The sequence below is a fragment of the Pygocentrus nattereri genome, chromosome 6 (assembly GCF_015220715.1).
Source record: "Pygocentrus nattereri isolate fPygNat1 chromosome 6, fPygNat1.pri, whole genome shotgun sequence".
Classification (NCBI taxonomy): Eukaryota; Metazoa; Chordata; class Actinopteri; order Characiformes; family Serrasalmidae; genus Pygocentrus; species Pygocentrus nattereri.
Genome location: NC_051216.1, coordinates 9,342,822 through 9,487,000, shown reverse-complemented (window position 1 = coordinate 9,487,000; position 144,179 = coordinate 9,342,822). Strand labels below are relative to the sequence as shown.

Here is a 144,179-nt window from a genome sequence, read left to right as displayed (position 1 = left end):
GAAAAGGCCAACAGGCGTTTTCAAATCATGTCAAAAACTAAAAAATGACAAAGCAAAGGAAGCTGATAAGCTGGTCATCACCAAAACCAACATAGGTTGTGTTCTGACTCTGGCGCACTGGACAACCAACATGACCATGCTATGGTGACCAGCTAAACCAGCACCAGACAAGCTTAGACCAGTGCTGGTATTTTCAGCAGGGGTGATGCACCAAATTGAACATGTGTGGCCAAAAGTGAAATAAAAAGTTTACATTAAATAAACTTATTAAAATCATCACAACATGTAGGTCACAGTACGTGACTGTTTGCTCATCCAAGACGGTCACTCATTTGTGAATTGTTGTGTCACTTCAAAAAAGCTGTGGCTACAGATTGTGTTAGTATGACAGCTGGAAGTTTCCTTTCTGCTTCTGTTGTGCTGCACTAGTGCTTTTTGCAACAGGCGTAGTCACAAAGTAGCTTTACAGAAAAATCCAGGTCCAAGCCCCCTTGAGCGTCGCCAGTGGTGACCGTGACAAGGAAAAAGCAAGAGGAAGAAACCTTGGCTGTGTCCCAATTGTGTACTACTCACTAATACTATACAGTATATACTGTGTACTAATCGTAATAGTATGAGCTCGACAGGTTAGTACACAAAATATTAACATACTACACCATTCTTACTAACAAGGAGTGACGGACCGTTGCTATGACAACAAACATCATAGCAAGCTAGACTCCGAAGGTTAGCCAACAAATAAACGTGCATTCACCAACAGATTTCTTACAGAAACGCGGAATAATGAAAACATTAGTATGTATGTATGTAAACACATATGGTTTTTTACAGAATATTTTCAAATTTGGGATGAACTCATATTTATACACCATTTCTGGTCCTGCCACCACCACAGCTGCTGTAACGCATGAAGCTCCTCGCTTTCTGTTTCCCGTTGGATTGTGGGACAATAGTGTCCATCATTACTATACTCAAAAATCAACTGGTTCTTAGTAAGCACTGTGTATTACTGAGTATTCTCAACTTGTGACTATACTACATACTTAAACACTAGCTAGTATTAGTATTGCCCTGCGATGGATTGGCGACCTGTCCAGGGTGTATCCTGCCTTCCGCCCGAAGACTGCTGCGATAGGCCCCAGCACTCCCCCCTGTGACCCTTACGGAGAAGCGGCTTAGAAAATGGATGGATGGATGGATGGATAGTATTAGTATTAAGGGTGGAATTGGGATGCAGCGCTTGAGAGGAACCAAGACTTAAAAGGGGGAACCCATCCTCCTCTGGTCGACCTTTCAGAGCCCACCTACTAAACTGGTGAGAAAACTGGGCAAAAAAATTCTCCCCCAAAAAAGGCAAAATAACAGGGTTAGGGAAATCTAATAGAGAAGAGTTCCCATATCAACAGTATGTAGCAATGTAACAGCTGAATGTGTGGTGTAGTCTTGGTGGCTTGTCTGGATGAGAACGTCTACCAAACGCTTTAGATGTAAATGAGTGCCAGTGCTGTGTGGAGCCTCCAGGGGCTCAATGTGAGCGAAGAGAGATCAGTCACGATGTGTGTATCCACTGTGGCCTTGGGTGTGCTGGAAAGCGGCCCACCCACATCAGACATCAGTGAGCCATCCTGCTGGTACACTTTAACGACACACACTCGAAGAGGGAGCAGCCTACACACTTCCCACACCAACTCCCCCAACTCCTCCACACACAGACAGCCTTTATGGTGCAGAGTCAGAGTGGATGATGGAGAGGAGTGGAGATGTGTGTAAATGACAGAATGACTCACCACATTCACTCAAGTCACTTGTCCTTCAAGCTTCAGCCACCTACACCTGTCCATAGCCCACCGCCCACATATACCCCCCCCCCCACACACTTGATATATAACAATGATACATGGTTCCTTACAGCCCATGGATTAAACCCTATTACAACAGATAAGAACAGAGGTCTTCAAATCTAGACCTTGAGCTTAGTTTGCAGTCCTGGATGTTGTAGTCACTGGCAGGTATGGCAATAGTTGGACAATCAGTTACATTAGTTTAATTAACTACCAGTGAATACAAATTCCAGGACCACATTAAAACAAGGTCCAGATCTGAAGACCTCTGCTTTAGAGCTTTAGTCAGGCCTATAAAACAGAATATTTTTTGAGAATTTTTATCCATGCCGAAGGTTTTGAAAATTTTATCTGAACCCAACTCAAACCACATCATCAGCTTTTGAGTTTGAACCCAACCCGAGCCGAGCCAATCAAAATTATGCCCGAACCTGACCAGAACCGTATTGTTGTTTTGACTCCCAACCCAACCCTGACAAAACTGTCAGAAACTAACCAGAATCACATCAGGTTTTGAGTCCGAAACTCCCCAAAGCTTGACTAAATTTTATCCAAACCCAACCTAAACCACGTCATCTGGTTTTGAGCTTGAACCCAAACCTGACCAGAACCACATCGAGTCTGAAACTGACCCAGGCCTATCAAAATTATGTCCGAACCCAAATCAAACCACATCAAGTTTTAAATCTGAATCCAAACCTGACGAAATTCTGTCTGAACCCAATTCGAACAGGTTTCGAGTCTGACCCCAACCTGAGCCTAACAAAATTTGAGTCTAATCCCGACTCGAGCCCATCAAAACGATGTCCGAACGATACTGCAGCCCTAATAATGTCAATAAATGAAGATTTCTCTGCAGCCCACACATTAACCAACAAGCACATCTTACAGCTCCGAGACACACACACTCCTGCACTGCGTGTGTAACGTCAATACACTAAGATCTCTTTACAGCCCACACATTAACCCACACACATACACACACACACCTTACAGCTCCAAGACGCACACACACACACACACCTGTCCTCAGCCCACGCACACTTCAGCCCCTGCATGCTCATCCCACGCCTGCTGTCACTCTTCCTCACCACCTGCAGCACTTTCTTACACGTCTGTGGCACAAACCGCCGCCATGCTGCAGGCTATGAGCGAAGAGGGAGGGGGGCATCCAAATCTGTCTGTTCTTATCATCTCAGAGTACATTCAGACAGGAGATCACAGCTGAAATCACATCTTCTCGTGTATACGGTGCATCTCATCTTGTACTTGATGTCTATCAAGCGGTAAACAAATCACACGTGTCCTGATCTCTTCACATCCAATTTGCTCCACACTCGTACATCAGCGGAGACATTCCAGGAATCGATCACCTTGTGTAAACACAAACATCTAATCAGGGTTAAAAATGATCTGAGCATTCAGGCTGTTGTCTGTCTGATCAGAGCCTCAGAGCACACACTTATCTCCGGATAGTCACAATTCCAGACTACGCATTATTGTGGTCAGTGATTAAAGACTTAGAACACCTCACTGCAATGTCCCCTCCAGCCTGGAATCAAAGTGGCCAAGGCATTAAAACTAAGGCCACAGTAAAGCTTCAAAACAGCTTTAGAGCCCCTAAACCAAGGGCCTCAAACTACCGACCTGCAGGATACATACGGACAGTCACATATTTACAACTGTCTGTTAATTAAGTGTTTAAGTGACTCTTATTAGTCCCACAATGGAGACTACACTACAGTCTAACCCATCCGTGCAGTGAAACACCACATACACACTAGTGAATGCACGCAGTGAGCACACACGCCCGGAGCAGTGGGCAGCCCTATCCACAGCGTCTGGGGAGCAGTTGGGGGTTAGGTGTCTTACTCAGGGGCACCTCAGTCTTGTACTGTAGGCTCAGGGGATCAAACCTTTCAGTCGCAAGGCTGGTTCCCTAACCTCCAGCCCATGACTGCCCCCATCTAGGGGCAAAACAATGTAAGCTATATAAAATCAGCTTAAACCGACGGTCAGGATGTTAAAAGCAAAAATAGAGCTCTGCATGCGAAAGGAGCCACTCAAACGAAAACCTGACGCAGCATGAACGCTGCACATCGAGCAGGCATATAACTAACTCAGCCGCTACTGTGATTTAGACCAGTAGTTAATTCAATCTGCCTCTATGGATTCATTCATGACATAGCTGTAGATAACAGTGTGAAAAAATGAAGAAATGAATGAAAACATCAAACAAAGAACTAACCGACACTTCATTCTCAGTAACTTCACTCATGCTTAACATGAATCCCAATGCCATCACAATAAGAGTCACATATAACCACTGTTAAGTCCAAGTGTCCTTGAAGTGTCCTTGATTTAACTGAATAATAAGAAGAATTATTATTTATTTTTAGTAGTACTAGCAGTAGTAGTAGTGGATTGGGGTAAGAATGGCTAATAAATATTGACCAGATGTGCTTAAATGTGTTATATATCTAAAATACATATAGAAAAAAAAATGACACTTTTTTTCCCCTGCATTTTTTTCAACTGGCCCCCTTTGGAGAAGACTACCTGGCCTAGTTTAGGACCCCGTCCTAAAGGAATATTCAGTGAAATCAACACTGTTGCACAGTATGACTGGTGCATTTAGTCCAACTGGCCAAGACTTGATTACATCTACTAAAGATCATCTGACCAACATCCAAAATAGCAAACCACCGACTGCTGTTTCTGTGTGACATGTACAGATTCTCAACATAAGGCAAAAAAATGCCATGCATCCCAGCAAAGTTGTGAGGATCTCTCACATAAAAGCTACAAAAACAGCTTCACCCAGTCCAGAGACGCAGAACCGGCCAATACTTGTCAAGGTTTGCTTCCCGTCAGACTGATAAGGCTTGTTTAGTTACATTAGCTTTGTAGCTATAATGCAGAACTGAAGAAACAAACTTCACACACTAAAAATGTCTTGGCTGACCGACTAGATTTGGGGAAAAGAGATAAGGGAAAAACTGATGAAGATGAAGGAAAACTACATTTTTCAGCAAAATATCACTTCAAAGGGAGTTTTGACGTCCATACGCTGGTGAGGATTCCTACCATCTCCTGCGCTCATAAATGAATTTAACCGTTTCTTATTTTTGTAATTTGTTGTTATTTTATTTAACCCAGTAGCGTAATACTACTCTACAACCTTAAAATCATGGTTCTTCAAAGGTTCTTTAGCACAGAAAATGCTTCTATATAGAACCATGAACACTCAAAGAGCCCTTTGCATGATTAAAGTGTTCTTTGCGTCACCAAAAGGTTCTTCAGATTGATGGAGAATGTGCTGTAGGTGGTTGTATACAGAACCTTTTTGAAAAGGGTTCTATATAGCACCAAAAAGAGTTCTTCTATTATTAGGGTGTCAAACCTGTAACACTAGAAGAACCCATTTTGGGTGCTATGTAGAACCATTTACATGGTTCTATGTGGTTCTATGTATAACCTTTTTGATAAGGTGTCTATAAAACACCAAAAACGCTTCTTCTATTGTTATGACGTCAAACTTGTAATAAAAGAAGAACCTTTTTGGTGCCATATAGAACCTCTTTCATGGTTTTAGATGGTTCTATGTAGAACATTTTTGGAAAAAGGTTCTATATAGCACCAAGAACGGTTCTGTTATTGTTATGATGTCAAATCTGTAACATTAGAAGAATTCTTTAACGATGCAAAGAACCATTTCAATAAGGGTTCTTTGAGTGTTCATGGTTCTACATTAAGGCATTTTCTTTAATAAAGAACCGTCCTTTTTAAGCGTGTATGCAGATAAAATAGAATAGAGTGAAACTGAAGAACTCCTTCGAAGGAAAAGCCCGTCAGGCCTTCTGAAGCCAACAAACCTGAAACCCAACACGCTCCTGAATCTTTCATAGCACCTTCAGTCATGTGTGCAGCTCTTCATCTCTCTAACTGGCTGCTTTGCAGTAGGAATGCGCGGCTGCATCAGCTGCTATGAGCAGGTGAACAGGCAGGTGAGTTAAAGTAGTGTCTCCATCCCCCTCCTGTAGTGTGGGCACCGCACCTTCTCACCTCTCACTGTGCGATGCCTTGTGCACACACTGTCCTAGAAAACCCAAAAAAACATTATTTGGTTGATTTGAACTGGTAACTTTTGATGAGACCTCATTTGCCGTGTACTCAATTTTCTCCCAGTCTCAAACGATTAAATTACTGCAATAAAGTGATAATTCAGCTCTGGCGTCATAACATCTACAGTCACCAGTAAAATTCTCTACACGTCTGGTTTTATGAAATGAGCCTGTATGAAATGAACCTACACAGTATGTACTGTTAATAACGGTAAAATAGTCTTAGAAAAATACATTTTATTAGGGGACTATTCTGTCTTACAGCATCCTGCACGTACTTCTCCACCACGCATGGATAAAAAATATGTGTATTTAGACCAAAAGCTTCTCAAAGTCATCATAAAACTGTCTCAGACATCAGGCAGCGCATTCACAGCCATTTCATGCATTAAACTTTCTGTAATGTAGCTTTTCGAGGCATTAAACTCTTCAGACGTCTGGTTCCCATCACCACCACTGTGAACGATTCTGACCCTTAAGTTTCTCTAGAACTAACTATTTCATATCAGACCACTGTGAATGACTTTGATTCATTCAGGGAGATAAAGGAAGGTTGGAAAATGCTCATGTGAAAAATGGATTATGATAGATGTTTGGTGCCTAAAGCCACCATGTTCTAAGAAATTCAAGAAAATGATAGATTACAGCCCCTTTAAAGGCCAACTGACGCAGATTCTCACATCGGTTCTGACAGACAGAACAACTTTAGTCATAATGCCACGCCATCGCCAGACAACTGGCCTCTTCCGAGTCTGCAGGCAGACACGTCTTTGGAGTTTAACTTGATCCTCATCAACATCTCGGTCACTGCAATGCGTAGTTCTCAACTCTTAGTGGGTCAACACTGTCACTAGCGCTAGGCCTCAACCTCGTTTTCACCGGGCGGGCCTCGGTGCACGCCCTGGCCCCCGGCTTCCCCCTGGAGCTGTGACAGGCTGAGCAGGCCTTGTGGAGGCCCTGCGAGTACGAGGAGCGGGCAGGCCGGGTTCCTCTCCGAGGTTACTTCCACATGGATAGCGCTCTGAAGAGGCTTCTTTTGTGTCCTCCGCACTTCTCATTACTCTGAGGTCACATGGCCCACGTTTCCATGGCAGGCGTTGCCGTGGTGAGGCAGAGCCCACATTCAGACCATTAGAGCCCGAGCCATTAACCGCTTGCTGGGGCGCGGCTTTTTCTGCAGCGCTGCAGGAAGACTGAGGAAAATGGTTGCCTCCCATTTCGAGAGTCATTAGGAGTCATTTTTATGGATAACGGTATCTCATATACTGTCTATAAGTCTGCCGACCTACTCTGCACGTTTAAGGCATGCATGGTGACTTAGGCATGCTAACCAGCACAGTGTAGGCTTCCATTACTCGTTAGCTACACTACCCTCATAGATCCAGAGCACATTCATACAGCTCATTTAACATAGTCATTTCCAAAAGTGTGAATAGCCCTAGCCAAAAAAATGAATAAATAAAAACAGCAAAACATGTCAAGTCCTAACAGGTTTTGCCCTATATAGGAAATAAATTTAAATGCGGCATTTTCTGAATATTTCCATTCAATTTCAATTTACTTGCTAGAGTTTAACATATTGGAAAAACATAAAACATAAAATGTGCCATAACGTTTGCAAAGGTTTATTAGGATTTATTAGACATGGTTTATTAGCCCCCCCCCCCCCCCAGCATGTTAATTAAAAATAGGCAGAAATCAGCAAAATGTTATTTGTCTCGGGGTGCCCAAACTTTTGCACATGACTAACACATGGACTGATCTCATCATTCAAATTCACTCCATCATTCAAATTTTCAAAATCTGTTTTGAATACTGTAAAATCAATAATGTTGTGGACTATTATGTAAATTTATTCTAATATTATGCTAATATTGCAGTCTTCAAACATTTTGTAGGAAGCTGTAAAACAATAAGAAGTCTGTAATGATAAACAGAGCTGTATTCGATTCCATAGTTACTGAGAAAGCTGTAGAGTATCGAAAACTATGATAATTAATCGTATAATTATATCCAGAATCCTTCAAATTCAAAAAGAGGCGAACAAATCTCATCGAGTATCTAGCAAACTGTAGTAAACCATATGAAGAAATGACTGTAAATAGACATTCACAGTTTATTATTTAATAATACTTGCTACTTTTTATCATGTCATAACCTCCTGTTGTTTCCGAATTATTTTAAACTGTAAATAAATCATCAGTTTATGTTTCAATCTACACTGTACAAGTTATGACACAATTACGGATTCGACAAATGTTTCCAAACTTTTGAACTGCTCAAAGGCTTTTGACTTTGCTGCATCTTGAGATTCTGCCTCTTCCTCTTCTCTTTAATGTTCCCAACAGGGCTTAAGAAGATCTAAACAGCTCTTTGATGAACTAATCTGATCCTAAATGATCCTAAAATGAGAATCTCAAGTCTCAGAGATCAGAAAGATGCCATTGCTGTTGGACCAAAACCTCATATCTCCAAAACGGTAACTTTAGAGGAGACAGGAAAACATACTTTACTTTTAATGTAAGTCAATGGAACCAGACATTTTCTCAGGTAATTCTAGGTCATTTCTTTTGGTCCATTCATTATGAAATTTGAACCTGATATAAAGGAGAGTAGTTTTTTTCATATTATCTTCAAACCTGAAAAACGACAAAAATGGACATACAAAGTTTTGGCCTGACAGCAGCGACAAGCAGTAGCAAATTTTACCGGTGGGCAGTCTTTTCAGTTATTTCTCCAAGAATTCCTCACTTCTGAAAGACAAAGTGAGATTTCTCAGGAGATTTGAATAAGACAGACGAGAAAAGCTCTTACATTTCAAACATTCTGGATTCTGCTTGTTCAAATTCACTCGCTCCCATTTACTCTCTCAGTCAGTGACATCTAGTAAGTGAGGGCCCTACAAAACATGGGTGGTGTATTGATTTCTCTGTCTTCCTGTATACACAGAAGGTTCTCATTACATCCAGAAGAGTCAGAACCAGAAACTGTGCATGGCTAAGGATGAATGGCCGGCTTGTGGCAGAGATGACCACAGAGAAATATACAACTGACCGCCTGATTGGGAAAAATAAGGCACCAAATGAGGAGCAATTCAACTGGTTTTGTCCAGCGATCATTATTCCACCTTATCAGCTCTCGGACAGAGATTTAATAATGTGAGCTTTTGTCTGCAGTGCACACACACACACACACACACGCACACGCACACACACACGCACACGCACACACACACACACGCACACACACGTTACACAAGCGCTCTACATTAACTTCCATGAATGGCCAGTTCATTCACATGCTCTCTGAAGGTCTTTCTGCATGAGGCCAGAGCAGAGCAGTGTAAATAAAGCAGATTAGAGTAAAGTGACTGGTGGGCTTCAGTCGTACCCCCTACCTTGATCTGCTGCCATATAAACACCACAATACCGTAACCTCAGAGTGGATGACACATCCAAAAATATGCTAGTAGTAAAGCACGAAAAAGACAGAGGGTGAGAGAACAAGAGCGAGAAGAAAAGAGTGAGAGCAAGAGAACGAGAGCGAGAGAGAGAGAGCAAGAGCAAGAGAGTGAGAGCGAGAGAGAGAAAGAGCGAGAGCGAGAGAGCGAGAGAGAAAGAGAGAGAGAAAGAGAGAGAGAAAGAGAGAGAAAGAGAGAGAGAAAGAGAGAGAGAAAGAGAGAGAAAGAGAGAGAGAAAGAGAGAGAGAAAGAGCGAGAGAGAGAGCGAGAGAGAGAGAGCGAGAGAGAAAGAGAGCGCGCGAGAGAAAGAGAGAGCGAGAGAGAAAGAGAGAGAGAAAGAGAGAGCGAGAGAGAAAGAGAGAGCGAGAGAGAAAGAGAGAGAGAAAGAGCGAGAGCGAGAGAGGGACAGAGAGAGAGAGAGCGAGCAAGAGATAGAGCGAGAGCAAACAATTCTTACCCATAATTGTTGGGAGACTAGGCAGAACATCCTGTTCTGCAATGTTCTTCTAGAATGTTCTTCCCTATTCACACAACATAATAATAATACAGTGTTCTCCAACATTCAGCGCAAAACAGTATTCTTCACTGTTCTAGAAAGATGGTGCTTCAAGGGTTCTTTAGTAAAGAAAATGGTTCCATATTGAACCGTGATCACTCAAAGAACCCTCTGTAGAATTAAAGGTTTCTTTGCATCATGAAAGGGTTCTGCTTCTTTAATGAAAAATGTGCTATAGATGGTTCCATATAGGACCTTTTTAAAAAGGGTTCTATACAGTACCAAAAAAAAATATTGTATTGGAATGGTGTCAAGCTTTTAACAGTAGAAGAACCCTTTAGGTGCTATATAGAACCTATTTCAAAAATATTCTAAATAGAACCATCTACAGCACATTGCTGCACATCAATCTGAAGAACCCTTTCATGAAGCAAAGATCCCTTTAATGATGCAAAGGGCTATTTGAGTGTTCATGGTTCTACATAGAATCATTCTTTACTAAAGAACCTTTAAAGCACCAGAATTAGTGTTCTTCTAGAATGTTCTACTGATTTGCAGTTTTAAAATGTGAACGTTCCACTGTTCTAGAATGCTTATTAAAGGGTCACACCCTTCATAATCCATTATAAAATATTCTCCCTATTCACAATGTTCTAGAATGACCTCCCCTATTCACCTCTTTCAGTGTCCTAGAATGATCTTCTAGAATGTCCTCCACTATTCACACTGCTCTAGAAATGTTCTCCTCCTTCAGTGTTTGACAATCTTCACTCTGTTAAAGATGCTTTCCTAGAATGTTCCCTCCTTAGAACGTGCTACCAATTCACAGTGTTCCAGAATGTCCTATACCATTTACACAGTTCTAGAATGCCAATGTTCTAAAATCTACAATATTTACAGTTCACACTTTTACAGAACGTCATTCTAGAATGTCCTCCCATTTTCACACTGTTCTTGATTGTTCTTCATTCACAAAGCTGTATAATATTCAATAACCTAAAATAAGGTCTTTCTTCATGCCGTTCAATATTGCTTTTCCTGAATGCTCTCCCCATTCTGTTTTAGAACATTCTTCTAGAATGATTCAAGCTTTCACAATGTTCTATGATGTGCTTTCATATTCACACTGCTCCGAAATGTTCTCATCAACTCACACGGTTCTATGGCATTCTCTGTAATAACACTATTCTTCAATGTTCTTCTAGAGTTTTCTCCCAGTGTTCACTGCTCAACAATATTCCCCATTCACACTATATTCTAGAACATTCCCCACTCGTTTACATTGTTCTTGAATGTTCTTCACCACTCAGTTGTCCTCCCTACTCAAATGTTCTCCCCTATTCGATTTGCAATATACAGGGCAGCCAATCAGAAAAGAGGTCATTTACATATATCAGCCGTAAAGGCGTACAGCCTTTTAACTCAACTGTTCTAGAATGTCCCAGTTCTAGAATCACAACGTTCTACAATCTACAATATTTCCCCTGTTTAAAACTTTACATAATGTTATCCCAGAATGCCCTCCCCCATTCTCTCTGTTCTAGAATGTCCTCCTCTTTCCACACTATTCTTGAACGTTCTCCTTCATATGTTCTATATTCAACAGTCTAAAACATTCTCCCTGTTCTTGCCGTTGACTCTGGTCTGAAGTAGATTTTCTGCAGTTGTTCCAGTGCTGGTGCCCTTGAGGTGACCCTCCACTGCCCATCAGCCATCTCAAATTATTGTGGAGGCTTTTAAGACCAGTAGAGGACACACCACGGTCCTAAAATAAGGGCGGGATTAGAGCCTGTCCTGTGGAACCCAGACACGCACAGAAGCATCAGAGCAGGAGGAGGCCGAGTCAGTTCACGGATTAACAGCGCGTCACTGTGATGAGTTTTTAGGTACCTGAGGGGAAACCTGGTCCAGGTTCAGCAATGAAGCCCTGCAGACAGAACCAAAACCTCCCCTTCCCTTCCATTACTTGAGGAGAAAACCTGTTCAGTAAAATGTACCTGTAGCTGAAATGTGCAGTAACCAGCTAAACAAGCCTCCCACTGTCTCTACCTAACCTAATGCAGACAGGAACCCGAGACTGGAGCAGCGCTGCATGCGATAGGGCTGACGGTTTAATAACATCAGCCCAAGACGATTAGGCCTCCTGCTCACCCCCCTCCCCCTTCGGTTGGTCGCATATGGATGCTATGAGGATGTTCTCTTTGAAATACAATTGAAATCAGGTCTTTCGAATTTACTATTGATGCAATTCATCAAAAAGTCAGCAAACAGTGTATTTAAAAAAAAAACAAAACAAAACAATTACATTTAAACTGGACAGGCTTTGGGGTTAGAGGGCAAGTTCATTAGCACTTGCAGTCAACATCTGGTCCTTTATAAGGATATAAACATAAATTATGCAAAAATATGCTAAATAGCTACCGTTAGCCTGTCTTCCATGGACAAGCAATGAAGCGAATACATTTGGACGATAAATCCCACACCATGCCTTCTGGTTGGGTTACCTCGGTCACAGGCCAGGTTTTATTACACACTTTTATAACCTAAGAATAGCTCTATCAGTTTGCACTGAAGTCCCTGTAGTTACTGAATAATAAGCTTTAGTATGTAAATAAGCTTGGAATCTTAAGGGGTTGAATGCAACGTCAATGTATCGGCTCCATGTTTTGCATAAATTTCAGCTTTGCTTGGCTTTTTGATGCAGGACAACAAATAAAAATGAAATGAACAATGACCAGGTAACGTGTACATATGCAGTATATGTGCAACTGAGATACCTCTCAGATCTGTGGTCTGGGTTTATAATACAGCAACAGCAAGACAGTGAGTGGCACGTTTGATATTTTTTTGGCTTACTGTGCATCATCAGGCTGACCCAGCCAGGATGTTGTCTATGTGGAAGTTTTTTGGGGTGTGGTTGGTGTTATTTTTCTAATATTTTTCAAATAAAACCTAATAAATATCAAATTGAACTGAAATCTCCATTTCTAGAGTATACAGTGTTTGAATACAAATGCACATTAAAGTTGGATAGGGGGCAGTCATGAGCTGGAGGCTGGGGAATCAGCCTTGTGACCAGAAGGTCGCTGGTTCGATCCCCTGAGCCAACATTACGTGATTGAAGTGCCCTTGAGCAAGGCACCTAACCCCCAACTGCTCCCCGGGCGCCGTGGATAGGGCTGCCCACCGCTCTGGGCAAGTGTGCTCACTGCCCCCTAGTGTGTGTGTGTTCACACACAGTGTGTATGTGGTGTTTCATTGCACGGATGGGTTGAAAGTGCGGGTGAAATTTCCCTGTGGTGGGACTAACAAGGGTCACTTAATCTCTCAATCTAAATTTCCTCACTGTATATAATCCTGAGCTACGGAAAGCTCTCAGCACACTGTCTCCATTATGAAATGTTATGTCGTTCACGTCAGAGTAGTAAGAGGAGATCTAGAACGAGGGACCCATTGATTTTCATATTCAGCGGGCATGCTATGTCGGTCTGCTATTCATTTGGGTGGCTATAGATTGCTGAATGGGTTCAGGGGCGGGCAGGGACAAAGTCATTCAAACCAACAGTGTGTTTCAGTGCATTCAATACGGTATTGAGGGGGGGGAGCAGATCAAATGCATACACAAATTCACTCACATTTTCTAAAGGCCTAATTTATTCAGTTCCACACAAAAGGAAATTTAATCAAAGGGATCCAGTATAAAGGGTCTAATAAAAGCAACCGATTCATTAGTGACATATAACTGCTTTACCAATTTATGGCTAAATAAGCATCTTTGCATCCAAACAGCTTATTCACTCACACAGATACTCAATCACACTCATAAATGCAGGTCACATCACCACAAACAAACAAACAAACAAACACATACGCAACAATGAATAGGTGTGAATGACCTCTGGGTGTGACAGCCCAGGGCCATTCATAGACAGACGAATCTGGTGCAACAAGGCCTCTGTAGTAGCTGTAATAGACCTGGCCTTCATTAGAGGAGCCTACATTGGGTATTTCCAGCATTTATCAGTAAAAAAGTGATTTAATTAGTAAAAAAAAATAATTTGTAACTTCACTGCGTCCAATAACGGCCACTAACAACAAATACCATGAAAACGTAAGCAAATCAGAGATGCCACCGATCCGATTGCGATCGTAAAAATAGCTCATTTAAAAGCTTTTGTTATTGAGAGGCTAGCAGAGCTGGACAAAGCCACTGTCAGCTTACAGACATGTAGTGACACACAGATTAGACCACCAGACAGCTTAAGGCAATCCACACTGAGGCCATTTAATTGAGATCTTGAGCAAAACCACCAGTGCGGGCGCCAGTCCATATGTAGCATACGCCACATATGTCATATGTTTGTGTGTGCAGACCGTGCAGGGCAGAATCAATAAAACAAGCCAAATCTTGACAGCAGGGAAAAGAGCACACACAGGATTTTGGCTCTTCCTCTACTGGTCACATGCCATTTTAACAGAACGGGTCCAGTTTGCAGGTAGACACTGGTGTCGTAACAGGACCTCTGAAAAGGCAACTTTATATGAGGAAAAAAGAGACATTCTTAACTTTTAAAACAAGTTTGTTATGTGACATTTGATTCCAAGAAAATACATTTTCTATTTGTTCCTTTGTTAAGCAGTGTTACATGTAATAGAGGAGCTGGCATTTTCAAATGGTGACAAAACAATCACATGTTTACATGATACTGTGTGAAAGTTTGAGGCATCTAAGCAAATTTTTAAACAGCTGAACTCAGCAGTGAGTTTAGCACAATATACATTAGAATAAAGTCGTATTCATAATTCAAATAAACATAAAAACAATTAAAAGTAACAAGAATTTCTTGGGTCCATATTTTTCCTGGACACCTTCACAGCCGCCACAGAGACTCGTTAATATCATCAATGACATCATGAGCTCAATTTACTGAGCACTGATTGGTCAAAGCAGGAGCTGCTTTTTAACTACATATAATACTGGACTTCCTCGAGGAGAGGCTTGGAGATGGTTAAACAAACACGCCAACATCCAGAAAATCACTATTCATTATATAATATATATATATCGCTGTTGTTGGGAGAAAACCTCGTATCTCCAAAATGGTCACTTTACAGGAGAAGGAAAAAACCTACTCTACTTTTAATGTAAGTCAATGGAACTAGAATTTTTTCCAAGTCATTTTTGGTCATTTCTTTTGGTGCATTCATCATGAACTTTACACACAATTTGAAGGAGAACAGGTATTTTCAAATTATGCCAAAAACGTCAAAAATGGAGATACAAGGTTTTCTTCTGACAACAGCGATATATTATAATTATTAATATTCTATCATTTTTGTTTATTCAAATATTAACACTTTTCTCAGCAAATAAACACAAACGACACAAATAAATATATTTTGAAAATGTGTCTTGGGTGTCTAAGACTTTCGCACAGTACTGTATAATAGCAGTGACTTAATGATTGTTATAAAACAGATGAACCATATTGGAAGCTGCTGTAACACACACAATATATGCACATCTATGGCCGCCTCACAACAACTGAATTGTGTATTACTACGCCATGGCAGCCCTTGTGCTGCTAATGGAATAATTGTTGACTCTTATTCTGAGCGCAGGGATCGCCGAGCATATTGATGAAGTAAGAACCTGTTTTATGTTTAAACTGAGGGGCTGGGAACTTAACTAGAACTAGGCTGGTTCTCATTAATATCACAGGCTGGTTATCGTTAATATCACAGGCTTGAATTTAAGCACTTACAATATAACTCACTGTGATAACACGCTTGAAATATCCATGTTTCAATCAGAAGTCATGTCAAACCCAGGCTGAATCCCTAAATAGTCAGCTAGCTATGAAAGTCTAGAAATTCTAGCCTCTACAGCCAAACAGTGCATCATTTATTGAGTGTGTCTGGATGTTTCTTAGCTGTATTTTACTCTGTTGGGCTGCAAGATCCAGTATTTAAACTCCTACGTAGTGCACTATGTAGGGAGCAGGGGGCCATCTGAGATTCAGCCCCAGCGTGAGAAGAGTGGCGCTGCTGGATTGGTGCTAAATAACACTCGCGGTGGTACTTTGGTGACCAAAAAGTGCTTATAAAGCAAGAGTTTAACATTAATCAGTGCTGTGTTATCATAGGCTCATGGTTAAACAACAAAAAGTTTAAAAATTCATGAAGTGACAACAATACACAGCGACGTTTGCTCGCCCATTCTCATCATTCAGAGGTCCCATGGTTGCTTGCCAATGATACCATACTCTGAAGGAACTACATTTCTTGGCAGAATACTTGTTTATGACGATTATTATTGAGAATAGCTTCAATTATTTTCAGAAAAATTGTGCATTTTATGTTGGTCACCGTTTTATACAAGCATTATACAAGCGATTTTATCACAGGGTAGGGAGAACATCCTTCCTGTGATAAAAAGGCAGTAATACATGGCCTCTCATGGCTTACTGCTTTAATAAAACATAAAAGGCCAGTTTTATAGGCTTAAAGTAAACCAACTCTTGGGCTACATTGCAATGCCAGTGGTGTTTCACATGCAAATACCACAAAGAGATGAAGATGACCGTAGCTAAATAACATCAGGGATGCTGTTGACATGCAAAGCTTCAGATCAGTGACACTGTGGGTCAGTTTCTCAGACCCAGATTACGTGTAGACTAAAAAAGGACTTCCATAGGTGATTCACCATTGGCACTGCAATTTAATCCAAGGCTTAATCCATGTCTGGGAAACTGTCCCTAAGTCTGATCTTGCTTAATGAAAGCAAGTTCATTCCATTAGACCATTCATAAGATGCAGCACTAGCTGTTCAGCAAGGCTGGCCTGAATGCTCATCTCTGGTGAAGTGAGCATTATAATGGTGCCGGGTGCTGGTGCTGCTCTGCTGGTTGGGAGGTGACCTGTTTTCAGGAGCTGACAGAGAGAGAACACTGAGGTCATTGTTTTTGGTTGGTCTTTCTGGGATTCTGCAAATGACCTCCTCCTTGAAAGGGCTCCCCAGTTTGAGCCCCTGCTGCCCACAAAACACACACACACCCGCGCCTGCTAACGGAGCCAAACAGACTACATCGTTGCCCTGTTTCCTGCTCCATGCATGCAAACCCTCTTAGATGTCTGCATGGAGACAAAAGCCAATATGGGGCCAAGAGAGAACACTTGGAAAAGCTCTTGTGGCTGAATACAATCAAATCCATCCTCACAGTAATGCTCCAACATCTTGACTTAGTTTTCCCAAGTAGTGTTAAAGCACATTCTAAAGCACCTTTTTTGAAGCAGGTTTCTATGTAATATGTTAAGTTTCCGAGAAAATATGTTAATTTATATTCATTTTTATTCAAATCCTCCAAGCTCAGTACTTACAGGAAAGGCTTCTCTGTCCGTCGGTGAGAAAAGCGCTGCAGGTTTGGCATGGATGCTAATATTAGCAGCGGTAAAGTCAGCTCTGCGTCCGTTCAGTCATCCATCCTGGTGATTAGAGAAACCTCAGGCCATGCCAATGTGACGTGAAGGACCACATGCTAAGCCCTGCTGTCACTACTCAGCCAAACACTCTTACAACAGACGACACTCCCGAGCCAGTCTATAGGCTTCTCTAGTGTAGGGAACTGTATTAGGCCACAGTGATGTTTAGCACTCAATCTAGTCTTGATTTGAATTGCAAAAACAACGGCCAATCATTTTTACACGGTTTTGTTAGTCTGTTCTTAAAATTGATGCAAATGATCCCTGCCCTGTATAGCACCTCGTTCTAAAAGCAGTCATTGCAAACATGTATGAACAAACTGTTACACTCAGACCGAAATTCTCAGAGAACAATGCTCCTTTCTAAAGGCATGTAATGATATATTCCTTCCTGACGGTCAGGAACAACACAGGTTCATCCATTTTCCTACATTGTCCACTCCAGTAACTCTTCTACAGACTGTCTGCAGTAACAACACTCCTCATAACTTCACTGGGAATGGGCGGGGCTAAAATGCTGCTGGCTGAAAAGGCAGCCTTAAGAAAACGCACTCATGGTTGTGACATCAAATCAACCACAGCTGCAGTTTCTCACTCAGGGAATGTATCGACCAGTGTTATCAAAGCCCAAGAGAGCGTGATGTAATTTCAGTTAGCAGTGTCATTTCATGAGCTCAGTTGATCCGATCTGAGCCCAGTCCAGCTTTGTGGGTGCTGATGAGCACCTGCCAAAAGCGCTCTCCAAGTGCTCTGTGATGATTTCATGTCCAGGCCTGAGCAGCGTAGCCCATGCCGGGCCCCCACCTGTGAACGGGAACGTAGGCCGTCAGATTAGACTTCAGACTTCTTTCACACATTCTAGCTCCGCTTGGCATGAGTGGCGCAACAGAGTTACTGCTAGAGCTTGTACACGCTGGCCGCTTCATACCCACTGCTTGTAATACACATCCTTTTCCAAACGGGTAGTCAAATCAGTCCTTATTCTTTACTTCATACAAACAATTTGTACCAACACTGGCAGAAAGTATGGAAAATATGCTACCGTAGTCGTGATATGTTCGTTGGATGTCTATATACATGGCCTACTTTAAAAAAAAAACTGTAAATACGAAGAACCTTTTAAAGGTTTATTGAACCTGAACAAAGGTTGCTTCACCAATTTGTGGTTCTTCCTTAGTGAAATTCTTCTATGGTATCGCAAAACCTTGCTTTGGTCTACCTGTTCATTTGTATTTTCGTTTTTTTATATTTATTTGATAATTAAATTTGATCTACATTTAAATAAACATCAATTACGGGACTGTTTTAACATTCATAGCTGGGGGACAGAAACAGACTCGATATCTGAACGCCAGATGCAGCAATAATTCTATGTGCTTGGGCTTCATGCCCATGTGTGAACACAATAGCTTGAAATGTAGGTCAGAACCGACTGATCATGTCCGCTTCGGACATCATTTCTCAGGTCACTTACAGTCTGAGTTAATGTTACTGAGAGAGCAGAGGGAACCACCAGACTCTCAGTGTAATGATAGCATTTAGCCTCGATTTAGCCTTTTGCATAGCAGCCTGCTAGCAGGGCCTGTGCGTCCACTAGCCCCACCTGCAGTGTGTCTCCGTCAGTCAGCTGTAGCACTCAGCAGTGGGGTCTCGCGGCCCGTCACTTCAACCACGCCAGAAAAAAAGACACTGATACCCACAGTGTGAACATGTTTATTACTAACTGTATATTAGTAAATACTAATACATGTACATGCATTAAACATATTCATGTTTAATGCAAGTCAGTGGAACCAGAGTGCTTTCCAAGTCATTTTGGGCCATTTCTTTTGGTCCATTCTTCATAAAATTGACATACATCGTAAAGGACAACAGGTATTTTTCAAATTATGTCAAAAACTGAAAAATGACAAAAATTGAGATACAAGGTTTTCTTCTGACAGCAGCAAAATATAAATATAACATATATATTTATATATATCTATATATAAAACATAGATCTTACCAAAATAACACATTTAAAAAATGCAAATAAAATATAATTATAATATAAATATAACATATATATTTATATATATCTATATATAAAACATAGATCTTACCAAAATAACACATTTAAAAAATGCAAATAAAATATAATTATAATATGTAATTATCAGGACTGAGTTAAGATAGACATCAGTACATTGTATTGGCGCTACTAACGGATCAGTTATTGGTATCAGAAGGGAAAATAGTAGTACTGGTGTGGAAAGTTCATTCTGCTCATTATTTGATGAATTCATTTGTTAAAGCAGCCTTTAAACTTAATATTGGATGGGTAATTATTTGATGATATTTTACATTGTTTTATATTTTCATTATATGCCTTCTAATTAGATCTATAATTGCGAGCACATGGTAACCGGCGCTGTGCCGTCAGGTTTTATTCTGCTATTTGGGTGATGGGCTGGTTCAGGTCAGCTTCGGGCCAATTTTGGCATACTGGGGTCCATTTTAGACCCAAAACGAGATGCAGCATGTTGGGACAGGCTTGGGCAGAAAGTTTTGGGCTGTATTCGAGTTTTGTATTAAAATAGCAATTACAGCTTTCTTGAATACAAACCTGTTAAAATGGACATCAAAAAGCAAAACTTTCTGCATCATTCATGCCGCACAGAGGAGGCTCGTGTAAAAGAGGCCTTAGGCCTCCATCAATTCAGCCCTGCACGGGCCGCTACAAGCTACATGACTCACTGTCTTTTCATTAGCAATGCATCAGATGAATATACAGCACCAACGTCTACAGCCTGTTTACAGCCAGTGGAAATCAATGCCTACAACAGCATGGCGTGGGAATCAGATTAGGCTTTGAGTACCTGTATTCAACTCAATCACCATCTCTCTCTCTCTCTCTCTCTCTCTCTCTCTCTCACACACACACACACACACCATCTCTCTCTCTCTCTCTCTCTCTCTCTCTCTCTCTCTCTCTCACACACACACACACACACCACCTCTCTCTCTCTCTCTCTCTCTCTCTCTCTCACACACACACACACACACCACCTCTCTCTCTCTCTCTCTCTCTCTCTCTCTCTCTCTCTCTCTCTCTCTCTCACACACACACACACACACCACCTCTCTCTCTCTCTCTCTCTCTCTCATTCTCTCGCTCTCTCTCTCACACACACACCACCTCTCTCTCTCATTCTCTCTCTCTCTCACACACACACACACCACCTCTCTCTCTCTCTCTCTCTCTCTCACACACACACACACCACCTCTCTCTCTCTCTCTCTCTCTCTCTCTCTCACACACACACACACACACCACCTCTCTCTCTCTCTCTCTCTCTCTCTCTCTCTCTCTCTCATTCTCTCGCTCTCTCTCTCACACACACACCACCTCTCTCTCTCATTCTCTCTCTCTCTCACACACACACACCACCTCTCTCTCTCTCTCTCTCTCTCTCTCTCACACACACACACACACACCACCTCTCTCTCTCTCTCTCTCTCTCTCTCTCATTCTCTCGCTCTCTCTCTCACACACACACCACCTCTCTCTCTCATTCTCTCTCTCTCTCACACACACACACCACCTCTCTCTCTCTCTCTCTCTCTCTCTCTCTCTCATTCTCTCGCTCTCTCTCTCACACACACACCACCTCTCTCTCTCATTCTCTCTCTCTCTCACACACACACACCACCTCTCTCTCTCTCTCTCTCTCTCACACACACACACCACCTCTCTCTCTCTCTCTCTCTCTCACACACACACACACACACACACACACCACCTCTCTCTCTCTCTCTCTCTCTCTCTCTCATTCTCTCGCTCACTCTCTCACACACACACCACCTCTCTCTCTCATTCTCTCTCTCTCTCTCACACACACCACCTCTCTCTCTCTCTCTCTCACACACACACACACCACCTCTCTCTCTCTCTCTCTCTCTCTCTCACACACACACACACACCACCTCTCTCTCTCTCACACACACACCACCTCTCTCTCTCTCTCTTACCCTCACCACCTCTCATTCTCTGTCTCTCTCTCTCTCTCATCCTCTCTCTCACACACCAGCTCTCATTCTCTCTCTCCCTCTCTCTCACACACACACACCACCTCTCTCTCTCTCTCACACACACACACCCCATCCTCTCTCTCTCTCTCACACACACACACCACCTCTCTCTCTCTCACACACACACCACCTCTCTCTCTCTCACACACACACACACACCACCTCTCTCTCTCTCACACACACACACACCACCTCTCTCTCTCTCTCACACACACACCACCTCTCTCTCTCTCTCTTACCCTCACCACCTCTCATTCTCTGTCTCTCTCTCTCTCTCTCTCACACACCACCTCTCTCTCTCTCTCTCTCACACCCTCACCACCTCTCATTCTCTGTCTCTCTCTCTCTCACACACCAGCTCTCATTCTCTCTCTCCCTCTCTTTCACACACACACACCACCTCTCTCTCTCTCTCACACACACACACACCACCTCTCTCTCTCTCACACACACACACACCACCTCTCTCTCGCTCACACACACACACCACCTCTCATTCTCTCGCTCTCGCTCTCTCTCTCTCTCTCTCTCTCTCTCTCTCTCTCTCTCTCTCTCTCTCTCTCTCTCACACACACACACACCACCTCTCTCCCCCCCTCTCATTCTCTCTCCCCTTCTCATTCTCTCCCTCTCTCTCACACACACACCACCTCTCATTCTCTCGCTCGCTCTCTCTCTCACAAACACACACACCACCTCTCTCTCCCCTTCTCATTCTCTCTCCCCTTCTCATTCTCTCTCTCTCACACACACACCACCTCTCATTCTCTCACTCTATCTCTCACAAACACACACACCACCTCTCTCTCCTCTTCTCATTCTCTCTCTCTCCTCTCCTCTTCTCATTCTCTCTCTCATTCTCTCCCTCTCATTCTCTCCCTCTCTCTCTCTCTCTCTCTCTCTCTCTCTCCCCCTCTCATTCTCTCTCCCCTTCTCATTCTCTCCCTCTCATTCTCTCCCTCTCTCTCTCTCTCTCTCTCTCCCCCTCTCATTCTCTCTCCCCTTCTCATTCTCTCCCTCTCATTCTCTCCCTCTCATTCTCTCTCTCTCTCTCTCTCTCTCTCCCCTTCTCATTCTCTCCCTCTCATTCTCTCTCTCTCTCTCCCTCTCATTCTCTCTCTCATTCTCTCTCTCATTCTCTCCCTCTCTCTCTCTCTCTCTCTCTCTCTCTCCCTCTCTCTCTCCCTCTCTCTCTCTCTCTCTCTCGGCTAGACTGCGGCAGCTCCAGTTCTGGCAGATATTGCAGGGTTTCTAACCTGGCTGTTCTAAAATGGAGGATACACAAGAGACCCTCAGTGTCCACACTGAGATTCAAGCACCTTTACAACAGATTTATTCAACGTGACCACTTCACTCAGACAGACGACCATGTGAGGGTGCACTCCAAGCTCATCTGAGAGCAAAATCTGCGACGCGAGGACAAAGCCGATTCACGTTCAAATGTCAACGCATTCATAGTCAGTGCTCAAGAGGAGGCTGAAGAACTGTACATACAATGGCTGTCATGTTGTAATTAGGCTCTTCTGTCAGGACACACATAAAAGGGTTGTCGTTTAGCCTCTCTATACACTGGAAACATACGGCGCTGCGCTAAAGTCTTAGGTCACATGAGTAAACGGTTTAAGTATTTATATGTAAAGCAAGTGCTTTTACAAATGCAGTAAGGTTATGTACAAATAAAGGGTTACGCACTCATGTCCTTACCTGAAACTCTACTGCCTTCGGTCCCTCTGTTCTCTGAGCTAGCTACAAATTTTGATCCAGGATTCAATTCCAAATCAATCAAATCATATGGCTAAAAAAAGTTTTTAATCACTTAATTAATTATGGTGAATTTAGTCTTTTGGTCACATGGTCACAATTTTCATTGGTAGGGGTATGGGGACGGGGAGGCAGGGCTGGTTCACTGGTAGGGGTATGGAGATGGTGAGGCAGGGCTGGTTCACTGGTAGGGGTAGGGGGACGGGGAGGCAGGGCTGGTTCACTGGTAGGGGTATGGGGACGGGGAGGCAGGGCTGGTTCACTGGTAGGGGTATGGGGATGGGGAGGCAGGGCTGGTTCACTGGTAGGGGTATGGAGATGGTGAGGCAGGGCTGGTTCACTGGTAGGGGTATGGGGATGGGGAGGCAGGGCTGGTTCACTGGTAGGGGTATGGGGATGGGGAGGCAGGGCTGGTTCACTGGTAGGGGTATGGGGATGGTGAGGCAGGGCTGGTTCACTGGTAGGGGTATGGGGATGGGGAGGCAGGGCTGGTTCACTGGTAGGGGTATGGGGATGGTGAGGCAGGGCTGGTTCACTGGTAGGGGTATGGGGATGGGGAGGCAGGGCTGGTTCACTGGTAGGGGTATGGGGATGGGGAGGCAGGGCTGGTTCACTGGTAGGGGTATGGGGATGGTGAGGCAGGGCTGGTTCACTGGTAGGGGTATGGGGATGGTGAGGCAGGGCTGGTTCACTGGTAGGGGTATGGGGATGGGGAGGCAGGGCTGGTTCACTAGCATGTATTTCTCTGAGTTTATTCTATAAGGACTCTCATTTTGAGAGCAGACTCACTGCTTTGCTCTGCTGGTTATGGTCATACAACGAGAGGAACTAGTCAGATGGAGCTGAGATGAAGGGAGAGTGCGCAGACGTGAGGCGAGGCCAAGGCAGCCGTTAGCCTTGCTCATCTGTATGCAGTGGCTCTGGCCGATACAGCCTTTAATAAAGCTCACGAATCATGCAGTAGACTGTGTGTCTCCTTTATCAGCATAGAAGGTTACAGTATGAATAGCTTGCTAAAAGTTTGCCCACACTGATTAAATGTCGGCTAAAAAGGAAATACAAAGACCCTCTGGATGTCTACTTTCTGCCAAACACAAGAACACATCGTAAATGAAATAACCCGTTAATGATGGAAGGTTAATTACTTAATATTGCAAAAATAATGACCTCAAAAAAGAAATGATCTAATGATTTTTTTCAGGCCTCTGTCAGTCACAGGCCCTTACATCTGTCCTAACCCTGGTCCCCCAGACGGCACCCCTACTTGTTGGGTGTGGGCTTTTCCCATCCAAGAAATCAGTGCTCTGTTACGAGTAATGCTACATAAATGTGTTTTCCATCATAAAGTCAGCTGTTATATTCAAAGTCATTACACATGGATGTACAGCACTGCTCCAGGTTGTCAATGTAAATAAAAAGTAGTTCTTAATGACTTGCCTGGTTAAATAAAGGTTAAATGATTAAGTATAATTTCAAAAATCAAATGTAGGTTTCTAAGAATAGGACAAACTCTCTTGTATATTAAACCCAGGGTATATATAATAAATAAACCCTTTAGTGGAGACTGAAGAGTTCTGCTGAAATGGGGGATGACTCAGCTTTGTGTTTCGCTGTTATGTAGCATTGGCATCTGTTTGTTGGGCGGGGGGGTGGGGGGGGCATTGGGGGTACCACTGCTTTAAAATTTTGCTGTTTTGGCCTGTTGGTTTCTCTGATATGTCAACACACCTGCCGGATGAAAGCACCGACGTTCAGATAACAGCTCCTTTATCTGACACGACCCACTCTGTGCACAATGCAACAGAACAACTGTGTCGTTAGTGATCAGACGCAGGAGCTCATGCTTTGGCACTTTCGACATGGGAACTGCGCAGACATCAGTCATCCCAGCCTGGCAGAGCTGCACTGAGCCTTTTTTCTTCTGCATGCTGCCACTGACTTGTGAAGAACCAGCTGATGCAACACTGTACGCTCCCACCAGCAATGCAGGGACGCATTCACAGTGTGATAATATGAATGAGATGATATGGAAACATAGGAGGCCACCATGACTGCACAGATTTGGACAAAGCCAGCTCATGTCAGCTCATGTCATATTCATGCACATCTGCTGGTTCGCCTAGAAAGCAAAGTAGAAGCATCTGCTTATTCGCTAAAACTCCTCACATGAGTTTAAAACAGCCCAATGCATGGCAGCAGAAAGGTAAAGGCATAAGAGAAGACGGGCTGGGCGGGTGGGCGTCTGAACGACGTTAAAATATGCAGAAGTTACCGGCAGGAATACAGAGAGACGCGTTTAAGCGCGCGTCCAGCAGAGGGCGCCAGAGAAACACGCGCTCAAGCAGCGCTGTTCTACATTGTGCAGGAACAAAACGTTATAGAGAGGATATTTATATAATCTACTGATGCTTTGCCGGACAATTAACCCTAACAGGTTCAGCCAAAGGAGGTCTAAGAGGAGAGAAAGAAATCTGGGTGTTAAATGATTCAAAACCGAGAATACATGTGAGAAAAATGAGATGAAAAGGAAGCCAAAAAACTGATCAGTGTTTCAGCATCACCAATGCAGATCTGTGTGTGTGTGTCTCTCTCTCTCTCTCTCTCTCTCTCTCTCTCTCTCTCTCTCACACACACACACACACACACACACACACACACACACACACAGAGAGACAGACACACCACACAGACAGACGTACACACCCTCCCTGGCCGGCTCCGCAACAAGCACAAAACACGCAACACACCGAGGTCCACAATCAGCAGAAGTCACGCCGTCTGCGTTTTCTTGCCTTAAAAAGAAAGATCACCTGAAAACAGGCAGAACATCAAACCTCAATGAATCAATATTCACTGGGATCCACCTCTATATCCTCTAAACTCACCAGCTCATCCAAAAAGTCTGACTAAAAGCTGCCTACAGCATGACAAGAGGAATAAAGCTGCTATTCCTGGCAGGAGCAGATATTCTGGGTTATTCTGGTCAGACAGAGGACGCAGAGGAACAATGCGTCCCTGCCGGGATTAACCGGCACATTTACAGCTTTACAAGCGTGGATTAGTGAGGAGAAAAACCCAGAACGCCGAGCCGCTCCGCTGAGCCTACACTCGCGCTAAAGCAGCTCCACAACCTCCCCGTCCCGCCTCGGAGCTGCGGCTCCTGCGTTTTTCTGGGAAAACAAGGCAAACAGCTGAGATCTTCGCCCTTACCTGCTCGGCGCGCTCACTCACTGCAGACTGGCTCGCAGCGCAGCGACACGAGGGCGGGGCGACGCAACATCCAGGCCACGCCCATCTGGCGGGATCTGTTTGCATAAACCCCGCCCCCAGTCCGTCTACCGTAAACAGCTGCTTAGGAGCTCAGTTATCTGGTAGGAAACAAAACACCTAAAACGTGCACTCGACATCTTTAATGACTGATTTTAACTGGAAGCCCATTCTCATCCTGTAGAGAAGAGAAACGGCCTCTTTCCTCCCCTGTTCTCTTCCTCCAGCGGTGGATGAAGGACACAAACCATGTACCTGAGTTAAAGTAGAGACCCCCAAGGTAAATATCACTCCAGTAAAAGTAGAAGTTCCTCCCTTTAGACCTCCACTTGAGTAAAAGTACTAAGTATTTACCCTCAAATGTACTTAAGTATAAAGTAAAAGTACTAAAAGAGTAATTCTGGCTCTGATCTGGTCCTGTTATCATTTTTATAACCAGACTGGCTTCATGAACTCATTTCAGGTGAAAGTCCTCCAGCGTCTCTCTTGGTAAACCAGTCTTTTAATAGAACGTCATTAATTAGTGACGCTGACGTCTATTAAAATGATCAGAAGCACAAAACACTGAAGGTAAACAGTTTCCATCAGGGAGAACCGAGTGGCTCTGAAATCACTTTTTACACACAAGCAAAGTTTCAGTTTCAGATTTATTTACAACTTAGTTCCAAGTTTAAGTTGAATAAAAACTGGCTTTAAACTCAGGATCACAGATGAGCTCCTTTACTATGTTGATCTGTAGGCGTCTGTTCATAAACATAAACCAGCCCAAACTCATTTACTATAAAATGAAATGGTGTTTGTAGAAATTCAGAAAAAAGCCGCGTCAGTCTCGACTGCATATGTGGACATATTTCTATATTGAGCTCTATTTACACAAAGTTAGGTTAGTTCATCATTTATGTTGAACAGACTCTCCCAAAGTTTTACGCTGCTGCGCTGACGTTGAACCGCGTGCTGCACTGGGTCGGTATGACCAACAGGTCAAAACCAGCTCTAAACAAAGTGACCGCTGGGCCCTGATTGGTGCTCTGGCTTTGCGCTTCTTTCGTTTTGACATGTTACGTTTTTATACACAGAAACCAATTTCGTTTCCACACCTTACTAAGTTGTGGCCACACATTAGGATCTCATCCCCATGCCTTTCTAAATCGTGGCTCTGACTTAATTATCTCATTCCCATGCCTTACTAAGTTGTGGTCACACATTATTTTTATATATTTATATAAATATCATAAGCAGCTTCAGTTTCTATTCAAAATTTCAGTGATGTAACAAACTCTAGAACTGATCGTCCATCATCAGTACCTGACCTCAGTAATGCTCAATCAAATCTGCACAGCAATGTTCCAACATCTGGTGTAAAGCCTTCCCAGAAGAACAGAGGCTGCTACTGCAGCAAAGAGGCACAAACTCCCTATTAACACCATTAATTTCAGAAGAAACGCTGGAGGAGCAGGTGTCCACAAACCTTTGGACACAATAGGTCTGATGTAACGCACTCAATCTGAAACACCATAACTTCACAGTAAGTAGGTGGAGCTAAACTGCTACAGGCTGATTTCAAAAGTTTGGCAGTTTAGTTTCCGTATACGAACTTGAGAATGAACCGTCGACTTAAGCATGTTTTCATCCTACATTTAACTCCTTTATTAGAAAAAGGATGAGAAAAACTCAGTTTTCCATAATTACACAGTCCGTTCTGCAGGGAGCTATTAGGCTGACCGGTGAATGTTGTTGGGCCATCCTGATCTGCATAATTGCTGGTTTCCCTTGCAGTTGACTTCAAAATGAAGGGCGCAGTTTAACTTCTCTCCAAAGCCACAAAGTGTTAGACAGTGATAGTGGCTTTAACGTTACTGTGTCCCTCGAAAGCACAAAAAATCAAGCACACGCCTCCAATCGTACTTCAGTAGAGGAGTGGATGTCCCTGCAGTGTTGATCCAGTGTAGTGTGTTTCTCACACTCGCGCTGCATGCTGAACAGCTGCTGGACTCCCAGACTCAGGAACACCCCACCAAAACATCACCCACACCCACCACTCTGAAGATGCTGTAATCCACTCGTGTGTCACCTCTTGAAAGAAGTCAGAACCATTAGCCGACTGTGTTTGCTCACAGAGGGACTAGACCTCCACAATTATCCCATCCGTGCAGTGAAACACCCCCATACATGCACACTAGTGAACACACACACTAGGGGGTGGTGAGCACGCTTGCCCGGAGTGGTGAGCAGCCCTATCCACAGCGCCTGGGGAGCAGTCGGGGGTTAGGTGTCTTGCTCAAGGGCACTTCAGTCACATACTGTCGGCTGAGGGGATCGAACCGGCGACCTTCCGGTCACAAGGGTGGTTCCCCAACCTCCAGCCCACTCACTCCAGCACACCCACCACACAGCACTCACACTGTGTTTAATCATCTGTTTTTACACAAAACTCAACCTTAAGAAAGCGGCGGCTATTGTCTAATTTTGTCTACTGTTCTTTGAATTTGAAAATCATGAGCACTATATATTCACTCAGGAAGAAAATGCGCTGTACAGATAAATTTTAGTCCCTCCAGGCATAAACGATGTAAATGCGCCCTTAAAAGGTACAAGGCTTACAAAAAGCAAACATAAGGCCCAATTATACACCTTAACTAAGAGATAAAAGCCCATTCCCGTCCTGTGGAGAGAAATATTCATCTTTTTTTTCTCCAGTTCTCTTTTTCTGATAAAATCAAATCTAATTTGGTAAAAAATTGTGGCCAGGAGGCGTCAAACAACGATTTACCTTCTCTAAACATTGTGTGCGTGTACATGCTCTCAATAATCCGATCATAATGGGATTTCTGTAGCTGTCCGATTATTCAAGCGGTCGTCTGAACACCACACTCCGATCTAGAAATCTGATTAAGAAATCTGATGAAGAGGCTGGATTGTAGGTCAGTAATCAGATTTCTCAGGACATGTGAGCTCTTACTCGGATTATTTTTGGATTTCTCAGTGGAAAACCGAGAAACCCAAGAGACTGCGGTACCTGGAATAAGCACTTTTGGAACGACGCTGAAATCAAACATGAAATAAAGGATTTAAATGTTCTTCGTCTTCTAGATGATGTGTGTTCATATCTTCAGGTAAAGCGACGCGATGTTTGAGAAAAGAAGCCGCTGGATGAAGTTTGAGTTTTACGTTACGTTTACGTCACGTCTCCTTCTGTGAGTTTATTGGCTGGTTGGAAAGCAGAAATCTGATTACTGTCTGACTGTCATGCATTCGGATCCTTCCATGAAGGTAATGGACTACATCTCCCAAGATCCTTTGGAGTCTCACGTGACTCCATACTCTCCACCTCGAACCTATCAGAGATCTCAGTCCTCTGATTATTGATGTTCCACACCTGCGTTCTAGCCAGGTGACAATTAAGTGATACTTTTTTAATCCCACAGATGGGAAAATTCCACCTCTGCATTTAACCCATCCGTGAAGTGAAACACCACATACACACTAGTGAATACACACACACTAGGGGGCAGTGAGCACACTTGCCCAGAGCGGTGGGCAGCCCTATCCACGGCGCCCGGGGAGCAATTGGGGGTTAGATGTCTTGCTCAAGGATCGGCACTGGGGATCGAACCGGCAACCTTCCGGTCACAGGGCCAGTTCCCCAACCTCCTGCCCACAACTGCCCAGGTTAGACTATCTAAGACCGGGCTTTAGGTAGTTACATTGCTAAGTTCTGTTTCATTGAGACTTACTGAGCGGTTTTCCTATGTACTGTTTGTTTTTGAGTTTTGATCTCTTGATCTGTTCTTTGACTCCTGGATTTTCGCCTTTTTCCTTTTGGTTGCGTTTTCTGATCTGTGGTTTTGACTCTGGCCTGGGTATTGACTACATTGCTGCTTTACCCTTTGGACATTCTGACCGCATCACACGGACTCATGTACACCTGGAGTTTTTCCCATTATCTGATTACTCAAGTGCTTGTAAATGTGTTGATCGGATTTTTGCAAATCTGTCAAAATAAATACCTGTAAATAAGAATGTTTTTGATGTAGTTATTTTTTCAGTTTTCGTTCAAAATTTCAAGAAATAAGGCCTTTATTTTGATACATAAACTTTTCTCAAAAACAGTGTAATTTGCCCTTAAAGGTACAAGCACACAAAAACTAAACATTAGGAGCAATTAAACACCTTAACTGAGTTAAGTCCACTACATCTCCAGCTCGCAGAGATGGTCACATCTCTTTATGCGAGTCTCGAGTCTCTGGTGTGCGAGTCTGAGCTGAGTCTCAAATCTATGAGGTGCACGAGTAAGTCGAGACTTGAGTCTCTGGTGCGCGAGTCTGAGCAGAGTCACACGTCCCTGTGAGTTTGATTGAGTTTCCGTTAAAGGCAATTCCAAACGAGTTGCCTCTCAGTTTGTGGGCAAGTCAGAATCAAGTAAGCTAAAGTAGAGTCCTAGGCAAGTCGCGAGTCAGAATAAGGTGAGTCTGAGTTAAGTCACAAGCCAGTTAAGAGCAAGTCTGAGTTGAGTTGCCTGTCAGTTGCAGACGAGTCCAAGTCGAGTCACAAATAAGTTAAAGATGAGTGCTAGTCAAGTCGTGAGTCAGTTGTGGGTGAGTCAGAGTCGAGTCACAAGTCACTGTGAGCTTGATTAGAGTCGCAGTTGAAGTCGGGTCTCTGAGTTGTGAATCCGAGTCTGGTTGTGAGTCAGTAAGGGCGAGTCTGAGTTGAGTTGTGAATAAGTTAAGGGCAATTCCAGTAAAGTTGCCTGACAGAGCTGAGTCATGAGTCAGTCAAGGAAGTCCTAGTTGAGTCTCACGCCAGTGTAGGGTGAGTCTGAGGCCCTGTTCACACTAGATATGAACAGTGCCGAGCGCGTCTGACGCAATGAGGCCTGATCTTCTGCGAAGGTGGTTTAAGTGATGTGTTCTCTGAGACACACCTGTACTTGGCACCATCCACTTACGATGGGCTCACCCAAGATGTGAAAACGAGTTATGAGTCAGTTGAGGGCGAGTGTGAGCCGACTCATTCTCCACCTCTGCTGTCTCTCATAGCTGTGAGTGTTTGGAGATGGCAGCTAGTAGCAGGTAGAAAGGCAGGTGGCCAGAGAACAGAGAACCAGACACACACACACACGCACACACACACAGCTTCCAGACCCTCTCACTGCTCATGATGACACGTGGCTTATTAGAGGTAACACCCTACAGCTGCAGCAGCTGCATGCGCACTTACTTTCTCACACACACTCCATCTCCTGAGTGTGGAGGAATGTGCGTCCATCATTTCCCCCTCATTAACATCTCCTGTAGCGTCTTAAAAGGAACCCTGAGTCTTAAAATATTACAACAATGACTGTATTTCATAAATATATTAGACTTATAGAACCATATACAGCACTAATATATATTATATTGGACTATATTTCAAACATATGTGATAAACCTGCATGCATAGATAGACGTAGTACTAAACTGGTAGTAAAATGTACTAGACTGTCACTGGGGTGGTACCCTCAAAGGAACGTCTTCAGTACCTTTAGTTACACACTTTAAAAAGATGGTTCTTCAATTGTTCAAAAATTCTTCAAATTGAACACCTGAATACTCAAAGAACCCTTTGCACTATTTAAGAGTCCTGTGGTCTATATAGAACCATTTTAAGAAGGGTTCTATTTAGCACCAAAAAGGGTTCTTCAGACTGATGGAGAATGATCTGTATATGGTTCCATACTACACCAAAAAGGGTTCTTTAGACCAATTGATAATGTGCTGTATATGGTTCCATATATAACATTTTTGAAAATTTTCAATATAGCACCAAAAATGGTTCTTCTATTGTGTCAAGCTTGACATCGTAACCAAAAAGGGTTCTTCAGCTTGATGCAGAGTTTGCTGTAGATGGTGCTAGAACCCTTTAATCATGCAAAGTGTTCTTTGAGTGTTCAAAGTTCTATATACACTTTTCTTTACTAAAGAACCCTGAAGAACCGTCATTTTTAAGAGTGTGGGGAACAGAACTGTAACATAATCCACTGAAATCATATTTGCAAATTGGACTGACTTGCTGGATAATAAGAGCAGCTACTCTGAGAAGAGAGGAGGAAAAAAGAGCTAAAGAGGGAGATAAATGAAGAGAAAAGAGGGAGAGAGTCAGAGAAAAAGGGGCAGATGGAACAACAGTGGGAGGGAGAGAGAGAGAGAGAGAGAGAGAGAGAGAGAGTCTGTGTCTGTCTAGGATCTTCTTTAACAGTAAGCTTATTAGTCCATCACACAGCCAGGCAAGTCATCCTCACACTGACCACGTAGAGGCTAATTGCAAGTGAGTAACAGTCAAGGTTATCTGCTGTATCAGAGTCAGAGAGAGAGAGAGAGGGGGAAGAGAGAGAGAAAAAGAGAGAGGAAGAGAGGGGGAGAGAGAGGGGGGGCAGCGAGCAAGCGAGCAAGAGAGGAAGAGAGAGAAAGAAAAAGAGTGAGAGCAAGAGAGAGAGCGAGAGAGGAAGTGAGAGAGGAGAGAGAAAGAAAGAAGGAGAGAGAAAGAGAAAGAGCGAGCAAGGGAGGGTAAGCGAGTGTGAGAGAGATAGCACGAGAGGGAGAGTGAGCGAGAGAGGAAGAGAGAAAAAAGAGCGAGAGAGAGCAAGAGGGAGAAAGAGAGTGAGAGAGAGGAAAAGAGCGAGAGCAAAAGAAGAAGAGAGAGAGAAAGCGAGAGAGAGAGGAAAAAGTGAGAGAGGAAGAGAGAGAGAGAGAAAGAGAGAGTGAGTGAGTGAGAAAGAGTGAGAGAGAGAGAGCGAGAGAGAGAGGGAAGAGAGGAGAGAGAAAGAAAGAAAGAGAGAGAAAAAGAAAGAGCGAGCGAGCGAGAGCGCAAGAGAGAAAGCGAGAGCAAGGGAGGGTAAGCGAGTGTGAACGAGATAGAGGGAGAGAGAGAGAGAGACAGAGAGAGAGAGGGAAGAGAGAGAGGAAGAGAGGGAGAGAGAGGGAGAGAGAGAGAGAGACAGAGAGAGAGAGGGAAGAGAGAGAGGAAGAGAGGGAGAGAGAGGGAGAGAGGGCCAGTGAGCAAGAGAGGAAGAGAGAGAAAGAAAAAGAGCGAGAGAGAGCAAGAGAGTCGAGAGCGAGAGCGAGAGAGAGAGAGAGAGAGAGAGGGAAGAGAGAGAGAGAGAGAGAGAGAGAGGGAAGAGAGAGAGGAAGAGAGAGGGACAGTGAGCAAGCGAGCGAGAGAGGAAGAGAGAGAAAGAAAAAGAGTGAGAGAGTGCAAGAGAGTGATGCAAATTAAAGATTCTCAAAATTAAAATGCCATGTATTATGCAGGATAGATCATAAATAAAGGCCTAGCACACTGGAGCAAGTGCCCTAAAACAAGCTTCCTCAGTAGGGCGTAAGAGAGAAGACAGGCACTTTATAGGGAGCGAGTGAACTTGTGTTTTCAAGGTCAAAAGCCGAGATGGAAAAGTACCAGCATGCGCCTGGCACCATCTTCTTCTTCTTCTTCTTCTTCTTCTTCTTCTTCTTCTTCTTTCGGCTGCTCCCTTTAGGGGTCGCCACAGCGGATCATCTGCCTCCATCTTGCCCTATCTACTGCCTCCTCTACTTTTACACCAACCATCTCCATGTCCATCTTCACTCAATCTCAGCATCTTCATCTCCATCGCCACCTCCAGCTCAGCCTCCTGTCTTTTAGACAGAGCCAGAGTCTCCAAACCAGACATCATAGCAGCACTACTGTCTTCTAAACCTTCCCTTTCACTCTTGCTGCTATCCTTCTGTCACACATCAGCCCTGACACCCGTCTCCACCCACTCCATCCTGCCTGCACCCTCTTCTTTGGCGGTTCAGTGGTAGAATTCTCGCCTGCCACGCGGGAGGCCTGGGTTCGTTTCCCGGCCAATGCACGACGCATCCTTACGGGGGCAGTCGTGGGCTGGAGGTTAGGGATTCAGCCTCGTGACCGGAAGGTCGCCGGTTCGATCCCCAGAGCCGACAGCACGTGACTGAGGTGTCCTTGAGCAAGACGCCTATCCCCCAACTGCTCCCCGGGCGCTGCGGATTGGGCTGCCCACCACTCCGGGCAAGTGTGCTCACTGCCCCCTAGTGTGTGTGTGTGCTCACTAGTGTGTATGTGGTGTTTCACTTCACGGATGGGTTAAATGCGGAGGTGAAATTTCCCCGTTGTGGGAATAATAAGGGTCACTTAATCTTCACCTCTTTTCTACACTGTCCATTGCTCTGGATGGTTGACCCAAGATATTTGAAGTCATCCAGCTTTACGACCTCTACTCCTTGCATCTTCACCTTTCCACCTGCCTCCCTCTCATTCACACACATGTATTCCGTCTTGTCTCTACTGACCTTCATTCCTCTCCTCTCCAGTGCAAACCTCCACCTCTCCAGATTCTCTTCCACCTGCTCTCTACTCTCACCACAGATTACAATGTCATCTGCAAACATCATGGTCTATGGAGCCTCCTGCCTGACCTCACCGAGGGTATAAAACGTGTACAAACGCTGTGTATTTGTGAGTGTTGTCTGAAGGCCTTTGGAAGAACATTCTCCATGCTTAAGAAAAGGACCTGCACTTCTGAATTCTGAAGAGTCTTCTCGCATTTTTTAGTTTGTTCAATTCTTTTTATTTTCTTTCAACAAACAATTGAATTTGTTTTATTTTACAAACCATAAATAGTACTTAAGCTTGGTGGTCAAAGAAGTGTCGAGTCACGACAAGAGCGAGAGCGAGAGAGGAAGCGAGAGCGAGAGCGAGAGAGAGAGAGAGAGAGAGAGAGAGAGAGGGAAGAGAGAGAGGAAAAGAGAGGAAGAGAGAGAGGGGGGAGAGAGGAAAAGAGAGAGGAAGAGAGGAATAGAGAGAGAGGGACAGCGGGAGAGTGAGAGAGGAAGAGAGAGAAAAGAGCGAGAGAGAGCAAGAGGGAGAAAGAGAGTGAGAGAGAGGAAGAGAGAGAAAGAGAGTGAGAGCAAGAGAAGAAGAGAGAGAGAAAGAGAGAGAAAGCGAGAGCGAGAGAGAAAAAGCGAGAGAGGAAGAGAGAGAGAGAGAGAATGAGAGAAAGTGAGAGTGAGTGAGTGAGAGAGAGAGAGGGAAGAGAGAGGAAAAGAGAGGAAGAGAGAGAGGGGGGAGAGAGGAAAAGAGAGAGGAAGAGAGAGGAATAGAGAGAGAGGAAGAGCGAGAAAGAGAGTGAGAGCAAGAGAAAAAGCGAGAGAGGAAGAGAGAGAGAGAGAATGAGAGAAAGAGTGAGCGAGAGGGAGCAAGAGTGAGAGAGAAAGAGAAAGAAAGAGCGACAGCGAGCGAGCAAAAGAGCAAGGGAAAGCACGCAAGAGAGAGCAAGCGAGAGAAAGCGAGAGAGAGAAAGAGAAAGAGAGAAAGAGTGAGAGCGAACGAGAGAAAAAGCGAGAGCGAGAGAGAGTGAGAGAGATAGAAAGAGAAAGAGAGCGAGCAAGAGAAAGCGCGAGCGAGAGAGAGAGAGAGAGAAAGAGAGAGAGAGAGAGAGAGAGCGAGAGAGAAAGAGAGAGAGAGAGAGAGAGAGAGAGAGAGAGAGAGAGAGAGAGAGAGAAAGCGCGAGAGCTAATGAGCTCTCAAATCAGTACAGATCGATAGTGCAGCTCTTTGCCAGCCCCATTACTGCTTTCACTGTCACTACATCAGCACAGCTGTGGAGGCAGCCAACCAAAGAACAAGGTCACCACCACTCAGTGTGGCATTACTGTACAGACGAACGTCCTCAGTGCAAATTAGCAGGGAAAGTGCCTTTATCAATGGGCCTTATCCATTCTCTGCCTACACACGTGCTCTTTCACAGCTACTGTTGCTAGGTTTGACAAGCTTTATAGAAAACTGACAAAAGTCTCATTCAATATAATGAGAAACTCTAGAAATAAAGGAACTAAACTGGACCCCTCTTGTCACTGGGGTGGGACCCTCAAGGGTACATCTCAGTACCTTTAGTCAGGGAATATACTTGTACCATAATCCACTGAAATTATATTTTCCAAACTGTACTGACTCCACACACCCCGAAGTGGACGGAGAACTGAAACCATGTACTTGAGTTAAAGTAGAGACACGCAAGGTAAAATATTACTCCAGTAAAAGTAGAAGTTCCTCCCTTTAGAGCTCCACTTGAGTAAAAGTACAAAAGTATTTGCCTTCAAATGTACTTAAGTATCAAAAGTAAAAGTACTAAAACATTAATTAACTTAATGCAACTTAGTTCCAAGTTTAAGTTGAATAAAAACTGGCTTTAAACTCAGGATCACAGATGAGCTCCTTTACTATGTTGATCTGTAGGCGTCTGTTCATTAACATAAACCAGCCCAAACTCATTTACTATAAAATGAAATGGTGTTTGTAGAAATTCAGAAAAAAGCCGCGTCAGTCTCGACTGCATATGTGGACATATTTCTATATTGAGCTCTATTTACACAAAGTTAGGTTAGTTCATCATTTATGTTGAACAGACTCTCCCAAAGTTTTACGCTGCTGCGCTGACGTTGAACCGCGTGCTGCACTGGGTCGGTATGACCAACAGGTCAAAACCAGCTCTAAACAAAGTGACCGCTGGGCCCTGATTGGTGCTCTGGCTTTGCGCTTCTTTCGTTTTGACATGTTACATTTTTATACACACAGAAACCAAAAGGAACCACAGATTTCTCAAAAAAGGAAAAAGTCAGATATTAGACTCTGAAATGTAGTGGAGTGAAAGTTCAGTACAGATACACCAAAAAATACTAAAGTACAGAAACTAATTACATTTACTGTCCACCACTGACAGTTGCTGGGGGGGAGCATGGATAGGAAAATTTGAGGGTGAAATTAAAACGTCTCCAGAGAAAAAAGCAGCTTTGTCTAGATTACAGGAGTGATTTACTAAAACGCCTCTCTCTCTCTCTTCCTCCTCCTCTCTCTCTCTCTCTCTCTCTCTCTCTCTCTCTGACTCTGATACAGCAGATAACCTTGACCGCTACTCACTTGCAATTAGCCTCTACGTGGTCAGTGTGAGGATGACTTGCCTGGCTGTGTGATGGACGAATAAGCTTACTGTTAAAGATCCTAGACAGACACAGACTAGAAGTTTAAATGGGCTGTACAGTGTGATGTTTTGTGATAAAGCCAGCAGCATATATTCACAGGAATACTTACAACTGCTGAACACACTACTGAAAGCATACAAGAAGCCCAGCAGGGTATAGACACCCATGTGACATGAGGACCAATCACAGTCCCTGGGAGCTCTGGAAAATACAATGTGATGATTGGGACCAAATCACAGTCGGGGGAGGTCTCAAAACAAACTCCTCAGTGATTAGGACCAATCACAGTCATGCGGAGGTCTCAAAACAAACTCCTCAGTGATTAGGACCAATCACAGTCATGCGGAGGTCTCAAAACAAACTACTCAGTGATTAGGACCAATCTCAGTCATGGGGAGGTCTCAAAACAAACTACAGAGTGATTAGGACCAATCACAGGCATGGGGAGGTCTCAAAACAAACTACTCAGTGATTAGGACCAATCTCAGTCATGGGGAGGTCTCAAAACAAACTCCTCAGTGATTAGGACCAATCACAGTCATGCGGAGGTCTCAAAACAAACTACTCAGTGATTAGGACCATTCACAGGCATGGGGAGGTCTCAAAACAAACTACTCAGTGATTAGGACCAATCACAGGCATGGGGAGGTCTCAGAACAAACTCCTCAGTGATTAGGACCAATCTCAGTCATGGGGAGGTCTCAAAACAAACTACTCAGTGATTAGGACCAATCACAGGCATGGGGAGGTCTCAAAACAAACTACTCAGTGATTAGGACCTTTCACAGGCATGGGGAGGTCTCAAAACAAACTACAGAGTGATTTGGACCAATCTCAGTCATGGGGAGGTCTCAAAACAAACTCCTCAGTGATTAGGACCAATCACAGTCATGCGGAGGTCTCAAAACAAACTACTCAGTGATTAGGACCTTTCACAGGCATGGGGAGGTCTCAAAACAAACTACAGAGTGATTAGGACCAATCACAGTCATGGGGAGGTCTCAGAACAAACAATGCAAAGCTCAGGACCAATCACAGTCAGTTGGAACACCTGTTATGTACCTGTTTGGTGAGCTCACCTTGTCTCATGTCTTCAGCTGCATCAGAAAAGGAATAGGTACTGGTCTCTCTTTCTCAGTGACATCTGGAACAGGGGCATTTTACAGGTGGGCTGCTGGGCTGAGGATGAACTTCGCTGGGTTATGATCCCAAAAACAATGTCTCTTACAATAATCACTAATAAAATGTTTACAGTCTGCACTGAATCAAATTCGGCCATTTTATCCGTTTGTGCTTGCTGTGAATTGTTTACACTGTTAGATATGAAGCTTCTGTGCAGCTGCATTTTTAATTTATCAAGGTACAAACAGTGTAAATGTTCCCTCAAAAGGTACAGCAGTGGTTTTAAGGTCTGAATGTGTACCTTAAAGAAGTTTTCCAGGTGAAAAGTTTATTATACCTTTTCATAACTGAATGTTTTAAAACAGAGCAGTAGAGTAAAAGCCTGGAGGCGAGGCGGGGTGAGTGGAGTCGGTACAGCTTGGAACATCATTTCAGTGGATTATGGTTCAGTTATGATCCCTGACTAAAGGTGCTGAGATGATACTAGTTAGGAAGCTATCTTACTTTACTATTTACAACACCGTGCAATTACCTGTTTACCATGACAGATAGGTGAGTAGGTAGGTAGTTAGATAGACAGATAAATAGACAGACAGACAGACAGACAGATGAAGAGATGAGATAGACAGACAGATTCACAGATTGATAGATAGATAGATAGATAGATAGATAGATAGATAGATAGATAGATAGATAGATAGATAGATAGATAGAGGCAGACAAGAGATAGACAGACAGATTCACTGAAAGACAGACAGGCAGACAGAATTTTTGGCCAAAACCTTCTCAAAACTATCATGAAACGATGTATGAGGAATCCGGTTTTATACACTCTAAAAACCTCATGAAGTAATTATTGCGGTTGATCTGTCGAGCCATTTTTACAGGACGTTTATAACCATTTCCTGTAATATCTTTCTGTGAGGGAGCTTTAGAGGCATTAAACTCTTCAGACGTCTGGTTCCCATCACCACCACTATGAACAACTCTGACCAACTTTCTCTAGAATTAAACATTTCACAACAACCCGCTCTGACTGACTTTGCTTACATTGTAACCATTTATTTATGCTGATAATGTAAAGACTGAGTGGAATTCCTCTTTCAGTCAACAGAGTAAATGTGTCATTTTTGGCCGACTCTCACCGGCTGTCCCTGAGACTTGATGTTTCTTCTGTTTTTTAATAATTTAAGTCACTTCGTCTAAGCCTGTGATCACCAGCTCTTGTCCTGCAGATCTACTTTTCTGCAGAGATCAGTTACAACCTGCATCTCATGTGCTCCAAGGATGCAAACAGGTAAAAAAAAAGGGTGAGAACACTGCGTGGACAGAGAAACAGCTGAAAACACTCCTGGGCCACTCTGCATCAGCCCAGACCCTCGCTGTGATCTTTGAAGGAACATGTATTGATGTCACAAAACCCAGCATGTTGAGATTCGACAGCCCAGTCCCATTTCTTATCTTTACCCCTACCCCTTGTTTTCAAGTGTCACCCTAAACCCTTGGAACTGAGTGACAACAGATAGTGGTTGAAATCTTCCCCTATAAAATGGGACCCTCATATAAAAAGAGCATCACTTCATTAACAACTGCTACCGCTGGTCTGTAGGCGACCCTGTCCGTCTGCAGTGACGGCAGAGGAGGGGAAAGTTCAGCTCCTCATTGTTGGGGTTAAGGTAAATTTAGGGCATCATCTGCCTTCAAAGAGGTCATTATCACCCACATCTAATTCTTTGGTGATACATTCAAAATACATTGAAACGACATTAAACTAAGACAAAATAATGGTTATCGAAATTTTTTAACAGAGAAAATATTTACACTTGTGGGATTCTCTGGGCGCTCGCTCAGCCATCTTTCCAGTTTTTCAGAGTGTGTCTCTGAAAAACGTCCATTTGGAGGGTCATGTAGCCCTAACACTTCTCCCTACCCCTCTATCCCAACAAATATTGGGACACCCTACCCCTAGACCTGAACACTCAAAACGGAGGGCTAAGGGCTAAGTGATAGGGGAGAGGGGTGAAATGGGACTGGATCAACGTTTTTACATTTTTCTACCATGTCACCTTTGAAAAACTGGGCTACACAGCTGGCTAGCTAACTTAAGCTACCTACCTACCTCTCTACCACCTATGTTGACCAACACACAACTGCCACACCTTTATTTAACATTATAGATCATTGTTAACAGGGCTGGTTCTGACCTCCCTGGGGTCCTAAGCAAAATTCTACAAAGGGTTCTCCTACCTGACCAGTGAGCCACGCAAACCCCACAGTCACACCTGACATCCCAGTGCTCCCACTACAATCCTCCCTCCTTTAAAAGTTTGTTCTGTCTGTCTATCTAAGTAGAGGCTGACTGGCTCTCACGACTATAATCAATTTGGTTTGCTGGAGTTAGTAGAATAAGCTCAGCTGACCTCACATTCAGCAGACTCCTCATCCTTTTCGTCTCCTCAGCTCAGGAGAACGAAGACACTGATGCTGAGGCCCTAGGGCAGTCGTGGGCTGGAGGTTAGGGAACTGGCCCTGTGACTGGAAGGTTACCGGTTCAATACCCCAGTGCTGACAGTCCTTGAGCAAGTCACCTAACCCCCAACTGCTCCCCGGGTGCTGCGGATAGGGCTGCCCACCGCTCTGGGCAAGTATGCTCACTGCCCCCTAGTGTGTGTGTGTGTGTGTGTGTGTGTGTGTGTGTGTGGGTGTGTGTGTGTGTGGGTGGTTGTGTGGGTGTGTGTGTGTGGTGTGTCTCACTTCATGAATGGGTTAAATGCGGAGGTGAAATTTCCCCATTGTGGCACTTATAAGTATCACTTAACTTTCCTACTGGCATTCTGTGAAGACTTGCCTCTGCCTGGCTAGTTCTCATTGCCTTCTGTAGCAGTGAGATGGTCAGAGTATGAATATCGAGGTCTGTGTCGATCTCATCAGAGGTACAGTAGAACAGGTCTTTGCAAAATGCGGGTGGAAAAAAATGCAGTCCAGAGAAAGTAAATAAGTCTTTCTGAACTTCTGTCATCTAAACGACTGTCCTCTACCTCCAAAAAACTCGGATCTGCAGGAATCTCATAGGTGACCTATTTCAAAGTCCTATAGGAAAGTCTTTTCACTTGGCGTCTCTGCAATGCTGCTGGGTAGCTATACACAGCCATTCAAGACCAAATATTTGAACATTGCTGAAATTACTGATAAAATCAGTCAAAAACCTCCATTTGTAGCCAAAAAAACATGATCTTTTTCAGATCTCCACAATAAGTGAGAGCTCTCCAGGCACGCTCCACAACCAGCAACCTGATTTTTCTTGAAGGGCGTGACTTTCTCTGTAAACAGATGCCATGTGCAGCGTTATGAGCTTTTTCAGTCATATCTTGACCAGTGACCGGTCTCCTCATTTATAACGTCTCCACCTATTTTGATCTCAAAACGGCGAATTTCGCCAAAAAGTGAGGAGTTTGCATCTCAGGTGCTCCCCAACGCTACTGCAGCCAATCAAGAACTTCTGAAGAAGTCAGTTAGCTGGAGCAGGTGTGGCAGATTGCGGACAGAACTAGAAGGTGGCTCTCCAGGACCAGGGCTGGAAACCACTGCAATACACATACATACAAGGGATATTATATCGCCTTCATCTCCTCGTCATTACAGGGAGGATTATGAATGCAAGGGAAGGAAAGGAAGCCGGGCAATTAAAGATATGAGATGCTTGCCAATCTCATACCCACCTTGCTAGCTAGGCTAGCTCTTTGTTTGGGCAGATAACAGCTAAAAGTTACACAAAGCTTTACTTTGTGTCTTGACTATCATCTCTCATCATCGTAGGGCTTTAAGGATGCTCTAATACCTCAATTTGAGAACTGAAGGCTGAAGAAATTAGACTGTTTACTCCAGAAGTGAGCTGGTCTTCAAACAAGGCCCTGAACAAGAGAAAAGGGGCGGGGCAGAACGACGTTCCATAATCGTGAGGCACTTCCCATTGCGCCCACCCTTAAGTTCTGCTTTATTTTTGAAACCTTTGCATTAATTAAGACCCCAATGATGGAATATCACAGTTTCAGTTGTGGTTCCACTGACAAAAATCTATAAATCCTGATGATTCATGGGCAGGATTATTTTCATTAATGCATGAGATCAACAAAGCATGATTAGACGAGCAATATATCTGAAAGGAACTGAAATGTGATATTCAGATTTCATATTTAAAAGGCTATTAGACCTGACTGGTACACTCTGGATAAGATAGTGATTCTAGAAATCTTATATACAGGAATCTTGATCCTAATGACTGCACTACCAAGTGTCACTTATTACACTGGTATACTGTACGCTTATTTCTAGGAATATTAAAAGTACCATCGCAAACATTTTGGTAGAGTACTCATAATTGCATGTGGTACCAGCCAATATATGAGGCCATGCTCTTAAGACCCCCTATCCATAGATATGGAGGCCCCTGATCTGGTGACATAACATGACAAAGCTTCATGCTTCACAGTGAAAAAGCTCTGACCTAGCAGAGCCTCCCTGTGGCCTCTCTAAGTATTACACCAGTGGTCTCCAGACCTGGTCCTGGAGATATACCTTCCTACAGGGCCTAGTTCCAAACACCGTTTCCCACACCTGCTCCAGCAAATCAACCTCTTCCTAAGTCCCTGATTGGCTGGATCAGATTAATTAACTAAGGGGTGGTGCAGCTTACTGGATACAGGGTGGAACTGAGCTCTGCAGGAAAGTATATCTCCACAAGGAAGGCTGGTGACCACTGTATTACACTCATTATTCATGCCTAATAAAAATGGCAAGAACTCATGGTGGACTCTGATATCCTGATCAGCTCACAAAGCTGGAAAACTGTCGTGGCACCAGAGGGTAGCTGCGCTCAGACACTCGCTGCAAAACAGTGGAAGCCAGGCAGAGAAGCCAGCTTGGTCTCCTGCAGTTGTCAGCACACCTCTTCTTACAGATCTGACTTTTCAAGGGCTCCTGAAGGTGATATTTAGATGGATCAGGTGGGGTCCTGAAGATTTTGACCGGAATTACCAAGTTCACATGGTGTTGGACTAGGGTGCGTATTTGGAGTGGCACTAGTTGAAGATTATGGTGATATTTTTTTGTAGGTACACCTCAAAGACAACATTACATTCATGGACTCTTTTGATCATTCTGCATTAAGACCCATACCATGCGTTTGATTTTCAACTCATCACTGTGAACTTGGTGAAATGGTTGGTTGGTCTGTACTTTCAGTGCAAAAGTAAATTCATTGGATAACTTTTGTGTACAAAGTGATTATTGGTCAGCTCTCTTCATATATGCCTGCATTCACACCAACAAACAAGTCTTGGTACAATTTACATTGTAATAGTTATATTCAGCTGGAAGTTCTAATAGTACAGTCTGAATATGCCTAAGCAGATTGCAGTTACAGTGCTCCATCTGCATTAAACGATCTGCAAAAACAGTTGAAATTGGACCAATTTAGTTCCTTGAGTGATTTTAAGATAATTATTAAAGAACTGTATTAGGGGTGCGGGAAAAAAATCGATTCTTAGATTCATCGTGATGCGGACGTGAAAGATTCTGAATCAATTCATAGATGTCAAAAAATTGACTTTAATTTATCATTTTAATTTATAACGTAATGTTGACGGAACGCAAAGGCGGAAATTGGAAGTGGGCAAGTGCAGCGCTTGGACAGTCTGTGGCGGTACATAACAAAAACACAGCTGGATGAGCGAGAAATCCAACCGGCTCTGCATTAAAGCCAGGTTAAGTCAGGAGTCGCAACCCAAATGTTAAGAGACATTTTGTCCTATCAACAAAAATCAGACATTAATTTTTACGTTTAATTTGGTTTTGACACTGATTTGATTTTGTGGTGTTTCTTTGCTGCCTTCTTGGCCAGGGCTCACTTGTCAAAGAGATTACCCTGGTTAAATAAAGGTAAAATAAATTGGAGGGGTTGAAGAGGACCCTCTATGGGGTCTGACGGCATGTAGTCCCATGAAAGAAATCTAAAACTAAGAAATCCTGAACCCTAAGCGGCTTTTGAAATATGTGAAAAGTTACAATCTAATCTCACCACACGAATTCCAACCTAAGCGTGGAGTAGTTTGGAGAAAGTTCTGGCTGGCGATACGTCACGACTCGCAATCTAAGATAACATGGAACTTTTCAGCCTTTTCATTGTGGTAAACCCAGAAATGTATTACAGTTTACATGGATCATTAAAATTCCTCAGTATTAGACAAAATGATGATCTGGTCTACTTGCAGAATTCAATGGAAATGCGCACAGACACCCACACAATCTTCTAAGCTGCTTGTCCTTCTGGGTCACAGGGGGTACTGGAGCCTATCCCAGTGGTCATCGGGTGGAAGGCAGGATGCACCCTGGACAGGTCGCCAGTCCATCGCAGGGCAGACAGACAGACAGACAGACAGACAGACACATTCACTCACACCCAGGGGCAATTTAGCATGTCCAATTAGTTTAACTGCATGTCTTTTGACTGTGATGGGGGAACCGGAGAACCCGGAGGAAACCTACGCAGACACGGGGAGAACATGCAAACCCCACACAGAAAGGACCCCGGTCACCCGGCCGGGGAATCGAACCCACACCCTACTTACTGTGAGGCAACAGCGCTTCTATGGAAACAGTGAGTCTCTAATATTAAAAGTCAGAAACTTCTTAATGGTAAAAGAAATCTAGGTTTACTTCACAAGACTAAACACAGTGTGTCGTTTAACAGAAGGAAAAACAAACAAACATGTATCTGTTTATTACAATTGAGTACAGAGGCTAAAACACAGGACTACGAGTTGGTAAAACCATAAAATAGTACTGCATGTTCAAAATAATTTATAAAAATAAATATTTTACGTTATAATGAGCTATTAGCTAATATCTCTAGCTTGGAGAGCTGTTCACACACGTAGAGGTCCTGCTCTTAGTATTAAAATCAAAGATCAGTATATTTAACTATTGTGCCAGAGAAAATTAAATGATAAAATGTATCTCTATTGATGATCAGATTATTCTGATTTTTCAGTGTGACGTCTTCGTGGGCGGCTGGTCCGGTAGTACTGAACAGGTGGGCTGTTTTCTGTATGAACAGAGAAGACAGAGCTAAAAAAGGGAAGTGCAGAGCAATAATGTTACAAAAGAAAAAATGAATTAACATTTTAAATGTGAAGCGGTGCAATAATCAGCTATCAAAATCAAGAGCTGCAACATTTTTCAATTTGACATTCAATCATTTCATTATAGCACTGCAACGCTTATTTGAAAAGAGTGCTCAGTCTGTTTATCTTGTGCTTAAACCCACATGCTTTCTACATCCAACTCAGGCCACTTATTTACATATTCAACATTTCTTTATTACACTATAATCATTTGTTGACTGGAAAAGTGCTGCAAAGTGATATAATGTAATCTCCTTTTTTCTTGTTCAGTCACATTTATTGTGATTATAATATTTTGCTAAAATACACTGTATGTCCAAATGTATCTAGACACCATCTCTAATTAGTGAACTCAGCTACTTTAAGGTACACCCCCTACTGACCCAGGCGTTTAACTGCACACACACAGCTTGTTTACAGAATGGGACACTCTGCATTCAGCAGCTGCACATGAGCCACCATGTCCAACGTCAAGCAATAGCTAGAGGAGTACAAAGCCCCCCAGCATTGGGCTGTGAAGCGCTGGAGCTGCAATCTTAGGAGTGATGGAGCTCCCATCCAGTACTTTTGGGATGAGTTGGAGTGACCCAGAACTGACCATCCAACATCAGTACCTGACCTCACTGATGCTCTTGAGGTTCAAAGCCTGACAGCAATTTTCCAAAATCTACTGTAAAGCCTTCCCAGAAGAGCAGAGGCTGCTACTGAAGCAAAGGGGGACAAACTCCCAATTAATACCCTTAATTTCAGAAGAAACGCTGGGTGTCTACAAACTTTTGGACACAGTGTATTTATTGCAATGATTTTTTCTCCATATCGCCTAGCTCCATTTAAAACCTGTCAATATCATTGAACAGTGCTTGGTCTATGCAGAGACAGAGAGAGGTGTACCGGTCAGCTGCTTCCAGTGGTAAACCCAACATGGCCATTCCCCGTGTGTCCAGCAGGGCTGGGAGTGACAGCACAGCAGAAAGAGGAAAGACGGTTCTCACAGCTGCCATCTGACAGACTTAACTCCATCTCCTCTCTCTTTGCCCAGAGGGCATCCACTGCCTTACCGGCCTCTTCTTCACATATCAGAACACCCTCTTGCTCCTTAGACAACGGGAACGCGCGCTTCTCCCACGGCAGCCGGGGCTTCACAGACACAAACGAGAAAGCAAAATCTGGGTCATACAAGTGTTCATAAGAGCTACTGTATACGGTGGAGAGTTCGGCTGCATGACAGACAAAATACTAGTACTGTGGTTATACTGCTACCTATTGCCACTTCAGTATATTAAAATGCATGGATAAATAAATAATATTACACGAGTAAAGACTGACCAGCACTATTTTTAACAAAATAACTGACCTTTGCTTGATTACATGAATATCTTGATTCATAAAACGTCCGTCTGAAACTGTAATTGGTCACAGCACATTAAGGCTGTATGATATGGACAGGAAATGCAATATATGATAAAGTTGCTGGACACTAAGCCAGTGATGTGAGATTTAATAAATTATAATTAAAATATACACTCCCTGGCCACTTTATTAGGTCTTATTATGTTCATTTGCTTGTTAACACAAATAGCTAATCAGCCAATCACATGGCTGCAACTCAGTGCATTTAGGCATGTAGAGGTGGTCAAGACGACTTGCTGAAGTGCAGACCGAGCATCAGAACGGGGAAGAAAGGGGATTTAAGGGACTTTGAACGTGGCGTGGTTGTTGGTGCCAGACGGGCTGGTCTGAGTATTTCAGAAACTGCTGATCTGCTGGGATTTTCACGCACAACCATCTCTAGGGTTTACAGAGAACGGTCCGAAAAAGGGGAAATATCCAGTGAGCGCTCAGTTGTGTGGATGAAAATGCCTTGTTGATGTGAGAGGTCAGAGGAGAATGGCCAGACTGGTTCCAGATGATAGAAAGGCAACAGGAACTCAAATAACCAACCAACATCTCTGAGGAACGTTTCCAACACCTTGTTGGAAGTCTGCCACGAAGAATTAAAGCAGTTCTGAAGGCAAAAGGGGTCCAACCTTTTACTAGCAAGGTGTACCTAATAAAGTGGCCTGTGTGTGTGTGTATTATATATATATATATATATATATATATATATACATACACACACACACACACACACACACCCCATTCCATTATTTTTTTTTTTTTTGTAAAAGCAGTTTTCTGTGTCACATATAAAAGTTAATAAGCTTGAATATATGGCCTTTACCGACTAGATAACTTCACATTTTAGTGTTTTTAGAGCTATGAAATGTAGTTGTGATCTTTAGCCTGTTTTACTTTTAAATGCAAAATTAAATCTGATGTACTGAAACCATTGCTGGTTGTGCATCCAGCATTTTTACTACTGATTGTCTCAAGCGAGAAATAATCCCACACTGCTGACATGTTGCTTTGCTCAAGCTCCATCTACTGGCAGGATCACTCAGTAGTGCACATGCTTCAGAAATTGCCAGTATTGGGGCTGACTCTGATAGGCTGTTACTGACTGATCAACCACAGATAAAAACAGGATTAACCAAGCAGCCCTGCAGCACACAGTGAAAAACATTATGATTGGACTTAAAGGGCTAATTTGCATACCACAACCTCTTGCAATATCAGGCCAACGTCGCAACAACAGTTAACAAACAATACACTCTGCGGCCTACTTCAGAGTCCTGCCAGCTTTCAACCAGCATCAGCTAAGCCGCAAGGTAAGGAGGGTAGAGGTGACTCGTAGAGCAAAACCTGTCAGTGCAAAAGTCACACATTACAGTGTAATACAAGTGGATGTGTGTCACATACTAAACAGATCACGCCACCAGACGCAGTGACCTTCACAGCATACAGAGATACTGTCACCTTTCAGCTACAGCAACCTTTGCTACTGCACGACCAAGATAAAGGAGCTCATTCTAGCCTATAAAAATAGATCTGACACTACAGAGGCTGCAGGTGTACTAGTGTGTGTGTGTGTGTGTGTGTGTGAGATAACCTCAGACATAAGGTAAAATACTGGACTGCAGTATCAGTGCACACACAGTGCAACGGGCTGTTTTTTTAGCTGTTATAGCCATAAAAGAAATCAAATAGTTGTTCATTACCTTGGTTCAATGCTAGGCAGATGTTTAACAGCTGGCAACCAAGTTTTTCTTCCTGTGATGAATCAACTTAATGTGCAGTAAAACATGCATTTGTTATCCTGCAGCTTGAATGAGCCATAAAAAAAAATAAGCCTAAAAACTAGTGGCTACAAACTGATTACCACATCAGCTTAATCGCTGCGTGCTCCAATATAGTGACAGTAAATAAAAACATAATGTGGCCCTGGTTAACCTCTAGAAGTGTAAAGTTAGTATTCTTGTTTTAGGTTATTCTTCAGATGTAATTATATAATTAATTACATACACACTCAAGATGGTTCCTTTATTAAGGAAAATAGTTCTGTATAGAACCATGCATGCTCAAAGAACCCTTTCCATGGTCTTTGCATGGGGAACGTGTTCAGATGGATGGAGAATGTTTTATATGGTTCTATATAGTGAACATTAGTACCTGACTATATAGAACCTGACTATACAGAATAAGGGTTCTATATAGCACCATAAAGGGTTCTTCTATAGCCCATGTGTCAAATACAAAGCCCACGGGCCAGTTCAGACCCGCAACACAATCCTGGAAAGGTGTTTTAATGTTCTATTAATATTCCCATCTGTGATGGACTGGCGACCTGTCCACGGTGTATCCTGCCTTCCGCCCGAAGACTGCTGGGATAGGCTCCAGCACCCCCCGCGACCCTGACGGAGAAGCGGCTTAGAAAATGGATGGATGGATGGATGGATAATATTCCCATTTCACAGTGTGCAGCACTACAGTCCCCAGCATGCACTGCAGTGTAATGTGCGCTCTGACTCTTTTACCCCAACAGCAGTCCATGGGACAGCGGTAACACCTTAATTCTACACAATTCCACACCAGTCACATCACCAAATACTTTAACTGCATTTCAGCTGCAGTTCAACCAACATGAACACTTAACGTCAGCTCAGCAGCTCAGAAACTGAGCCCAAGTCTTAATAATTTATGCCAGGCGTCTAGCTTAAGCAAAGAGGTAGGTTTAAAAGAAAGGGCACCTGGGGACATTTAAATTTTGAAGATGTCAAATATTCATGTAATATTTCAAAGTTGACTAAAAGTGCCTATATTTTACGGCTGAAGTTTTTACGTATTTTAAATAAACAATGGCCAGTAGGTGTTCCAAATCATTTGTTTTTCTCAGGCCCATGGATTTGTTGAGATGTTTTAATGTGGTTGAGTTTGACACCCCTGTATTATAGTTACGATGTCAGGTCTGTAACAATAGAGGTTCTATATGGAACCATCTACAGCACACTCTCCATCAATCTGAAGAACCCTTCAATCATGCAAAGGGTTCTTTGAGTGTTCATGGTGGCATTTTCTTCATAATGGAACCCTTGAGAAACCATCACTTTTAAGAGTGTCGTTAACTAATTATTTATGTTTGTGTCACTGATTATTTTCCTATTCAATTATTTAATACATGCATAACATATTACATTATATGCAGGTACATTTTCAGTGAAGCAGAGCAAAATTCATTTTAGGCATTTATGGTTCCCAAAGCCTAAAAATGTCACACAAATGTCTCCCTAAAGGCCTCCGAAACATTTCGGAATGCCATTCCTTCTCAGGCTGTGCAGATAGTATGACTGGTTCCAAGGGCAGTACATGCATTATTGATTCAGGAGCTGACAGAGTCTCTAACTGTTTTACGGTACACCTCCTGTATTGATGTGGTCTAAACTGAGCAGAAGGCTGACCCTGTCATCAGTCTCTGTGTATGCGCGTGGGTGCATGGACAGAGGTGATGCTACGGAAACTGCTTCGGCCTGATTGAGGCTCTGAGTGGAGTCTGAGTGGAACCAGTCAAGCGTCCTTGCCAGACAGACACTACATAATCATGCAGTGCTGTTAAAGAGCCATTCAAAGCACACAAAAATACAGACTGGTTACAGCACTACACACATAATACATTAAACTACACGATACACACACTATTCACAACAATACACACTCACAGGTTTGTTTTCATACAATGTCAGGATTTTGTAAGGTAGGGTGGTATGAGGTGTACTTTCCTTTTATTCTTATATACAGTGATAATATGAATGATAAAATAAATCAACACTATAATAAGTAATATCAATCCATCCATCCATCCATCCATCCATTTTCTAAGCCGCTTCTCCGTCAGGGTCGCGGGGGGTGCTGGAGCCTATCCCAGCAGTCCTCGGGCGGAAGGCAGGATACACCCTGGACAGGTCGCCAGTCCATCACAGGGCAGACAGACAGACAGACACTCACACACTCACACACTCACACCCAGGGGCAATTTAGCATGTCCAATCGGCCAGACTGCATGTCTTTGGACTGTGGAAACCCACGCAGACACAGGGAGAACATGCAAACTCCACACAGAGAGGACCCTGGTTGCCCGGACGGGGAATCTACCCCAGGCCCTCCTTGCTGTGAGGCGACAGCACTGAAGAGGGTGCAGGAGCAAACGTGGCATGAGTGAAAGTTTACTGTTAGCAAAATGCATATCGCTGCTATCGGACGAAAACCTTCCATCTCCAAAATGATAACTTTACAGGAAAAAGGCCGTATAACTTTTGGGCTGTTTCTTTTGCTGCATTCATCATGAAATTAACACACAATATAAAGGACAACAGGCAATTAAGCCAAAAACTGCCTTATCTTCCGACAGAAGATAAAAAAGTGCAGTTTGGTAAAAGTGGTGATCGTAGTATACTGTCACCTTATATAACATAAAGAACAGAATTCAGAACGTTACACAAAGTTTGTTTTCATGTGTTTTTGCCATAAGCTGAAGCTGTTTTGTGCAAAAGCCGACAGTGTGGTCTGAGAATGTCCAGAAATGTGTATCGCACCACAAAGACGGCTCTTTGCACAGGCATGATCGGGGCTGTGAATCATGTTAAATGTTTCGATATCGATCTGATACATTTAAAAAATATTTTAAAATATTTTATTTGAAATATTAAAAATATTTTATTTGAAATATTAAAAATATTTTATTTGAAACCTTTTTCTAATTGGTACAAAAAAGGCAAGTAAGTAAGAATGATTATTTATTAACAATAATTCCCTCTTTCCATCTTTTCCCCTCTTCCTGGCACTCAATTGCTGTTCAAAGACAATCAATTGACCTGGATGCTGTAGTTAAAAAAACAAAAAGAAATATAAAGATGGAAAAAAATACATCTCCAGTGGTGAGGTATAGTGTTAATCATTACCACTGATCTGACAATAACCAGACTGAACAACTAAATATAGTAATGAATTTTTAAATACTTCAAATAACCTTTTATCATGTAAATTTCATCCAAAGTGTTAAAAACAGGGCCTTTTCTGTGACGTTTTGGTACATGGTAGTACCGAGATTTGGTTGGTGCCTTGCCCTAGGCAGTACCAAGCATGTTCAACCAGCTTAGCTCAACAGCCACATTTCTAGAACAATAGCTTCTATATTAGGAACACTAAATGCATTATTGATGTAGGGTACTGTAGCACCGCATGTGCTTCCCCAGGCTCAATGAGGACGCTGGAGGCAGGGTTCAAGGCTGCACCAGCCTGTCACGATTGGCCCCTCCCAGTCCTGTCCATGTGTTGTGTTTTGGTTTAGTCCATGTGCGTTTGTTTTGGTATCTGTAGTCCTGCCCCTCGTTTTGTAACTCCGCCCCTGATTGTTTTCACCTGTTTCTCGTTTTCCCTGTATACTTAAGCCCTGTGTTTGCCGGTCTTCGTTTGTTGTGTTGATTCTGGTTTTTGTCATGTCTGTTCCCCGATCTGTCCGTGTTGGCTATATGAACCTGGACTGTTTTGACCACGACCCTGGATTTGCCCCTAATAAATCAGCTCAGCTCAGCTCTTTTTAAAGGTGTTCACGCTGCCGGCCAGATGAGAATCGGCTAGCTCTCATTAAGATAGCACCAGAGTCAAGAGGGAATGAGAGCTCGCCGCTCTGCCTCCCCATTACCACCCCCAGCTGGCAGCTCAGCTCAGGACTCACGCCTTGCACTGGTGCCTCTCACGGTTGGCACCAGCGTTGTCCTACTCCTCCTGCCGCACGTCGGGAGAGCTCGGGCTTGGCGCTCCACCCCCTCCACACTTGCGGCTCTCTCCCCAGTGTCCTCGCTGAGGTGCATCACTGCATCATTGCTGAGTGTTCGGGGGGGCGGGCGTATGCCACAGGTATCACATCACCCAACAGATTTAAATCAGTTATGTTCACGTGTGGGAATCAATGTGTTGTCTTATGATTTGCATGAAATAATCAATAAATGAACAATGGGTTTTAAAACTGGCAGTAGATTAGTTTTTAACATAATTGGGGCTGTTGCCGCTATAAGATGGTTAACTGTCATCAAGGATAGGCCTAATCAGAGATTATCTCTAGCACAGCCTCAAGGAGACTCACCCATCTTTCCTTCAGCCTGAGCTCAGGTGGAGCTCCAAGTGTGCTGTGGGCCCATGACTGATCATCACACACCTGTTCAGGACCATGGACATTAGCTGAAAAGTGTCTATCAGATCCATTCATGCAGTCGCTGCTGGAAAACCTGCATGAAACATGAGAGATGAGCAGACAAAGGGAAGTAAAGTCAAATCACATTGTTTACTTCCTGACATGTAATTAGAACAATCCTTTTAAGCCTCCATTGTGTTTATACTAGATTTGCTTTGATTGGAGAAAAAAAAAAAAAGATTAGTGAAGTTACATGAGAGAAATCTACATGCAGTAAATTTGTTCTAATCTTTAACTTATACAAAACACACACTCACACAACTGATCTGGTCCTACGTGTGTATCTCCTGCCCTCTTCCCAGGAGCTCCAGCGGAGTTTCTCCCTGTTTTCATATCTCTGGTGCCTCTGAGAAAACATCTCATCTGATAGCAGTTCCACCTGAGACAGCAGAAAGAGACAGAGTGCATCAATCTTAAAGCATTACATATTAGCAAAGATGTACAGTTGAGACCCAAATTTCAAATAGTGTAACTCAGGTTTATGGACACACTTTGTTCAGTTTACAAATTTTCGATGGGATACAGGTCAGCACTTTGTGATGGCTACTCCAATAGTCCCATACTTTCACTCTGTTGTCTTAAGCCAACTACATGGAGGAATGCTTGGAATGGCTGTCCTGCTGGAAGACCCAACTCTGACCAGGTTTGAACTTTCTGGCTAATGTCTTGAGATGTTGTTTCAGTATTTTCTAGATCATCCTCCTACTTCATGTATTTTCTGATGTGCAGCAGTCCCTTCTCCAGCAAAGCACACCTACAACATAATGCTGCCACCACCATGCTTCACAGTTGAGATGACATTCTCTGGATTAAAAGCCTCATGCCTTTTTATCCATACATAGTGGGGCTCACTATGGCCAAACAGTTACATTTTTATTTCACCTGACCATACAGTGCTGCATCAGAATGACCACACTCAATGGGCATTATTTGCAGGGCATGCTTTGTTGAGATGAGACGGAATGGAAGGTGAATCTAAAGATAATTAAAAAATTATTCCTGTTATTCCTAGTTAACTTTGTTCAGCCTGAGTTTCTTGAATTTTGACCAATGCATTTTTAACAACTCAACACAATTTGAGGCAAGCGTCCAAAGTCTGAGCCATGCAGTTAGAACACTGCTAATTAGTGTAGATAAGCTTACATTACTTGCTCACCACAAAACTAAAACTATGGTAAAATTCAGTGAAAAAAGTCAGACTCAGACACCAACCATGCATTTTGGGCACAACTAAATTTAATTAAACTTGATTTTATATTTTATATTTTTTAACTACTCTATTAAACCAGGTTTGGGAGTATAAAGCAGTGTCCCCACCTCATCAGCAGATTCCTCTTCTATTTCTTCTTTCTTTACCAGGGGAACAATGTCCACTATTCTCCAGCTGATGAAAAGCAGTGGGACAGAAATCAGAAAAAGATGTCATGACCACTTTGTAACCCAATTCTGACAATGCTCAGTCAAAGAAGTAAAACTATTAATTACTCACACAGGAACTAAAGCATGGGTACACTGTACCTGGGTGTGAGAATGTCCTTATACTGAGGCTTCTCCACTTTGGCAGAGGCAGCCAAGGCCATGGGGATGACTATATTGTTTATACTGTAGACACTTTCACCATTTCTCCTTCGCACTGGAAACTAGAAAAAAAAATGACATGAAGTCTCCATCTCTAGAAGTGAAACAGACAGTTTCTTTAATATTAGACATAATGAAATGAGTAAAAGCTGTTAAAATCTTGTGAAATTAACAAGTGCTTTATGTCAGCAATTAACTATTACTTAGTATCCCTTCTGGGGGTCTGCTGGCCTTCAGAGTTTAGCTCCACCTCTGATCTTACACACACCAGGCCCTGATAATTTAGATGCTCCTTAAGACCCTCATTATTTAGTGTAGATGTGCTAGAATACAATACACACCAAACAACAGATCTTCAGGAATAAATCAACTGTTAAAATGTGACTGAATTGTTGTATAATATAATTAATGTCTCTTAACATCACATTCAGAATGACACCATGACAGCAATCAACCTAAAATGCCTCACTATTTGCACTTTTATACATAATTTCTAAGATAAACTAAAGCAGCAGAAGGTGGAGTGCTTTGCAATGGCAAAATACAGTTTAGTAGAAGTAGCACAGCCAGTTTCAGTGAAGCCTGGCGACTTCCTAGTTCTCCAATTATACCAAAAACATGTCTGCGATACACTAGAGGGCGCCCACGAGTGAGGCCTGAATTAATGGGGTTGAATGGAGTTAGATGCCATCTTAAAACAAAAAATGAAACGTCTCTACTGACTGGAACGTCTTCAATTTTGGAAAGTATAAGGATATATTGTAAGAAAATCTGTTAGAAAGTCTGGAGTTCACAGCTGTGCAGAAATATTTTAAGCTGTTGTGCGTCGACTGAGAAAACAAGGCCACTTTTGTGTACATAAATGATTAAACACTTACAAATAATTTTGCACAAAAGCTCCATAGAAACCCATTCATTTTGGACTTACTCAGGAGCGCCCTCTAGTGCAGAGGTCTTTAATTAAAATTCTATAAGGAATAGGGAATATCAGGAATATCAACATCTTATACAGTCAACAACTGAATGTCAAACCAAATAAAGTCCAGTTCAGTGAGATTTCAACAACATTTCTTGCCAGTTTTCTCTTTTTGAGCACATCATGTAAAATTCTCAGCCTGCTGTCTCGCCTCGTCCCTCCCCTGTGTGTGCATCACTCGCTTGAGTCTCAGTGCTCATCGTAATACACAGATCTGATTGGCTGATTAGCGTCACGTGTGTTTTTTACAACGTATGAGATTGGTCTATAAGTCTCCCGCGCCGCTAAAGCTTTGATAATGACTAGAAATGATATGCTGATTAAAACAGGCCCACTCTGTCAAAATTAAACAATTCTCCATAGTTTATCGATTATATATCCAGGTCCGCATAGGGCAGCGTTTGGGTCCGGACTCGGACCATGGTTCGCCTATTAGTGACCTCCGCTGTAGTGCATGACAGATCTGGAAGAACTGACTGAGTGGCGGTTCACCACACTAGGAATTCTCAGGTAGCAGTAGTAATAATTGTGTACCTGTGAGTTTCTCCGCTGTGTGCGTGTGTTGTTAGGTGTGGACGCCTCCTCCGCACTGTCCTCAGGGCTCGGACAGCGAACTCCAGATTGGTATAGACACACATCTACAGTACAGCAAAATATATCACATATTTCAGCCACAGGAAACTTGAATATTATAATATTATAATATATTATGACTTTACAAATTCAGTTGTCCCCCTTATCCCAAACATAGATAATCAGCAAACACATTAGTTTTGCAGTGGTGCAACAAGGCTAATATTGCTAGTAAGTAATGGAAGCTTACAGCAAACAGGTTAGCATTGTGCAAACTACATATTTAAATCATGATCGATGTCAAACTCCTCTGAGTTATGTATTCAAATAGACTTAATTGTGGTTTCTGCCATGACATACTGTTATTTCTAAACATGGACAAAAATATAGTGTAGTTAAAGCAGTTGTATCAGCTGTGTTGAAAACAGAAGTCTGAATTAACAGCTTGATGCAATCTGAGACGTGTGTGACACGGGTCATTTAACTGGCAAACTGAGGTCCGGATGCAAAGCGCTTCAGCCAAATAGAGCAAAATTCTGTAGTAAAAAGCAAAAAAAAAAAAGTCCTCTCAGTCCTTTTTTTTCCCTGTCCTGACCCCTTGTTTCTTGACTCCGCCCCTGATGTAGCCATCTGTTTTCCACCTGTGTCATGTTAACTGTCACTATCCCTGTGTTTTCCCTAGTCCCTTGCTGGTCTTTGTTTGAAATGCTACGTTTGGTCTTTGTATTGCATTCTTGTGCTGTATGGTTTATGTTTGAGGTGTTAGTATTGTTTGAATTTGTCTTGGATTGTTTGTTTATTCTGTGTTTACTTAAGTCATGTCTGTTCCCCGTTCCATCCGTGTTGGCTCTCTAACCCTGGACCGTTTCGACCCTGATTCTGGATTTGCCCTTGTTAAATCTTGCTCATCTCTGCATATGCGTCCGCCTCATCATCCCTCCCCAAAGTTACAGCATTCACATGAACGCGTTACATGAAGGTGGCAAATCAGAACTGAAGCAACAGAGCAGGATATCAGCATAAAAAGCAAATCATTTCATATATTTTCATGGATTTTTTTTTATCTTATTTACTATTTCTGGTCTGAATAGTGAAGCAGCAACATGGCTTGTTAAAAAAGGAAAGTCGATGACAAAAGCAACATTTAAAATGAATGAACAAGGAAGTTTCTTGCTGTTTCACATCTGACGTGTCTGATCTGCTCAAAGTCTGTGCCGCTAAAGTGGAAACGTTAAGCGCCACTGAGAAACAAATCATGTCAAATTAACCTACTGACAAACATTCAGTTCTGAAGACAAATAAAATAAACCCAGAACTCAACTTTAAAGATCCACCAAAGTGCTCAACCATTCCCTGACAAAGCAAAAGCATGAAATGCTCATTAGAATAACTATATTTTTAAATATTTATCATTTCTATTTATAATAAGGTGTTTTTAAGGCTTTTTTCTTTAATATGTTGTTTTTTTTCCCCAAACAATAGCAAATGGCCAGTTTTGCCCGTTATATTCTAAAAGTATGTATAAAATAAACCAATTTTATCAAAATATATTTGTCTTATTTTATGTTACCAGTTTTCTTAACTAATCATTACAGTTAAACTTTTAAAGGTAATCGTTATCGGCATTTCACTTCACTTGACAATTCACCTGTTAGTAATCTTATTTGACAGAAATGTGATGTATGTGAACCTCAGCAAGTTTAAGCTGAACATCTCTTACTTAGGCGTTCTGTTTGGTGTATATAAGCCTTCATTACACGTTAGCTACACTCTCTAAAAAGATAAGGGTTCATTAGAAAAAAAGTGGTTCTACATAGAACTATGAACACTCAAAGAATCCCTTGCATTTTAAAGCGTTCTTTGCATCATGAAAGGGTTCTTCAGATTAATGGAGAAGGTGTTGTACATGCTTTTATACAGAACCTTGTTAAAAATCATAACACATTCTCAGTCAGTCTGAGGACTCTTTTCATGATGAAAAGAACCCTTTAATCATGCAAAAGGTTCTTTGATTGTTCATTTTCTTTACTAATGAACCCTTAAAGCACCATCTTTTTAAGAGTGTATATTAGCTTTGTAGCTCCAGCGCAAAACCAGAGAAGCAACCTCAGACACCAAGCTTGTCCTGGCTGATTGACTGCACTGGGCTGATGGGGAAAATGTGTAAAGGAACCAGCAGGGAGCAGCAGAGAGTCAGCAGTACTTGTGTCGGCCTGGTGGTGCGTCCTCTTTAGAGCCCGTCTGTGGGTTCGTCTGGGCGGCTTCTGGCATGCATGTGCCCACCGGATTGGAGTGCTCTCTCTCCTGTGGGTCCGAGAATGCTTGGCAGCTTGCAGCTGGTGTTTGCAATCTGTAACCCAGAAAGCTTTCCCATAACAGGGTCCAGAAACAGGAATTTCCTTACACATTAAAGAAGTTTAAAGCAAACAGCAGAGCAGTGTTTCAGTACATATTAACCACAGTAGGAAGTCATCCCTCGAACTACATTAACTCATTACAGATCCTGCCTGTCTAAAAAAAATACTGCTCAGCAGGTTCCGTACTTTGGTTACTATTGTGTAGAGGCTGTCAAATGTTTAGTGACACCTAATTTAACAAGCAAGCATGTTTTCTTTGCCGCCGTTTTCCAAAAAAAAGATATGAACACATTTTATTACAACTTTTCAGATTTTTAAAACTGGAAAAAATGACTAAAGCAAACATATTTTCTCGCCTTGCTGTGATGTCAGCTCTCATCAGCAGGCAAATCTTTCTCGCGACCGTGAAGCTGAGTGTTGGAGCGAACTGAAAACAGGGATTGAGATCTGGTGGTTTTGCTGGTCAGCCGAACAGTCCCAGTGGTCCATTATGTCCACTGAACCAGTCACACACAGACACCCTACTGGTGTTATCCTGGAATGTGGGAATCACACTGTAAACCCCGACACTGACATTCATTAACTAGACTGAGTGAAGAAATATTAAAATATGTTTAACAGTTACACTAAAGTGTGTTCAACAATGGGTTCATGAAACTGGCAACTTCTGGTTTAGCAGAATCCCATTTGCAGTCATAAGTAAAAAGGTGAATAAGCTTGATGCTTGAATGACATGAGTTTTATGTCTGATGTCAGATTAGCACACAGAAAGCCAGCTGGTAGGCAGAGCTTCCCAACATGTGAATCATTTTGTTGGTTTCTGTCTATAATTCTTTTATTTTTCAATTGTTGTCAAATAACATTTTGGGTTATAACTGTACTTTCGTTTACAGCGCACGGCCGCTCGTTTTTTACTATCGTTTACAGCGCACGGCCGCTCGTTTTTTACTATCGTTTACAGCGCACGGCCGCTCGTTTTTTTACTATAGTTTACAGCGCACGGCCGCTCGTTTTTTACTATCGTTTACAGCGCACGGCCGCTCGTTTTTTTACTATAGTTTACAGCGCACGGCCGCTCGTTTTTTACTATCGTTTACAGCGCACGGCCGCTCGTTTTTTTACTATAGTTTACAGCGCACGGCCACTCGTTTTTTACTATCGTTTACAGCGCACGGCCGCTCGTTTTTTTACTATAGTTTACAGCGCACGGCCGCTCGTTTTTTACTATCGTTTACAGCGCACGGCCGCTCGTTTTTTACTATAGTTTACAGCGCACGGCCGCTCGTTTTTTACTATAGTTTACAGCGCACGGCCGCTCGTTTTTTACTATCGTTTACAGCGCACGGCCGCTCGTTTTTTACTATCGTTTACAGCGCACGGCCACTCGTTTTTTTACTATAGTTTACAGCGCACGGCCGCTCGTTTTTTACTATCGTTTACAGCGCACGGCCGCTCGTTTTTTTACTATAGTTTACAGCGCACGGCCGCTCGTTTTTTACTATCGTTTACAGCGCACGGCCACTCGTTTTTTTACTATAGTTTACAGCGCACGGCCGCTCGTTTTTTACTATCGTTTACAGCGCACGGCCGCTCGTTTTTTTACTATAGTTTACAGCGCACGGCCGCTCGTTTTTTTACTATAGTTTACAGCGCACGGCCGCTCGTTTTTTACTATCGTTTACAGCGCACGGCCACTCGTTTTTTTTACTATAGTTTACAGCGCACGGCCGCTCGTTTTTTTACTATAGTTTACAGCGCACGGCCGCTCGTTTTTTACTATCGTTTACAGCGCACGGCCGCTCGTTTTTTTACTATCGTTTACAGCGCACGGCCGCTCGTTTTTTACTATAGTTTACAGCGCACGGCCGCTCGTTTTTTACTATCGTTTACAGCGCACGGCCGCTCGTTTTTTACTATCGTTTACAGCGCACGGCCACTCGTTTTTTTACTATCGTTTACAGCGCACGGCCGCTCGTTTTTTACTATCGTTTACAGCGCACGGCCACTCGTTTTTTTACTATCGTTTACAGCGCACGGCCGCTCGTTTTTTACTATAGTTTACAGCGCACGGCCGCTCGTTTTTTACTATAGTTTACAGCGCACGGCCGCTCGTTTTTTTACTATAGTTTACAGCGCACGGCCGCTCGTTTTTTACTATCGTTTACAGCGCACGGCCACTCGTTTTTTACTATCGTTTACAGCGCACGGCCACTCGTTTTTTTACTATCGTTTACAGCGCACGGCCGCTCGTTTTTTACTATAGTTTACAGCGCACGGCCGCTCGTTTTTTACTATAGTTTACAGCGCACGGCCGCTCGTTTTTTTACTATAGTTTACAGCGCACGGCCGCTCGTTTTTTACTATCGTTTACAGCGCACGGCCACTCGTTTTTTTACTATAGTTTACAGCGCACGGCCGCTCGTTTTTTACTATCGTTTACAGCGCACGGCCGCTCGTTTTTTTACTATAGTTTACAGCGCACGGCCGCTCGTTTTTTTACTATAGTTTACAGCGCACGGCCGCTCGTTTTTTACTATCGTTTACAGCGCACGGCCACTCGTTTTTTTACTATAGTTTACAGCGCACGGCCGCTCGTTTTTTTACTATAGTTTACAGCGCACGGCCGCTCGTTTTTTACTATCGTTTACAGCGCACGGCCGCTCGTTTTTTACTATCGTTTACAGCGCACGGCCACTCGTTTTTTTACTATAGTTTACAGCGCACGGCCGCTCGTTTTTTACTATCGTTTACAGCGCACGGCCGCTCGTTTTTTTACTATAGTTTACAGCGCACGGCCGCTCGTTTTTTACTATCGTTTACAGCGCACGGCCACTCGTTTTTTTACTATAGTTTACAGCGCACGGCCGCTCGTTTTTTACTATCGTTTACAGCGCACGGCCGCTCGTTTTTTTACTATCGTTTACAGCGCACGGCCGCTCGTTTTTTACTATAGTTTACAGCGCACGGCCGCTCGTTTTTTACTATCGTTTACAGCGCACGGCCGCTCGTTTTTTACTATCGTTTACAGCGCACGGCCACTCGTTTTTTTACTATCGTTTACAGCGCACGGCCGCTCGTTTTTTACTATCGTTTACAGCGCACGGCCACTCGTTTTTTTACTATCGTTTACAGCGCACGGCCGCTCGTTTTTTACTATAGTTTACAGCGCACGGCCGCTCGTTTTTTACTATAGTTTACAGCGCACGGCCGCTCGTTTTTTTACTATAGTTTACAGCGCACGGCCGCTCGTTTTTTACTATCGTTTACAGCGCACGGCCACTCGTTTTTTACTATCGTTTACAGCGCACGGCCACTCGTTTTTTTACTATCGTTTACAGCGCACGGCCGCTCGTTTTTTACTATAGTTTACAGCGCACGGCCGCTCGTTTTTTACTATAGTTTACAGCGCACGGCCGCTCGTTTTTTTACTATAGTTTACAGCGCACGGCCGCTCGTTTTTTACTATAGTTTACAGCGCACGGCCGCTCGTTTTTTACTATAGTTTACAGCGCACGGCCGCTCGTTTTTTTACTATAGTTTACAGCGCACGGCCGCTCGTTTTTTACTATCGTTTACAGCGCACGGCCACTCGTTTTTTTACTATAGTTTACAGCGCACGGCCGCTCGTTTTTTTACTATAGTTTACAGCGCACGGCCGCTCGTTTTTTACTATCGTTTACAGCGCACGGCCGCTCGTTTTTTTACTATAGTTTACAGCGCACGGCCGCTCGTTTTTTACTATCGTTTACAGCGCACGGCCACTCGTTTTTTTACTATCGTTTACAGCGCACGGCCGCTCGTTTTTTACTATCGTTTACAGCGCACGGCCACTCGTTTTTTTACTATCGTTTACAGCGCACGGCCGCTCGTTTTTTACTATAGTTTACAGCGCACGGCCGCTCGTTTTTTACTATAGTTTACAGCGCACGGCCACTCATTTTTTTACTATCGTTTACAGCGCATTAATTAGTGACGCTGACGTCTATTAAAATGATCATAAGCACAAAACACTGAAGGTAAACAGGTTCCATCAGGGAGAACCGAGTGGCTCTGAAATCACAAGCAAAGTTTCAGTTTCAGATTTATTCACAACTTAGTTCCAAGTTTAAGTTGAATAAAAACTGGCTTTAAACTCAGGATCACAGATGAGCTCCTTTACTATGTTGATCTGTAGGCGTCTGTTCATAAACATAAACCAGCCCAAACTCATTTACTATAAAATGAAATGGTGTTTGTAGAAATTCAGAAAAAAGCCGCGTCAGTCTCGACTGCATATGTGGACATATTTCTATATTGAGCTCTATTTACACAAAGTTAGGTTAGTTCATCATTTATGTTGAACAGACTCTCCCAAAGTTTTACGCTGCTGCGCTGACGTTGAACCGCGTGCTGCACTGGGTCGGTCTGACCAACAGGTCAAAACCAACTCTAAACAAAGTGACCGCTGGGCCCTGATTGGTGTTCCTGCTTTGCGCTTCTTTCGTTTCGATGTTACATTTTTATACACACAGAAACTCAAAGGACAGATTTCACAAAATGTAGTGAAGTAAAAAGTAAGATATTGGACTTTGAAATGTAGTGGAGTGAAAGTTAAAAGTCACTCAAAATGGAAAACCTTAGTAAAGTACAGTTGCTGTTTTATGTTTAAAACCATTGCAGGCTTCTGTTCTTGATTATTTAATTGAAAATTAACAGTGAAAATCTAATGTTATTCTGTAAACCTCAAAAGCAGGTAAGGTGTCCCCAGACTTCTGACAGGTTGTGTATGCGTGTGTGGAGGCTGACAGATGAGCAGGCTATTTGTTGGTAATCTCTGCTGTAGCTCTGGAGGCTGTAGAGTTGCAGACACATGGCCTGAGAGGCTCAGATAAGCCGAGATTCTTCACTCTGCTTAGCACTATCTCACACCCAGCTGCCCGCCTACAAAACACCACTGACAGCCATCCTTTCACTCACACACACAAAGGACTTCAGAGCAGGCCGAAGAGGCACAGTCAAAACATAAATCCTGAGATGTGGGCCCAGAGTGATAGAGAAGAACAGGGAGGGACAGTCGTGCGTCACAGTGACGTGGCCATTTAAAAGGCCAACATCATGGAAACTTGCATTTTTGAAGTTAAACGTACAAAAGGTAGTTTACTCCCCAGTCCATATAAGGAAACTAACCAGTTCTGAGCAAAGCTTTTACATACAGCCACAGAGTTACTTGAGGAGAAAACTTGGGAAAAAGATTCAACGCTGTGCTGTTGGTCGCTGTCAGGAAGCAAATATATCACTGCAGTCTTTTAAGGAATCTACACATCTGTTTCCTCACAAGTTGATTTCTGATTGAGGTGCAATTCAAAGTATTCAATTGCATCATTAAGAAGACCATGTTGCCATATTGGTAGGTGAGCAACAACTCTGATATGCTCTGATAGAGCTTGTCTCGTCACCGTTACTGCAGCTACATCCCTGCAGGTGGATAAAAACCAAGCAAAATAGGCCAGAATTACGGCAAAAAGATGAAAAGCTATGTACACACTTTAGATGCAGTCTCCAGAAAAGGCTACGCGGAGAACAGCAGCAGGATTAGTAGGCTGGATCTGTATAGCCTGCATTCAGAACATTCCAATGTGTGCAGGATTTACAAAAACTAATAAAAGTGGCTACCAAAACTGCAAGAGCTCTAAGAGAAAAGAAAGAAAGAGAAATAAATAACTCTTACATACACATTCATATACATAAGCTCAGCTTCTTATCTGCCAGCTTCTCATTTCAACTGAAAACATCAGCTTACTTCAATACATGCATCCTTCATCAAAAAAAAAACCTTAAAGCCTTGCTTGGAGATGTTTACTGAGCAGCTAATGGGCAGCAAAGCACAGCTATAATCAGCCACTGGGGCAGCTGAAAGACCACTGCCTGATCTAATGCAGCGTTCCAAACTAGACACTTCTGTACTTCACCTGTTACACTACGGAGTGCACTTCTAATGGCATATGCAGTATTTTTTGCATACTATGAAGTGTGCTAGTATGCAGTTTGGGATGTGGAAATAATAAGGGGAGCAAATCTCAGCACTTTAGATTTTAGCATTATCACTACAGCAACAAATCAAATGAAATCAAGGCGATACACTCGAATATAGCTTTAAAATGTGATTTAACTGCCTTTGCTGGATCGGCTACATTACAGACTGCCGCAGCACTGCTGAATGAACCTGATGTTGCCAACATGGTAACAGCGCGATTGTAACATCAAACTATACGACTACTACTTTCAGTACAGAACAGTCCACCTAATTATTTATATACAGTATGAGTCAGGCACAGTAATTACATTTAATTCTAAAGGAATAAGAGGTTTGAAAATCACACAAACATGAGAGAACTGCAGGGAGAAAAAAAAATCTAAGACCCAGGATAAATGTAGCATTAAGCCCATTTAAAGCAGCAGCCTGAACTGACTCCTCTGCCACATCAGAACCCTCTGCTCATCCCTGCATATGGCATTGATCTATAAATAAAAGTGAGTCAGAATATTCCTGGGGTTCATCTTCTATCTAGTGTGTTGATTTGTACCTCACTCACTGACAGTAAATCAACAAAACAGCATGAGGTGTGATGCCCTTTCTGCGTGAGTCTGCAATTGTGCACATTCATTTTCATAACATATTCTCTCTTTCACTCTCTCTCTCTCTCGCTCTCTCTCCGTCTCTGGATTAAGAACACTAGTGATTTGATGGGTCATTGGTCCTTCATCAGAAACAGCTAGCCGAGCAGAGAGAATCAGTGTGCGATTAATGATTAGAGTGGCTGAGTCAGTGAGTGAGTGCGTGTTTAAGTGTGTGACTCCTCTGCTGCCAGGCCAAACAGAGCAGCTGCCAAATCAGCTCACTTACAGCAGGCCTGCATTAGGTTTAGCGGCAGCGGGCAGCGGGTTTATCTTGACCGGGAAAAGCCACTTCTATAAGGAAGCATAATCAAAGCTCAAACGCGCCGATTCTGTCTGAACCCATAAAAGAAACCATCAAAACAGATCATGCAGAAGAAACAATGCTATAAGAGTGTAGATGAGGCAAAAACAACGTTAAATAGTGTTAAAGTCTTTAGATTCACTCCGACATAGAACCAATAGACTTCAGATTCTCCGAGTAATGGTATTAATGAAGTGAGAAGGCTGTCAAATAGGTGGTTTTACCCAATTAACAAAAAACAAGGGCTAAAATGCAAATATTCTGCATATAAGAGGCAAAATTGTAATTAAACACAAATCAAACCGTATTATATGTTGGATGCTGATCATTTTGTGTCTTCTCATGTCATTAACCCTACTTGCTATAAAATTTGTCATAGGATTTCTCTGCTTCTGTCAGCTGTGAGTGAGAAATAATTAACAAAATACAGTCGTATACAAACCAGGTGCCCCTGGTCAAATGACGTGTTCCTGATTTTCGTAAAAGTAAGTTAACACATCCTCAGCAAAGAACACACTTCTGCACATTTTAATGCACAGTTACTGTCTATTTGCTGAATGTACAGAATTAATAACCGTGGGGGTTATGGTATATATATTTAATGTTTTATTTTCCAATATGATACGAGTCAGCAAATAAATATTTGTATTAGAAAGAATCTAATATGGAGAGATAATTGGAAGTGAGCATATAATTATTAATGTTATTGTGTAGTTACATTTAAAATCGGTAGCAAAATGGCAGTTATCACTTGACTTCTAAGGGTTAATGACATTAAGAAGACTTAAAACGATCAGAGAAATATCAGTTGTATATATTTTTGTACACTATAGTAGTGTTTTTAGTTTTGATTTGTATTGATAATCCTGTAGAATGTGCATTTTAGCCCTTGTTTGTTGAATAACATGTAAAAGAACCTGTTTGACAGCTCTCCCACTGGTAGTATCATTACTTGGAAACTGCACTAAAATTTGACGAAAGACGCCTTCTTCAAGTTTGTTCAGGATATGTTTCACTTGGAAACCAAATAAATTGAGAGACTAAATAATTGTGGGGGATGTTCAAACTTTTGCATATGAATGTACACCACATGTTTGTTATTACGGGCAATAATTGCAAATTCTAATGACCCTCCACCCTGTTTAATTTTAAATATGATGCTTACTGAATAAGGAGCGAAATGTCTTCCCTGCAGAGGTGAAGCTGTATGAGGGACTGGTCTGCCGGAGCCAGTCCTCTCTAGCCAGACCCATCTGGAGGTGGAAGGACAGGGAGCTCTCTGTGAAACAGAGCAAACATGGCAGACTCCAATAGGTAAGACACTTACACAAACTCACAAGCTCTAGTGATACTGACATACAACAATACAGTTAGTTTAGTTTTAGCAATGTATTTGATAGATGGCCCATGATATGCTGCCTATAAAATAGTGGTGTCCCTGGTGCCAAGAAGTGTACTATTGGGTTTATTTAGTTTTATATTGGCCATACCATATTCAAAATTTCTCACTTCTGCAGGACAGAGAAATGCATAAGAAACCTAAGTGCATCACATAATTCCCATGTATGAAATCAGGTAAAATCACATAGCCACTGGAAGTAAACAGAGTAGCTTCCTCTAAGCTTGCTGTAAGTCTCAGTTCTGGGAAGCAACTACTATATACACTATATTTCCAAAAGTATTGACTCGCCCATGGAATGGGTTTCCATGGCCGAGCAGCTGCATCCAAGCCTTACATCACCAAGTGCAATGCAAAGCATTGAATGCAGTGGTGTAAAGCGCTGCCACTGGACTCTAGAGCAGTGGAGACGTGTTCTCTGGAGTGACCAATCACGCTTCTCTGTCTGGCAATCTGATGTATGAGTTTTGGTTTGGCAGTTGCCAGGAGACGGTACTTGTCTGACTTCATTGTGCCAAGTGTAAAGTTTGGTGGAGGGGGGATTATGGTGTGGGGTTGTTTTTCAGGAGTTGGGCTCGGCCCCTTAGTTCCAGTGAAAGGAACTCTTAATGCTTCAGCACCAAGAGATTTGGGCAATTTCATGCTGGACAAATTTCATGCTGGACAAAAATGGACAATTTCATGCTCCCAACTTTGTGGGAACAGTTTGGGGACGGCCCCTTCCTGTTCCAACATGACTGCGCACCAGTGCACAAAGCAGGTCCATAAAGACACGGATGAGTGAGTTTGTTGTGGAAGAACTTGACTGGCCTGACCTCAACCTGATAGAACACCTTTGGGATGAATTAGATTGGAGACTGTGAGCCAGGCCTTCTCATCCAACATCAGTGTCTGACCTCACAAATGCGCTTCTGGAAGAACGGTCAAAAATTCCCACTCCTAAACCTTGTGGAAAGCCTTCCCAGAAGAGTTGAAACTGGTGTAGCTGCAAAGGGTGGGCCAACATCATATTAAACCCTATGGATTAAGAATGGGACGTCACTCAATTTCACATGCGTGTGAAGCCAGACAAGCGAATACTTTTGAAAATATAGTGTGATTTGATGCTATTTTAGGATTGAACGATATAGCAAAAATATTGTATCAAGATACTTCAAGACATTTTCACAATAGATGATATATGTATATCACAATACTTTGTCTGAGATTGAATAAGTTGGAGCACACTAACAGAACCTGTAGTGCCACATATACAAATATTATAATATTAATAATAAACCTATAACTAAAATTATATTTAATCAGTTTTACAAACTACACTGCACTAAATGCAAGTAAACAGGCCTAGTCAGGCTCATTTTGTGATGAAACATGTTGTTAGTCAGTGCTCTTTGAGTACTTGTGATATCCACAATATGCTCAGAAAAGCACATAGTGGCAAAATGTATCAAAATATTGACAAAATATCATCATATTGCCCACTTCTATGTGATTTGCCTTCTTTTAGCCAAGTACATGAGAAATAAAAGTAAGAAAGATAAGATAACCACATCATGCACTTTTAGACTTTGTAGTGTGCAACATGTTCTATGAAATTTTACCAACAATATACATTTGGTGGTCATTTGTTTTCTGTCTTTTAGGAGCGAAAAAAAATGTCCAACGAACGTCCAATATAAAATCAACTTTTCAGAACAACAGCGACATCCATAAAAATGCCACAATATCAGGTTCAGCTCAGCTTTTTCAAAACTTCAGTACTTGCCAGATTAACTTTCCAGTCAGTCTATGAAGTATTTCACAGCCCATCTTGTTTGCTGATACTGCGGTGAATTTGTTTAGATGTTCTATCACAGCTGCTCAGTGAAAAACAAGCACTGGGAATCAACAACAGGTTGAGAATTTGATGAAGCTCTGCAGTCACTCTCCTCTTCTTGTGTGTGCTAAAATATACATGTAGTAATGGTTATACGCAAAGCAGTCGGTACTTAGCAACCAGTGCTAAGTAACCGTTGATGTGAAAACATATGCATGGCTAGAACCCTTCTCAACGAATTAGATTAGCAGTCGAACATGTTATGTTTACTAGGTTACATTTGTAAGATATTCTTGTAGTACAGAGCAGCAGCACTCAGGATGAACGGGCTCATTAACTTTATCAACGCAAACTTAAATGTCATCTTATAGAGTGATACAGCATATTTGGAAAATATTATGATTGATATTTTAGTGTTATCAGCACTGCCCAGCCTCATCTGGTTCTAATCTTCATATTAACCTAATTAGCCTTTATAAATACAGTGATCTGAGTGACATTTCTTATATCCACCATATGATGAGATTAGTGAACAGAGGAACACAGTTAATGGTGCTTTTTCTCAAGGACGTAACATCATTCAGCAAACTCAGCCATTCTAAGACTGCCTTTACTTTATAAGACTCAGAATTGGAACTGCTGTGCAAAAAGAGTTTCTGCGAATAAAGGAAAAAGGTTCTCAACATTTCCCAGAACCATACCAAGGCCAACTCAATGTTTTTGTTTGTGCAGTATCTGGATCATGTGATGTATGAATCCATAATGCAGCTAAAGCACTTAAACATCTGCAGCACTAAATTTAGAGCCCCAAACTATAATGTGTGGGTAGGAAAGATTGCAGAGCTGCACACACAAGTGCCCCAGGCTAATAATAATGCCTGCATTTCTACTGTGTACATTCCTGGAGCTTAAATTCTCACACAGTCACGACGCTGTTTCAGCACAAGAGCCCGCAGACCGTATTAACCCCTAGAATTCAGGGTTTTAACCAGTGAAAACAAAATGGTACAATTTTACATTTTTCTCAGTTCTAACTCATCGAAACAGAGTAATTCTTATTTTGTTGAAAGTAAAAAACAACAAAAAATTTTTTTTTTTTGTAATTTCTTAGACGTCGTAAAAGTACAGACTCAAACCTGGCGATACAGAAAGAAAATGTAATCCATTATTATTACACAACTAATAATGCACTTTTTCAAAAACATAATTAGATCATGTTAACAAATGAAAGGCTAAAAGAGTTCTTAAGATTAAAGCAGTGCAAAAAGCTCCAGCAAAGGGACGACAGATACACTTGCGCATATTGTAAAGTAGGCCAGATGTCTGCCCATATAACTATTCTGCCCCAGATGTGTTTTTCCACTTTCCCTCCCTCCTTCTCTTTCATTCTGTTTTCATTCAATTTCCTCTTGCCCTCCGTCTCTGACACACTCACTTATTCTCTGCCCTACCTGAGGAGAGAGAGAGCACGGGATGAGCTCTGTTGGCTGTGCTCCTGACAGTGCTGGAGCAGGCTGGGTCTGAGCATTCACTCACAGGATCGCAGGACGCACAGCTAGCACAGAGGTAAGTTGAGGAATCTGGTCCCTGAGAGAAAGAGACAGAGAGAGAGAGAAGAAAAATCAAAAGAAAAAACACTTCAGCTATTACAAATAGATTCATTCATTATCGAATAAAATGGTAAACGAGACTGAAGCACTGTTGGAGCTGGACTTGCTTCACTTGTCTGAAGTTGTGTACGGTATTTGACTGGCCTATTAATAACTGCACTACTATTAGCGATATAGCTTATAAACTACACACGCTGCAGATTCATACTGGATTAAAATCACTCCACAATTATTACCGTCAGACTGTAAAACTACACACACTGCAGATTCATACTGGATTAAAATCACTCCACAATTATTACCGTCAGACTGTAAAACTACACACACTGCAGATTCATACTGGATTAAAATCACTCCACAATTATTACCGTCAGACTGTAAAACTACACGCTGCAGATTCATACTGGATTAAAATCACTCCACAATTATTACCGTCAGACTGTAAAACTACACACGCTGCAGATTCATACTGGATTAAAATCACTCCACAATTATTACAATCAGACTGTAAAACTACACACGCTGCAGATTCATACTGGATTAAAATCACTCCACAATTATTACAGTCAGACTGTAAAACTACACACACTGCAGATTCATACTGGATTAAAATCACTCCACAATTATTACCGTCAGACTGTAAAACTACACACACTGCAGATTCATACTGGATTAAAATCACTCCACAATTATTACCGTCAGACTGTAAAACTACACACTGCAGATTCATACTGGATTGAAATCACTCCACAATTATTACCGTCAGACTGTAAAACTACACACTGCAGATTCATGCTGGATTAAAATCACTCCACAATTATTACAGTCAGACTGTAAAACTACACACACTGCAGATTCATACTGGATTAAAATCACTCCACAATTATTACAGTCAGACTGTAAAACTGCACACACTGCAGATTCATACTGGATTAAAATCACTCCACAATTATTACAGTCAGACTGTAAAACTACACACACTGCAGATTCATACTGGATTAAAATCGCTCCACAATTATTACAGTCAGACTGTAAAACTACACACGCTGCAGATTCATACTGGATTAAAATCACTCCACAATTATTACCATCAGACTGTAAAACTACACACTGCAGATTCATGCTGGATTGAAATCACTCCACAATTATTACAGTCAGACTGTAAAACTACACACTGCAGATTCATACTGGATTAAAATCCCTCCACAATTATTACCGTCAGACTGTAAAACTACACACACTGCAGATTCATACTGGATTAAAATCACTCCACAATTATTACCGTCAGACTGTAAAACTGCACACACTGCAGATTCATACTGGATTAAAATCACTCCACAATTATTACCGTCAGACTGTAAAACTACACGCTGCAGATTCATACTGGATTAAAATCACTCCACAATTATTATAGTCAGACTGTAAAACTACACACACTGCAGATTCATACTGGATTAAAATCACTTCACAATTATTACAGTCAGACTGTAAAACTACATGCTGCAGATTCATACTGGATTAAAATCACTCCACAATTATTACAATCAGACTGTAAAACTACATGCTGCAGATTCATACTGGATTAAAATCACTCCACAATTATTACAATCAGACTGTAAAACTACACACACTGCAGATTCATACTGCATTAAAATCACTCCACAATTATTACCGTCAGACTGTAAAACTACACACGCTGCAGATTCATACTGGATTAAAATCCCTCCACAATTATTACCGTCAGACTGTAAAACTACACACGCTGCAGATTGATATTGGATTAAAATCACTCCACAATTATTACCGTCAGACTGTAAAACTACACACGCTGCAGATTCATACTGGATTAAAATCACTCCACAATTATTACCGTCAGACTGTAAAACTACACGCTGCAGATTCATACTGGATTAAAATCACTCCACAATTATTACAGTCAGACTGTAAAACTACACACGCTGCAGATTCATACCGGATTAAAATCACTCCACAATTATTACAGTCAGACTGTAAAACTACACACGCTGCAGATTCATACCGGATTAAAATCACTCCACAATTATTACAGTCAGACTGTAAAACTACACACGCTGCAGATTCATACTGGATTAAAATCACTCCACAATTATTACAGTCAGACTGTAAAACTACACACTGCAGATTCACACTGGATTAAAATCCCTCCACAATTATTACAGTCAGACTGTAAAACTACACGCTGCAGATTGATATTGGATTAAAATCCCTCCACAATTATTACCGTCAGACTGTAAAACTACACACACTGCAGATTCATGCTGGATTAAAATCACTCCACAATTATTACAGTCAGACTGTAAAACTACACACTGCAGATTCACACTGGATTAAAATCCCTCCACAATTATTACAGTCAGACTGTAAAACTACACGCTGCAGATTGATATTGGATTAAAATCCCTCCACAATTATTACCGTCAGACTGTAAAACTACACACACTGCAGATTCATGCTGGATTAAAATCACTCCACAATTATTACAGTCAGACTGTAAAACTACACACACTGCAGATTCATACTGGATTGAAATCACTCCACAATTATTACAGTCAGACTGTAAAACTACACACACTGCAGATTCATACTGGATTAAAATCACTCCACAATTATTACCGTCAGACTGTAAAACTACACGCTGCAGATTGATATTGGATTAAAATCCCTCCACAATTATTACCGTCAGACTGTAAAACTACACACACTGCAGATTCATGCTGGATTAAAATCACTCCACAATTATTACAGTCAGACTGTAAAACTACACGCATTTCAGATTCATACTGGATTAAAATCACTCCACAATTATTACAGTCAGACTGTAAAACTACACACTGCAGATTCACACTGGATTAAAATCCCTCCACAATTATTACAGTCAGACTGTAAAACTACACGCTGCAGATTGATATTGGATTAAAATCCCTCCACAATTATTACCGTCAGACTGTAAAACTACACACACTGCAGATTCATGCTGGATTAAAATCACTCCACAATTATTACAGTCAGACTGTAAAACTACACACACTGCAGATTCATACTGGATTGAAATCACTCCACAATTATTACAGTCAGACTGTAAAACTACACACACTGCAGATTCATACTGGATTAAAATCACTCCACAATTATTACCGTCAGACTGTAAAACTACACACACTGCAGATTCATACTGGATTAAAATCACTGCACAATTATTACAGTCAGACTGTAAAACTGCACACACTGCAGATTCATACTGGATTAAAATCACTCCACAATTATTACCGTCAGACTGTAAAACTACACGCTGCAGATTCATACTGGATTAAAATCACTCCACAATTATTATAGTCAGACTGTAAAACTACACACGCTGCAGATTCATACTGGATTAAAATCACTTCACAATTATTACAGTCAGACTGTAAAACTACACACGCTGCAGATTCATACTGGATTAAAATCACTTCACAATTATTACCGTCAGACTGTAAAACTACATGCTGCAGATTCATACTGGATTAAAATCACTCCACAATTATTACAATCAGACTGTAAAACTACACACACTGCAGATTCATACAGGATTAAAATCACTCCACAATTATTACCGTCAGACTGTAAAACTACACACACTGCAGATTCATACTGGATTAAAATCACTCCACAATTATTACCGTCAGACTGTAAAACTACACACACTGCAGATTGATATTGGATTAAAATCACTCCACAATTATTACTGTCAGACTGTAAAACTACACACTGCAGATTCATGCTGGATTAAAATCACTCCACAATTATTACTGTCAGACTGTAAAACTACACACTGCAGATTCATGCTGGATTAAAATCACTCCACAATTATTACCGTCAGACTGTAAAACTACACACTGCAGATTCATACTGGATTAAAATCACTCCACAATTATTACAGTCAGACTGTAAAACTACACACACTGCAGATTCATACTGGATTAAAATCACTCCACAATTATTACAGTCAGACTGTAAAACTACACACTGCAGATTCATACTGGATTAAAATCACTCCACAATTATTACAGTCAGACTGTAAAACTACACACTACAGATTCATACTGGATTAAAATCGCTCCACAATTATTACCGTCAGACTGTAAAACTACACACACTGCAGATTCATACTGGATTAAAATCACTCCACAATTATTACCGTCAGACTGTAAAACTACACGCTGCAGATTCATACTGGATTAAAATCACTCCACAATTATTACAGTCAGACTGTAAAACTACACACGCTGCAGATTCATACTGGATTAAAATCACTCCACAATTATTACAGTCAGACTGTAAAACTACACAAACTGCAGATTGATATTGGATTAAAATCCCTCCACAATTATTACAGTCAGACTGTAAAACTACACACACTGCAGATTCATACTGGATTAAATCACTCCACAATTATTACAGTCAGACTGTAAAACTACACACACTGCAGATTGATATTGGATTAAAATCCCTCCACAATTATTACTGTCAGACTGTAAAACTACACACACTGCAGATTCATACTGGATTAAAATCACTCCACAATTATTACAGTCAGACTGTAAAACTACACACGCTGCAGATTCATACTGGATTAAAATCACTCCACAATTATTACAGTGAGACTGTAAAACTACACACACTGCAGATTCATACTGGATTAAAATCCCTCCACAATTATTACAGTCAGACTGTAAAACTACACACACTGCAGATTCATACTGGATTAAAATCACTCCACAATTATTACAGTCAGACTGTAAAACTACACACACTGCAGATTCATACTGGATTAAAATCCCTCCACAATTATTACAGTCAGACTGTAAAACTACACACGCTGCAGATTCATTCTGGATTATACTGACAACTTTATTCTGAGGGTGCAGAATAAAGTTTGTTAGGCTGGACGATCCACCGAAGCAAGACCGGACTAAAAACATTAAAGGACAACCTCCTCTTTGCTCTTCTCGACCCATCTGCCCCTGCACTGATTAACTCTACAAGAGCAACCATGGTCTCCTTTACCTGCACCTGACCATGATGAAGGACCATGAATAAAGTAATATATGTCAATGCATTCCGTATGTACAGACAGTAGTATGAGGCATCTAACCTGCTGTGTGAGTAATGACTGGCCCATGCTGAAGAGACCAGGCTTGTGATAGGTCAGCAGAGGGCGAGTACGTGCACACACACAAGTCACGTCCACCTGTGGGGGGCGCTGTCTCCGATGACACAGTCGCCTCTTCTTCTGCCCTGCCTCTCCGAAACACGTGGAATTGGCACAGGGGAACACATCACTGAAGCTACAGGAGACAGAGAGAATAAAATAACAAAGAGAGAGAGTTAGGGGAGTGAGAAAGCAAGAGAGAGAGAGAGAGAGAGAGAGAGAGAGAGAGAGTATATGAGAGAGAGATAAATTACTATTTATTAATTTCTATCTATTTTGCTCTTTCAGAGCTGTTATCTACATTTTTGTTGTTTATCTAGATTTCTAAAACTGCTAATTAATCTGCCATTAAAATAAAGTTCACCAGTATAGACAATATAGACTATATAGGCCTAAACAATTTGGGAAAATGATCTAATTGCGACTTTCTGACAAAATACTGCATTTGTGCTTTGGGTATGAATGCGCAGTTTCCCAGAGCGTCAAAACAGAATCCATAGCTTTTCTTAAACTAACACTGGACATGTTAAGAGTACAGGGCCTGTTTAGTAATACAGTAAATGCAGAGGTGCGGAAGGTGATTCTTCAACAGATCGTGCTGAAGAGTGACAGTGTCACAGTATTTTTCATGACCAATTTGTTATTCCTGGACACAAAACAGGAGCTGATTAATCCTCTCCCCACATTCCTCTCCCAGTTGTGACCCAATAAAGTCTCATTTCTAACCTTATCAAATGAGACTGGCAGAAAAGGGAAAATAACTGGGCTGCAGTCTCCAGTTTTCCACTATTACAGCAGCATCCAGAAATGGGTGAAGCCTATAGCTGGACAAAGAAATTACGAAACTGAGCAAACTCCAATGCTCCACGGTTTACTTTTAGCCTAGTCAGTGGAAAAAGGGGGAAAGTAAGTTCACTGAATAAAAGGAATGCTTCTGTATTTGAAGATCAAGCCTTCCTTACTGATCTTAAAAGTCTCAAAGTCAGTTTCCCAGTCACAGATTAAGTCCGCCGTGAAACTAATTCACACTGTCAACATGGAATTTACATCTGAGGGAGAAAAGAGAGAGAGGCTAGGAGAAAGAGAAATAGAGTGACAGAGAGAAAGAGAGGGAGATGCGGGTCCAACCTGCTGAAGGGTCTTTTCTGCTGGCCTCTCCAGCGGCTGCAAATGCCTTTAGTCACAGGCGATGAGGAGGGGGACACGCTCAGTGGAGCCATCAGATTTTTCACCATGTGACTCAGCTGGGCACTCTGTAAATACACACACACACACACACACACACACACACATACATAAACACACATACACACACACAAAGGTACTGCAGTTTAGACATGTATTCTAATACATCTGGCCTAGGGGTCTCAACCCAAATGTTAAGAAAAGCCATTTTGTCCTTTCAACAAAAATCAAACCACCTTGGGAGCCACAACACTTTATGTCCATTTTACCATCTTGGCTGTGAATTTATTTCAGTATGTGCTGATGTACTAGTATAAGCTAAAATATATAACACAAATAAAAACGCAGACTTACTTTACGCTGCTTTAAGTTTTAGTTCAGCTATAGTCTCTTTTCTCACATCTCCGGCAGGAACGTTTCCGCAAAAGTAGAACAGTTACTTTTAAAATGAGGCTGAAGTCGCTTCTCATTCTCTAGCTTCCTGCTTGAATTTTCCTGTCCCCCCTTAAATGAAGAATGTAACTGCTGCACCACTTTTAAGGTGGAACATGAGAATTCGAACAAGAAGCTGACCTCAGCTTTGCAACTTTCTTTTTAGTTTTGACAGCTTCTTGTTGCAGATTAAATGTATCAGAAAATCAGTAGGAGTGATTATCAATGTCAAATCAGTCTGTCTACAAATTATCACTGCTCGTCTTTCTCTTTGCCTTTTTATTAGCTGGTGAGACTATTGTCTGTGTTGCTATGTGACTAGCGGTGTGCGCACCAATCTTCAAGGTCAAAAGGTTGGTGAATCAGCAGTTATAGGCCACATTAACCCCAGTGTTTAAGACCATTTATTCCCAAATCTTTGTTAGAACAATCAGCAGAGCTTTATTTTACTACAAAGGAGAATTATTACATTTTTACATAAAAATCTAATCCTGCTGTGGAGCCTCAACAGGGCATTAAAAGAATCGCATGGGGCTCTGGAGACCCCTGACCTAGACTAACTGGTAGCATAAGAGACAAAATCTGCAATGCAGGTTCACCTGTTAAATCTAGCAGGGCTGGTGAACAGGCTGCAAAATTAAAACTCAATCATCCTAAAGATTTGTGACTTGATTATTAACCACAGCTAATGTCATATCTGAAAAAGTCAGTCTAAAACAAAATATGAAAGTGACAGGTTAGAAAAACTCAACTTTAATGCCTTATCAGGACTCTCTTGGTGTTTCAGAGCATACTGTGGTTAACAGTAACTACATCAATGTAAACAACCCAACGTCAAGAGACTTTTTTTTTCGATTTTTTAAAGCTTTTATTTTCTGGTAGAGGTCAAAGTCTAATCTGCAGTAGGTAATGGATTAAAGAGGTAAAGTTACACTCAACTGGGGCTGACAACAGTAACTACTGTGGTGACAAATGCAAGTAGGAATTTGGCCAAGTACAGTTATCATTTGCTAAAGTACACTACTGTGCTTAAGTGGCTATAAACGGTGACAAATTATTGAAGCCAATGTGAGCCTAGCAGCTCAGACATCAGAGACAGCAGACAGAGACCTCTGTCACCAAGCCACTCTCCAAGGCCCAGTTTCACTTGTATGAAATTGTTTAGCAGATCTTTCCTACCACCACCCTTGGCCACTCAATGAGCACACTCTTTTGTGAAGTAGGTGTTCTGGCATTTTTTACTAAAGGCATGTGTTGTGGGCATTTTCCCACAGATTGAGCACAACAAAGAGACTTTGGTTTGTGGGGGCAGGGCACAAAATCTGCCCTAAGTGCCATCACGGTCTTTCAATTCACTCCTGCCCAACTCAAACACAACCAGGGAAACACAAAAGGCCAAGAGCACTGTTCTTCATTTGACTGTCGCTGGTATATTTATCCAGAAACACACAGAAAAAGCTTAAACAGATTAACAAAATAAGTTGACATCATTTTCCAGGAACATATTCTACAGAAACGACCAGACCCATGTGTTTGCCCATCTATTCACAAATTAATTCATAAACCTCTCCTGCTGCCACTTGCACAGCACCTGCTCCAGAGCCCCAGAGGCCCTAATCTGATTTGAAGTGGGGCTTTGTGCCTTTACTGCATTGGTCAAGTACAAAAACACAGCTAGGGCGAAGAGGTCTGGATTCTGGATTTACTAGTTAGGGATGTACCTGGATGAATTTAGTTGAAGCCGGTCTGAGCCCACTTCCATATAACTCTTTTTAATGGACAAATCTATGTTTACACATCACAGTGTGTCACACAATCTGAGAAACACTGAGATTGCTTACAAACTTGACATGGTCTGAGGTATGTGTGATGATTAGCGCCAGAATTTGAGGCACAGCACAATGACGACTAACTCCTGTGCCAAACTAAAGAAGCAAACTTCAGACACCAAATATGTCTTGGCTGACCAACTACAAATTAATTTCAAACAGACTGTGATCATGAAAATAGTTCAACATTTGCACATGAATAAGTTGTGTTACATAATACAACTGAATACTTTTAAGTGCTTCTTTTGTCAAAAACTGGTGACGTAACACATTTTATTCATGTCGAACCGCTTGACACATTTAATCAATTCTATTAATCCTAATCACAATCTTTCACTTGTTAGATCATAGAATTATTATAATAAAATGTACAGCATCATCTGTACGATCGCACAGATGCTCACCTGTCTCTCTATGTTCCAGAGGAGGCGTGCGGGGCTGCTGGGCTCCGTGTCCAGCTCAGCAGGCATGTCATGCATGTTCCCCGCTGTGAGCGCCAAACCAGCAGTCTCTGTCAGCAACATCTGCTGGATCTGCCTGTCTGTCAGGGGCCGCGACTCAGCCAGGACTACATTTCCCTGCAGCAAACGACAACAGAGCCGTGGATTGACTGTGACAGAACTAGCCCACGATTTCTGAAGCGCTCAGGCTTAGCTACAGATAATGCGATTAGCAGCAGAGTGAAATCAAATCCACACCATCACACCGCCAGGCAGATTAATTAGGTCCTAATCTGCGACAAGACCATCCAACACACGCACAGATGCATCACAGTAAGACGACAGCAGTAAAATGAGCGCTCACATCACAGGCTTCACCACGATTTGATACGATGTTGATTCTTAAGGAAATTATTCAAATTAATTCAATTATTATTTCTTTTTCTCGTATGAATTTTAACCACATAATATATAGGCTCGGTGTTTGAGAGCAATTCTTTAGTTACCACAAAACCACAAACCATAAAAATTACGACTACTGCGACAACCATAATGATAATTATTATTATAGTTACTGTTATTATTATTATTATTGTAAACACATGACAGGCCATGTGAAGCTGTGTCGTGGGCTGGTACTTTGAGACCCCTGGTTTGCACAGCAGCAGGATACAGTGAACATTAGCAGTCAATTAGCAGTCTTACGGTAAACGTAAAGTATGTGTTTTCCTTCTCCTGTAAAGGTTATCATTTTGGAGACATAAGGTTTTGGTCCGACAGCAGCGATATACTTTATAAATTATTATTATAATTGAATAAACATTAAAATATTCCAACATGTATGACCTACAGATCAACATTCCAACATAAGGTGCGACAGTTCATTACCTTGGAGTCAAGGATGTGCTGATGGAGCTCTCCGAGTTGCCGGATCCTGCAGTCCAGTTCAGACAGCCTGAGCTGCAGCCACGTCCAGCAGCTAGCCAGCTCTGCTCTCTCACACTGCCACCTCCACTCACAGCCCAGACATCTGAGAAAGAGTGAGAGAGAGAGAATTATAAATGATTTTCCACATTATAATCTTTTTTTTTTATTATTCAGATAAACTTGAAATTAGCACTATTCCTATTACCCATAGCGCTTTCCTGGATAACTCCTGGATAAAACTGGCAATGCTGTGTGAATAACCATATTGTATTTAGTCTTATATCAGGCACAAAGTCACAGAACACTTCTGAAGTGGCTGGCAAACAAGCGGGACCCAGACAGACTCAGAGACGCACTGCCCAGCTAGGTTAGTGAGAGAGACAGACTAGAGAGAGATGCACCAACTGCTCCCCGGGTGCTGTGGATAGGGCTGCCCACCACCCTGGGCAAGTGTGCTCACTGCCCCCTAGAGTGTGTGTTCACTAGTGTGTATGTGGGTCTTTCACTGCACAGATGGGTTAAATGTGGAGGTGCATTTCTAGCACTAATAAAGGGTGACTTATCATATCTGCTGATATCAACCTTGAGGAGAGAACACACAATTCCCAGAATGTTTTTCCCACAATTCACTCTTCTCATGGTGTTTTTTTTGTAACGAGATGGATAGCTCTGCTTCATCCTTTGATCGAGGTTGTAAACAATAAGCAATCCTTGCGTAAATGTAGGGCCCTACATTAGTAACCTTTCTGCACATATATGGGCTGGAGGTCAGGGAACCGGCCCTGTGACCAGAAGGTCGCCGGTTCGATCCCCAGAGCTGACAGTTCATGCGGATAGGGCTGCCCATCGCTCAGGGCAAGTGTGCTCACTGCCCCCTAGTGTTTGTGTGTGCCGACAGTGCATGATTGAGGTGTCCTTGAGCAAGACACCTAACCCCCAACTGCTCCCTGGGTGCTGCGGATAGGGCTGCCCACCGCTGCGGGCAAGTGAGCTCACTGCCCCCTAGTGTGTGTGTGTGTGTGTGTGTGTGTGTGTGTGTGTGCGCGCCCACTAGTGTGTATGTGGTATTTCACTTCACGGATGGGTTAAACACGGAGGTGAAATTTCCCCGTTGTGGGACTAATAAAGGTCTCTTAATATAACTGTTAGCTAAGTGATTTCATCTAGTAAATTGTCTGCTAGCCTTTATTCTTGCTAAGTTTTTTATTTATAAGTTCACAATAAACTTTTTTCAAGGTTTGAGAAGCAAATGTCTAAAGCTTTGTGAAAGTTTATCTGGAGACGTGATGCTGTTTCCTGTACATCTGTGCCGAGCAGTTTTCATGGTTCATTACGGCCTAGCGCACTGAAAATGGCCGAAAATGTCTGGCTCCCTGGGCAGAACTCTGACTACTGACCGAGGGAGCTCCTTGAGACGCGCCCTATGACTGTACAGCTGTAAACCTGCAGTATGCTTGCCTGTCTCCCCCACACATATACAATGGCCCAGTCTGCCTCCAGACTAATAGGAAAATTCCATGAATACTTACGGCGCAATGGAGCAGCAGTGAACATACTGTATACACACACACGGTGGGAGTCTGATGTCTCCTGCTGAGACACCAGCCCTCCTGGTCACCGCATAACCAAGCATACCCCCTCAAGCAGCAATAAGACAACAACAACACAAGGCTCTCTGCTGAATTATAACATGTGGCCAACATTTCCCTCACTGCCTAGGTCAGATATTAATTCTCAGTGCCACAGCAGTGCTTTTCCTCTAATGAATAGCTGCACACAAGTTTCAGATTTATTTACAACTTAGTTCCAAGTTTAAGTTGAATAAAAACTGGCTTTAAACTCAGGATCACAGATGAGCTCCTTTACTATGTTGATCTGTAGGCGTCTGTTCATAAACATAAACCAGCCCAAACGCATTTACTATAAAATTAAATGCTGTTTGTAGAAATTCAGAAAAAAAGCCACGTCAGTCTCGACTGCATATGTGGACATATTTCTATATTGCGTTTTATTCTTTATCTATATTTCTGTACAACTGTACATTGGAATAGTGCACATGTACTAGCGTACATTGTGTATATGTGTATATTCAGAGTTGGTGCATTTCTTTTTCTTCTTAGAATTTTATGCATTTTTTGCATTGTATTGTATTTTTTGTGTTACATGTCATTATATTCAGTATTGCTTGAGTCTGTACTGTAACTGCATGTAGAACATTCTTCTGCCTATTCTTGTTTATCCCTACATGGTCATGTCTTTCTCACCTGTCACTTGTCATGTATTGGCTAAGCCTAATCCTGGCATAAGTCCTGCTATAAAAGCTGCAACAGCCCAGTGTCTTAAGGGCTGGCTAGATGTCTGGTACCTGCGTACAAACAAATACACTTCTTTTCTCCAGACATACGGCTGGTCCCCTGGTTAAGTTAGGGTTTGTATTCTTCACTAGGCACCTACGATTTTCACTCACTTTCCACCTGTGTAAATGTGATGTGACAATATACGTGATTTGATTTGATTTATTGTGCTCTATTTACACAAAGTTAGGTTAGTTCATCATTTATGTTGAACAGACTCTCCCAAAGTTTTACGCTGCTGCGCTGACGTTGAACCGCGTGCTGCACTGGGTCGGTATGACCAACAGGTCAAAACCAGCTCTAAACAAAGTGACCGCTGGGCCCTGATTGGTGCTCTGGCTTTGCACTTCCTTCATTTTGACGTTACGTTTTTATACACACAGAAACCAAAAGGAACGACAGATTTCTCAAAATGTAGTGGAGGAAAAAGTCGGATATTAGACTTTGAAATGTAGTGGAGTGAAAGGAGAAAGTCGCCCAGAAATGGAGAAAATTCAGTACAGATACACCAAAAACTACTTAAATACAGTAATGAATTACATTTACTTAATTACTGTCCACCACTGTTTCCAACTCCCACAGTAATGCACCTTTGTTCAATTTTAACAAAACATTTCTTACATAGTGTAGCTTTGCATGTTGTTATCCTTAGACTGATCTCAAATAAACTTAATGTGGATTCTGACAATAATAAACACAAACATGGACTAAAAGACCTACTAACAAATGTATCCCATGAATTTGAAGGTGCAGGTTTGAAGGCCATGTCATATAACAGTTCTCTTCTCATCTCATCTCATCAATGACCAATTTTTTTCACAGTGAACGGTCAATCCTTCTGACACAACAAGGGTCAGCAATACTAAAAGAAGGGACGACACAACCGAAACCTGTTCTGCAGTAAAAGCTGTGTGTGAGACCTTTAAAGACTGCATGAAACGGTCCTGCCACAGCTTGAGACGAAGGTTCCAACAAAGACAGTCTGAAGCTCGCCAAACAAAGCATGTACACCCCAGGGACGCATCTCTTTGTTCTCAGAGCTCATAAAGCAACAGCCTTTTGACTTTCTGCTCCCTGTTTATTGGACAGCCGTGGCTTCACAAAAGACATCCTGAGTTCATCGCTCCAGCTCTCCACACATGGCCCTATTCCACCTTCCTGTTCCTGCATTCCAGGCCATGTCTGCAGGTAACCAGGCAGTGAGCTGTCAACTGTCAACTTGCAGGAGAAAGCAGGTTATCCTGGTAGTCCAACACAGGCCCAATACCAGCCAAGCCAAAACCAACTATCCCCAACATCATAAACCTAACAATTCCCTCAGAAATGTTCAGGAAAAAGGACTAAAATCCACAAGAACCGGTGTGAATAAAGAAGAACGTTCTAGACGGCCCTCCTGGAATTACACCAACCTACACGTTTAAAAAAGATGGTTCTTCGAGGGTCGTTTAACGAAAATGGTTCTATATAGCACCAAAAAGTGTTTGGCTACTGTTACGATACAAGACTGTAGCAACAGCAGAACCCTTTTCAAAAAGGTTCTAGATAAAACCATCTACAGCACATTCTGTATCAATCTGAAGAACGATTTTACAATGAAAAAAAAAATCATGTGTTCATGGTTCTATATATGGTTCTACACACTTAAAAACAGATGGGTCTTTGAGGATCCTTTAGTAAAGAAAATGGTTCTATACAGAGTTCAATTAAGCGCACTTTTCGTCATAAAAGGGGTCTTCAGACTGACAGAGAATGCCGTAGATGGTTCAACACACAACCTTTTTGAAAAGGGTTCTGCTGTTGCTACAATCTCCTATTATAACAGTAGCAGAATCATTTTTGGTGTTATACAGAACCTTTTAAAAAAGGCACTACATAGAACCATCTACAACAAATTCTCTATCAATCTGAAGAACGCTTTCATGATGAAAAGGACCGCTGAATCATGCAAAGGGTTCTATGAGTGTTCACAGTTCTATATATGGTTCTACACACTTAATAAAAGCTCCTCAAGGGTTCTTTAGTAAAGAAAATGGTTCTATATAGAGTTCTATTATGCGTTCTTTTAATATCGTAAAAAGATCCTTCAGACTGACAGAGAATGCTGTAGATGTTTCTATATAGAACCTTTTTGAAAAGGGTTCTGCTGTTGCTACTATCACGTATTACAACAACAGTAGAACCCTTTTTCCTTTTCAAAAGGGCTCTATATAGAACCGTCTACAGCACTGACCACCAATCTGAAGAATGCTTTCATGATGAAAAGAACCCTTTAATCTTGTAAAGGGTTCTTTGAGTCTTCATGGTTTTATATATGGTTCTACACACTTCAAATAGATCTTAGGCTCTTCAAGGGTTCTTCCGTAAAGAAAATTGCTTTATATAGTGTTCTATTAAATGTTCTTTTCATCGTGAAAGGGTTCTTCAGATTGATGGAGAATGTGCTGTAGATGGTTATATAGAACCTATTTGAAAAGAGTTCTGCTACTGCTACAATCTAGTATCTTGACTATACAGAACACTTTTCAAATGGTCTCCACATAGAACCATTCTCTATCAGTCGGAAGAACCCTTTCATGATGAAAAGAACACTTAAATCATGCGAAGTGATCACGGTTCTATACAGAAAAAAAGATGGCTCTGTAAGAGTTCTTTAGTAAAGAAAGCGGATCTATACCGAGTTCTATTAAGCGTTCTTTCATCGTGAAAGGGTTCCTCAGACCGATAGAGAAGGAAATAAGGTAATGGGATGTTCCTTAGGATGGCGCTCGGGATTCCCAGGGGAAAAATGGTGAGGCCAAGTGGGTGAGTACATTAAACCCAGCACCGAAACAGGCGTCTGGACGAGTAACGTTCACCGGTGCGTTTCAGCTGACATGGGAACGAGACGACGAGCTCACACTGCATAGAGAGCTGAGTAAACCAGATAAAGTGTCAACACCTGTGTGTGTGTGTGTGTGTGTGTGTGTGTGTGTGTGTGTGTGTGTGTGTGTGTGTGTGTGTGTGTGTGTGTGTGTTCAAGCGGCTGCAAGACAATTTGTGCTTATGGCTACACACTGTGGCTCTAACACATGACTCAACAGCCACAACATCCCTGATTACAAGACTGTGTGAACATGACACTGTCAGAGTGCTGACAGCACATTCAGCGCAAATATGTCAGGGCACTAAGTGGTCATTAGCACTCTTATAACAGCGACTAAAAATAGTGTACACTACAGGTCAAAAGTATAGAGGCCAGCAGTGATTTTACATCTTGCCAGTTTGCTGACAACCACCACAACACATTTATTGATGTCTAGTTCAGTTACGTTGAAACTATGTTCTTTTACTGTAATGTACGTCCTGAGAAGGCATATAAAATACTGTCAGTGTCATAAGAAGACCTTGTAAGGCTCAATCCCATCTCAGCCCTCGCCCCTACCACTTAGCCCTTACTCCATTCTGCATGTTCACGATTAGGGGTAGATTAGGGGGATTTCTGTTGAGATAGAGGGATAGTGTGAAGTGTTAGGAGTACATGACCCTCCAAACTGAGGTATTTCAGAGGCTCTCCAAACAGGGTGTTATGAAAAAAAAAAACAAGCAAGATAGCTAAACAAATGGAAACACACAAGTGTGAGTGTTTGTAAGTGGATTTTTTAAAATTACAATAACGATTGTATTATCTTTAATTTCAGTTTAATGTCATTTCCATGTATTATGGTCCTTTCTTCAAGCATGAAAACCCTAGCAGCGTTCTGATGTCTTGGGAGCTAGCTACATTTCTCATTCCACCTTAAATGGTGCAGCAGTTACAGTCTGACGCCTGGGAAATCAGAACGTCTGCGCTATTTAATGTGGAACGGGAAAATTCGAACAAGAAGCTGATCAATATCTGACTTCAGCTTCATATCACTGAAGAATTAGGGGTGGGTGATAATAACTAGTTGTCCATCCTCCTCTCCGCAGGCATATGATGCCCTAAATGTAACAAAAGCCCAGCAGTGAGGAGCTGAACTTTGCCCTCCTCTGCTGTCACTGCAGGCTGGCAGGGTCGCCTACAGAGCAGCGCTGGTAGCGGTTAATGAAATAGTGTCCTTTTTAATTTGAGGGTCCCATTTCGTAGGGCACGGTTTAAAACACTACCCCCTGTAATTCAGTTCCAAGGAGCAGGGTGACACTCAAAAACAAGGGGTAGGGGTGAAATAAGAAGTGGGACTGGGCCTTAATCAGTTGAAAATCCAAGATATTGCCTACATTGTATGAAAAATTCATGCTGAATAAACTCATAAAAACAGTCCAAAACTACTTATAATTTACTGTATTCTACATCATTGTTGTCTTTTTTTCCTCTGAGGTCCACGTATGACATTTGTGTAGTTTTATGTACCAAAAACAGACATAATTCATTTTCACAAGGCCGTTTTCCAACCTCCCTTTACCCTTTACAATTAAACAGGTGGTTGTTACTATGCTTTTAATACTAGGGTATGTAAATGACCTCTGTTCTGTATGGCTGCCCTGCCTTGCGACAATCCAAATGCATTGCATGGTGAAACATTATGACTTCAGTGAAGGGGCGGTGCTAAGCTGGTGTAAGCAGAATATGTGACATCACAAAAACGGTGAATTTAAAACAGACTGATTTTGCAGTTTAGCTGTCGTACATGATGTTTTAAACTCATTCTTTTTCAGAGGTCACTAAATCAAAGGCAAGTACATTTGTCTGCCTATTTAGCCTTCAGCAGGAGTGCTTCAGCCTGGGCTACTTTCTGAGAGCAAAACACAGGGCTGCCAATCAGAAGACAACTCATTTACATATCTCAATCACATAAAAATGCACAAACATCAAAAGTGGACCTCAGGGAAAAAATAAACCACATGGAAAAATGCATGACATGGCTCTTTTGAGTCATTCTTAACATTTTGACAGCAATGTTATAAAACATGTAAGTGGAAGAAATCAGCTTTATATTATACTCACTCTGAGGCAGCGCTGATTGCCCGGGTTTCTTGGTGGTCCCACTCCTCATCTGAGCTGCTGGCTGTGGCGTCCGAGTCTAGAGCCTTCTGGACTCCCCGAAGTATAGGCTGCCCGCACCGTGCTAAACTCTGCATGTCTTTGTTTTTCTGCACAGACTGGGGACAACTTTGACTTGAAGAGCAATCAGGAAGACTGCTGAGCCCATTCTGCTCCACTGGAGCATCAGAGGCTTTGGTTTCAGGTGAGCTAGAAGAACCAGTGGCCAGAAAGGAAGATCTGAGTGAGGAGCCCTCCTGATGGAGTTTCCTACCCAGACCTTCCAGTTGGCTGGAACAATGCTGCATGGCATGTTCACCCAGCAGCACATGCAGCCTCCGATTTGCACGGTCAGCTCGAGCCACTAGTGACCCATGCCAAGAAGCAAGCCACTCAGTCCGAGCCTTCAGCGTGTCCTGCATTGCTGAGGGCCCCATCTGGGAAGAAGAGTGCCAAATGTGCATTAAGGTATCTGCCTCATGCTGCTTGATGTGGTTGGCTTCTTGTGGTCTCGCTGCAGGATGTCTGAGCCGAGCAGCATTATCTGAAGATCTGCTTTCCACTTGGGGGCAATGCTGTGGTGGAAGGGATTGGGTAACACCTTGATAATGTTCTGTGGAACAGTCAGGCTGCTCAGATGTAGGTTTCTCCACTGCTGTGATCCTGCTGTCGTCATAAACAGGAAAATGCACATCAGGAGAGACTGTAGTTGAGACGACAGAGTCTGCAGCGTTTTTGTCCAGTGAAAGACAATCAAGTAAAGATCCTTGATTGGACAGCAGTACAGTTTTAAAAGACTCTGTGTTATGGAACAGAGATGGTAGGAGCATCTCAGTCAGCTCTAAAGGATCCTTGGAGCTGTAGGAGTCCAGAAAAGGCAGGGAGGAGAGGTTCAGCCAAAACCTGTGAGTAGAAGAGCACAATGTATCAGCAGCCAATATAATATTTGGGGAAAAAAAACATGGCCTCATTCACCAATATCATCCTCTATTTGATATCATACCATGTAAACTTTACTGTCCATATATGGAAACGGAACTAAGCTGCAGAAAAAGGCCTGTTTTGAATTTGTCCAAGTTGTGATATCAGAACCATGAACTTATTTACATATTAAAACTCATTTAGCCTACGGCTGTTCAGCCCTGCCCTGCCCATTCATGCTGAAGTGATGTGAAGTGTTGTTTCTGCAGACAGTCTATAGGAGAGTTATTGGAGTGGAAGAGGAAGATTTGGGAAAACAATTCAAAGTTGTGCTGTTCCTGGCTGTCAGAAAGCAAGAGATCATTACAGACTTCCAAAGACTCCAGGTTGTCCCTCAGGATTTCCGTCTGAAATGAACAACTTCTTCTGACTGAATAGTTTAATGCCTTACTTAAATAAATATAAGTTTTTTCTTAACTTTGTTCTGAGAAAGGTCGTAAGAAAACTTAACTTCCCAAACTGCAGAGGTTTTCACAACTTTGTGCTTATGGCTGTGCGTAGATTCTGTTCTTACCCACGAACAAATCCCAAATAAGAAAAGATTGGTCAATGTCAGGATTTTGGTGAAAACTGCTTAAGTGGGTTTTAACAAATTTCTTCTTAAGAACAGTTGGAGAATGAGGCCCATTGTTATTACTGGTGGCTGCGAAATGACAATATTTTGCTATTATCCGGATAAATTCTATCACAATATGGTTTTCTGAGTATTGGAGGGGAATTCCACCAAGTTTCTGCATAATTAAATGGTTTAAACAAAGTCGCTCAGAGTGGTTTGGCGTGAAATATTCCATTGTAGTGAAACGTACAGAGTCAGAAGTGTTCACAGCGGTGGTGATAGGAACAACTGGTGATAGGAGCCTGTAAAAGCTCTAATTATAAGATTAAAATTATTATGAATACGCTGCCTGCATACTTAGTCCTGTTTAACTGGATTTAGTGCAGCATAGTGCGTGAAAGCTACAAGTCACTGTAATTATAGTTTTTAACACAGTATTTTGATTAATATTGCATATCATTAAAATGTCTTCAAGTATCATAATGCTGTATTTTTACTACATTGTCCTTCCCTGATTTTTACCATCTCATATTGAAGTTACTTTTATATCACTACCTCTGTAACCGATACAACTTTCTGTCTACTAAACACGACTACACTTCAAACATGGATTACACTGTAAACTTGGCAACCAGGAGGACTGAAAAAAGTAGGCTCATCAGTTATTATACCGATAATCAGCCACAACGGTGTGTTAATTACCAGTTATCATTTTGGCTCAGAAATATTCCACATTGTTGTATCCTTACCTGTGAGTGTAACTGTCGTCCAGCAGTTTAAGTGGAAGGTCTACATCCATGCCTAGTACACTACCGTTGGACTCCATGTGGCCAGTAAAAACTGAAGAGGAAATCCGAACTCTGCTGACTTTGTTTGATGACTTGCTGAGGGCCGGAGTCATTCCCGTTGAACAAACCTCCCACCAAAACGAGGCGAGGAGATGCAGGTCCTCCAATACCCTGAGTTATCACAGAGAGCACAACTTATCACCTTCATGCCCTACAGCCTACATGATCAGTCAACAGCTGGAAATCTGAGCTTAAATCTGGGAACTCCGAGCTCTCACATTGGTTTAACAGACCATCATACTTTAGCGAGGGCTCACTGTTAAGCCCCTGAGGCGTTACACACTGCTGAGCTCAACTGTACATAATATTTCAAAGGTTTCACGGTTTCATATTTACCAGACGTCTTCAGTGACACATGCTGGTAAACACTAAATGGGCACTTGGCCCAGCTTGAAAATTTTACCATAATTAAATCTGTTGTAAACATGCTTCTTGGCCTCGTACAGTTGTGCCACAGCAGTATCTACAGGAAGATTTCCTGATCTTTGCACCGGAAAAAAACACTTCTGATGATGTGTGTGGGAGGTTGGATGAACTTTGGAAAAACTACAAGGGCTTCAGAGTGGAGGGCAGAGTATCCGATTTTTTTTATTATTATTTTACCAATAATTCGCAAACACAGAAGGAAGCCAGACAGCTAATATTACTATTTGGTAGGCAGATATCACATTTGTTTATTAACCTTTAGTTCAGTGGCCATGCTAGCAGTTAGGATTTCTTTATTGCCGTGGAGGAGATTCCCAATGGCTGTGCGATGTATCTGCGTAATGCAGAATATCACGTGATGTATTAAATGCTAGTTTAGGGCACAAGGCCCATTTAGCCCCTGTGTGGTGCTGATGTGTTTGTGACTCAGTGGTCTGGTGGACCCACCACATTATTGGTTTTTCAAATCAATAACAGCCATAACAATTTATCTAAAAATACCAGATGTTAAAATACCACAAGTTCTACTTTAGCAGCTGTAGCCAGTCAGCAGCCTGTCCATGTTGTCCACATACATATGCAAACACACACACACACACACACACACTAACAGCAGGACATGTAGGAGGAGAACAGAGTGAAGGGACACAACACCTCCACACTCTTATTCCTCGCCGGTTGACCCCAACACCACATCATTCACCATGCAAGGAAGCACTTCAGCGTGGAATTGTTCTATATAACTCATGGTTCCATGTAGATTCGTGCCCTTGAAGAACCAACTACTTTAGGTGTGTTTGTCTCAGAAATATCATGTCCAAGAATCCAGAGATCTTTTCCTCCTGACCCCATGCTCGTCTGCTCTACTTGGTTCCTTGTCTTGCTTATTATTTCTAAAGAAAGAAAATCTTCCCATTTGGTGGATCATGGATGAAATGGCTGTAGCTATGATGACTGGACTACAGAAATCAGGCACCTGCTATGGCTAGTTAGCGTAAACTAGCTAACAACAGATACAAAAACAGCGGTGTACGTTTTCGTACATGGCTTTTTCTAAAGTTAACCACAATCCTGAGCGACATTTCTGGAGCGATAGTTCACAGCTTCACTTTAACTCAAGATAACCTGTCCTGTAGGCAAAGGTGCTAAACTCGAGTCCAGAAAGTAAAAACCCTGTCCAGGATTTTGTTCCAACTGTCTGGACACAACCACTTCCCCCACCCCCCCCCACCCCGCTAGTTCGAGCAAACCGCACAAGCCAGGCGGTTGGAACAAAATCCTGGGGAGGATTTTTACCTTCTGGACCGGGATTTACCACCGCTGCCTGTAGACACTGGCTGTACTGCCTTTCCCCCACTGACGGGGGTCGTGTTAGCTAAACGGTCAGCAGCTGCGGAAAAAAACCAGCATGAAGCTGGTCAGACTCCTATTCGCCAGCTTCTTGGTCGAATTTTCTCGTTCCACCTTAAATGGCACAGCGGTTACAGTCTGGCGCCCGACGCGTTATTACAGTAACTGCTGCATAATTTAAGGTGGAACTGGAAAATTCGAACAACGAAGCCAACTTTAGCCTTGTTAGGACCGTTAACGCTGGCTAAGTCCACTAGAGACTCCACGATAGAGAAAAATGTGTTAAAGTGAAAAACCATGAAGACTTTTAAAACACAGAGGCTGATTTATCGCACATGCAGGTCTAACGTTACGACTTTCTATCATCTCTCACCGACCAGCGCGATCGCCTTGACCGTCCTAACGTTTCCGTTAACCGCCTTAACTGACAGCGCTGGACGTCCGGCTGAAAAGCTGCTCACTCACGGTTCAAACTCACTCCGATGTGATCAGAAACGGTCTAACCGGACAGACCCGAGACAGAAACAGGGCGCTTTCTCCGTGTTAAGGCACAGGACAGTGTATCAGACTGACCAGTCTTACCGGGCGCCGGCTTCTCTGAGCTTTGCCTCCCGGAGTCTGAAACAGCCGTTAAACCGCCGCGCAGCTCGGAGCTCCGAGCGCTGCCCCGCTCAGAACGCTCGCGTACGCGGTTTGGAATCCTCGGAGCTCCGAGCTGCGCGTCCGCGGACTCCACTCACTGCGCGGTTTGGAACGTTCTCTGCGCGGTTTGGAGTCCTCACAGCTCCGCGCTGCGCGTCCGCACTCCGTCCCCTCTGCGCTCGAACATACTGAGCAGATCTGCGCGCGGCAGTGTTCGCGGGAGAGTTTACGCATGTAAATTTTTGACCAATCAAAACGCGGCTCGGACGTCGGTGAACGCCCACTGGACAAAAATAAACAAACAAACAAACAAAAAAAAAACAGAAATCAAATTCACTACTCATCACGGCCACAAACAAACAAACAAATAAATAAACAAATAAATAAATAAATAACAAGCGTTTATACCCTGACTATTTACATATATATATATGTGTGTGTGTGTGTGTGTGGGTGTGTGTGTGTATATATATATATATATATATATATATATATATATATATATATATATATATATATATATATACATACATACATGAACAAAATCTCGCATCTCCAATTTTTGATGTTTTTCAGTTTTTGACATATTTAAAAACGCCTTTCGCCCTTTTACATTGTGTGTAAATTTCACAATGAATGGACCAACATAAACGGCCCAAAAGGACTTGGCAATAATTCTGGTTCCATTGACTTACATTAAAAGCAAAGTAGGTTTTTTCCTTCTCCTGTAAAGTTACCATTTTGGAGATACGAGGTTTTGTTCTGACAACAGTGATATGTAGTCACATAAAGTTGCGATATATTGCAGAAATGCTGCAATGTTGTGTCTTTAGTCCAGTAAATTCAGTCATTAGTCTCGTTGTCATCCGCAGGTCCGACCTGTGTGAGAATCTGTGCTTTCATTAAACGCCACTGAACGACACGCTGTTTGTGTAATGCTGCCATCTTGTGGCCATAACCGAGCTGTGCAGAGAGGGAGCTGATCTCAGGCGGCTGTCTACAGAGGCCTGGAAATCTGGGTTAGGTAGAAATGAATCAGTGGTTGATTAGGTAACGCATAGTATGTTATATCTTATAATTAGTATATTGTATATTGTTATAATTAATTAGTGTGTTATAATTTGCAAAGACAGCCATCAAATCGCCATAATGTGATTATTCTAACAGACATCAGAACCACAACACAAAGCGTGACGAAAGGCGTTTTCCCATGGTGCTGATAGGAACCAGGGGTCACCGTGTCTACAACACAAATATAGACATTTTATTTACTGTCCTAGATGAGCAGTGAACCTACACGTGTATCTCTTTGCCATAGAAGGATAAAAAAATAATACATTTTAGATCAAAACTTTCTTAGAAAGCTATTGTAAAACAATGTTCGGGTGTTTGTTAATACATTCATAACCATTTCATGTTATAACTTTCTGTGAGGAGCTTTCAGAGGCATCAAACACTTCAGATGTCTGGTTCCTATCGCCACCACTATAAACGATTCTGACTCAGCAAGTTTATTTAGAAAAGGATTTCATACACAGGAGCAATTCAAGTGCTTTACAAATGTAAAATATATAAATTAATGAATAAACGACAATTACTGCTACTAAAATTCATATAAAAGCTTAATATAACAAATGAAAAGTCCATTAGTACTGAATTACTGCTTGTGAGCATTCATTAAGGTGGCGTAACTAGATGTAACTTAACGTTGAGGAATGTACTGATCTCAGCAGAACAGGTCAGAGTTAGAGTCACTCTCTGTCACCAAGCAGGCTGCACATACATGGAGTTAGTATTGGTGACCAGACACAGGCTATGAATAGATCTAGTCAAGTGAAGAGGCTTTTATTGTCAGTCCATCTATGTGCAGGTCAGAGGTGGACGAAGTACACAAATCATCTACCTGAGTTAAAGTCGAGACCCCCAAGGTAAATATCACTCCAGTAAAAGTAGAAGTTCCTCCCTTTAGACCTCCACTTGAGTAAAAGTACTAAAGTATTTACCTTCAAATGTACTTAAGTATAAAGTAAAAGTACTAAAAGAGTAATTCTGGCTCTGATCTGGTCCTGTTATCATTTTTATAACCAGACTGGCTTCATGAACTCATTTCAGGTGAAAGTCCTCCAGCGTCTCTCTTGGTAAACCAGTCTTTTAATAGAACGTCATTAATTAGTGACGCTGACGTCTATTAAAATGATCAGAAGCACAAAACACTGAAGGTAAACAGTTTCCATCAGGGAGAACCGAGTGGCTCTGAAATCACTTTTTACACACAAGCAAAGTTTCAGTTTCAGATTTATTTACAACTTAGTTCCAAGTTTAAGTTTAATAAAAACTGGCTTTAAACTCAGGATCACAGATGAGCTCCTTTACTATGTTGATCTGTAGGCGTCTGTTCATAAACATAAACCAGCCCAAACTCATTTACTATAAAATGAAATGGTGTTTGTAGAAATTCAGAAAAAAGCCGCGTCAGTCTCGACTGCACCCAGCGTTGGCTCTGATCAGTTGCTCGGTTGCCTCACTTTCATTAATTGGTTCTGGTAAAAAGCACCATTCCTAGCGAGCGGAAATCTGAATTTCCTCCCTCATTTAAAACACGGCTTTCTGAAATGTTTTCTTCCATAAAGCTGGAGAAATTACACTGTATGGCAATAGCATGGCTACCGTGCTGCGAGCTCCCTTACCTTCCGCTCGTTTGTTCTTCATTGTAACTACTTTTGCACTAAATGCTGGTACATTGGATTTGTGCAATACTAGTGTATATTGTGTATGTGTGTATTTGCAGTCTGTGTATTTACACTCACCTGCCCCTTTATTAGGTACCCCTTGCTAGTAAAAGGTTGGACCCCCTTTTGCCTTCAGAACTGCTTTAATTCTTCATGGCAGACTTTCAACAAGGTGTTGGAAACGTTCCTCAGAGATTCTGGTTGGTTATTTGAGTTCCTGTTGTCTTTCTATCATCTGGAACCAGTCTGCCCATTTTCCTCTGACCTCTCACATCAACAAGGCATTTTCGTCCACACAACTGACCGCTCACTGGATACTTTCGGACCGTTCTCTGTAAACCCTAGAGATGGTTGTGCGTGAAAATCCCAGCAGATCAGCAGTTTCTGAAATACTCAGACCAGCCCGTCTGGCTCCAACAACCATGACATGTTCTCTTAGTCTCTTAGATCCCCTTTCTTCCCCGTTCTGATGCTCGGTCTGCACTTCAGCAGGTTGTCTCCTGGTAATTTAACTCCAGTGTTTGCTGAAGATTATAACCCCTGTGTTTTTGTACTTATTGATATTGTCTGTCTTTGTTTTTTTGTTTGTTTGTCACTGAGGGGGCACATATTTCTATACTGTGTTCATGTTTTTACACACAAAGTCAGGAAGAACACGTTCCATCAGTTCACCAGTGCTTTTACACGTGATGGTCAGTCAGTGTTGGCATGAACTCTGTCCTGCTTTACCTGCCATAGAGACCTGAGCATGTACATACAGAGTGAGGCAAAAGTCACAGGACACGTTTTATTGTATTCTTTATTTTATTATGGACTTTTATTTCTGGGGTCATCTCAAACAAACTGTGCATGCTGAGAAAATCTGCAACAAACAGCACCTTCAGCGCCGCTTCGTGGAGGCTTGCGACAGCATAAGGTGTCCTGTGACTTTTGACTCACCCTGTATAACCGTGTACTCCTGCACACATAAACCAAAAGGAACGACATGATTTCACACAATGTAGTGGAGTAAAATATAAGACATGTGACTTTGACATGTGGTGGAGTTAAAGTGAAAAATGAATAGAAATACTTCAATAAAGATAAATGAAAAAAATAATTAAGTACAGTTAAGTAATGAATTAAGTACAGTTAAGTAATGAATTAAGTACAGTTAAGTAAAACAATGTTTGAAACAATGAATCAATAGTTATAATGTATCTGAAATAAGAAATTAGGTGATATTATCTTCCCACTTCCCGCGTGCCTGAAGAGTGAGTAACGCCCTTTTTGCACTTTTTTTCCATTGGCTCATTCATTAAACGAGATGGAGGTCATTCACACTTGTGATTGGCCAATCCAAGTTTTGAGTGTCGGGCCATCTGTTATATGATTGGCCGATGCAAGAACTGATTGACAGTGTCTCCGCCCATTCCTAACGCCCACTGGTTCTCCGGGCTGAAGACACGTATACTTGCGCTGGTTCGGAGTCCGGGAAGGAGGAGGCGCGGTGTGCGGAGAACGAGAAGCGCTCTTCAGGCTTTGAGGGAACAGCCCAGGGTTCAGGCTTTGAGGGAACAGCCCAGGGTTCAGGCTTTGAGGGAACAGCCCAGTGTAACCCACGTTGAAATATGATATTACAAACTCTAAAATATTGAACTATTAGTACACAGATTACTACAGAAATAGTAATTAATAAACAGATAACAGTAACTAATTCATATTATAATTCATTAAAATAGTTAAAATATTAAAAACAAACATTCTCAATTGAATGCACCATAGCAAAAGTGCGCTGCACCTTTAAGACCCTGCATCTAAAAAAAAACCTCAACGAAGAGCGGAAATTTCGAGAGCAGACGGTTGAAGCAGAAGGGAGAGGGGAGAGGAGAGAGTGCTGAAGTTGTAAGATACCGCCTGTTTCTCTCAAACTACTGAACTACAAAGATTACAAATCCGCTCTGCCTGTGTTTACCAGTCCAGAACCCAAAGAGGGTCACAAATTTCCCTGTTTTTGAGTAAAACAGGCTGGTTTTGGTGAGTTAAAGCTCTGTTTAACTGTTGTATATGGCTGAATTAAAGACTTTAAGGTTTAACTGATGGGTACATTAACATGGTGCACTGTGGTGTTATATTGCTGTTAAATGAGACTGAGTATGTTGTGTTTAGCTGTGTGGAGGTTTTGTGAAGGGAGGTTGTTAAGGAGCCAGGTCATCGTGCACTGGAACTAGTGTGAGTGCAGCAGACACCAGATGGCGAGCCGACCCCCGGATTTTGTGCCTATTAACAGCTAAAAGCTGAACCTGTTCCTCCTGTACAGTAGGACCTGGATTGCTTGAGTTTTTGAAAGTTTTGAACAGAACAATTAGAGTATCGGAAAATGGCGAGAGAATACATAATCTCAAGGAGAGACAAGGACCCTGCGATTTTTCCTTTTTTTTAAAAAAACCTGGAACATTTATGAACAGGACTGTCCTGAGAGCTTGAACAAAATATTAAGTGAAGTGTAATTCACTGAATAGACTGAATCAAGAGCACCAAGGATTTCTTTTCCTTCCTGTTTTATTTATCCTTTGGAAACGTTAGGGTGTGTTCATTGTTGTGTAACCCTCTTCTCTCTACATGGCTCCCCAGCTGGGCTCTGCGTTGTGGTTTGATGGTAATGAAAGGGACCAGGAAGCGCAGGAATGTGGTGTGATCAACTTGTGGCGCTGTTTTATTGTCAGGCTCAGACAGCAGCTTGGCATATCTTCAAGGAAGCACACAATACTGTGTCTTAAACCGTTTTTTTTCCACTTCTAACTTGCACTCAATGAAAGTCTCAGCTAACATTCACAGTTTCTTCCATTGAAAATGTACATAGCACTCAATGGCATTCACCGCTCACATTAAATAAAAAAAAGAGATATACACTTCTTAAACAATTTAAATTTTAAATTCCCAAGCCTACATGTAAAACAGGTCACACCCAACCAAAACTGACAAAACACATGAGCTTAGCAACTAGTTTTACACCACCTTTTTGCTTGCTATATTTACAAAAAAACCCCAAAACTTAGCTTGAAAATATGTACTAATTTGGACCACTAACTGAACATAACATGTTATCCAGTGGTAATCTGTCCAAAACACTGATGGATGTCAGATATTTTTAAATGATTAATTAGGATTAATCACAGAGCACAATCAGCATGTCTCACCTTCAAGGAAGCACACAATACTGTCTTCCTCGCTAAATAGCAACAATAAAGAGAAACAACGCGTGGCGCGTGTACTTTCACCTAGTGGCCATGACTAGTAACAACACCTTACAGTTGTAAAATCTATTTGTGTTCAAGGGTGTTATGTAAATTGTCATTGGTCATTTGAACCCCTGAAAAAGTAAGGGAGGTTAGCAGTACTCTCTCAGTTGCAAAAGATAGACAAGGTTGATTTTATTTTGTTACTTTATTGCATTTATTTAATTGTTGTATTCACAAGGATTGCTAAAGAGTTGGCTATGTGAATGGATCCCGGAAAACCTAGCAAGAAGGAAAATAGGTTAACTGACAATATTCAGCCTAAATAAGAAAAAAATACAATTGATAATTGCAAACATAGATACAGTGGGGAGAACAAGTATTTGATACACTGCTGATTTTTCAGGTTTTCCCACTTGCAAAGCATGTAGAAGACTGTAATTTTTATCATAGGTACTCTTCATCTGTGAGTGTTGGAATCTAAAACAAAAATCCAGAAAAATACATTGTATGATTTTTAAATAATTAATTTCCATTTTATTGTGTGAAATAAGTATTTGATACACCAGAAAAAGAAACTTAATATTTGGTACAGAAACCTTTGTTTGCAATTACAGAGATGAGACGTTTCCTGCAGTTCTTGACAAGGTTTACACACACTGCAGCAGGGATTTTGGCCCACTCCTCCATACAGATCTCCTCCAGAGCCTTCAGGTTTCGTGGCTGTCGCTGGGCCACACGGACTTTAAGCTCCCTCCAAAGATTTTCTATTGGATTCAGGTCTGGAGACTGGCTAGGCCACTCCAGGACCTTAAGATGTTTCCTACGGAGCCATTCTTTAGTTGCCCTGGCTGTGTGTTTTGGGTCGTTATCATGCTGGAAGACCCAGCCACGACCCATCTTCAGTGCTCTTACTGAGGGAAGGAGGTTGTTGGCCAAAATCTCACGATACATGGCCCCATCCATCCTTCCCACAATACGGTGCAGTCGTCCTGTCCCCTTTGCAGAAAAGCATCCCCAAAGAATGATGTTTCCACCGCCATGCTTCACGGTTGGGATGGTGTTCTTGGGGTTGTACTCATCATTCTTCTTCCTCCAAACATGACGAGTGGAGTTTAAACCAAAAAGTTCTATTTTAGTCTCATCAGACCACATGACCTTCTCCCATTCCTCCTCTGGATCATTCAGATGGTCATTTGCAAACTTCAGACGGGCTTTGACATGCGTTGGCTTGAGGAAGGGCACCTTGCGTGCACTGCAGGATTTTAATCTTTGACGGCGTAGAGTGTTACTGATTGTTTTCTTTGAGACTGTGGTCCCAGCTCTATTCAGGTCATTGACCAGGTCCTGCTGTGTAGTTCTGGGCTCATTCCTCACCTTCCTCAAGATCATTGATGCTCCACGAGGTGAGATCTTGCATGGCGCCCCAGACCGAGGGAGATTTTCTGTTATTTTGCATTTCTTCCATTTTCTAATAATTGCACCAACAGTTGTTGCCTTCTCACCAAGCTGCTTGCCTATTGTCCTGTAGCCCATCCCAGCCTTATGCAGGTCTACAATTTTATCCCTGATGTCCTTACACAGCTCTCTGGTCTTGGGCATTGTGGAGATGTTGGAGTCTGACTGATTGAGTGTGTGGACAGGTGTCTTTTATACAGGTAACGAGTTCAAACAGGTGCAGTTAATACAGGTAATGAGTGGAGAACAGGAGGGCTTCTTAAAGAAGAAGTAACATGTCTGTGAGAGCCAAAATTCTTACTGGTTGATAGATGATCAAATACTTATTTCACACAATAAAATGGAAATTAATTATTTAAAAATCATACAATGTATTTTTCTGGATTTTTGTTTTAGATTCCATCACTCACAGTTGAAGAGTACCTATGATTAAAAATTACAGTCTTCTACATGCTTTGCAAGTGGGAAAACCTGAAAAATCAGCAGTGTATCAAATACTTGTTCTCCCCACTGTATACTTACCTTTTAACCTGCAAACCAAAGAAAATCCACAGCCACACTAAATAAGCAAATAATTAATTAGAAAGAATTGACAATATTGACCTAAACTTAGTTAAATTCAGTTAATTCACATTAACACAAATAAACCCATAATTAATATAACCTCAGCCATTAACTAAACTTGAACTAATACATCCTAAATAAAGAACTATGAGGATTATAACCGTAATGTAAAATTTTATATATAAAAATGTAACTTTTTTTCTGATAACCAAAGATCTGTGCCAACTGGGTATTCTTGTTGTCTGTCAATTTTTTTTGTTTACTAAACACCAACGTACTCTTTTTATGTGTGTGTCTCTGCTCATTTAGAGTTGCACCACTCCCAACGGCCCTAGAACTGGTCCATTAGCATAACCATTTGTGATAGCCCTTGCACACAAGTGTTACACCAGGGTTCGCTGTTGAAGTGAAGACCCTCCGGAGTCTTCACCGCGCGCGGAGGGGGAAGAGGTGAGCTACCTTCGCCCCCCGATTCATAGACACTGCTAAACGCTCATAACGGTAATAAAACGAGCGCCTGCTCGGCTTCACTGCGGATCTTACTACTCGGCTGTGTTTAGACCTGTATAGACAGGGTTCTTTAGCAAAGCCTATGGTCCTGTTCAGAACTGGTCCTATAGAACCTTCTGTGTGCTTAAATGGTTCTTTAGGATGAATGGAGAACATGGTTCTATGTAGAACCTTTTTGAAGATGGTTCTTTAAAGCACTAAAAGGGTTTTTTTTCTCCTGTTACAAGCTTGGCATTAGAAGCAGAACCATTTATAAAGAGTGTAGCAAATCCTCTCTAATAGCTCTTTGGTGTTGTTACTACTACTACTACTACTACTACTACTACTACTACTACTACTACACTACTACTACTACTACTGTGAGTGTGCTTAAAACGTGTGCTTGTGCAACAGGTATATCGCCGCTGTGGAAACAAAACCTGGGAGAAATCACACTCCAGTACTGATGTAAGTCAGTGGAAGCACCGAACATGACCTAAAGCGCATCAGGCGTTTCCACACGACGCTGTACACAGTGGCTCATCAGATCTCCCTAAAAATCACTTCATGGGGTAACGAGTACATGGACTAGTTTCATTCCTCCTAAACAAATACATTGTAGTACTTTGTATTCAATGTAGTTTTTATCCAAGGTCAAAATAAACAAACAAACAAATAAATGCATAAAAAAGGAGATACAAGGTTTCCTTCCAATAACAGCGGTATATTGTCTCTCATGTTTGTGTCAGAATGTGATGTTACTTTTAATTTTAATTTATTTGTTAATTTTAAACCATGGCAGATCTAAACTGTACCTTTTTATGAAGCTTGTCTGATATCAGTGTGCTCATCTTTAATATTTTTTTTTTCATGCAGTCAAAGCCAAAATGGCAGGAAGGAAACAGACACCGGGTAAAAAAGGTGAGAAAAACAAGATAAGATAAGGCTTTATTGTCATTCGCATCACATGTGGTACATGGGGTGGAACGAAATAGTGTACTCAAGTTTCCAGGTAAGTCCCAAGAACAAAAGTAACAATAAACAATAAATAGAAGGTGCAAATAACAGCAGCATGAAACACAGCAGAATGAGTCTGAGGTAGAAAGTGTACATCTTAATACTGGTAATAAATAGAGTGACATGTGTAGGGGTGATACAGTGGAGGCACTGATTCAGTACAGTGGACGTGAAGTGCCACTGCAGTGATGTCTAACTGGAATTTAAGAGTCTTACAGCTTCAGGGAAGAAGCTGTTTCTCAGTCTGGTTGTTTTACTCTTAATGCTCCACAACCTCCTACCTGAGGGGATCGGGACAAAAAGTGTGTGTGCTGGATGGGTGGGGTCCTTCATGATGCCAATGGCCCTTTTCCTGCATCTGGAGGTGTAAAGGTCCATGGTGGTGGGAAGGCTGACTCCAACAGTCCTCTGTGCTGCCTTCACCACCCTCTGCAGAGTTTTTTTTTCTGCCACAGAGCAGCTTCCGTGCCACACAGTGAAGCTGGAGCACAGAACGCTCTCCACCACACATCTGTAAAAGGAGGTGAGGACTGAGTCCAGCACGCCTCAGCCTTCTGAGGAAGTAGAGGTGCTGATGTGCCTTCCTGATCAGGCTGTGGAAGTGTTATTACTCCAGGTAAGATTGTTACTTGCGTTGTGTATGCCCAAGTACCTATAGCTGGAGACCACTTCCACTGCAGATCCTCCGATGTGTAGGGGGAGGGGAGGGAAGGTGTTGCCCCTTCTGAAATCCACAATCATCTCCTTTGTCTTCTTCACGTTGATGCAGAGATTGTTCTCTATACACTAACTCTCCAGGTGTTCCACCTCCTGCCTATAGCCAGACTCATCACTATCTGTGATGCATTCAACCACTCCCGTGTCGTCTACAAACTTTACAATATGACAGCCTGGATGGATGGCTGAGCAGTCATATGTGAACAGTGTAAACAGGAGGAGGCTCAGCACACAGCCCTGAGGGTAGCCAGTGCTGAGGATGATGGTGGAGGAGATGTTGTGGATCCTCACAGACTGCGGCCTGTTAGTGAGGAAGTCCAGGACCCAATTACAGAGAGAGGTGCTCAGTCCAAGTGTATGGAGTTTGTAAGCCAGGGTCTGGGGAATCATGGCGTTAAAGGCTGATGTGAAATCTACAAAGAGCATATGGACGTAAGAATCCTTACTCTCCAGGTGGGTGAGGGCAGTGTGGACCACAGAGGAGATGGCATCCTCTGTGGATCGGTTTTTCCGTTACGCGTACTGGTGTGGATCCCCAGTGACGTCAATGTTGGCTTTGATGTGGGTCACAACCAGTCTTTCAAAGCGCTTTGTGACTATCGGGGTGAGGGCTACTGGCCGATAGTCATTCAGTCCTGTCAAAGTGGAGCTCTTAGGGACGGGGATGACGGTGGCGGTCTTCATGCAGGTGGGGACAACTGCCTGGATTAAAGAGGAGTTGATGTCTGTCAGCACCTGGGAGAGTTGGTCTGCACAGCATGTTATAGCTTTGCGGGGATTAATCTTCTTAAGGATCCTCCACACCCCTGTTGGGGGGCTCTTCTCCAGGTGGTGGAGTGAGTCTGGTGCTGGGGGGTGTGGTTGGGTCCTCAAAGCGGGCATAGAACTTAGTGAGAGCATCGGGCAATGAGGGGTCCCTAGTGCATTGTGCATCTCTGGTGTTGTAGTCTGTGATGCACTTAATGCCCTTCCACATGCTCCGTGGATCCTAGGAAGATAAATGACCCTGGATCTTCTGAGCGTATGCAGCTTTGGCCCTCTTTACGCCTGCCGTCAGCTCACGTCTAGCTCTCCTGAGTTTCTGTGATTCGCCAGACCTGAAGACAGCATCCCTGACTTGCAGCAGAGATTGGACCTCTGCATTTAGCCAGGGTTTCTGGTTCAGGTAGCACGTCAGTTCTGGTGGTACTGACCTCCTCAACACACTTGCTGATGTATCTGAGGACAGCAGATGTGTATTCCTCTAGATTCAGCTCCCCATCATGCACAGCAGCATCCCTGAACAACTGCCAGTCTTTGCACTCGAAGCAGTCCTGCAGCACAGGGTCACCATCACTGGGCCGCACAGTAATGGTCTTCTGTGTGCGTCTGGAGCATCTCCGTGGGGGATGATAGGCAAGGACTAGCATGACTGAAATGTGATCGGAGAGGCCAAGGTGGGGGCGGGGCACTGCTCTGTATGTGTCTCGTATGTTTGTATACACATACACATGTTCCAGTGTGTTATTTCCCCTTGTTGGTATGGTGACGTCCGGCAATGTGAAATGGCTAGAAGGTCTCAAGAAACAGCACATGATGCCTCGTTTTAAAGAGATCAAAAATACAGATGTGAAACAACGTCATTGAAATCTGCCAGTCTGGAAAGGGTTGCAAAGGATTGGTAAGGCTCTGGGACTCCAGCGAACCACAGTGAGAGCCATTATGCACAAATGGAGAAAGCTTGGAACAGTGGTAAACCTTCACAGGAGTGATTGACTCACCATAATTTCGCCAAGAGTGCACTGATGACTCAACCAGGAGATTGTAAAAGAACCTAGATGAACAATTAAAGAACTGCAGGCCTCACTTTGCTCAGTTAAGGTCAATGTACATCACTGCACAATAAGAGACACTGGGCTGGGCCAACTGTACAAGTTAAGAGAAGAAGTCAGAACAAAATTCTGCGCACACCATCGCGCATCTACAATCAACTCCGCAAGGATGGCATAACCAGTTGTTTTACAAACAAGTTGATATCTTGTGAGTTAGTTTGGTCCCAGACTTCTCTTGAATGGATGTGTTAAATTCCATCATTTAGACTTGATTTAACGGTTTAGCCAAACCAGATACTGGATGATAACTACAATTAATACTGGGCTTTGTAAATTTCTCTTTGTATTTTAAGTTCATATGAAACATCTATACTGTAGTTCTTTTGTGCCAGCATGTACATCTTTAATGCTTGCTTTCTTTATTTCTTTGTTTATACAGTCAAAGCCAAACCATCAGCAAAGAAGGCAGCAAAGCCTAAAGCGGGTGAGAAGACTATTTCAGAGAAATCTGAACTTAATTTATTGTCTATTTTATTCCAAGAGAGCTGTTTCTGAAACCCAGTCTCAGTTTATTCCCCTGCATAGTTTGCATAGTCCTGTTGGAGCTGGATTAGTTTTATTCTATAGCAAGGTTTCAGATATCCATACAACTGTTTACTGTATCTGTTAAGAAATAATAAACTTTGTATTGACTGAATTGACCCAATTTTAAAGTGTTCTCAAAGAATTAGCAATGAAAGAAAATAATTATCCCATTACATCAGGAGTCGCACACCAAAATAAATGAAGTTGTTGGTTCTTACAGTAGGGTATATCCCACACTGCTCTACTAGTTTAGTTAAGGGAACTTTTTGATGATTTCATATATTCAAATAGACTCAGGAGACAAGTTTCGATAGGCTCCTGGCTTCATTAGTTTGCATATTCAATGTGTGTTCCCTCCTCTCACCATCTAAGTGTTGCCAACCCCAGTCCTGGAGGTCTACCTTTCTGAATAGGCTGGAAGTACAAACTGCCACACCTACTAAAACTAATTAACTAATAAAATTTATAATATGTTGGATCAGATGCATTAGTGTTAATATCACCACTGTCATGACCAAATCTCCCATCTCCAAAATAGTAGATTGTTATCCTAAGTAATATTGGACCATTTCTATTGGTCATTTTGAAAGCCACTTGGCATGTTCAAATTCTGTAAAAACTAAAAACACAAAAATGTAGATACAAGCTTTTGCTCCAACAGGCATGGCGTATATCAGCGTACCTGCCATGCTGTATCTGCTTTATTGGGCTGTCTGTTCTGATTCCTGCAGTCCAGGTGTTCTGATACTGATTCTTGGATTAGCTCTGGTAAAAGCACTCGGCACATGCAGGTCTGTATTTGAACAGATCACAGTGTGTTTACAGTGTTTCTAAGTTCAAGTTTAAGAATTGCTGAAACGCTGACTTCTGCAGGGGTTTGTGAAAGTTGACATAATAGATCTGTGCTGTAATTCTTTCATGTCAGCTCACTCGTCTATAATGCTTCATTTCTTTTTCATCCAGTCAAAGCCAAGCCGGCATCAAAGCCTAAAGCAGGTGAGGAGACTCTTCTTTCAGAGAAATCTGAACTTCATTTATTGTCCATTTTATACCAAGAGAACTGTTTCTGAAACACAGTCTCAGTTTACTCCCCTGCATAGTTTGTTTTAAAGTGCTCTAGAAAGTGGAACTTTCATCAAGAACCTGATTATGTGTCTAAGTAGATAATGGATTAAAAAACTTTGGTAAACTTTCTTTTGGTAAACTTTGGCATAAGACAGTGATTTTACACCAGTTCTGTATCTACTGAAACTCGGATTGTGGTGTTTAGACGGACATCTTGAATAATTGTATAGTTTACTGTTTTATTCCTTTAAAGTGTTTGATTTAGCTCATTAAGCATCTGATAATTAGCTGATGAGCTGATTCAGATGTGATCTTTGGTAGAACAGTGAAATATGAAATGCAGCAGTACTCATCTTTAATGCTTGCTTTCTTTGTTCATACAGCAAAAGCCAGACCACCAGCAAAAAAGGCAACAAAGGCGAAAGCAGGTCAGAAGACTTTACTTTCTTTCAGGAAAATTTGAGTACAATAGATATATTACTTAGTTGTTCCTCTGTACAGAGGGAATATTCTTTTGCTTAATTTTCCCCTTCTTGATTTAGCTCGTTTAAAGTCCTGTTGGAGCTGGATTTGTTTTATTCTATAGCAAGATTTATGATATCCATACAACTGCTTCTTGAATCTGTTAAGAAATAATCAAGTTTCTATTGATTGAATTGACCCATTTTTCAAATGTACTCTTACTGAAAAAATTTGCAATGAAAGAAAATAATTCTCAAACGTTAAATCAGCTAAAGTCAATCAAATCAAATGAAAGAATAAATGGTGTTTTTCCAAGTCTCTACCTGACCAAACCTCCCATCTCCAAAATAGTAGATTGTTTCCCCAAGTAATATTGGACCATTTCTATTTGTCATTTTGAAAGCCAGTTGGCATTTTCAAATTCTGTAAAAACTAAAAGCAGAAATGTAGATACAAGCTTTTGCTCCAACAGGCATGGCGTATATCAGCGTACCTGCCATGCTGTATCTGCTTTATTGGGCTGTCTGTTCTGATTCCTGCAGTCCAGGTGTTCTGATACTGATTCTTGGATTAGCTCTGGTAAAAGCATTCAGCACATGCAGGTCTGTATTTGAACAGATCACAGTGTGTTTACAGTGTTTCTAAGTTCAAGTTTAAGAATTGCTGAAACGCTGACTTCTGCAGGGGTTTGTGAAAGTTGACATAATAGATCTGTGCTGTAATTCTTTCATGTCAGCTCACTCGTCTATAATGCTTCATTTCTTTTTCATCCAGTCAAAGCCAAGCCGGCATCAAAGCCTAAAGCAGGTGAGGAGACTCTTCTTTCAGAGAAATCTGAACTTCATTTATTGTCCATTTTATACCAAGAGAACTGTTTCTGAAACACAGTCTCAGTTTACTCCCCTGCATAGTTTGTTTTAAAGTGCTCTAGAAAGTGGAACTTTCATCAAGAACCGGATTATGTGTCTAAGTAGATAATGGATTAAAAAACTTTGGTAAACTTTCTTTTGGTAAACTTTGGCATAAGACAGTGATTTTACACCAGTTCTGTATCTACTGAAGCTCGGATTGTGGTGTTTTAGATGGACATCTTGAATAATTATATAGTTTACTGTTTTATTCCTCTAAAGTGTTTGATTTAGCTCATTAAGCATCTGATGCTTAGCTGATGAGCTGAGTCAGATGTGATCTTTGGTAGAACAGTGAAATATGAAATTCATACTTTGTTCATACAGCGAAAGCCAGACCACCAGCAACAAAGGCGAAAGCAGGTCAGAAGACTTTACTTTATTACAGGAAATTTTGAGTACAATAGATATATTACTTTAGTTGTTCCTCTGTACAGAGAGAATATTCTTTTGCTCGGTTTTCCCTTCTTTATTTAGCTCATTTAAAGTCCTGTTGGAGCTGGATTAGTTTTATTCTAAAGCAAGATTTATGATATCCATACAACTGCTTCTGGAATCTTAAGAAATAATCAAGTTTCTATTGATTGAATTGACCCATTTTTCAAATGTTCTCTTTCTCAAAGAATTAGCAATGAAAGAAAATAATTCTCAAACGTTAAATCAGCTAAAGTCAATCAAATCAAATGAAAGAATAAATGGTGTTTTTCCAAGTCTCTACCTGACCAAACCTCCCATCTCCAAAATAGTAGATTGTTTCCCCAAGTAATATTGGACCATTTCTATTTGTCATTTTGAAAGCCAGTTGGCATTTTCAAATTCTGTAAAAACTAAAAGCAGAAATGTAGATACAAGCTTTTGCTCCAACAGGCATGGCGTATATCAGCGTACCTGCCATGCTGTATCTGCTTTATTGGGCTGTCTGTTCTGATTCCTGCAGTCCAGGTGTTCTGATACTGATTCTTGGATTAGCTCTGGTAAAAGCATTCAGCACATGCAGGTCTGTATTTGAACAGATCACAGTGTGTTTACAGTGTTTCTAAGTTCAAGTTTAAGAATTGCTGAAACGCTGACTTCTGCAGGGGTTTGTGAAAGTTGACATAATAGATCTGTGCTGTAATTCTTTCATGTCAGCTCACTCGTCTATAATGCTTCATTTCTTTTTCATCCAGTCAAAGCCAAGCCGGCATCAAAGCCTAAAGCAGGTGAGGAGACTCTTCTTTCAGAGAAATCTGAACTTCATTTATTGTCCATTTTATACCAAGAGAACTGTTTCTGAAACACAGTCTCAGTTTACTCCCCTGCATAGTTTGTTTTAAAGTGCTCTAGAAAGTGGAACTTTCATCAAGAACCGGATTATGTGTCTAAGTAGATAATGGATTAAAAAACTTTGGTAAACTTTCTTTTGGTAAACTTTGGCATAAGACAGTGATTTTACACCAGTTCTGTATCTACTGAAGCTCGGATTGTGGTGTTTTAGATGGACATCTTGAATAATTATATAGTTTACTGTTTTATTCCTCTAAAGTGTTTGATTTAGCTCATTAAGCATCTGATGCTTAGCTGATGAGCTGAGTCAGATGTGATCTTTGGTAGAACAGTGAAATATGAAATTCATACTTTGTTCATACAGCGAAAGCCAGACCACCAGCAACAAAGGCGAAAGCAGGTCAGAAGACTTTACTTTATTACAGGAAATTTTGAGTACAATAGATATATTACTTTAGTTGTTCCTCTGTACAGAGAGAATATTCTTTTGCTCGGTTTTCCCTTCTTTATTTAGCTCATTTAAAGTCCTGTTGGAGCTGGATTAGTTTTATTCTAAAGCAAGATTTATGATATCCATACAACTGCTTCTGGAATCTTAAGAAATAATCAAGTTTCTATTGATTGAATTGACCCATTTTTCAAATGTTCTCTTTCTCAAAGAATTAGCAATGAAAGAAAATAATTCTCAAACGTTAAATAAGCTAAAGTCAATCAAATCAAATGAAAGAGGAAACTACCTCTCTACCTGGCCAAACCTCCCATCTCCAAAATGGTAGGTTGTTATCCTAAGTAATATTGGACCATTTCTATTGGTCATTTTGAAAGCCAGTTGGGATTTTCAAATTCTGTAAAAATTATAAAACAATGACAGTGAGACCTGTAGGGGTGTGATTGGGAGGAATGGCCTCTCTGATCTGAACCTGAGTGGTGTTCAGTTTTTGGACTTCTGTGCAAACCACAGTTTGTCCATCATGAACACCATGTTTGAACACAAGGATGTCCATAAGGGCATATGACACCAGGACACCCTAGGCCGCAGTTCAATGATTGACTTTGTAGTCGTGTCATCAGACTTCCGGCCATGTGTTTGACACTTGGGTAAAGAGAGGAGCTGAGCTGTCAACTGATCACCACCTGGTGGTGAGTTGGATCAGGTGGAGGGGGAAGATGCCGGTCAGACCAGGCAAACCCAAATGTATAGTGAAAGTTTGCTGGGAACGTCTGGCAGAAGAACCTGTCAGATTAATCTTCAACTCACACCTCCGTCAGAACTTTGACCATATATCGGGGGAGGTGAGGGACATTGACTCAGAATGGGCCATGTTCCGCTCCTCCGTTGTTGAAGCGGGTGACTGTAGCTGTGGCCGCAAGGTAGTTGGTGCCTGTCAGGGCGGTAATCCTCGAACCCTGTGGTGGACACCCCAGGTGAGAGATGCCGTCAAGCTGAAGAAGGAGTCCTACCGTGCATGGTTGGCCTGTGGGACACCAGAGGCAGCTATCGACAGGCCAAGTGATCTGCGGCTTCAGTCGTCGCCAAGGAGTTTGGTGAGGCCTTGGAAAGTGACAAAGTTGGCTCCAAAAAGATTCTGGCAAACAGTCAGGCGACTCACAAGGGGAAAGCAGTGTGCCACTAGCACTGTATATAGCGGAGATGGTGTGCTGTTGACTTCGACTGAAGATGTCATTGGGCGGTCGGTGGAAGGAATACTTCGAGGACCTTCTCAATCCCACCGACACGTTTTCCAGTGAGGAGGCAGAGTCTGAGGACACGGGAATAGGCTTGTCCATTACTGAGGCCGAAGTCGCTAAGGTAGTTAAAAAGCTCCTTGGTGGCAAGGCTCCAGGGGTGGATGAGATCCATCCGGAGTTCCTCAAAGCTCTGGATGTTGTGGGGCTGTCTTGGCTGACACGCCTTTTCAACATTGCGTGGTCATCGGGGGTGGTGCTGCTGGATTGGCAGACTGGGCTGGTAGTGCCTCTTTTTAAAAAAGGGGACCGGAGGGTGTGTTCCAACTACAGGGGAATCACACTCCTTAGCCTCCCTGGTAAGGTCTATGCAGGGGTACTGGAGAAGAGAGTCTGGCTTATAGTCAAACCTCAGTTTCAGGAGGAGCAGTTCAGGTTCCACCCTGGTCATGGAACACTGGACCCACTCTTCACCCTCTCCAGGATTCTGGAGGATTCATGGGAGTTTGCCCAACCAGTCCACATGTGCTTTGTGGATTTGGAGAAGGCATTCAACTGTGTTCCCTGGGGTATTTTGTGGGAGGTGCTTCGGGAGTACAGGATACATGGCTCTTTGCTATGAGCCATTCAGGCCCTGTACAAACAAAGCAGGAGTTTGGTTCGCATGGCCAGCAGTAAGTCAGACTCGTTCCCAGTGAGAGTTGGACTCCGTCAGGGCTGCCCTTTGTCACCGATTCTATTCATAATTTTTATGGATAGAATTTCTATGCACAGTCAGTGGATGGATGGTGTCCGGTTTGGTGACCTCAAGGTCGCATCGCTGCTGTTTGCAGATGATGTGGTCCTACTGGGGACATCAGGCCGTGAACTTCAGCTTTTGCTGGATCGGTTTGCAGCCGAGTGTGAAGCGGCTGGGATGAGAATCAGTACCTCCAAATCCGATGCCATGGTTCTCAGGCGGAAAAGGGTGGAGAGCCCTCTCTGGGTCGGGGATAAGCTCTTGCCTCAAGTGGAGGAGTTTAAGTATCTCGGGGTCTTGTTCATGAGTGATGGTAAAAGGAAGCGGAAGATTGACAGGCAGATTAGTGCTGGGTCAGCAGTGATGCGAGCTCTTTACTGGTCTGTCGTGGTAAAGAAAGAGCAGAGCCATAAGGCAAGGCTCTCGATTTACCGGTCGATCTACATTCCCGCCCTCACCTATGGTCATTAGCTTTGGACAATGACCAAAAGAATGAGATCGCGAATAGAAGCAGCCGAAATGAGTTTCCTCCGCAGGGTGTCTGGACTCTCCCTTAGAGATAGGGTGAGAAGTTCGGTCATCCGGGAGAGACTTGGAGTAGAGCCGCTGCTTCTCCACGCTTAGAGGAGCCAGCTGAGGTGGTTCGGGCATCTGGTTAGGATGCCTCCTGGACGCCTCCCTGGGGAGGTGTCACAGGCAAGTCCACCTGGGAGGAGACCCCGGGGAAGACCCAGGACATGCTGGCATGACAATATTGCCCAGCCTGGGAGTGCCTCGGAATCCCCCCCGGGGAGCTAGTGGAAGTGACTAGGGAAAGGGAGGTCTGGGCCTCATTGTTTAGGATGCTGCCCCTGCAACCCGAACCCTGGAGAAGCGGAAGATAATGGATGGATGGATAAAAACTAAAAACACCGAAATGTAGATACAAGCTTTTGCTCCAACAGGCATAGTGTAAAAAAAAAAAAGTGATAAAAATGATAATTAAAAAAATAAAAAAAATCTGTGATTTGTTATTCTCTTATTCTCTGTTAATCTCTCCTGACAAAAGTATAAAGAAAATATTTTCAATGTTGACCAACTTATTTAAAATAATTTTAGAATCTAATGTCTGCAACACACTCAAAAAAAGTTGAGACAGAAGCTTGTTTACAACCCTGTTACATTGTTAATTTTTTGGGACACTAGAGTTGGGAATCTCTAATCTATTTGATTACGATTCAGAGTGCTGCGATGCGATTATAAAATGATTATTGGTGCATCTCTATGCATATTTTTTCTATACAGGATTCCTTTTTTCTCACTGTGTGAGGACTTGGTACTTTTAAAACAAAGTATTTGTAATGATCCATAATGCATTTACTTCCAATATCTTTTATTAATAAAAACAAATGGAAGTGATGTGACAAGTGAACTGGAAGGCTCTCATTCACTGCTCTTGTTTGGAGCACATGAGACATATCAGTGTACCTGCCATGCTGTGTCTGCTTTATTGGGCTGTCTGTTCTGATTCCTGCCGTCCAGGTGTTCTGATACTGATTCTTGGATTAGCTCTGGTAAAAGCACTCGGCACGTGCAGGTCTGTATTTGAACAGATCACAGTGTGTTTACAGTGTTTCTAAGTTCAAGTTTAAGAATTGCTGAAACGCTGACTTCTGCAGGGGTTTGTGAAAGTTGACATAATTGAAGTTTATGTGACAGATCTGTGCTGTAATTCTTTCATGTCAGCTTACTCGTCTATAATGCTTCATTTCTTTTTCATCCAGTCAAAGCCAAGCCGGCATCAAAGCCTAAAGCAGGTGAGGAGACTCTTCTTTTCAGAGAAATCTGAACTTCATTTATTGTCCATTTTATACCAAGAGAACTGTTTCTGAAACACAGTCTCAGTTTACTCCCCTGCATAGTTTGTTTTAAAGTGCTCTAGAAAGTGGAACTTTCATCAAGAACCTGATTATGTGTCTAAGTAGATAATGGATTAAAAAACTTTGGTAAACTTTCTTTTGGTAAACTTTGGCATAAGACAGTGATTTTACACCAGTTCTGTATCTACTGAAACTCGGATTGTGGTGTTTAGACGGACATCTTGAATAATTGTATAGTTTACTGTTTTATTCCTTTAAAGTGTTTGATTTAGCTCATTAAGCATCTGATGCTTAGCTGATGAGCTGAGTCAGATGTGATCTTTGGTAGAACAGTGAAATATGAAATTCATACTTTGTTCATACAGCGAAAGCCAGACCACCAGCAACAAAGGCAACAAAGGCGAAAGCAGGTCAGAAGACTTTACTTTATTACAGGAAATTTTGAGTACAATAGATATATTACTTTAGTTGTTCCTCTGTACAGAGGAAATATTCTTTTGCTTGGTTTTCCCTTCTTGATTTAGCTCATTTAAAGTCCCTTTGGAGCTGGATTAGTTTAACCTGGGGATTTGCTTTAATTTCAGTAAATAACAATGAGGCCAGTATGATTCTGAAAAGTAGTTGTAAAAGTACAAGTATTCTGTAGATTTACACGTAATTATTCTTTAGTGAATTACCCTCCATAATTCTTCAAACTCAGAGCTCCCTCAGTGATTGTAGTGTTTATTGTTTGAATTTGTATCCCACTTTGGGATCTCTCTGTTGGGAACCAGAAGGGTTGCTGCTCAAACACCAGGGAAAACTGCAAAAGAAAACCTCTGCAGGTCTCTGGGTCTCCAGCATATCTCTCTGGGTTGGCTACCGGAGCATCACAGCGGACAGAGTTTTGGTCAGCAGGGGGGGCAAAACTGGAGTGGAAGCAGCACTAGCACTGGCAGGCTGAGCCCCCTCAGTCTGTGCCCTGACCAGTATGGTCAGCTGCTGCATCATGTTGTGCAACAGCTGCTCATGCCTGCCAATAACTGCACCCTGGTTTTGCAGGGCGGACTTTATGGGATCCAGTTCTGCTGGTTATACCTTTCTGTTATGGGCAGACCCAAGTGCAGAACTGAAACCCTTTGCAAAAAGGTTAAGGAGATATGTGGGGACAACAGAGTCTGTGCCTGCAGAGTCTGTGCCACAAAACTAGGGTTTCCCTGAGCTGGGGTTGTCCGTGACATTACCGCTGCGCCACCAGGGCACACAGGCGTGGGAACGAATGACAAACAAAGTAGACGCCATGACCAGCATGCTCAAACAAAGCCTTAGTTGAAAAAGGGCGAAAGTGAAGAAACAATCAGAAAACAGGACACCTCCTCTGTGATTTTGAGAGGAAGGTCCACCTTAGGTTGTGCAGGTTTGCTGTTCAATGTGCAAACACTTTAGCAGGGTGTGGAGCCTTCTTTTGAGCTCTTAGTAGTGTTTGGTGCAGATTCCCTCTTTTGTCTTTCCAGCTCTCTTCTTATCCTTTCTTTATCTTTTCTTCTCTTTCTTTCTTCTGTTTCCCTTTTCTTTTCACTGATACCGTACTGGTCACCCCTCTACAAAGGTGTGACAAACATTGCCGTGTGCCGCCGCCTTAAATAGGAAACTCCCAGGTGTATCAGGTTAGCCTGATTAGTCCGTGGTGCCTTGCTGATGTCGCCCTCTGCTGGCAGCAGGCGGTGCAGGCTGGATGCCTTGCTGCCGATGTCCTCTGCTGGCAGCAGGCAGTGCAGGCTGGGCACCTTGCTGCCGACGCCCTCTGCTGGTAGCAGGGGGTGCAGGCTGAACCCTTACACATTACAGTCATTACAGTAGCAGGTTATAATATACTGCACAGTGTGTATTAACAGGAGAGGTGATATAGCGATGAGGTTCAACGCAGTTCAGACAGCAGAGGATCAGTACCCTCTCTGCAGTAAGGAGACTCGCTGTAGAGCTGTGGGTAAGAAAAATATAACATGGCACAATGGATTTTCATGGCTTATGATTTAATGCGGTGTGTGATACGTTGAATAAAAACCATTGTATATGTAGTTTCTGATACATTTTTTTAAACATGGCCCTACAGTGTAAAAAGTGCCTCGTCAGATCAACCTAAAAAAATGGTGGTAACAAGCAATCGATCTAGTTTTATCTCGAAAAATGATCTTTTGTTCAAAGTATTTATTGAAAATAAAACTAAATTACCTGTTATCACACAAAGTAATTTTTTAGGTTGATCAGACGAACCATTTTTTTCAATATACTGTGACTTTTCTGGGTGTTTTTGTGTATTGTATGCTATATTTTTGCCATATTGACTGAATTATTAAACAAAGGCAAAGCAAGGTCAGACGAGACTTTCTTTCTAAAATAAAAAAAAAATCGATAGGTCAAATAGACTTTGTCATTCTTGAGTATAACTTAAAAAATAACTTATAAATTGGAACAAATTGTAGTTCTTCACACTATGTGGAAACCCATTCAAGCTGTGGCATCATTTATAACATAAGTGTTAAGTGTTAAAACATAATCATGCAAGCTTCCTCACACAGCTCACTATATCATATAAACCTAAAAATAAGTCTGAGCAGAAACAATGTTTTGATGTGCATTTTGACTCCAACCAGTTAGAGCAACATTTAAAAATTTAAACATTTATTCCATTCCTTTTACATTGAATACTAAGCTATTTTCAAATGTTTTAGAGGATTAAGTATAGAACTTCATATCTATATGTGCAGTTATTAATTTAAAATGCTAAATTAATCATTGCCACTCTGGAGGAATATGAGTAATCATTTCTTTTTCCTTTTTCTTTTTGCATTTTATGCATCAGATTTAATGTGAACATTCCACTACAGTAAAAATCGCATTTGTTTAGACATTAATAATTAATAATAATTAGCTATTTGCGCATCAGTGAACCCAGTAGTTCCATATAGTTTTGTCAAATGTGCAGCTAACTCTGTTAGCTAACTAACCTTCTGCCTGACTAGCAAGCTACAGCTGGCTAATGAAATTTGTAGCCTAGGTTGATTTAAGCAATTTCCCAGTGATGCCTGATACACCACCAACACTGTGATTGAAATGTATTGATCATAACACGAAAGGTGTCATTAATACTTAAAAGATATTAATACTTAAAAGCCAGACCACACAGTGCAAGCCCCACATGATTAAACGTGGCTCATAGCAACTATATGAAAAAAATTCCTGAGTAATATTCAAATAATATGACAGATTATTATGCATTGGGAAAGATTTTACACTTGGATTTACTATGATTTCACGGATGCATTCAGACTTTCCTCACTATATCATGGTTCCTCTGAAGCAGCAAGCCCCTCTCTGTTCTTCCTTTTCCTCCTCTAAAGTTTGCATGTTGATGTTAATTTCCATTGGAAGGCCCAACTGGCTACAGATCAAGATGCACTAGATGCAATGGAGTGTCCTATTTGTCCCACCTTGCCCTATCGTGCTCCTCAGTATGTGCTGGGTCCACTTTCCTGCCTGTTGAACTCATCTAGTGGTGTCCAATCTTCACATGATGGGTAGACAAACCCTAACTCATTGGAGGTTTTTGGCCCGTTGGCTGATATTACATGGTTTGGCCTCCTTGCCAAGGCAGTGTGTACTAGGTTATACCAGCTGCCGTATGCTAGCAGCTACTTGGAGTTGAATGAAGCTATACACCAATCAAGCATAACACTCTGACCACCTCCTTGTTTCTATGTTCATTGTCCATTTTATCAGCTCCACTTACTGTATAGGTGGATTTTGTAGTTCTACAGTTACAGACTGTAGTCCATCTGTTTCTCTGATACTTTTTTAGCCCAATTTTACCATGTTCTTCAGTGCTGAGCACCCCCATGGACCCTCACAGAGCAAGTACTATTTGGGTGGTGGATCATTCTCAGCACTGCAGTAACACTGACGTGGTGGTGGTGGTGTGTTAGTGTGTGTTGTGCTGGTGTGAGTGGATCAGACACAGCAGTGCTGCTGGAGTTTTTAAACACTGTGCCCACTCCCTGTCCACTCTGTTAGACACTCCTACCTCGTCGGTCCACCTTGTAGGTGTAAAGTCAGAGACGACAGCTCATCTGCTACTGCACAGGTTGTGTTGGTCGTCCTCTAGTCCTTCATCAGTGGTCACAGGACGCTGCTGGCTGGATATTTTTGGTTGGTGGACTATTCTCAGTCCAGCAGGGACACAAAGGTGTTTAAAAACTCCAGCAGCACTGCTGTGTCTCATCCACTCAGACCAGCACAACACACACTTACACTCCACCACCTATAGGGGGCTAACAAAGTATCAGAGAAACAGATGGACTGTAACCGTAGAACTGTGCAGCTATACAGTAAGTGAAGCTGATAAAATGGACAATGAGCGTAGAAACAAGGAGGTGGTCATGATGTTATGCCTGATTGGTTTATAGCTTCATTCAAGCTTGGTTTGCAAGAACCTCCACTGTAAAGACATAACTCGAAAACCATTAACATGGTCAGGTAATGTTAGCTTAAACCTGGATTTCTACAGAGAGATTCTAGTGAGGAGAACTGCTGCTCAGTTGTCTTCAAGGTTTGTCAGATGTGTATCAGACTTTCTAACAATGTCAGTATTTGTGAACAGCTTTACTGAGAGCTAATCAGCCCACCAACCAATCAGCACTCGGTAGCAGTGATGCTAGTTTTCTGTAACTGTTTACTGGAATGCCTCCTTCTGTTTTCTACCATTAAAGGACATTCCTCATTCAATGAGGATTCACTGTAGCGTTTTGCAGTTATGTTTTCTATATAATGGGAGAAACGGGAAGTGGCCAGGCTACCCATTAATTGTCTCTGGTTTCACACCGCAGGCTCAGTTAGCAAAAACTACTAAGCGAGTTATCCAGCAGTGGTTATCTAACAGGAGTTATGAATGAAATCACGCAGGACGTGATTTTAATCCAAACCATTTGGTAAATTGAAGGCGAGGTGCAAAATATAAGCTAGTGGGAAACACAGAGCAAAAAATAACATTATGAACCGGTAAGATAGTGAGAGATTTTTACATATATGTTTTTTCTTTCACAATATGTTTAGATTTTGGTTTATGTTTTTGCTCCTGTGGGGTTATAGCCTTGCTCCAAAATGTTCTGTCCAAGTATGGCCTAGTGAACCTGAAATGCAGTGAGGCCTGGTAATTCAGGCTTGTACATGACTGTTGCAGTGTTGGATCATTTTCATCAGCATGTTTATTTCTGTTGGTAAGCATGTTTTAATTACTGGCTTTCTTTGTTCCAGGAGTTAAAGGAGAGACATCCACCAAAAAGCGGACAAAGGATCAAGGCCAGTCGAGACTTTTTTTGCTGATTTTTTGCTGTTCATACTATGCACAGAACAGTGGCTCTGATAAACAAGTTTGACGAACCCTTTCGATGCACAATTTAGTGTAGAAAATGACCTTTTCCCCTTAATTCTTTAATAACAGATGATAACATTCCTAAAACTAAACATTCCTAAATGGAAAAAACCTTTCTTTGATGCAGAACCTTTACATTATGTGGATGTTCTTTAAACGTTAAAGGGTTCTTCGCTCATACACCTCATTTATTGACATAGTCCTTTAAAGGACCATCAACTGAAAACTGAAAACTCCACACCCCCCGCCTCGCCTCCAGGCTTTTACTTGTTCTGTACACAACAGTAGCTGAACAGCTGAACCACACCCTAAAATAGAAAAATACCAAATAAGTCAAGATGGGCTACAGTGACTACCTCTAAACCAGCAAAGTGGAGCTACAACTTGATTAATGATGATACATACAGCCAGATTTCAGTGTGTTTTAACATGTGCATGTCTCTGTTCATACAGGGAACAGTGAGCCACCGAAGAAGAGGAGAAAGACTCAGTCAGGTGAGAAACTCTTACCATTCTGAAAAATCCTTTTTCTTTTTCTACTGATTGTTTTTAGTCTTTAGTTATTTCACTGTTGTCGGAACAAAACCTCGTATCTCCATTTTTGACGTTGTATATACCAGACAGCTTTGAGAATATGGGCAGAAGCCATATATCACATTTGTAAATGTACATGGTTAAAAATAAGTAGAGACAAGGTGCTGTAGAGTAAACAGTACTATGGCATGATGACAGCAATGGACAGCCATACGAACATGTCCGTGTATATGGTCAACATTTTAGTGAGGCCTGTTTTGCAGAAAATTGGCATACAAATCACACAGTGACTCAATTATTTGCCTAATATGTTTATTAAAATATCTGCCAGTTTCTCATTTCTTAACCAAATCATTGCTCCTTTTTTATTTGTCCATAATTATGTACCTTTTTCTTTATTCCTTTCCCTCCAGTCTTCATTCTCTCATAAACTACAATAATTGTTCCATGAACTCCAGTTAGCCTGTTTAATTTTATTTAATTAATTTTAGCTGAAAGTACATGCTGAAGCCTATATATACTAAAATTAGTTGATAGTTGCGTTGATTCTATTTAACTCTCTCTCTCTTTTCCTCTCTTCCGTCTCTGTCCTCACAAATTACTGAATAAACATACATTAGAAAAAGTCTTTCTGTAACAATCTAACAGAAACCAGACATTTGCAGATAAAACCAATAAGATTGGGCTCATTATCATGGGAAGTAAGTGAAGTTGAATAACCAGTGTGGGTTCAGAACCAGAAGGCGAAGCAGGATCACGATAGTGATCATCACACATGGTGAACTAAACAATAGGGCAAGGCTGATGACACTAATGATCTCCACCAAACCTCAGCTAACAGGAGGGCAGAAGCCCATACAGTCAATAATACATGGACATGTACCTGCTGATTTTCATGAGCAGGTAACACAATGAACTGCCATTAAATATAACTAATATAGCCAACTATAGAGCCTGTAGCCTAAACGCAGCAGCTGGTGGAAGTACCCTAAGAGATGCCCATACAGAGATTAACATACACACTTAAATAGATGGTTCACAGAAAACAAATATAATGTCATTGTCTTGAAAAATGTGGCTTAATAAATATTCTTTCCCCCTTTCACTGGACAGGTCTGTGAGGGCTGTGCCACTTAGTCCTACAATACTATCAGAATGGCACTTTTCGCATTAAATGTGTAATATGTGAAAAAAACGTTCGGAAACTACCAACGTCCAGACCTCAGTGTCCTCGGTTACGGCTACGCATACAAGCTCCCAAATAAATACTGGCCAGCAAAAACAACAAAAAAGTGGTGTCAAGTCTGATTTTCACATCACATCCCTCTTCTTAAATCAAATGGTGGGCTGCAATATAACTGTAGAGAATAATACATTATGTATTTATAAAGAAACCTGATTCTTCACTGAATGCAAAGTGCCTGAAATAATGGCAATGCACGTGGTTATTGTGGTCACTGTAGGCACTTGTAAAGCTTAATGTGAGGGTAAAAGGACATAAAATGTTAATTAGAGTGAATAAAGAGTTTATAATCAAGAAATGAGAAGTGAATGGACTTTTGGAAAAAGTAGATTTGCTTGGCATCTTTCAAGCAGCTTCTGTTTACACCATCTGATGTCCTTGTGCTCGAGATATTCACGGTCAGCATGGAGTTAAAAATCACCTTCTTTGTTTCTACAGTGGGGGAGAAGTATCATGCGGCCCCGGCTCCAGGAAACATTTCCATCAGCCAACATGCATATGTAGCCCCTATGACTGTTCCTATAGGTGAGTTGTTAAGTCTCTCATTAAGTGAGCCCAAACATTTGTTTGCTAAAATGTAGAGCTTCACACAACACAGGACAACATCCATGAGAAAGGGTTAATGAAACTAGATAACGGTTGGATATAAATCTTAAATATTTTTTCAACAGGTATCCATGTTCCTGCATGTGATGCAAGAAATGTTCCACATGATTCGAATAGCAGCATAAACAGCAAACCTGTGAATGCAGCTCCTCATTCCAGCCATGGACTGACCTCTAACTCAGCAGCCTCCGGTAGGCATTTTCAGTTTTTCAGCACATGACAAAATAAGATTGTACTGTATTCATCAAGACCTGAAGCCTAAGCTAATTACTGAATGGACTGATCCCTAGACCAAATCTGTTCAGACAAGACCTTCTGCACTTCACTAGCTAAAACCCAAGGCCTTTGGTGGAGATACTGTATACGCTTCATGTTTAACTTTTAGAAGACAGATTTGGCTTTACAAGCTAAAACCATCACAAGTACTTCAACGTACATAAAAGAAAGAAAACATTAAACAGATCTATAAACATCGCTCACTGTATATTTTTAAATCACCTTATAATAATAATAATATTAATAATAAAAATTTGCTCCCGAACATCCCCACACACAGTGTTAATGTACAAAACTACGCTTCAAACCCCAGTTTACCTTTATGAAGAATCAGATCAACCCAGACTTCCCAGCCCACATCAGCTTCCAGCCTACCCACCTAAAACTCATCACCATAGGCCCGCACTTTGTGCTTTTTCTTGGGTTCCTTAAGGGCTGCCAAACGGAATACCAGGAGCTGGCTTCTTAACCACATCCCTGTCGTATACCCCTCAGTCCTTTCCATATCCCCCCATTTACATTTATTCATTCGGCAGACGCTCTTATCCAGAGCATCATACAATGTGATCATTTCACACAGGTAGGTGAAGGTAGTGTTAGGAGTCTTACCCAAGGACACTTATTGATATAGTGTAAGCACACAGATGAAAATTGTGAGACTTTATGTTAAGGAGCACATATAGGGGTTTATTTGTTCACTTGTTGTTTACCTGTTTTTGTTCAGTAAAGTCCAAACTAGACACTTTTAAATGATTTATTCACACACTTGGTTCTTTGAAGGGTTCTTTAGTTTAAAAAATGTTCTATACAGAACGATGAAAGCTCAAAGAAACCTTTGTGAGATTAAAGTTTCTTTGCATCTTTAAATGGTTCTTCAGAGTGATGGATAATGTGTTGTATATGGGTCTATTTAGAACCTTTTTGAAAATGGTTCTATATAGCACCAAAAAAGGGTTCTTTTAATGTTACAGGCTGGACATTGATAATGATAGAAGAACCCTTTTCAGAAAGGCTTCTGTATAGAACCATCTACAGCACATTCTCCACCAGCCTGAAAAACCATTTAATGATGCAAAGAACCCCTTAATTATGGATCTATATGGAAATATTTTCTTTACTTAAGAACCCTTGGAGAACCATCTTTTTTAAGAGTGCACACTTTAAGCCTTATTCATTATGAATAATTCCTGTAGTAATACATAATTAAAGGTCGGTTTTGTAAAAAGCACTAATAATTTTATTATTTATTAATAATTGTGCACAAATTTTTTTATTAAGACTTTGTAATGCAAATTATTGTGCATGAAAAATCAACTAAATTCACATTGCTTTGTTGTACAGTTGACAGCATTTGATTCATACACACCATAAGGACAAAATTAAAAGTATTGGGATATCTCGTAAGTACTGAGTTCAGGTGTTTCGGCCACATACATTGTTAACAGGAGCATAAAATTAAGTACATGGCCTTGCAGTCTTGATAGACAAACACTTTCAATAGAATAGGCCGTTGATGAGCTCAGTGCCTTTACATGTGGCATTGTCATAGGACACCACCTCTGCCACAAGTCAGTTTGTGAAATTTCTGCCCTGCTAGATCTGCCCTAGACAACTGTAAGTGCTATTACTGTGAAATGGAAGCACTCAGGAACAACAATAGCTCAGCCAAGAAGCGCTAGACCACTCAAAGTCACAGAGTGGGACTGCAGAGTGCTGAAGTGTACAGTGCCTATCATCTGTTAAGCCACTCACTAAAGAGTTCCAAGTTGCTCTGGAAGCAACATCAGCAAACAAACTGCACATTAAGAGCTTCACAAAATAGGTTTCCATGGCTGAGCAGCTACATACAAGGCTGCATTGTGCCAGCTGTAAAGTTTGGTGGAGGAGGGATAATGATATGGGATTGTTTTTCAAGGGTTCACCTAGAACCCTTAGTTGCAATGAAAGGAAATCTTAACACTTCTGCAGACCAAGACATTTTCGACTATTGTTTGCTTCCAACTTTGTGAGAACAGCTTGGGGAAGAACCTTTTCTGCTCCAGCATGACAGTGCACAAAGCAAGGTCCATAAAGGCATGGCTGGGTGAGTTTGGTGTGGAAGAACTTGACTGGTCCTCACAGAGCCCTGACCTCAACCCCATCAAACATCTTTGGGATGAACTAAAACAGAGGTTTCGAGCCAGGCCCTCTTGTCCAACATCAGTGTGTGACCTAGCCTAAAAATTAGCAAGCGACATTTATTGAACACTACAGTCCATATAATAAAACATTCAGAAGTGTCTAATTTGGGCTTAACTGAACAAATATCCCCTTACACTCTCAAAATGTGTTCCTTAACATAAAGTGCTACCATTTTATTTAGTTGATTATGTAATCATTTCAGTCAGATTTGAGAAGCAGCTGATTGTATTTCATCAGTTGTGTTTAAGTGAAAAGGAGAAATGCCAGTTCTCAGTGTAGTTTTCAAATTCTATTTCTTTAGTTATACTTGCTCCAGCATCCTCCCGCGACCCTGACGGAGAAGCGGCTTAGAAAGTGGATGGATGGATGGATAGTTATACTTGCGTGGATTTATGGGGAAAGAAAATGTACTTATTTTTGCTCATTTCTACTTCAAATTTAGTAGCTATTCTGTATTTGTACTGTTTTGAGATGGTTCACATCTCTCACTTTGAGTTCTAGCATTTTTTAGACCAAAAAAAGAAGAATAGAGGATTTTGCTTCCTGTGCTGATATATGCTGGACGTATGAAGCAGGACAGGGAACAGGTCAATCGGGTACTTTTTTTTAACCCTAGCATGACTGAGATTTCAGGATCCTCAGGACATCACCCCTCCTTCTTGCCAGCAATTAGCAGGACCATAAGTCAACATTTATTATGTTAGTTCACAGAGATGTTTCTGTGTGGAATAAGCCAAATAATGTATCTTCTGTAAGGCTTCTACAATACCTCCAAATGGAAATAGACCCCACCCTACTGTCTGCACTATGCTAGACCAGGGGTCCTTCATAACATGACCATTCCATGTTTGTATACCTCCTAGGGTAACGCCAAGCTCTATTTTCATACGATGTAAAGGTCCATGAGATTGTAATGTGGCCCATGGATCAGTATGAGCTGTAATAGGAGGCATGACTGCAGCCTTGTAACAGGAACTGCACCATGAATCAGATGGAAGTGATGGATAAGCTTTATTTCCATAAACCAAGAGAAACCCAAAGGAAGGGGTTTACTCATCCACATGCCGCATGGGCTGGTATTTGTGGTGGTAACATGTTTACACCAAATGTGCCATTCATAGAGAAACTGAAACCTAAAGTTGACTTTAATAGTACACTACCAGGCAACAACCCGGGAGCTATCAGCATTTGGATTGTAACAGGCAGCTCTATTTGACCCAAGACATGCAATGACCAGGTATCTTCACTTAGACCATCTACCATCATTTGCGCTGTTATTCTCATGGTTTCAGATAGTCTGCACATAAAGCTTGGGCAGAAACATTAAACATTGGAATCATATAATCGCGGTGATGCAAGGCATGACAAACAAAACAACTATCACCTCCTAAGGTATGATTTTGTGCCCACAGGATGGCCTGAGCAAAAATTATGTTGTGGTCACAAACATCCTCCATGAGGCCTGCAAAAGCTACTGTCAGAATGGCAATAAAAACTATGGCTTTCGTGCTTCTTTAAATCCATTTCTTTGTTATGAAAGTCTTTTATTATGCAGCTTATCATAATGCTAGCCGTCTTCACTTCCTGAATATAGGGAGACAACGCAGATGTGTCCAAAGAGCTCCAGGGCAGCGTCAGGGGACCTAGATAGATGGCAGTTTTCAAGGTTCTTGACTCTTTTATTGAACATTTTAAGCACAAATAAACTGAATTCTTTGTTATTGTTTCTGAAACAATTTTGGTTTTGTTCTGAAAAAACAAAATCGATTCTATGCCGTGTTATTTAATTGCTATACCAGCCCAGGGGTCGGACACATGTGGCTCAGAAGTTGCATGTGGCTCTTTTACTGCCCTCTTGTGGCTCTGCAGCAGAATTAGATTTGTAGGTAATAATAAAATAATCCTCCATTGCAGTAAAATATAGCTCTGCTCATCGTTCAACACAGTTTAACAGTAAATGGTCTTAATGTGACACGTCAGACTTGGAAACCCAAAAAGGATCAATATGCAGTGTTAATAGTTAAAGGGGCAATCCAAAACTCATGGTCAAAAAGGCATAAACAAACAAAAATAGTAAGTCCATCCAAAAAACCAAACATCCAAAACACAGGGGCAAAAGGCAAAAATCCAAAAGTCCAGGCAGAGAGTCATAAACACAATACAGGTAGTTATTCCAAAAAACGCTCAGGATGCAAACGCAAGGGAACTGGCAATACTTCACACTGTTTGGCCGAGAGAGGAGTATTTAAGCTGTGGCTGATTACAGAAATTAGGCACAGGTGGTTTGGTGGGAACAAGGCTAGTACTCCGGGGAGTGAGACCTCTGGTGGCCATACAATGAATCTCTGACACTTAAACACTGGAGTTTAAGTAGAACTGCATATTTAGGCTTGAACTCTGAAGGCTGGTGTGCAGCCTGCTGGTCACTATAGGAATGCGTATATACACGGTGAGTCAAGTCACAGGACACATTTTATTTTATTTTATTTTTTATTTTATTATCGAATTTTATCTCTGGGGTCATCTCAAACAAACTGTGTATGCTGAGAAAATCCACAACAAACACCACCTTCAGCACCGCATCATTGAGGCTTGTGGCTGCATAATAAAACGGTGTCCTGTGACTTTTGACTATAGAAATTATCTTTGTTTTGCTGCGAAACTGTCAATGTAAGATAAAATAAGTTGCTCTTGTGGAGAACTGTGTCTACACCTCTGTCACCAGAATCTTGAAAGTTTGGTGTATTAATTCGTCCTAACAAGGTTCCATGACTGCACGTGGTTTAATAGCTACACCCAATATCTGAGCTACATGTAGGGCCTTTTTTTATGACTGCTATGGCTACACAGAGAGATATAGGGGGCAGTCGTGGGCTGGAGGTTAGGGAACTGGCCCTGTGACCGGAAGGTTGCTGGTTCGATCCCCAGAGCCGACAGTCCAACTGCTCCCCGGGCACTGCGGATAGGGCTGCCCACCGCTCTGGGGCAAGTGTGCTCACTGCCCCCTAGTGTGTGTATTCACTAGTTTGTATGTGGTGTTTCACTTCACGGATGGGTTAAATGCAGAGGTGGAATTTCCCCATTGTGGGATCAAAAAAAAGTAAAAAAAAAAAAATATACAGGCAGAAAGAAAGAAAGAGCCTGAGTGTAATATACTTAAAGGGTCCATATTGTGTCAAATTTAATTTCTCATGCATTTCTATACTAAAAGAGGTTTATGTAGTATGTATACAATAACATTCACTCCCCAGTCCGTACCGCACTCAGACGGCACATAGAAATTAAGCTACTCAAACAGCCCGAATTAGATTAGAATTAGATCTGTGGATAAAAATTAAATAATCCCCTCCTGAAAGCAGCTGGACTGGTACAGCTCGGTTTGACAGAGGTGGATTAGTGGTGGAAATAAGGTCCGTTCAGTAAGTTTTACACCATGTGTACTACAGACAAACCACCATGCAAACATAACTGTGCCTTTACATTTACACAGAGGAAGGCAGTTATTTTTCTGGATGAACAGAAAAATGCTGATGGTCTGTTACCTCAGCCATGTTACTAGCCTAGTCTTTTATTCACAGTTCGGCTCAGAAACAGTGAGTTTGTGAAGAAGTAGTGAACTGATCACAAGCAGTATAAATTACATTGAACGTTTTATTTCATGAAATCAGAATGAGTAGAGTGTAAAGATGAACTTGATGTTTACTGGCATTCTGTGTGTATAGAATATCAGCGACCTGCTGTGTAATCCTATGTGCAGTAGTCTTAACACAATGCTGCGCATTAAAATTTAAAATACATTAAAGTTATTTATCGTACAGTAAAGTCAAGCACATTAAAGTCAAGCTACTCAAACAGAAGTGTAGTTTTAGGCATCATAGTACAGTGTGCTGTGAGGATCTTGTGGTTTTTGGTGCTTCTTTTCTCATCACGTACGTTTTCCACAGTCCGCTGCTTTAATGAAATGAACTTAAGTGAGTTTGTTTTGTATTCCTGTTTCACAGAGCAGAGCCTGGCCACTGGTAGATCTGAAACTGACAGTACTGCAGGTAACTTTTGATCTCTTGATATAATTTGAACAAAATCTGTTTCACAGTTACTGTACTTTACCTTTAATGCATGATAACTCCATTTCTACTCTTCTCAGGTACACAAATCAATTCTGGCACCCAAATCCAAGGTTTGTCTCTTTCCAGCTTATTTTTCTCAAAATGTCAGCTGATTTATGCATATATGGAAAAATACTGATTTGGGTTTTAGCTGATATCATTATTATGTGATAAAATTGGCCAGATTATATTATCCTTCTCCTGAATCCACCTCCTGAACAAGGTGCTTCAGAGCTGCAGTGTGACTCCCTGAAACTTTCAGGAAGACAATATGCAGCGCAGTCATCAGTTACAGCGCAGTTTTTAAGAGGAATTCCACAGATCTATAAAAATGTCAGCACCGTGCAGGACGCTTGGCATTTGCCAGAGAACACCAGGATTGGCAAATTCGCCACTGGCGCCCTGTGATCTTCACAGATGAAAGCAGGTTCACACTGAGCACATGTGACAGACGTGACGGAGTCTGGAGACGCCGTGGAGAGCGATCTGCTGCCTGCAACATCCTTCAGCTTGACCGGTTTGGCAGTGGGTCAGTAATGGTGTGGGGTGGCATTTCTTTGGAGGGCCGCACAGCCCTCCATGTGCTCGCCAGAGGTAGCCTGACTGCCATTAGGTACCGAGATGAGACCCTCAGACCCCTTGTGAGACCATATGCTGGTGCGGTTGGCCCTGGGTTCCTCCTAATGCAGGACAACGCTCGACCTCATGTGGCTGGATTGTGCCAGCAGTTCCTGCAAGATGAAGGCATTGAAGCTATGGACTGGCCCGTCTGTTCCCCAGACCTGAATCCGATTGAGCACATCTGGGACATCATGTCTCGCTCCATCCACCAACGCCACGTTGCACCACAGACTGTCCAGGAGTTGGCGGATGCTTTAGTCCAGGTCTGGGAGGAGATCCCTCAGGAGACCATCCGCCACCTCATCAGGAGCATGCCCAGATGTTGTAGGGAGGTCATACAGGCACGTGGAGGCCACACACAATACTGAGCCTCATTTTGACTTGTTTTAAGGACATTACATCAAAGTTGGATCAGCCTGTCGTGTGTTTTTCCACTTTAATTTTGTGTGTGACTCCAAATCCAGGCCTGCATTAGTTAATAAATTTGATTTCCATTGATGATTTTTGTGATTTTGTTGTCAGCACATTCAACTTTGTACAGAACAAAGTATTCAATGAGAATATTTCATTCATTCAGATCTAGGATGAGTTATTTGAGTGTTCCCTTTATTTTTTTGAGCAGTGTGTGTAGAGAGAGAGAGAGAGAGAGAGTTGGCTGATTGGCCCATCTTCATTTATCATACTGTAGGTTATACAGAGGAGAAATCCTTAAAATTTGAAAATATTTAGTAATCTCAATTGTCAGAATCACATACAAGTATAGTGTGTAAATCATGCCACGACTCTTTGTGTCACCAGGTGATAACGTGACGATTAATGTAAGTGATGGCGCCAGTTACTATGGCCCCATCATACGTAACTCAACAATGCAGAGCAGCGAAATGAATGCGAATATTGGGTCCAACAAAAATAAGGAGGACACCAACAGCACTGCAGGTAAATTTCCCATTCCATTCACAGTGTCCATTTTCAGGTTTATTTATGGTTCGGCATTATTAGAGAAAGTTTTAAGAATGTTGTGCATTTGAAAACACTGATCGATTTTGCTGTCATACAAAAAAATGTACATATGCAAAAATGGATAAATCTACTAGTATTGATCTCAAAGGAAAATGAATAATGTTAAAAATAAATATTCACTACAGTTTAGAAGTTTATAATCACTGTTCAAAAGTTTTGCTAATTACTACTTAATAACTTGAAACCAGCAGAAAAGTGTATAAAATGATTCTGTTAGTCCAGTGCGACTTCACAGCTTTCAGATAATTATTAGGACACTAGCAGACTGTAAATAAAAATACAGAAATATATTTTTATTATACTATTTTATTTTAATATAGAGATGTGTCCAGAATGATGAAGAGAGTATTAAATGATAATAAAAAGACTGGCATAACATTAAACATTGAGTGCAATATCAAGAATTCATCAAATTTTAAAGGAGGAGATCAAATCTCAAGACAGATCAGTTGCCTCCACACACCCCGTCTCGGGTCCAGGCTTTTATTTTATTGTTCTGTTTTAAATCATTTGCTTATGAAAAGGTACAAATACGAACTTTTCATGTGGAAAAACTGATTTAAAGTTCACAATCAGACCTTAAAACCACTGCTGGACCTTTGAGGGAACATTTACACTGATTGTACCTTGATGAACCAAAAAAAACTTTCCTGCACAGAACCTTTATTTCTAACCTGTGTATAGAAATATATCCCTGCTGTCGGAAGAAAACCTCGTATCTCCAAAATAGTAACTTTGCAGGAGAAGGAAAAAACCTACTTTACTTTTAATGTAAATCAATGGAACCAGAATTTTCTCCAAGTCATTTTCAGCTGTTTTTTCGGTCCATTCATCAGGAAATGTGCCCATGTAAAGGGCAATAGGTCAAAAACTGAACAATGCAAGGTTGATGCAAGGTTTTGTTCCAACAACAGCGATACACACACACACACACACACACACACACACACACACACACATATATATATATATATATATATATATATATATAGTCATCCAGCAACTAGAACTGACAGCATTTACATTACAGTGATAGTGTTGCTTATTATTTTACTGTATTTTTAGAGTTGTGACTTACTTTTGTGTAAAATTGTTCATTTCTCTTTCTGTCCCTCCCTCATCTTCCTCTCTTTATTCCCTCACTGTGCTACAGATAATCAGGAGTCTGAGGAAGATCCAAAGTGACTCTAATGACATAGAAAACACTGTTAGAACCATCAGAGACCTCAGCCTGCACAAGTCTGCACATAGAGCCACACAACGCTCTACTGTTTACTACCAACCACTTCAGGTCACATATTGTATACAGGCCAGTCATACCTCCACACTCAGGTTTGTTTACAATAAAAGTACTTTAGTGTGTGTTTTACATTATATTGTTTTCCCTGTGTAACATTCCCTTCAGGCTCCTGATCATTCCAGTGATTGTTGATTGTCTATTCGCTCTGTCTTTTTTTTCTACTTTTTCTGATGAATTTTGGTCTTAAAGTCTTAATAGCATTTGAATTCATAACGTGGACTCTTTTTATATTCTTATAATGTATTGCATGCATTGAGAGTGCGGTGGTGGGGCCACAGGGGGGGGTTTGTAATTGTGACTACAATAAAGAAACGCTTTGTCTTTGTACTCATCACATTGAGAAATGACTAAGTTTTCATTATTTTCCCTGTTTCCATTCAAGATTAACACAAACACGTTATGATTAACTTTAACAACATTACTGTTAATATGAGCAGAGAAGTAAAGTAAAGTAATTTTCCCTGTATTTAATCCACTATTCTGGAAGAATTTTGACTGAGAATTGACAGTGTAGTGTAGACTGGGTGCTTAAGCTAGCTTAAGTTGACATAATTTTGGTGTATTAATTAATTCTAACAAAATAAAATAATCCCCCTTCACAGTAAAACAAAGCTCTGCTGATCGTTCAAGACAGTTTAACAGTAAATACACAAAATTCCTGTTTTACAAAAATTCCAGGTAGTAATTTTAATCCCTCATTAAAATGTTCCCAATGACATAAAATGTTGTGAACGCAACCAGCAGATGGCGTAGATCTTCACTTTCTCTCTCCACAGCAGTGTCTGTGGCGCCATCTAGTGGTCATTTAAATAGTTGCGGCTTCCTGAAATCGAAAGTGAAAGCAGCTGGACTGGCACAGCTCGGTTCGACAGAGGGGGGTTGGTGGTGGAAATAAGGTCCGTCCAGTAAGTTTTACAGTCTGTTTAAAATCCAGTATGATAATTAGATAAGCTGCACTGAAGCTGAGACATTTCTAATAGACTGCTTCAGGAAACTAGTCTACTGTAGACAGAGAGACAGGCAGACAGGCAGACAGACAGAGAGACTGTGTGCTACAGTTGTTGTCATTTTGCTGAATTCAGCCCTAAACGTGTGGGGAAAACACCCAACTCTCTCTTTCTTTGATTTCAGGAATAAATGGATATTATAATTCAGAAGAAAGTGAAACTGATCAGGTGGTTAAGCGGGGACTCGTTAGTTTTACAGCATGTACAATCACAACAACTTGTAACGATGGACGAATACCGCAAACTTATGGATGTCTCAGATCGTGCTGACCGAATCACGAAACTCCTGGACACGATTCTCAGCAAGGGTGACCCACTTTGCCTTACATTTCTGAACTTGCTCAAAGAAGACGATGTGAATGAGTCCAGCCCGGAGCTCAGGGAATGGATAGGAACAGTAAACACTTCAGGTAGCAGACCACCACTACAGATAGACCACCACACATACACTATTAGACTATATATACTACAGATAGACCACCACACATACACTATTAGACTGTATACTACAGATAGACCACCACACATACACTATTAGACCATATGTACTACGGATAGACCACCACACATACACTCTTAGACCATATGTACTACGGATAGACCATCACACATACACTATTAGACCATAAATACTACAGATAGACCACCACACATACACTATTAGACCATATGTACTACGGATAGACCACCACACATACACTATTAGACCATAAATACTACAGATAGACCACCACACATACACTATTAGACTATATACTACAGATAGACCACCAAACATACACTATTAGACCATATGTACTACGGATAGACCATCACACATACACTATTAGACCATAAATACTACAGATAGACCAGCACGCATACACTATTAGACCATATGTACTACGGATAGACCACCACACATACACTATTAGACCATAAATACTACAGATAGACCACCACACATACACTATTAGACTATATATACTACAGATAGACCACCACACATACACTATTAGACTATATATACTACAGATAGACCACCACACATACACTATTAGACCATATGTACTACGGATAGACCACCAAACATACACTCTTAGACCATATGTACTACGGATAGACCATCACACATACACTATTAGACCATAAATACTACAGATAGACCACCACACATACACTATTAGAATATATACTACAGATAGACCACCACACATACACTATTAGACTATATACTACAGATAGACCACCACACATACACTATTAGACTATATACTACAGATAGACCACCACACATACACTATTAGACTATATACTACAGATAGACCACCACACATACACTATTAGACCATATGTACTACAGATAGACCACCACACATACACTATTAGACCATATGTACTACGGATAGACCACCACACATACACTATTAGACTATATACTACAGATAGACCACCAAACATACACTATTAGACCATATGTACTACGGATAGACCATCACACATACACTATTAGACCATAAATACTACAGATAGACCAGCACGCCTACACTATTAGACCATATGTACTACGGATAGACCACCACACATACACTATTAGACCATAAATACTACAGATAGACCACCACACATACACTATTAGACTATATATACTACAGATAGACCACCAAACATACACTCTTAGACTATATATACTACAGATAGACCACCAAACATACACTATTAGATCATATATACTACAGATAGACCACTAAACATATACTATTAGACCATAAATACTACAGATAGACCGCCAAACATACACTACTAGACTATATATACTACAGATAGACCACCATACACTATTAGACCATATATGCTACAGATAGACCACTAAACATACACTATTAGACCATAAATACTACAGATAGACCACCACACATACACTATTTGACTATATATACTACAGACAGACCACCACACATACACTATTAGACCATATATACTATAGATAGACCACCACACATACACTATTAGACCATATATACTACAGATAGACCACCACACATACACTATTAGACTATATATACTACAGACAGACCACCACACATACACTATTAGACCATATATACTACACATAGACCACCAAACATACAATATTAGACTATATATACTATAGATAGACCACCAAACATACACTATTAGACCATATATACTACAGACAGACCACATGAAATGAACTTAAGTGAGTTTGTTTTGTATTCCTGTTTCACAGAGCAGAGCCTGGCCACTGGTAGGTCTGAAACTGATAGTACTGCAGGTAACTTTTGATCTCTTGATATAATTTGAACAAAATCTGTTTCACAGTTACTATACTTTACCTTTAATGCATGATAACTCCATTTCTACTCTTCTTACATCAGGTACACAAATCCATCCTGGCACCCAAATCCAAGGTTTGTCTCTTTCCAGCTTATTTTTCTCAAAATGTCAGCTGATTTATGCATATATGTAAAAATACTGATTTGGGTTTTAGCTGATATCATGATTATGTGATAAAATTGGCCAGATTATATTATCCTTCTCCTGAATCCACCTCCTGAACAAGGTGCTTCAGAGCTGCAGTGTGACTCCCTGAAACTTTCAGGAAGACAATATGCAGCGCAGTCATCAGTTACAGCGCAGTTTTTAAGAGGAATTCCACAGATCTATAAAAATGTCAGCGTAATTAAATGGGTAAGAAGTAAAGAAAGCCATTCAGTGAGGTTTGATGTGGAATGCTCTGTTCTAGAGAAACTTACTGAGTCAGAATTGTTCAGAGTGGTGGTGACACTAGTTTATAACACATTCATGGTGAAGAGGTACACGCATGTTTCGTAAGACAAAGTAGTCCTTAAAGATTTTTAGCATTTTTGAGATTTACTACTAATTTACTGTCATCAGCATTACGTATTATAACTCTGGCAACTGCTCATTCCTGTCACCACCACTGTAAAGAAACCTGAGTGGGTAACTACAGTGCACTATTTCACATCAAACCGCTCTCAATGACGTTGACTCAACCATTGAATTATGCATAAAATGAGAAGTCAGTGGAATTCCACTTTAAAATGGCTTTAAATACAGTATAATATATATATATATATATACGTATGCAAATATGTATAGAGTTGGCTGGTTGGCCCATCTTCATTTTTCGTACTGTAGGTTATACAGAGAAGAAATCCTTAAAATTTGAAAATATTTAGTAATCTCAATTGTCAGAATCACATACTAGTATAGTGTGTAAATCATACAAGGACTTTATGTGTCAACAGGTGATAACGTGACGATTAATGCAAGTGATGGCGCCAGTTGCTTTGTCCCCATCATACGTAACTCAACAATGCAGAGCTGCAATATAAATGCGAATATTGGCTCCAACCAAAAATAAGGAGTGATGAAAAACTGCATAACCACCGGTAAATATTGTGTTATAATTCCATTTCTCATATTTAAAAAATAATAAATAATGATTTGCTTCTAATTGATCTTGAGCACATATACAGTGGGTACGGAAAGTGTTCAGACCCCTTTACATTTTTCACTCTTTGTTCATTTTATTTCTCAGTAATGTGCACTCAGCACCCCATCTTGACAGAAAAAAACAAAAATGTAGAAATTTTTGCAAATTTATTAAAAAAGAAAAACTGAAATATCACATGGTCATAAGTATTCAGACCCTTTGCTCATTGAGTAGAAGCACCCTTTTGAGCTAGTACAGCCATGAGTCTTCTTGGGAATGATGCAACAAGTTTTTCCCACCTGGATTTGGGGATCCTCTGCCATTCTTCCTTGCAGATCCTCTCCAGTTCTGTCAGGTTGGATGGTGAACGTTGGTGGACAGCCATTTTCAGGTCTCTCCAGAGATGCTCAATTGGGTTTAGGTCAGGGCTCTGGCTGGGCCAGTCAAGAATGGTCACAGAGTTGTTCCGAAGCCACTCCTTTGTTATTTTAGCTGTGTGCTTAGGGTCATTGTCTTGTTGGAAGGGGAACCTTCGGCCCAGTCTGAGGTCTAGAGCACTCTGGGAAGAGGTTTTCTTCCAGGCTATCTCTGTACTTGGCCGCATTCATCTTTCCTTCAATTGCAACCAGTCGTCCTGTCCCTGCAGCTGAAAAACACCCCCATAGCATGATGCTGCCACCACCATGTTTCACTGTTGGGATTGTATTGGGCAGGTGATGAGCAGTGCCTGGTTTTCTCCACACATACCGCTTAGAATTAATGCCAAAAAGTCCAATCTTCGTCTCATCAAACCAGAGAATCTTATTTCTCATAGTCTGGAAGTCCTTCATGTGTTTTTTGGCAAACTCTATGCGGGCTTTCATATGTCTTGCACTGAGGAGAGGCTTCCGTCAGGCCACTCTGCCATAAAGCCCCGACTGGTGGAGGGCTACAGTGATAGTTGACTTTGTGGAACTTCCTCCCATCTCCCTTCTGCATCTCTGGAGCTCAGCCACAGTGATCTTTGGGTTCTTCTTTACCTCTCTCACCAAGGCTCTTCTCCCATGATGGCTCAGTTTGGCTGGATGGCCAGGTCTAGGAAGAAATTCTGCAGAAATTCTTTTGTAACCTTGGCCAGATCTGTGCCTTGCCACAATTCTGTCTCTGAGCTCCTTGGGCTGTTCCTTCGACCTCATGATTCGCATTTGCTCTGACATGCACTGTGAGCTGTGACGTCTTATATAGACAGGTGTGTGCCTTTCCTAATCAAGTCCAATCAGTTTAATTAAACACAGCTGGACTCCAAAGAAGGAGTTGAACCATCTCAAGGAGGATCAGAAGAAATGGACAGCATGTGAGTTAAATATGAGTGTTGCAGCAAAGGGTCTGAATACTTTTTATAAATTTGCAAAAATTTCTACATTTCTGTTTTTTTCTGTCAAGATGGGGAGCTGAGTGCACATTACTGAGAGATAAAGTGAACTTTTTTGATTTTATCAAATGGCTGCAATGAAACAAAGAGTGAAAAATTTAAAGGGGTCTGAATACTTTCCGTACCCACTGTAGGTTTAGCACCTTGGGCCTAGTTTGAGCTTCACCAGCTAAGATCCCACAGAGCTCTACCAAAGACTCGGTCTAACTCAAAGCTGAAGAAGTGAATTTGTGTCTTGACATGAGGCCTCAGTAAATGTGTCGTCTTTGACTGCAAGCAAATCAATTGAGCTTCATCGAGTTTTGTTCTGTTTTACAGCTCAGGGACGATGATGCCTCTCACACCAACAGCACTGCAGGTAAATTTCCCATTCCATTCACAGTGTGCATTTTCAGGTTTATTTATGGTTCGGCATTATTAGAGAAAGTTTTAAGAATGTTGTGCATTTGAAAACACTGATCGATTTTGCTGTCATACAAAAACATTTACATATGCAAAAATGGATAAATCTACTAGTATTGATCTCAAAGGAAAATGAATAATGTTAAAAATAAATATTCACTACAGTTTAGAAGTTTATAATCACTGTTCAAAAGTTTTGCTAATTACTACTTAATAACTTGAAACCAGCAGAAAAGTGTATAAAATGATTCTGTTAGTCCAGTGCGACTTCACAGCTTTCAGATAATTATTAGGACACTAGCAGACTGTAAATAAAAATACAGAAATATATTTTTATTATACTATTTTATTTTAATATAGAGATGTGTCCAGAATGATGAAGAGAGTATTAAATGATAATAAAAAGACTGGCATAACATTAAACATTGAGTGCAATATCAAGAATTCATCAAATTTTAAAGGAGGAGATCAAATCTCAAGACAGATCAGTTGCCTCCACACACCCCGTCTCGGGTCCAGGCTTTTATTTTATTGTTCTGTTTTAAATCATTTGCTTATGAAAAGGTACAAATACGAACTTTTCATCTGGAAAAACTGATTTAAAGTTCACAATCAGACCTTAAAACCACTGCTGGACCTTTGAGGCAACATTTACACTGATTGTACCTTGATGAACCAAAAAAAACTTTCCTGCACAGAACCTTTATTTCTAACCTGTGTATAGAAATATATCCCTGCTGTTGGAAGAAAACCTCGTATCTCCAAAATAGTAACTTTGCAGGAGAAGGAAAAAACCTACTTTACTTTTAATGTAAATCAATGGAACCAGAATTTTCTCCAAGTCATTTTCAGCTGTTTTTTCGGTCCGTTCATCAGGAAATGTGCCCAAAATGTAAAGGGCAATAGGTCAAAAACTGAACAATGCAAGGTTGATGCAAGGTTTTGTTCCAACAACAGCGATACACACACACACACACACACACACACACACACACACACACACACACACACACACATATATATATATAGTCATCCAGCAACTAGAACTGACAACATTTAGATTACAGTGATAGTGTTGCTTATTATTTTACTGTATTTTTAGAGTCGTGACTTACTTTTGTGTAAAATTGTTCATTTCTCTTTCTTTCCCTCCCTCATCTTCCTCTCTTTATTCCCTCACTGTGCTACAGATAATCAGGAGTCTGAGGAAGATCCAAAGTGACTCTAATGACATAGAAAACACTGTTAGAACCATCAGAGACCTCAGCCTGCACAAGTCTGCACATAGAGCCACACAACGCTCTACTGTTTACTACCAACCACTTCAGGTCACATATTGTATACAGGCCAGTCATACCTCCACACTCAGGTTTGTTTACAATAAAAGTACTTTAGTGTGTGTTTTACATTATATTGTTTTCCCTGTGTAACATTCCCTTCAGGCTCCTGATCATTCCAGCATACCGATGGAGATACAGTAGTGATTGTTGATTGTCTATTCGCTCTGTATTTTCTCTGCCAGTTTTTTCTACTTTTTCTGATGAATTTTGGGCTTAAAGTCTTAATAGCATTTGAATTTATAACGTGGACTCTTTTTATATTCTTATAATGTATTGCATGCATTGAGAGTGCGGTGGTGGGGCCACAGGGGGGGGTTTGTAATTGTGACTACAATAAAGAAACGCTTTGTCTTTGTACTCATCACATTGAGAAATGACTAAGTTTTCATTATTTTCCCTGTTTCCATTCAAGATTAACACAAACACGTTATGATTAACTTTAACAACATTACTGTTAATATGAGCAGAGAAGTAAAGTAAAGTAATTTTCCCTGTATTTAATCCACTATTCTGGAAGAATTTTGACTGAATTGACATTAGTGTAGTGTAGACTGGGTGTTTAATTTGGCTTTAGTGTATAAAGATATAAATATATATATATATATATATATATATATATATATATATATATGTGTATATATAAACATATAGTTTTATGAGCGGTATAATTTGCAGTATATAAGTACAGTACATGAAAAGACATCCTTTACAGAGAACACACTTCTGCATGTTTTAATATACAAGCACCGTTTTGGCTGAATTGAACATATTGGAGAAAACATAAAGTGTGGCATGTGCAAATGTTACGGCACTTTTTAAAAAATTTTATGTTAAACTCAGCAAATAAATAGACATTTTGACTAAAATGTGCAGAATAATGTCATATTTAAGTTTGTTCACTGTAGAGGATGTGTTAACCTATTTTCATTCAGGAAACCAACAAAACAAATCAATAAAGTAATAAAGCATTAAACACGCAAATGTACTAAAATTCCTAGTAGCGTAATAAAATATTGCATTATCGCTGAAAGCACTGTATTACATTGAGTTTAACAGGGAGTTTTCAAACTTTTTACAACTGTAATATATTAAAACAGTACAGATTGTATATAACCATTGATGAATATGTACTAAATCACTTTTAAGCTTATGAAATTGCCACTAGAGGGAGGTAGCGCTCCAGTAATTATGGGTGCAGCATCCACAGCCTTCATCATGTCAGAAAACAAGTGTGACTATTCAACATCTATTCATCATCTAATCATCATCTAATCTCTTCTGAAGAGACTGATTATTTGAATCAGGTGTAGCAGATTAGGATTCCGACCAAACTGGCCAGCAATCTTCAGGAGGATGCCTGGTGACCACATATTACTATGGCCTTGGTGTTGCTTGCTATATTAGACGCAGATACCTTCTGCAAATGGCCAGATCTGATCTATAAATGTATAGCAGGCCTATTTCTAGGAAAGGACTTGGAAGACCTGTGAAATTGTGCAGACGTGCATGAAATCTGCATTACTTCATATCCACATGTGGAAAAACATGTTGCTGCTGTCCATTTCAACCAGCTGTTCCTCATCGTAGCCATCACTCAAGTGACCTCAGGGATGATGTGCATTCAAAATGAGGAAAATAGATTAGTTACGCGAAAAAGATGGATGCTAACTGCTCTGAAAGATCTACAGCCTAGCACAGGGGGCCCCAGTCCCGGTCCTGGAGATCTACTACAGTGTGGAGTTTAGCTCCAACCCTAATCTATCACACTCCATCCAGGTAATGAAGGAGCATCTGTACATTCGAGCCAGATGTGTTGGATCTGAACTCTCCAGGATGGTAGACTGCTAAGGCCAGGATTGGGCACCCTTGACCTAGCTCTAAGTGAAGTCCACCACACCTGATGCAGGGAATTATAGCCTTCAGTTGTGCTTAATGAGCTGGATCAGGCGTTTGAGATCTGGGTGTGAGGTGATACCTGCAGGAAAGCTGGTCTCCAGGTAACCAGGTTGGTAAAGGCTGAAATAAAAGTGCTGTTATGTTCGTAAAAACACAGCAAACCTCATTTTCTCTTCCCAGAGAAAAAATGCCTTTCTTACGATTATCTCAACAAAATAAAGCAGACTGTACTGTTGTATTAATGAAGGACCTGATTTCTGAATTCGTTCTCTTAAACCCCCTTAGGAGAAAAGAGGAGATTAATTTCAGCATTGCATTGTAAGTTCTGGTGTTGAATGAGAAAAGATTGAGTTCTTCTTCTGCACTGAACGACTGCTGAGAGAGTTCTGTGAGGTAGAATAGAGCTCTAATAGAAAACAATGAGATCTTTCACTTTTCTTATGGAAATATTATTCAGCTCAGATGAGACTGACACTAAAGGCAATTCACACTCTTATAAAAGATGGTTTTTCAAGTAAAGAAAGTGGCTCTATATAGAAGCTTTCTGAAAAGGGCTCTATATAGCGCCAAAAAGGGTTCTTCTATGGATACAAGCTTAACATCATAATAATAGCACCAACAAGGGTTCTACTATTGATAAGATGTTGAGCTTCTAACCACAGACGAACCATGCTGCTTTTCTATATAGAACCATAGACAGCACATTCTCCATCAATGTGAAGAACATGATGCAAAGAACTCTTTAATCACGCAACGCTAAATGGTCCTATATAGAGCCTTTTTGCAAAGCACCAAAAAAGGTTCTTCTATGGTTACAAGCTTAATATCATAACAATAGTAGAAGCCTTTTTGGTGCTCTTATTACAATGTTAAGCTTGTAACCATATAAGAACCCTTTCTGGTGCCATATAGAACACTTTTCAAAAAGATTCTATCTAGAACCATATACAGCACATTCTCCATCAATGTGAAGAACACTTTTGCAATGCAAAGAATACCACTAATCATGAAAAGCTGAATGGGTCTATATGAAACTATTTACTACAGAAGCCTTGAAGAACCATCTTCATATGTGTGACAATATTTCAATCAAAGTCAGAAAATCTGAGGTTTTTTCTTAGGAGCCAAATTTCCAAAACAGGAGAAAATGGCTCAAGTCTCACTCTGATGTCTGACGGGACTTGACCACGTGTAGGAGAAGTGCTTTGGACTAAGAGGAGATCTCATTTAGAATATTTTTTTCCTCTGGGTTATTCTACAAACATAGTATGAAACCTTTTAGGCTGGTGCATCAACATTAGCTATCAACACTGGGCCAACGTTAGCCCACTCATTCTGGACTACACGTGTTATGAAAGCCAGATTATCAGGTCGATCAAAATGTTTCCTGGACAAAAAAGCAGACAGCAAACAGCCATATCTACCATAATCAACTTATTGGTTTAGGAATACAAGATATATTGTTGGTTAATTATCACAATATTGGCTTTTGCAATACAGACATCACTGGCTGGAGTATGCAGATGTGCTCATTGTTTGGTGTGAGCATCTTAAAGAACATCAGATGCTCCTGCTGAGTTTTCGTGGTGTTTGGGTAAACCATGACTATGCGTTAGGCCTTCAGGTCAGGCCTTTTGTATGTTGCAGTGCTACAGTGACTCTGTTCTGGCATACAGCTGCCGCCTGGTTAGACTACACAGTCATCCGCATTCAGCTGCCTTGCTGCTGCGAGAGTATATGTGTTGCACCGGTGGCACCAGCACAACTTGGACTAAAACTCTGAGTGGCCTGCACCATGCTGAGCCAGGCAGCGATCAATCTGCTCAGTGCCATGTTAAGTCAAACAAGCCTAATGCCTTTTTAGTCATAACAATATGGTGGTTTAAGTTTGTACAATTCAATCTTTTCCTACTGCTAAGCACAGCTCTGTTTACTCCACATTGTTCATTCTGAGACCTTCCCCTGACTGTGATTTGTCCTAATCACCATGGTGTTCTTCTTGAGAACTTCCACTGATAGTGATTGGGCTACTGTACATTATGGTGGTACCTTTTCTCAAAATTACTTTTTAAATATATTTCCCACAATGTGTTTGGTGGTAGTTCAGTTGCTAAATAATGTGATCCAACAAGCATATATCATGTTGGTCAGGCCAGTCTTTAGTCATGTCACATCAAGGGCTTATTGATCTGTTAATGTATGATGTGATCCAATGGGAGGCAAAGTGCTGGTTTAAAAATGTATCAAATAAAATGGTCATCTCTGGCATGTCAACAAAGTGAAGTATTTCAAAGATTGAGAAAGGAGATGATATTCTGCTTATATTCCGCTTTTTGTTACATTTATGAAAGATACACTGGGTCTGGCCTAATATACCAGTACACAGTGAGAACCAGCTTTATGACATCCCAAGTGAATTGTGGCTATGTCAGGATGCCGTAAGCACAGACATAACCAGGCGGTTAACCCTGAACATATTCCTCCAAATGGTACTGCACACAGTGCAACTTTAAAGCCCCATCAGCTTCACCTGCTGGTCCTGAAGTTTGCTTCTTTCATCTAGTTAATAAAGTTAACTTACTGCATAAATAAGATGGTTAAAGCAGTAAATTACTAAAATTAGTCTCAGCTCAACAATCCACACAATACTGGCTTTTTTGTAACGATGGGGAGCAATGAGGCGGACGCACGTGCTGAGAAAAGCGAGATTTATTCGGGGCAAATCCATCATCAGGGTCAAAACAGTCCAGGTTCAGGGAGCCAACACGGAGATAAGGAGGGACAGACATAACTCAAATGTGCACAGGGAAAAACACACAATGGAGCCAGAAAACACCAAAGGATCAAACACCTCACTTCAAACAGTACAAACAATACATACAATACAAATACCAACAACCAACTAGGAAAAAGACAGGGCTTAAATGCAAAAGGGCTAACAAGGGATAACAGGTGGAAAACACAGGTGGGAACAATCAGGGGCAGAGTCAGAAAACAAGGGGGCTGGACTGGGAAGGAATCAAAACAAAGAAAGCACATGGACTAGACCAAAACAAAAAAGCACATGGAAGACTGGGAGGGGCCAGTCATGACATTTTTACACTGGTGTATGGAGTAACATTGCTTATTATTCAGTCAAACTAGCTCATTTTTTCAACTATCGATGCAATGAAAATGAAATGACATTTGATACATGGGAAACATAAATGTCATTGTAAACCACAGAGGTTTACCACACAGACAAATCCAAATCTGACATTCTATAAGTTTCATTTTTTCAAATTTCAGCTTTGGAAACGTGTAGAAAAACACACCTTCCACTTTGTCAGGTCTATGGAAAGTCTCCCAGGCACATCTTTCGACAAATATATATCCACATGTGCTGTTAAAGAGTTAAAAGGGTCTTGCAACAATTGCTAAGCAGTGATTGCAGGGGTGAGAAAAATGGAGTGGGTCTTGAGATGGATCTGATTGGCTCAGCCTCTGGTGTTGGCAGTCTAGTCACGCCTTAGTCCATTTTAAACGAACTTTGGCCTTCTTTGCATGATACAGCTTTAACTTGCATTAATAGATTGCACAGCAAACTGTGTTCACAGACAATGATTTCTGGAAGTGTTCCTGAGGCCATGCAGTAAATTCCAATACAGAATCATGCCTGTTTTCAATGCAGTGCTGCCTGAGGGCTCAAAGATCACGAGCAACCGATATTGACCATCGACCTTGTCCCTTGAGATTTCTCTTGATTCTCTGAATCGTTTGATGAATCGCGATTTTACGCTGAGTAACATTTTTCCAAAATTGTTCCTCAATTTTTAGACACAGGTTTTCACCGATTGGTGAACCTCTGCTCATTTTTGCTTACAGAGACTCTGCCTCTTTTTTACCC

At 41.5% G+C, this 144,179-nt stretch overlaps 3 protein-coding genes and 1 long non-coding RNA gene across 31 annotated transcripts in view; 2 read left to right on the top strand and 2 right to left on the bottom strand.

Moving 5' to 3' along the window:
• map2 (microtubule-associated protein 2) overlaps positions 1-26,503 on the bottom strand; it is a 238,370-nt gene extending 211,867 nt beyond the window's left edge. For 6 of the 18 annotated variants that reach the window (XM_037539236.1, XM_037539240.1, XM_037539249.1 and 3 more), the window contains exon 1: positions 26,446-26,498. The gene's annotated coding sequence lies outside the window, so the exon portion shown is untranslated. Of the gene's footprint in view, positions 1-26,445 lie in introns of all 18 variants that reach the window. The other 12 variants (XM_037539242.1, XM_037539241.1, XM_037539244.1 and 9 more) reach the window with 4 other exon arrangements.
• Positions 26,504-46,711: 20,208 nt separating this feature from the next.
• Positions 46,712-93,071, bottom strand: kansl1l (KAT8 regulatory NSL complex subunit 1-like). Of its 2 annotated transcripts, none has more exons than XM_037539151.1 (16): positions 92,842-93,071; positions 90,394-90,603; positions 88,072-89,010; positions 80,716-80,857; positions 79,792-79,965; positions 77,070-77,194; positions 75,885-76,077; positions 70,553-70,688; positions 67,052-67,165; positions 58,775-58,921; positions 56,533-56,636; positions 54,963-55,084; positions 54,762-54,828; positions 53,702-53,823; positions 53,337-53,478; positions 46,712-46,957 (listed from the first exon to the last, which is right to left on the bottom strand). In XM_037539151.1, exons 2-16 carry the CDS (start codon positions 90,543-90,545, stop codon positions 46,715-46,717), a joined length of 2,922 nt encoding a protein of 973 aa, XP_037395048.1. In that variant the 5' UTR covers positions 90,546-90,603; positions 92,842-93,071; the 3' UTR covers positions 46,712-46,714. The 2 variants fall into 2 exon arrangements, with proteins under 2 accessions (XP_037395048.1, XP_017562841.2); XM_017707352.2 differs by having other exon boundaries at positions 92,851-93,071.
• Positions 93,072-97,414: 4,343 nt separating this feature from the next.
• Positions 97,415-138,771, top strand: LOC108433059 (transcriptional regulatory protein AlgP-like). 10 transcript variants are annotated; one of them, XM_037539057.1, is made up of 22 exons: positions 97,415-97,655; positions 101,189-101,329; positions 101,783-101,836; positions 102,245-102,289; positions 105,353-105,397; positions 106,462-106,494; positions 106,947-106,991; positions 107,800-107,832; positions 108,261-108,296; positions 109,103-109,135; positions 109,564-109,599; positions 113,388-113,420; positions 113,849-113,893; positions 118,773-118,817; positions 119,344-119,385; positions 121,106-121,192; positions 121,339-121,464; positions 127,732-127,776; positions 134,163-134,195; positions 135,057-135,200; positions 136,974-137,013; positions 138,248-138,771. In XM_037539057.1, the coding sequence occupies exons 4-20, from the start codon at positions 102,256-102,258 to the stop codon at positions 135,170-135,172; spliced, it is 867 nt and encodes a 288-aa protein (XP_037394954.1). In that variant the 5' UTR covers positions 97,415-97,655; positions 101,189-101,329; positions 101,783-101,836; positions 102,245-102,255; the 3' UTR covers positions 135,173-135,200; positions 136,974-137,013; positions 138,248-138,771. The 10 variants fall into 10 exon arrangements, with proteins under 10 accessions (XP_037394954.1, XP_037394957.1, XP_037394952.1 ...); XM_037539055.1 differs by lacking the exon at positions 127,732-127,776 and adding an exon at positions 134,015-134,059 and having other exon boundaries at positions 97,417-97,655; XM_037539056.1 differs by lacking the exon at positions 127,732-127,776 and adding an exon at positions 134,015-134,059 and having other exon boundaries at positions 97,417-97,655; positions 101,783-101,940.
• Positions 127,865-130,846, top strand: LOC119263571. The gene is made up of 3 exons (XR_005130360.1): positions 127,865-127,907; positions 129,256-129,393; positions 130,631-130,846. It is a non-coding gene; the product is annotated as an uncharacterized LOC119263571 (long non-coding RNA).
• Positions 138,772-144,179: the final 5,408 nt, after the last annotated feature.

Excerpts from the sequence above, each read along its gene's own strand:
- kansl1l (XM_037539151.1), bottom strand. The coding sequence starts at position 90,545 with ATGACTCCGGCCCTCAGCAAGTCATCAAACAAAGTCAGCAGAGTTCGG. Across the intron at positions 77,195-79,791 it reads TCTGGAACATAGAGAGACAG|AGTGCCCAGCTGAGTCACAT; the intron begins GTGAGCATCTGT and ends GTGTATTTACAG. Across the intron at positions 55,085-56,532 it reads CACAGCGGAGAAACTCACAG|TTTCCAGTGCGAAGGAGAAA; the intron begins GTACACAATTAT and ends TTTTTTTTCTAG.
- LOC108433059 (XM_037539057.1), top strand. The coding sequence starts at position 102,256 with ATGGCAGGAAGGAAACAGACACCGGGTAAAAAAG. Across the intron at positions 105,398-106,461 it reads GGCAGCAAAGCCTAAAGCGG|TCAAAGCCAAGCCGGCATCA; the intron begins GTGAGAAGACTA and ends TTTTTCATCCAG. Across the intron at positions 121,465-127,731 it reads CTCTAACTCAGCAGCCTCCG|AGCAGAGCCTGGCCACTGGT; the intron begins GTAGGCATTTTC and ends CCTGTTTCACAG.